Below are 138,034 nucleotides of genomic sequence, written 5' to 3' on the forward strand. Positions count from 1 at the left end.
AATATAAATGTCATTTATTGTTCTTCAACTTTTTGGATCAGTAATTATGATTAAAGAACAAATCATGGCTGGGTGTGGTGACTCATGCCTATAATCCCAGCACTTTGTGAGGCTAAGGCAGACAGGTTGCTTAAGGTCAGGAGTTCGAGACTAGTCTGGCCAACATGGCAAAACCCCATCTCTACTAAAGTTACAAAAATTAGCTGGGCATGGTGGCACATACCTGTAACCCCAGCTACTTGGGAGGCTGAGGCACAAGAATCACTTGAACCCAAGAGGCAGAGGTTGCAGTGAGCCAAGATCACATCATTGCGCTCCTCCAGCCTGGGCGACAGAGGGAGACTCTGTCTAATAAATAAATAAATAAATCTTTCCAATGTTATAATATTTGATTTGGAAAAGAGAAGGGGGAAGAGAGGTAAGGGAAATAGTCTTAGTTTCTGTTGTGCTGCTATAATAGAATACCTGAGACTGAGTAATTTTAACAATCAGAAATTTATTTCTCACAGTTCTGGAGACTGGAAGTTCAAGATCAAGGAGCTGGCAGGTTTGGTGTCTGGTGAGGGCCTGGTCTGTGCTTCCAAGATGTCACCTTGAATGCTGCATCCTCTGGAAGGGAGGAACTCTGTTCCTCACACGGCAGAAAAGCAGAAGAGAGCAAGAACCCACTCCTGCAAGCCCTTTTGATAAGGGCATTAGTCTAGTCATGTGGACCAAGCCCTCAGGAACATCTCTCCTTAGGTCTCACCTCTCAATACTGTTGCATTGGAGATTAAGCTTCCAATCCATGAATCGGGAGGAGACAAAAACATTCAAACCATAGCAGAAAAATAGAGACTGAAAAGATACAGATCTAAGCGATGTTTTGTTTCTAGAACTGGATTTTGGAATTCAAAGATTTGGAATAAATTCCTCACAAAAGGAAGCTGTGTATTTTGGAAGATTGAAGAACCAGTAAACAATTAGAAGCCAGAATACATACCCAGTCCTTCATCCTTGGAAGGAAGGATATATCCCTTGTGCAAAGACCAACCAGCATCAGACCCTCACCCAGTGTGGAGAGCAAAATAAGAAGGCAAGGAGACAGTTGGATTTGGCCATTCCACAATGTATACATATTTTAAAACATGTTGTACATGATAAATATATGTGATTTTTATTTGTCAGTTTAAAAAGGAAAGGGAAGGGGTGGGGGATGAGGAGGGGTGGAGGGCGCTGGAACACATGTAACAACTAGGGCTAGGGTCACCTGCGCTTTAACATCCCCTGAGTTTGCCTTGAGCCTCCAGGCCATGGACTTTGGAACATGGCTGTGAGTCTCTAATTCTATTAAATATTAATTTGGTTCAAGAGTAACTTCATCTCTCTTCACATGCTTTTCCTTTCCATACCACATCAACTCCAGCAAATCTCACCAAAGCAAACAAACAACAACAAATATCAAAACTGAACAAACACCAAAACCCAAATCACTTACAGGTCATTTCTATATAAAAACTCTTTATTGAGAAGATCTGAGGAGACAGAAAAATCTACAACTTTAAAGTTAATATTAGGTAATCTCTGTTTTTCAGGAAGAAAAAGGGAGAGAAGTGAGAGGGTGGAATATTGGGAGAGGGGAGACAGAAAGGAAACAAAAAAGAATGGAGGGAGCAAAGAAAGAAGAAAAGAAGGAAAGATCCCCAACCATTTATTGATATTCCTGCCTCTTTCCATTATTCTGAGCTTTGCCTTTTTCCCTGTGTCTCCTCTTCTCCCTTCAAAACCATTCTTCCATTTTTCTTAAACAGAGCAACTCTGTTCTCTTATCCTCATACTCAGTCACAAACCCACCGATGAGTAACCAAATTCATTGAGTTGCTTAGTTCTACATAAGAACTTTCATTTTAACATGATCCATTCTCCTTTGAAAGCAATTTCAGTTATAAATAAATAGCATCCCCACATAATTTCACATGCACTACACATTTAAAGTAAATTTAATCACTAACTTTGTCATTATTGCTGTACAGTATAATCTGATATTTGATGTTTTCAAATCCACATGGAATCCATCCTTCTATATCATTCCGTTTCAACATTTTCTAACATTTGGCTTCTGATATATGTTTGAGATTCTGTGTCTCACACTTTAACTCCTTTATCAACTCACAACAAATAAATTAACACATTAGTAGGGGTCACAGTGGGAACAAGAATGGGAGAAGGCTGACAATCTGGGTTCCTGAGAAAGGCAGAAGACTCCAAATTTTTTTAACATTATGTTTTACCAATGACTATCCCTAGTCAAGCCAGTCAAAATCGTCATTCATATTAACTTTGATACTCCATGTTGCAGAACTGATATAGGTAACCAAAAGCTGAAAACTGCAACACAGCATCTTTATCCCAGTATTTATACTTGCAAGAGGAACAGGATAAATGTGAGATGGGTAACCAGCAAGGGGGAGTTGGAAAAGGAGGAAACAATAACAAACTTGAATGTCTGTGCTAAGGCAGGCCTTGGGGAGTTGAACAACTGGAGATCCCCTACTCCTGGGAAGTGTGCTTGCTAATTCCAGCAGATGGCAGCGCTGCATAAGATGTCAATTTTAAAATGCTTTTCCTGCTGTTCAAACTTTGGATCCTTGAGAATGACACTCTACAGTTGAGAGATGAATATTGAATTATAACCCCATACCCTGAAAATCCCTGCTTTGTACTTAAAGAAGGCAACTTCAATCCCCAAAAGTCCCAGACATCTTTATGGACCCATCATCAGAACATTAACGTCCACGTGTGCTTGGTTCTGCACTGGCTTGAGATGCCTGTTGAAACCTTAAGGAGCCACACAAAGCAGCTGTCTCACATCTCTTTCCCTCACTCCCAGCCTCTTGCCCTGAAAAAAGTAAGGGCTGATTCCAATCTGTTCAATCCTGTCTTCAGATTCCCCAGAATCCAATTTCTTCACCCATTGTGAATTCTTCCTCTCCTAACCCTCAAAGTACTTACACATGCCCTTAGCCTCAGGTCAATATTTAGTAACTTCTTGGTGTTATTCTAACCTGAGTTGGTTTCAATTTACCAATTAGGCAGTAAACTTGAGATCATGAAGGGGGTGCCATGTGTATTTTTAATTCTCCACCATATATATAACATGGTTCCAGATTCCAAAGAGGTGCTTGATAAATAGTCGGTTGCTTAACTCCTTTCACCATCTCTTAAAAAAGTCTGCCAGCATACTGTCTAATTTTCAACAATGCCCTATGAGTTAGGGGCAGCCATACATCTGGTCAGGACAAATATTTCAGTCAGAAACATCTCCTGCACCTGGCAAAACCCTGGCATAAAGATTTCGTGTAAAAGCAGTTTGTGTGGTGCCTGTAACTGAAACCCCAACTTTTCATGTTTGAGGCATGTGCAATCTACCTTTTCCCAACGTTCCAGGGCTCCCTTGTGTGAACAGTTCCTCTTCCCTGGGGTTTCCATTCATTTGTGCACAACAGCTATTTAATTAAGCCTGTCTGGGTTGAACACAGTAGTATCATTTTTTACATTCAGGCCTCAATCAAAAGTTTGTTATTTAGTATCTTTTGATCAACTCGTCTCTTTGCCACTTTTATTCCCTTTCCAAAACCTGCTCCATAATGGTCAATGTTCCACAGCTTCTAGTGTTTATGTGACACTTCTAACAAGGTGTCCTATTTAGACACACGAAATCTAATGTATCCTATCTGTTCTGGGTACAAGAGCAATTTGTACCCAAACAAACCTGCACCCCAACCCTTCAATCCGCCCCACCCTCGCTAATGTTACAATTCTCCTTAGCAGTTTTTTCATTTATTTGTTCTTTACACTCATTTATTCATTCACCAAGTATTCATCGAATGCCTACTCTGGGTCAGGCACAGCTCTAAATAGTGAATGAGTGAATATGATCCCTGTCCTCAGAAAGCTTGTGGTTTTGTGGAGCAGACGAAATTTAAAAATAAAAACACACATCAATATATACGATTGTAACTAAAAGATGTTCTTTGGAGGAAAATAACAGAATGCTATGAGCATGTAGAATGTGGGTGGTACTGGCGGGGGAGGGATGTATAATTTAGATAAGGGCAGTGGTTAAAGATGGACTCTCTAGGGCAGTGACATTTAAACTGAGGCCGAAAATATGAGAAGAGAGTGATCACAGGGATCAACATATGCAAAATGCCCCAAGGTCGGGGGTAGAAAGGGGAGGCTTGGTGCTTGGAGGAACTGATAGAAAAACTGGGCACTAGAGTGTAGTAGAGGATGGGGGATGTAGCCTAAGGACAGGAACCACACCCTGTGTGACCTCATAGGTCCAGTGTGGGCACTGAATGCTCACATTGACCCATACCCACACCTTGCTCTGCCCCCAATTGCAAAAATAAGCTATCCAAGAATGAGCACAGGTCTTCATCTTTCGTAGTACAAGGTCCTTGAGAACTCTTCTATCATTACACTGGTCAGTGGGAAAAGGTCTAACTTGTCATCACAAAAGAAACATTTATGGAAAAACTTGAAAAGGGCTACATTTGAAATGCTAATTCTAAAGCCTTTTAATGCCAACTCAACCCTCAAAAATAAACTGCTTTTTATTTAATTCTAGACCAATCTTAGTTCCCAGATCCCTCAAAAAGACCTCTGACCCTTAAACAATTAAGAGCAATAATGAGACTAATAATGATCACTCTCAACTAAACCTCTAAATCCCTTTTTATTGGTTTGACTCTCTTGGGTCACGAGAGAGAGAGAAAAGAAAAAAAAAGGCCCTTTTAACTTATTTAATACAGCCCTGGGCCTCAGGTAGATAGACCCTTTAGTGTGCTAGGGTGAGAAGGAGAAAATTTTAATCTTCAATTGATACTCAAAGCCCATAGCAAGAAAAGGGCCCAAATCAGCTTTGTAAGTAATGATGTGGCTCATTAATAGGTGATACTAACCACATGTGTCCCCGTTAGCATGAACAAATTATTCTTGCCAAGTTCAGGTATTCCCTGGCAGCTGAAGGAAACATGAGCTGTGCACATGTTAATATATTTCAAATTGCTTCATCAAGGGAGAGGATAATGGGTAGATAATTGTAGATGTGGGGGAATAGGTACCTCAAGTTCTTTACACTATTCATTCTACTTTTGTATATGTTTGAAAAGTACCATAACGTCTTATCTTAAGTGTCAGTCCTTTTATCATTATTTAGTATCGTCCCACTCCCCCAACCAAATAGTTTTCTGTGCTATGGGACAAAACCTCAGTCATCTGTCATTGGTAGCTGTGCTGGTAACAGATATGAAAATCTATTCTTTGACAGAGTTAAAACTTTTTTTACGTTTTTTAAAATGTTTTTTAAAAAACATTTTTTTAACTCAAACTTTCAAGTGTGAGGAAAGAAACTCAGATATCTACCCCGAATTTGTACTATTTCTTTTTTTCTTTTCTTTTTTTTTTTTTTTGAGACGGAGTCTCGCTCTGTCGCCCAGGCTGGAGTGCAGTGGCCAATCTCGGCTCACTGCAAGCTCTGCCTCCCGGGTTCACGCCATTCTCCTGCCTCAGCCTCCCGATTATCTGAAACTACATGCGCCCACCACCACGCCCAGCTAATTTTTTGTATTTTTAGTAGAGATGGAGTTTCACCGTGTTAGCCAGGATGGTCTCGATCTCCTGACCTGGTGATCCACCCGCCTTGGCCTCCCAAAGTGTTGGGATTACAGGCGTGAGCCACTGCGCCCAGCCGAATTTGTACTATTTCATTTCAGTAAACAATTTCAGAATTAGACCTACTGGGACCAGGAAGGGGAGTGCCTAACAGACATTACCATTTTCATTATCACTGGCAATGGTGAAGGCACTTCAAGAAGAACTCAACTCCTGAGAAAGCCTGACTTTGGTAATGTGGAAGGCAAACAGTGGAACTAGCTCACTTTTGGGACAAAGTATGCTCCCCAATTCACCCCCTCAACCCTAAATGCTCCCCAAAAGAAGCCTGGATCAATCGACAGCAAATTAAACCACTGAGCCTGGAAGTAGTGGTTTTGAGAGATCCTCTTGGGAAAACTCTTGGAAATCTCCAATCTAGAATCTTCCTTTAATATTGATTAGACGATTGAAGCATAATCCAAAGGATTTTATCTGTCCAAGGGAGCATCTGTTTCCCAACAGCTTCTTGAACCCACATAAGATGATTCAAGTAGGCACAGGGGAAGGACACAGGGCTTCAGAATCAGCAGCATCCCAGTTTTACAGGATTTCACACTAGAGGAGTGCAGTGGATACTGAGCTGTGGGAACTGGTGCTTCATTTTCCACATCTCCAAAACAATAATGATAGAAGTCACTATGGGGATTAAATGAGACAATGCATAGGAAGTAGCTGGCATAATAGCTCACACGTTGGAAAAACTCAATAAAGACTTTTGGTTTTTGTAAATCATTTGATTACTTAACACATCTTAAAATGCTGACCACATCTTACCATGATCCAGACAGGCCCACTCACCATCCAATCCAAACCTCTTGTTCAAGGGAAAAATGTCTTTCCAAACACAGGACAATAAACTCATTTTATTTTGCTTTTGAAATAAGAAAATATTAGCATAAATATTTCATCTATTAATGAAATTACAATCTGAACAAAGAGCCCAATCATACAGTGTATCTATAAAGTTAGATAATGTCTTCTGATTTTCTACTCAGATAATCCCAAAGTAGAGCTTACAGTAGTAGAAAGAAATATTTAAGATGTAAAATTATCCCGCTATAATTTTGTTCTTGATTCCACAAAATACATCATTCTCATGAATTTCTCAGTTTTGAAATAAACAGTATAGACACATGGAACATTAACACCAAAATTCTGTGTAGAAATGTAAAATAGTAGACCTTAAGATGTACATTTTTCTTACGAATTTTCTAAAAATGCTGCTTCAAAAGGGAAAGTAAAATGCAAATCTATGCACGTATAAAGTCAAATCTCCCAAATGTTTTTACACAAAATCTTTAAAAGTTCTGATTACTATGCTCATTTTGCATACTTACAATACTTCACAGAAATTATATTGCAGAACCACATAAACAAAATTTTGTTGTGATCACGATGAAAAAATATGTATAAGAATATTTGTAACTATTCATATTTTTAAAAATCTTTAGGCTTGAAATTCAAAAAATGATATTTAGGGCAAAGTGCTATTCCAAACAGATATAACATCGTTTTAACTTTGACGTTTTACAGATATCTTTCAAATACAAATATATATATATATATATACACACACACACATATATATATATATATATATATATATTTTTTTTTTTTTTTTGAGATGGAGTCTCTCTCTGTTGCCCAGGCTGGAGTACAGTGGCATGATTTTGGCTCACTGTACCCTCCGCCTCCCAGGTTCAGGTGATTCTCTGGCCTCAGCCTCCCGAGTAGCTGGGACTACAGGCGCCTACCACCATGCCCAAGTAATTTTTTGCATTTTTAGTGGAGACGGGGTTTCACAATGTTAGCCAGGATGGTCTCGATCTCCTGACCTCATGATCCGCCCGCCTTAGCCTCCCAAAGTGCTGGGATTACAGGCATAAGCCACCATGCCCAGCTCCAAATATTTTTAAAATTGCAAATAACAAAGTCAATGAAAAGTAAATTCTTTTCAGTCCAGTGTGGGCTTCAAAACCAAATTATTAAACTATGTAAGGAGATAACAGATAACATTTACATTTCTCTTTGGAAAACAACATGAAATATTACCATTTTCTCCTATCAAATCAAGTCAGTATTTCATTCTGAAAGCAATGTATTAACATGTGATTTTATGAAATAATCAAGGTATAGGCAAACTCTCTTGCTGAGCATACACAGTAACCCAGGATCCTCCTCACTGCTGGTTGGTTGTTTTTTTTTTTCCTCAGCACTTGTGAGGCCTTGTAGGGGACAGTGGATTAAATAGCCTTCAGGGTCAAAACAGTTCCTTAACATTTGGATTTTAAACTCCTGATAATTAAAATTGATTGCATAATTTGCCCGTATTTACAGGTGTGACATGATGTGAGATTCAGGATTATAATCCTTTGGATTTAAAATGGTTGGAGACAAGCTGGGGGATCTAGACTTTTTCTTCCCTCCATGCCTTCCCTCTTCAATCTGAAGACTCAGAAATTATCCCAAACCATAGAAAAGTGGAGTATTTGAGAATGAATCAACTTCTAATCCAATGAGTAGATTTCTAATTATTATCCACAAAGAGATGAAGAGCAGTGGACAGTGGAACAAGAATTAACACGAGGAGAAAGGAATCTCACATTCAGAATATCTCTAGCATAATATTTGTTCAGATAAGTGACCCCCTCCTATCCTCTTTTGGGTAATGATAAAACTAAATGTCTGATCTGCAAAGAAAACTCTCACCAGAGACCTGCTGATTCAAGAATTCAGTTCCTGCCCAACTGGAATACTGCCAACATTTTTTCATCCTAACAGGAATGCGTCTGCAGTTTAAATAAGAGCTTTTTCTCTGAAGGTAAAAAATGAGAAGTTTTGGTGTTAACATTTCAGGTAAGATTGAGAGGTTGTCCTTGTGACTAAGCGTGTTCTGCTAAATTTAGAGTAAGTATTATATGTGATGGTAACAAAGGTGAGAGCCTGGAACCCGGTCTTAGGAAAAGAGCTTTCAGTTTCCAGTGGACAATTTCAAATCTTACCAGCCACCCTTTGAGATCTATTCCAACCATGGCACTCCATGATTATTTGGATTCTCATAGTGGTGTCTACCCTTGGGCAGAGGCAAGGGCTGGCTGCAAGACTAAGAGAGAAAAAAATAAGAGTTTCTTTCTATATTAATCACCACCTTTTGAAGAATCTCAAGTATTCTTTTAACAACCCCAGGTAAAACCCTAATGAGAAACTCCACCATGAAAAAGGTATGGCATCTTCACTCTTCACCACCACACCCAAGCTGACCTCCTTTCTCTAATCAGAACAAGGTTAGCAAAGCTACATGTTAATGTTTCCATTTTCTTTCTGAGGAGGGAACATGAAGGGGCTGAGACTGGGACAAAGCTGCTGCCCAGTGTCATCTGCTTTGGTTATGCGTTGAAATTATCCCTAATTACAGCTAATTATATCAGCTGTGTCCTTACATTTCTCACAGAGCTATGCCCATTGACCAAAAGATATGAGTTCAGTTATGAGTACAAATCCCAAATGAGAAGCCTCTGGGCTAGTCCAGCTTTCCTTATTATGTGCTATTTTCCCTTATAAATATTAATATGTTAACAAAACAATAATAATAGTTTCCTTGGAAGGCAATACTTCTGCCAAAATAAAAAGTTTCAGAAACACGAAGAATCTGCTGGCCCCACACCTCTCTCAAATCTGAAGATTCTGGGGCTCAAGGCCATTGGTCATGTGAGGCTGTAGCCAGGCACTGCTGTAGCCACAGGCTCCCCATGTTTCTGATCTAATTCTCTCTCCACAGAATAAGCCACTGATCCATTGGTCCATAGCTGCAGCTTGGGATCGGATTCTTTGGCAATGAACTGCAGCTGGGTTTTTCTCATTCTCTTTACAAGTCTACCAAAGCCAAGCAACACAGAACTAAATATCATTGAAAATCCACAGAGGAGGAATGCTGCAGTGTAGCTGCCAGTGGTATCTACCAGCCATCCTGTAACAAACAACAGCAAAATGATATTGTTAAGTTGAAAATTCAATTGCTTACCCACTCTCAAATTCTAATACTTTGCAAGGTTAATTATAGGTCAACAGCGCCACCAATTGTAATTTTGTGCAGCAACTGAAAAACACATTCTGTGTTCCAGGAAAACTTTTAGAGTGAATTGATCGTTGTTATGTGAAGTGCTTGGAAGAGCATCATGTACTTAGTAGTCACAACGTAAATATTAGTTATTATTAACCCCGTGAAATCTGGTAAAAAGATAAAAATAGCATCATTTAAATTATTCAAGTTGGAATAATTCACCTAGGGTGTTAAAAGAACGTATTTGTAAAAAATGCTAGTAGTATTCACAGCACCCACACACTATTTTGAGTAACATGACATGCTTCAAAGCAGTATCACATTTTCAATTGGATTCAGTCATTATACTCTATCCAGTTTGAAAAAATCAGGACTTTGGACCATTTTAGAATTCACAAATGCAAACTAGCTTTTTTTTCTTTATCTCTTGTTGCAACAAATTAATCTCAATATCTATCTCAGCTCTACATTTTGAGGAAAACTGGGCATATGATATGCAAAATAGGGGCCACGATGACAGAAAACCAGAGGGGTTACATTATACTTTATCAGGCAATTATTTTATAATTAACCAAGGTTTTTAAAAATTCCTTCAAACTTTCTTATCTGCCAAGAAAACCCATCAGAGAAGTATATGATTTCTTCTTTACCCACTTCAAATCCGTTAGTTGAAAATGGAATGTAGAAGTTGTTATAAGTCCCACAAAGTTTCCTGAATTTAAACTGCTCTCAGATATTTTAGTTATTGTTTGATTTACTTGTGCATTTCTATAGCACCAAACAAAAAAGACCGAGTAGAGGGTTGTTATTTGAAAGGTAAATAAGTAAGAAAATGATACAATAAGAATTAATCCTCGAATTCCCAGTAATGAGTATCGTGTCTGATTTGCCAATGAAGGCCACGAACTGAAAAAAAGATTCATGAATCCCAATTTCATTTGTGTCCTGTGACCTTTGATAGAATGACACTGTTTCTAAAGGTTGGTGAGCACTAAAATAGGCTATGGAGGGAGGACGTGGGAACATTTTGGGGACAGTTTTCAAAAATGGAGCATTAAACATAAAGATCATCATGGAGTTTAAACTGAACAGGATTTTTTCATCTGCACCACTGAAGCGGCCACAATTTCCCCTAGTTTGCTGTGTTTATTCCACCCCAATTGCTGGATTTGGAAATAGCCTGAAACTGTCTATTCACAATAATAGCTAATAGCAGAAACCCTGTCTTCCTCAAAAAAATTCCTGCCTTCTTTCTAGGCAAAGTTTTGGGTTATTTCTCTTTTCCCTGTCTTCAGAGACCTTGTTCACTCTCTCAGTTTTAATTTAGGCAGATAATAATATGGAACAGTAATTCTCAATATTTACCGTGCATGAGCATCACAACAAAGCTGGTTGAAAATATAGATTTCTGGAACTCATCCTCAACATTCAGATCTAGGTGGGAGTGTCAAGGAATCTGCATTTTTAATAAGGTCCCTAGGAGACTCTGATGCAGGTGGTGTAAGACCACATGCTTTAGGAAGGAGAAACAAGTTCCAACCTGTTTACTCCGGTCTCTCCAGCATGATAAACACAATGCTAGTTACACACACAATATATACTTGTTGAATTACTTGTTTAATGCATACAATAAATATTTGTCAAATTATTTGTTTAATCATGCTGTACTCTATAGCATTTTAGAGTTTATAAAACATTCTGAGTGCTTTATATGATGACTCCCAAATCTATATATAAATCAGGCCATCCATTAAAGCTCATATTTCATCTTTAAACAGCTCTATCGAGCATTTCTACCTGTATATTTCAGAAATCTCAACATATCTAAAAACCATATTCATTATTTTTCAGGCAAAGCCACTTTCTCTAATTTCTTTATTTTCTCAACCATGACATTATTTTCTAAGCCATCCTTGACTTATATCTCTCATTCACCTCTGTATGCCAAATTCTGCTGAATTTTGTTTTGAAAACTTCCTCCTTGCCCCCAGAGCTCATCTTTATTTCTGCTGCAGCAGCCCTAGCTAGGCCTTTATCAGCTGCCTCCTAAACCATTAGAATGGAATCTTAGCTACCTCTCTCTTAAGTTACTAGATCAATTGCTAGATCACATTTTCTAACATATACACTTTACCATATTATCCTTTTACATAAAGACTTTAATACTATCCATAGTCTCTGAAGAATAGAGCCCAGTTCCTTTGTCAGGCACCCAAAACACTCCACTATGACACTGGCATTTATAATTTCAGCCTCATCACCCACTGCCCCCTGTTGGAATCCTGTTCTCCCCTGAGACTTCCCTCTGAATGCACCCTACTTATTTATAAAGCTAAACAACTGCTCCATCCCCCTGCTCCCATCATTAATATGGAAAGCAATCAAGACCCTAATTTGGGACTTACTCTTTCCAGGTAAGCTAAGATTCTTACTTGGTTGGAAGAAGATTATAAAACAAGGATGTAGGTGGGACCAAGATAGTTTTGGGGGCTCATATGTTCCTTTTCTCTTTCACTCTTCCCCAACTCTCTTGACAATCCTTCTCATTGACTGCATGTGAGTTTGCTGTTTTCACATCAATATGCCAAAGAGAAAAGGTGGTTGGGGTTTCTCTCTGGAAACTTACCTGCGATGGGTGGGCTCACCAAGTATGGCACTGCATGAAGGAAGTATACCACACCAAGCGCTGATGACAAAGAGGTGGTCCCCACTATCTCTGTGGTCACTACTGGGATCAAAGTCACGTAGGCACCATCAAAGTAGCCAAAGGTACAAGAGAAAGGCACGAGCAGAGGGAGACTTTGAAGCATTGGAAGGCAGAGATAGCAGAGCCCATCCATTCCCACAGCAAAGAGGTAGCAAACGTACTGGTAATTCTTCAGACACCTGTTGATATGAAGAACAAGAATGAGTGCAGGATGTACTCATTCTGTAAAAGAGCTTTAGAGCCACGGCTATGTAGCAGTAAGCACTGCAGTTATTTACAGAGATGGCTTTCCCATTGTGTGTTATCTATGTTGTCTTCCTATCTTTCCTTTTTGCAAATGCAAGAATTCATCTCCCCAGTAAGCATGGTGTGGTAGAAAGAATATATGCTTCAAAATTAGAAAGGTAGAATATTAAAAGTATTTCTGCCACCCACTGCCTGCCTAACTCAATTTCTTTAGCTATAAAATGGAAAGGTTACTTATCTCACAGGGTTACTCTGAAAGTAGTCGTGAAATAAAATGTAGAGCAGGGGTCTCCAATCTTTTGGCTTCCCTGGGCCACATTGGAAGAAGAATAATTGTCTTGGGCCACACATAAAATAAACTAACACTAATGATAGCTGATGAAAAAAAAGAAAGAAAGGCAAGAGGAAAGGAAAGGAAAGGAAGGAAGGAAGGAAGAAAGAAAGAAAGAAAGAGAAAGAAAGAAAGAAAGAGAAAGAAAGAAAAGAAAGAAAGAAAGAAAGAAAGAAAGAAAGAAAGAAAGAAAGAAAAAGAAAGAAAGAAAGAAAAAGTGTGTGCATAAATCTCAAAATGTTGTAAGAAAGTTTACAAATTTGTATTGGACCACATTCAAAGCCATCCCAGGCCGCAGGTAGCCCATGGGCTGCAGGTTGGACGAGCTTGACGTAAAGGGTCAGGAGGGTAATTTTCCTAGCAGTCTACCTTATTAGATGCTTTTAGATATGTTATCCATTGGTATATAAATACGCAATAACCCAAGTGGTTACACAAAGGGGAAACTGTAATACAAAGACATTAAAATGGTTTGCCAGAGATGATGGAGGTCTCGGACTAGGACAAAGTCTTAGTGGTATTCCCATTAATTTTCCAGATAACTCCAAACCCATCTATGATATGAATTATTTCAAAGACTCTGTATAATGTCAGCTCCAACAGCTTATGCTTTACAAACATTTTTCTACTCACAGCCTCATTTGAACCTCACAAAATAGTAATAAGGTCAACAGGCAAATATTGCACTGGCTCATTTTACAGAGAGAGATCAATGTGGATCTGAGGATTAGGTGACTTTCTGTAGGTTACAGGGTTAATAAGGAGCAGAGCCAGTGCAAGAACTTAGGTCTAGTATGCCTCAGACTAGAGATGCCTCCATTAGACCTACACCTGGCTGCTTCTTGCTGAGTTATTTGATTGTGAAAATAGGTACTCTTTGCTCTTCTCCTTCTTCTTTAACCATTACAAATGTCAAATTAATACTAAATATCATATTCATAACACTGGAGAATGGCAGTTGGATCCTGATTAATTGCCAAAAACATAATTTGTGAGAAGCTACATGATGGTATTCGCTCTGCAAGTCACATCTCAAGTGTGAATGGTTCACCATATATATTAGGAATATATAAGTAGCCTGCACTCTTCAGTCCAAACAGATGAGCATTTGCTGAAGAAACTACTTCGTAGATTTCTTATAACTTTGGTTTCTAAGCCTACAATTACAAGGAAATTATTTGCAATTTGCATTGTCAAACATAAATATGTGGCTACAGATAACGTGTTATCATTGCACCTGGCCCTCCTGCCTGAATTGGATTCTGCTCCTTTTTCCATTGCCAGTCAGGAGTGGTTCAAAATAAACTAACACCACCACACCCAGCCAGAAGTTGCCTTGCTTGAGGACTGACTCGTCTTGGGATGGAATTAAATCTACCACCAGAACCTGTAGTTACCCTAGGCTTCTGCAATTTAGACACATCTGGCCCACGACCTCTTTTTGTACTACCTGTGAACTAAGAATGGTTTTTCCGTTTAAAAATGGTTGGAAAAAATCAAAAGAACAATATTTTGTGACACATGAAAATTATAAGAGAAATTCACATTTCAGTGTGCATAAAGTCTTATTGGAACATAGCCACTCTCTTTTGTTTACATATTGTCTGTGGCTGTTTTGTACTATAATAGCAGAGTTGGATAGTTGTGATGAAGAACACTTGGCCTACAAAGCCAAAAATGTTTACTATCTGTCCCTTTACAGAAAATTTTGTCAACCTCTGATCTAGAAGAACCAGCAAGGGAGATGCCTTCAGATACTGCAGACTTATTAACATTATTCAGACCTAGGTATTCTACAGGGTAAGGAGCTGAGGAGAAACTCAAGGCTTAAAGTCCCCTGGTGGGGAACCAATTGTAGTTTCACGAATTTTACCTTCTGTCGGTCAGCCATCCAAATGTAATATTGCCAATAATGTCAATCACTCCAAGTATGGACATAAGAAAAGCAGCTTGCTGATGACTCACTCCAACACTCAAAGCATAAGGCACCAAGTACACAAAGAGAGGGCTGCAGCCATAAGCCATAAACAGAACGGAGATGGCTAACACAACAAAGTCTGACATCAGTAAAAAACTGTACTCTTGCTGCAAACAGCAACAGAGGCAAGTCTGTGCCCATTCTTTGGTCAAAGATGAATAGGGAGACACCCGCTTAAAGTCTTCTTTCTGAGTTCTACAGACATGGTTCTGCTCTGGAGTTGTGTGATCCTCTTTAAGAGTAATTGGCCTCATTAAGGCACCACAAACACAGAGATTCAAGACAAAGCCCCCAAGAATGAGTAAGGCTCCCCGCCAGGAAAACTGTTCAATAAGGAGCTGAACCACAGGAGCCAGGATGAAGGTGCCAATGCCACTTCCTGACATGGCAATACCATAAGCAAGGGCTTTCCGTCTGCTGAAGTACTTGCCAACCATGGCAATAGCTGGAGAGTAACAAAGTGCAAATCCCAGACCTGAGGATAAAGAGAACTCTATGAGTGCTGATGTACCATAAACAGCCAATGATATCTCAGAATACAATGATTCATATTAAAGAGAATCTGACCTCTCATTAAACGCTTTTAAAGCTGCTTTTTACACCAAGCTTAAAATGAGTCTCCCCTCACCAGTCATTCACAATTTGGCAAATGTAGAATATACATGACTTTCTTCTTAGGGAGAACACACTTAAGGAAATGTGACTTCATAAACAAAGTTAAATGAAGAACATAAAAAGCATTATATGAACTATATTGGAATTCAGTAGAAAATCTGGATAATGTCAACCAAAGAAACTCATCACCTCCTCCATTTTTTAACTTAAATAATCCAGACAGTTGCCTCAACTCTTCACTGCCTATGAAGACACAACACTGACAATCTGTACCACGCTGGAATTTGGATTCAAATAGCATATACAACTATGAAAATTCCAGGGTAATTTTACATAGTTGGGAAACATTATACCAATTTTATATGTGAACATAGCAATGTATATTTTCACATATGTGAAAATATCTCTTAAGGTCAGCAGACAAATGTTGACGCTCTAGAAAGCTTTCTAGAGACCTTCAACTTTTGGGCTGGGTGCAGTGGCTTATGCCTGTAATCCCAGCGCTGTGGGAGGCCGAGGCAGGCAGACCACTTGAGCTCAGGAGTTTGAGACTAGCCTGGGCAATATGGCAAAACCCCATCTCTGAAAAAAAAAAAAAAAAATTAGCCAGGTGTGGTGGCATGCGCCTGTAGTCTCAGCTACTCAGGAGGCTGAAGGGGGAGGATGGCTTGAGCGCAGGAGACAGGTTGCAGCTGAGATTGTGCCACTGCACTCCAGCCTGAGGACAGAGTCAGATAGATCCTGTCTCAAAAAAATAAAAAAGGATCAACTTCTATGACTTCTTAAGTAAAGAAAATCTGAGGGGCTTTGAGCCTGGATTTTATGGCAACTAGAATGTCAGAGAAGGAAAAAGAGAATCACCTTCTGAAGCTCCTGCTTTCATCTGCAGTGTAGGGTAGCCAGCAACCCAGAGTTGCCTGGACTCAGGGGTTTCTGGATGTGGGACTTTCAGTGTTAAAACCAGGACAGTGCCTGGTAAACTGGGATCCACTGGTCACCATAGCAGCAGTCAGGTTCTTTGGGTTATTAGGGGTGGATGTACCTTCTTTAGCTAACACAGCCAAATTTATAGCCTCACTATGAGGTTACATCCTTTATTGACCTTATTCACGCCACACCAATGGCACAATGCCCAGACAGGAGTTGGCGCTACTCTCCACACCCCTTTGAGTGATGGGCAAACTCCTACTGCAGTCCCACAGCCAACTCATCTTGATCCTATGCCGTCTCTGTAAGTGTGATTTATTGACTGTACATATTGTTTTTTACCCGTGGGATTTATTATAATTTGCTACAGTTATAGCATTGAGAAAGAATGTGTAATATAAGAATATTCACAATAAAGGGCTTTTTTAAAATTAGAAACTCCCGTTTATTAGACAGCAATATTCATTACAAAGCAGGAGCAACTCAGATTGACTGTCAATAGTATTTTAATGTCTTGGCAATGGTTGGAAGAATGACCATTGCTGAAAATTCATGTTGCCCTGGGTAATATCTTGTTTCTTCTGAGTACAGAATCTCAGCCATACACTAATTCCAAAGAGAAAGCTGCAGTTGCTTTTACCATCTGGCTGAATTAAAGTGGAGATGCATTTTCATTAGGGTAATATAATCTCATTTCCAGCTCTGTTTAACTGCTAGGTAGGTAAACATAAGCTAGGTCAACTAAATTATACATCTAACAAAACGAATATTTTATGAGTTACTTCTCTGTTGATGTGCTTGGACCCCCCTGGATGGAGTGGCATGAGACAGGTGGTACCAAGTGCCCTTACCTGTAAGAACTCCCAGAGTGAGGTAGAGATGCTTCAGACTCGTGGCAAATGAGCTCAGGATGAGTCCGGTAGATGCAAGCAAGCCACCCAGCATGATTCCCACTTGACAGGATAAATGGTTACTGACAACACTCCCAAGTGGAGCTTCAAAAACAATAAGAAATAGGTTCAACAGAAAGACCTTGAGGGCACTGTGAAAAGGCTGTGATGTGGCATTGACAGAGCAGAGAACCTTTAAAGCATTGGGCCCACCCTATTAATTCTGCAGCTTTGCAAACTGAGGCCCAGAGAAAGGAAGTGATTGTCCACGGTCCCACAGACAATAAGCAGCAGGGCTGGAATAGAACTCAAGTCTCCTGACCTGCATTTCAAGGCTCATTCCTCTTCATTCTATTATAGTCATACTGGCAGGACTGTAAGGTGCTTTTTAAACAGTGGATCAACTTTCTCTAAATTACATGTCACTTGCACAGGGATGCTTACTATAGTGTTGATCATATATCATTAGCAATAATGGTGACAATTAATTGGTGAAGAAAGAAAGTGGATAACACCATGTGACCAGCAGTGTTATGCAGTAAAAGACCAGGGAGAGAGATCATAGACAAGTTTCACAATCTGGCCCTGTTTTCAGGCTTCAGCAGGCCCTGTAGTTGAGATATCAAAGCCCAGAAAATCTAAGCAAAATGCTTCATGCACATGGTGACATTCTGGTTGGTCTCACTCGATTTGTGGCTTACCAGCCAGTGTATCAGAATTATGTTGACCTCAAGGCTCATAGAACATTAAGTAAAGCCAGAAGAGGCCAAAAAGGAACTGAAGTTCAGGGGTATATGGCATGGCCCAAGGTCACCAACAAGAGCACCTAACACTGATTGTGAGGTTATTTCTGCCCCTTACTCTTTGGGTCTCTCTGACTAATGGCAGGAGTGATGGGTGAGGAAGGCATGTGAGTTTCCTTCTAAGGAAAAATTCATGCTGACATCAGTAACTCTTAGTAGCAAGATCAGAAGAGCTGATTTTCTAGGTGTTTGAAGAGTATGATCATTTTCGTATCGATCAGACTGAAACTGGGGGCCAACTCAACTGGTAGCTTCTCTGTTCATCACAGAGCAGATCCGTTCCCAATGGGTGTCCCACGTGTGATTCTGCAGACTCTCATCCATACTCTGAACTTTAATGTTCTAATATTATGTTACAAGGTGAGGAGGTAGGTATATGGTAATTGCTTACAACAGGCCTCTTGATCTTGCATAGAATTTAAATATGTTGCTTCTGACATAACCCTACTCAAAGCTTCACACAGTCATTGGGACCATATTGGTCACCTAAGGTCATTTCTCCCTATTTGGCAGATTATGAATATCCTCCAAAAGATAGAAATGAGGGAAATGAGTCACCTTTATCCTCTGAGAAGACAAGCATGGCTTCTTTGGTGTGCTGATGCAAATGCTGTGACTAATAATGAGACCCTGAAAATCAAGTGGTTTAAAAAAAAAAGACAGGCTCTAAAACTCAAATATATGATTTTTTGATCCCTTAAGACCTTCTTATTAGTTGAAAGAGTAGAGTTGATTTAGCCTTCTCATGAAATCCGCTTTTAGTCTTAGAACTGCTCTCAGCTTCCCCCCAACTAAACAAATATTATACATTTCAGTTACAATTTAACTGATTCCTGAGTATGTGTATTTTTTTCCAAAAAGAAATATGAGTCAGTACCTAGAATGTAATAAAATGGTACTATGAGTTACTGAATACAGGTATTATTTTCCTTTTGCCACTAAGACATGGCTTGAAGAGATGAACATTTCCTAAAATACTCAGAACTCATTTAAATGAATGGATTAAGTGGGTCTAAGCTAAAAACAATTTGATTTAATCTTAGAAACTCTCTAAGACATCAGTTTAATAATGTGAGTGTGAAATTTATTTTAAACAAATGCCAAGTCTGTTGTCCTCTACTACACAGATGGAATGTTAATTCCATACGTTTCTAGAACACCCTATATACCTTATATAACACGTTTGGAGTTTCTTGAATGAAATTACACCCATAATGAATATGTTTATCTCATGATGACATAATCCTATCCTTCCCCAATACTTCTGTAAGCATGAAGATTTATACATGATAAAGATGAAATCCATGAGCCAAATGTCAAGTCCTTGGGAAAGGAACAGAATGCAATCCAAGACTTGAGATGTGATACAACACTGTTGGCACTCATTACTGTATAGAAATGGCTCATGGTACTATTGATAACCATTTACATAACTGGAGAATGAGAAGGCCATAGCATTTGGAAGAGAGAAGACAAGCATATACTGTAAATTGCTTCCAAAATCAGTACAGGTTCTAGAATGTTCAGCATCCTATCGCTATATGGAAGAACCAAATCTTATGGGTTCTTTTGAGTGTATTATCTAACGGTTCTACCTGACATCAGCGAAGACCATTAATTACAAGAGCAAGTCTGGTTGGTTTTGGCTGAAGGTAGGATTGATCTTTTCTTTATATTATATAGTCCTGGCCAGTTTTTAATGTAGCCCTTCTACTTGGAAAAACTGGTAATCAAAGTCAGTGGAACATCATTGTCATATGCAGTTCAACAGTGGCTAGTAATTCCCTATCCTAGCAAGTGATACTCACCACAGAGCATGGTTACACAATCTACAATGGAATGGATCCATGCCGTTTGTGCGTAATCCTGAGTGAAGTATGTCTGGAACTCCACAAAAAAAATTGAGATACATCTGAAAAATACAATGCAGGCATTTTATACAAAAAGTGAATGAGCATGCATTTGAGCCAGAACTTAAAATGCCTGGTTCAATTAGCTGGTCCTGTCTCCAAGGGTTTTAATTGCTAGACTATAATAAGTGGGAAATCAGAAGTTGACCATTTGGGCCATGCTGGAGAACAAGAAGAACAAGTGTTCAACCACCACATGGGCTATACTAAAGCCAAGTAGATGTGAAGACCACTGCTCTAAAGGTTTTATGGAAACAAAAGCAGGTCAAGAACATGGATTCTTATTTGTTTTTGTATTTTGCTAACTTCTTCTAAGAGGTTATTATACAAATTAAGATTTGACAATAAAGAATTATATATCACCAGCATTGTCATTTCTAGGATTTATATAAAGGAAATAATCAGGTGATATTGATGATTGATTCATAGATAGATAGATAGATAGATAGATAGATAGATAGATAGATAAAAGGATATATTCTGGAGAACTAGTTTAGTCTATAAAATTATATATATGTATATAAAATGATAAATTCTGAGGGATAGAATAATAATAGATATATAAGAGGATATATTCTGGAGAATAGCCAAATATCATAACTAATGTGACTGTTCATCAATAAAGGACTGGTTAAATAAATTATGGCATATCAATAAAATAAAATAGTACATCTTAAAAATCATGATGTTGATCTGTATGTATTGATTTGGAAATAAATTTGCAATATAGTGTTAAGTAAAAAATAAGTTAGTTACCAAACAGTCCATACAGTAAGAACTTATTTTGTAAAAACAGTCTATGTAAATAGAAAATTTCCTGGATGGCCAAATAGGAACAGCTCTGGTCTGCAGTTCCCAGTGTGATTGATGCAGAAGATGGGTGATTTCTGCATTTCCAACTGAGATACCTGGTTCATCTCACTGGGACTGGTTGGACAGTGGGTGCAGCCCATGGAGGGTGAGCTGAACAGGGTGGGGCACTGCTTCACCTGGGAAGCACAAGGGGTCAGGGGATTTCCCTTTCCTAGGCAAGGGAAGCCGTGACAGATTGTACCGGGAAAACTGGGACACTGCCACCTAAATACTACACTTTTCCAATGGTCTTAGCAAACAGCACACCAGGAGATTATATCCCATGCCAAACTCAGAAGGTCCCACGCCCATGAGGCCTTGCTCCCTGCTAGTGCAGCAGTCCAAGATCAGACTGTGAGACTGCAGCCTGGCTGAGGGAGGGGCGCCTGCCATTGCTGAGGCTTGAGTAGGTAAACAAAGCGGCTGAAAGCTCGAACTGGGTGGAGCCCACTGCAGCTCAATGAGGCCTGCTTGCCTCTATAGACTCCACTTCTGGAGGCAGGGCATAGCTGAACAAAAGGGAGCAGAAATTTCTGCAGACTTAAACATCCCTGTCTTACAGCTCTGAAGAGAGCAGTGGTTCTCCCAGCACAGTGTTTGAGCTCTGAGAATGGACAGACTGTTTCCTTAAGTGGGTCTCTGACCACCATGTAGCCTAACTGGGAGACACCTCCCAGTATGGGCCGACTGATGCCTCATACAGCCGGATGCCCCTCTCAGACGAAGCTTCCAGAGGAAGGATCAGGCAGCAATATTTGCTGTTCTGCAATATTTGCTGTTTTGCAGCCTCTGCTGGTGATACCCAGGCAAAGAGGGTCTGGAGTGGACCTCCAGCAAACTCCGACAGACCTGCAGCTGAGGAACCTGACTATTAGAAGGAAAACTAACAAACTGAAAGGAATAGCATCAACATAAACAAAAAGGACATCCACACCAAAACCCCATCTGTAGGTCACCATCATCAAAGACCAAAGGTAGATAAAACCGCAAAGATGGGCAGAAACCAGAGAAGAAAAGCTGAAAATTTGAAAAACCAGAGCACTTCTTCTCCTCCAAAGGATCACAGCTTCTCATCAGCAATGGAACAAAGCTGGATGGAGAATGACTTTGACGAGTTGACAGAAGTAGGCTTCAGTAATAACGAACTTCTCCAAGCTAAAGGAGGATGTTCAAACCCACTGCAAGGAAGCTAAAAACCTTGAAAAAAGATGAGACGAATGGCTAACTAGAATAAATAGCATAGAGAAGACCTTAAATGACCTGATGGAGCTGAAAACCATGGCATGAAAACTATGTGACGTATGCACAAGCATCAGTAGCTGATTTGATCAAGTGGAAGAAAGGGTATCAGCAATTGAAGATCAAATTAATGAAATGAAATGAGAAGAGAAGTTTAGAGAAAAAAGAGTAAAAAGAAACGAACAAAGGCTGCAAGAAATATGGGACTATGTGAAAAGACCAAATCTATGTTTGATTGGTGGCCCTCAAAGTGATGGGGAGAATGGAACCAAGCTGGAAAACACTCTTCAGGATATTATCCAGGAGAACTTCCCCAAGCTAGCAAGGCAGGCCAATATTCATATTCAGGAAATATAGAGAACACCACAAAGATACTCCTCAAGAAGAGCAACCCCAAGACACCTAATTGTCAGATTCACCAAGGTTAAAATGAAGGAAAAAATGCTAAGGGCAGCCAGAGAGAAAGGTCGGGTTATCCACAAAGGGAAGCCTATCAGACTAACACGGATCTCTTGGCAGAAACCCTGCAAGTCAGAAGAGATTGGGGGCCAATATTCAACGTTCTTAAAGAAAAGAATTTTCAACCCAGAATTTCATATCTAGCCAAATTAAGCTTCATAAATGAAGAAGAAATAAAATCTTTCACAGACAAGCAAAAGGTGAGAGATTTTGTCACCACCAGGCCTGCCCTACAAGAGCTCCTGAAGGAAGCACTAAACATGGAAAGGAACAATCAGTACCAGCCACTGCAAAAACATGCCAAATTGTAAAGACCATCGATGCTAGGAAGGAACTGCATCAACTAATGGGCAAACTAACCAGCTAACATCATAATGACAGGATCAAATTCACACATAACAATATTAACCTTAAATGTAAATAGGATAAATGTCCCCATTAAAAGACACAGACTGGCCCACTGAATAAAGACTCAAGAGTCATCAGTGTGTTGTATTCAGGAGACCTATCTCACATGCAGAGACACATGCAGGCTCACAATAAAGGGATGGAGAAGATCTACCAAGCAAATGGAAAGAAAAAAAAAAGGAAGGGGTTTCAATCCTAGTCTCTGATAAAACAGACTTTAAAGCAACAAAGATCAAAAGACACAAAGAAGGCCAATACATAATGGTAAAGGGATCAATTCAACAAGAAGAGCTAACTATCCAAAATATATATGCACTCAATACAGGAGCACCCAGATACATAAAGCAAGTCCTTAGAAACTTACAAAGAGACTTAGACTCCCACACAATAATAATGGGAGACTTTAACACCCCACTGTCAATATGAGACAGATCAACAAGACATAAGGTTAATAAGGATATCCAGGACTTGAACTCAGCTCTGCATCAAGCAGACCTAATAGACATCTACAGAGCTCTCCACCCCAAATCAACAGAATATATATTCTTCTCAGCACCACATTGCACTTATTCCAAAATTGGTCACATAGTTGGAAGTAAACCACTCCTCAGCAAATGTAAAAGAACAGAAATCACAATAAACTGTCTCTCAGACCACAGTGTAATCAAATTAGCACTCAAGATTAAGAAATTCACTCAAAACCGCATAACTGCATGGAAACTGAACAACCTGCTCCTGAATGACTACTGGATAAATAACAAAATGAAGGCAGAAATAAAGATGTTATTTGAAACCAATGAGAACAAAGACACAACACACCAGAATCTCTGGGACACATTTAAAGCAGTGTGTAGAGGGAAATTTATGGCACTAAATGCCCACAAGACAAAGCAGGAGAGATCAAAATTGACACCCTAACATCACAATTGAAAGAACTAGATAAGCAAGAGCAAACAAATTCAAAAGCTAGCAGAAGGCAAGAAATAACTAAAATAGAGCAGAACTGAAGGAGACAGAGACAAGAAAAACTCCTCAAAAAAATCAATGAATCCAGGAGCTGGTTTTTTGAAAAGATCAACAAATAGATAGACCACTAGCAAGACTAATAAAGAAGAAAAGAGAGAAGAAACAAATAGACATGATAAAAAATGACAAAGGGGAAATCACCACAGACCCCACAGAAATACAAACTACTATCATAGAATACAAACTACCATCAGAGAATACTATAAACACCTCTACGCAAATAAACTAGAAAATCTAGAAGAAATGGATAAATTCATGGACACATATTCCCAAGACTAAATCAGGAAGAAGTTGGATCCCTGACTAGACCGATAACAGGCTCTGAAATTGAGGCAATAATTAATAGCCTACCAACCAAAAAAAGTCCAGGACCAGACGAATTCACAGCGGAATTCTATCAGAGGTACAAAGAGGAGCTGGTACCATTCCTACTGAAACTATTCCAATCAATAGAAAAAGAGAGAATCCTCCCTAACTCATTTTATGAGGTGAGCATCATTCTGATACCAAAGCCTGGCAGAAACACAACAACAAAAAAAGGGAATTTTAGACCAATATCCCTGATGAACATCGATGCAAAAATCCTCAATAAAATACTGGTAAACCGAATCCAGCAGCACATCAAAAAACTTATCCACCAAGAACAAGTTGGCTTCATCCCTGGGATGCAAGACTGGTTCAACATACACAAATCAATAAATGTAATCCATCATATAAACAGAACCAAAGACAAAAACCACATGATTATCACAACAGATGGAGAAAAGGCCTTCAACAAAATTCAACATTCCCTTCATGCTAAAAACTCACAATAAACTAAGTATTGATGGAACGTATCTCAAAATAATAAGAGCTATTTATGACAAACCCACAGCCGATATCATTCTGAATGGGCAAAAACTGGAAGCATTCCCTTTGAAAACTGCCACAAGACAGGGATGCCCTCACTCACCACTCCTATTCAACATAGTGTTGGAAGTTCTGGCCAGGGCAATCAGGGAAGTGAAAGAAATAAAGGGTATTCGATTAGGAAAAGAGGAAGTCAAATTGTCCTTGTTTGCAGATGACATGATTGTATATTTAGAAAACCCCATCATCTCAGCCCAAAAGCTCCTAGAGCTGATAAAAAACTTCAGCAAAGTGTCAGGATACAAAATCAATGTGCAAAAATCTCAAGCATTCCTATATGCCAATAACAGACAGAGAGTCAAATTATGAGTGAACTCCCATTCACAATTGCTTCAAAGAGAATCAAATACCTAGGAATCCAACTTACAAGGGATGTGAAGGACCTCTTCAAGGAGAACTACAAACCACTGCTCAATGAAATAAAAGAGGACACAAACAAATGAAAGAACATTCCATGCTCATGGATAGGAAGAATCAGTATCTTGAAAATGGCCATACTGCCCAAGGTAATTTATAGCTTCAATGCCATCCCCATCAAGCTACCAATGCCTTTCTTCACAGAATTGGAAGAAACTACTTTAAAGTTCGTATGGAACCAAAAAAGAGCCTGCATTGCCAAGACAATCCTAAGCAAAAAGAACAAAGCTGCCAGCATCACCCTACCTGATTTCAAACTATACTACAAGGCTACAGTAACCCAAACAGCCTGGTACTGGTACCAAAACAGAGATATAGACCAATGGAACAGAACAGAAGCCTCAGAAATAACACCACACATCTATAACCATCTGATCTTTAACAAACCTGACAAAAATAACAAACGGGGAAAGGATTCCCTATTTAATAAATGGTGCTGGGAAAACTGGCTAGCCATATGGGGAAAGTTGAAACTGGATCCCTTCCTTATATGTTATACAAGAATTAATTCAAGACAGATTAAAGATTTAAATATTAGACCTAAAACCAAAAAAATCCTAGAAGAAAACCTAGACAATACCATTCAGGACATAGGCATGAGTTAGGACTTCATGATTAAACACCAAAAGCAATGGCAACAAAAGTCAAAATAGACAAATGGGATCTAATCAAATTAAAGAGCTTCTGCACAGCAAAAGAAACTACCATCAGAGTGAACGGGCAACCTGCAGAATGTGAGAAAATTTTTGTAATCCACTCATCTGACAAAGGGCTAATATCCAGAATCTAGAAAGAACTTAAACAAATTTACAAGAAAAAAATTAAACCACCCCATCAAAAAGGTGGCAAAGGATATGAACAGACACTTCTCAAAAGAAGACATTTATGCAGCCAACAGACACATGAAAAAATGCTCATCATCACTGGCCATCAGAGAAATGCAAATCAAAACCACAATGAGATGCCATCTCACACCAGTTAGAATGGCCATCATTAAAAAGTCAGGAAACAACAGGCGCTGGAGAGGTTGTGGAGAAACAGGAACACTTTTACACTGTTGGTGGTACTGTAAACTAGTTCAACCATTGTGGAAGACAGTGTGGCAATTCCTTAAGGATCTAGAACTAGAAATACCATTTGACCCAGCAATCCCATTACTGGGTATATACTCAAAGGATTATAAATCATTCTACTATGAAGACACAAGCACACATATGTTTATTGTGGCACTATTCACAATAGCAAAGACTTGGAACCAACCCAAATGTCCATCAATGATCAACTGGATTAAGAAAATGTGGCACATATACACCATGGAATACTATGCAGCCATAAAAAAAGGATGAGTTCATGTCCTTTGTAAGGACATGGATGAAGCTGGAAACCATAATTCTGAGCAAACTATCGCAAGAACAGAAAACCAAACACCGCATGTTCTCATTCATAGGTGGGAAGCGAACAATGAGAACACTTGGACACAGGGCAGGGAACATCACACACTGGTGCCTGTCGTCAGGTGGAGGGATGTGGAAGGGATAGCATTAGGAGAAATACCTAATGTAAATGACAAGCTAATGGGTGTAGCAAACCAACATGGCACATGTATACATATGTAACAAACCTGCACATTGTGCACATGTACCCTAGAACTTAAAGTATAATAAAAAAAAGAAAATTTCCTGAAAGCATATACACTAAAATATACCTAATCATTATATGTAAATAGTGAGATTAGAAATAATTATTTTAATCTTTATTCAGCATTTTGAATTACTTTACAATAAACATGATTTCTTATGTAACCAGAAATGTGTATATATGTGTGGGTATGTGTGTATGTGCAGAGGAAGAGAAAGAAATATTTACATTGAAAAATAGTTAATTACTTAGAGAAAGACATGTGAACAAGAAGCAATAGTTTGCATCACTGTGCAACTTGGAAGAGCCTTATATGGATTAGCATGGTGTCCTCATTCAGGTAGGAAGCTTTTATAGCCTGGTGATAACAGGGGAAGAAATCAGGCCTGTGGCTTGGGGATGAGATAAGAGGTTATTAATCTCTTTGGAGCTAAGTTCCAATTAATCGTGCTTTAACAATCCATAGTAACCTGTTATGTTCACTCTCCCTCTCCTCTCCAGTTGCTGCTGGATGTGAAAGTAGGTGGTGAAGAGCTTGGAGAAGAAGGGAGAGAACCAGGTATAAACAAGAGTGCTGTGTTAGGCAGGGCCAACTTCATGGGAGTGCAGCCTACACAGTCACATAGAGCCTGGCACTTAGAAGTATGAAACTTGATTTAATGCTTGGCTGTCACTGACTGAATTTTTTTTTTTTTTGAAACAGAGTTTCACTCTTGTTGCCCAGACTGGAGTGCAATGACGTGATCTCGGGTCACTGCAACCTCTGCCTCCCAGGTTCAAGCGATTCTCCTGTCTCAGCCTCCCGAGTAGCTGGGATTACAGATGCGTGCCTCCATGCCCGGCTAATTTTCGTATTTTTAGTAGAGACGGGGTTTCATCATATTGGTCAGGCTGGTCTCGAACTCCTGACCTCAGGTGATCCGCCTGCCTTGGTCTCCCAAAGTGCTGGGATTACAAGCTTAATAATTTAATATTTGAATTTGTGTTTCATACGTGCAGTGCAATGGAACAAAGGAGACTTCATGTAAGCAGAGAAGATACATGCAATATGTGTTTCTGCAGCTCTGTGATCCACCATTCACACATAGTGTTAGAGATGTCCCATAAGCACAGTATTCTGCTAGGCCCACAATTCGAGAGAGTTCAGTTAAGACTCAAAGCCAGTATGAGGAAAGTGTGTTACATCTAAAACTTAGCAGGCCTGGGGATAGGGAATGAAGTGTCTACCAGCCCCAAGAGGCTATGCTTTCCTTTTGAACCAAAACCTGCTTCAAATGCAGAAAGAAGGCAGTGGTGTTCTAAGAATCACAAAGGACCAAGGATTCCTATCACACCCTTTTTCATTCATATCACTACCCTGTATTAGCGAACCACTAATGCTAAGGGTGATGGCATAGAAGGAAAGAGAAAGATCGGCCAATGCTATTTCCATTTCCTTTCAGTCCTTCCTTACTCATCAATAAGCTGAAGGTAGGAGAATGTCGATAGGATGTGTAAGTCTCAGGAAGTCAAAGGAAAACAGTTGAGTTAGTTTTGTGCAGGGTTTCTATTGTTCTGATGGAAAATGAAGTAAGTATGTATGAGCTACAAAATAAGAGTTGTGTGACTTCAGTGATTCCATATATGAGTTCAAGACTCATATTTGCATTTAAAGCTGACATTGCATAACATAAAGATGTATGGTCAATTCATTCTAATTATTTCACACTCTCATTTACTTTACTTAGAATAACACTAAATAGCAAATTTAAACATCGTGAAAAATGTAAAGAGACCACTGAAGAAAGGAAAAAGCTTTCTATTTTAGTACATTTAACAGCATTTCCCCCTGCTTTTTGAGCAAGGGTCCCTGCATTTTCATTTTGCACTGGGCCCTATAATTTTTTTGTTGATCCTAGTGGTAGGAAAGCAAAAATGGAACAGTGTGGTGAGCTAAATTCTAAGTCCCAGCAAAAGGTGGGATGAAGTTTGGCATGCAGGGCATATAGTAAGGATCAACACTCGTAGAAGGAAAGCAAAGGATGCAGGATTAGGCAGAGAGGTCAAACTGCAATGCAGGCCTAACAAATTCTCAGCCAATTCCAGATGAAATGGTCCAGCCCTGATGCATATCCTCAATCAGTCATTGGTGGTGAGTACCCCCTCTACGCCCAAGGGTGTGCTCTTGGGAGAGGCAGCTTTCTGCAGGTGAGGAGGACCTAAGAATTGACAGCTGCAGGCTCTGCTGACTGTACATCCTGCAGCTAAGGCCAAGTGAGTGGCGCATCTCTGTGTTCACCACAGTCCCATTCTTGTATGCCACACTGAATGCTATATGTAATCTCTGTCAAAAGGGTATAAAAAGTGGTCCTTCTCTATCCAGTGATTTAAGAAACCACATATGCTGTAGCAGATCTGATGCTAGATTAATAATTATGTCAGAACTTGGAGTACTAAATAGTCACACCCAACGACAGAGAGAATGGTAACATGAACTGCTTGGCATTGATTAACTGCAACAGTCAAACTAGCTTTAATTCAGTGTAAACAATAACAAAAACCTTATGATGGTTCTTAACATTCTAAAGATTGCTAGTCTAATACTAAAAAGGTTATTTTCTCCTAACCACTAGGACTTCAATTTAAGTGAACAATGTTTCATTGGATTTACCCTCATTATAAAATGCAGACATGTACCACATAATGACATTTTGATCAACAATAGACTACATATACAATGGTGACCTCATAAGATTATAGTATCACTTTTTTTTTTTTTTTTTTGAGACGGAGTCTCGCTGTGTCGCCCAGGCTGGAGTGCAGTGGCCGGATCTCAGCTCACTGCAAGCTCTGCCTCCCGGGTTTTTACGCCATTCTCCTGCCTCAGCCTCCCGAGTAGCCGGGACTACAGGCGCCCGCCACCTCGCCCGGCTAGTTTTTTGTATTTTTTAGTAGAGACGGGGTTTCACCGTGTTAGCCAGGATGGTCTCGAACTCCTGACCTCGTGATCCGCCCGTCTCGGCCTCCCAAAGTGCTGGGATTACAGGCTTGAGCCACCGCGCCCGGCTATAGTATCATATTTTTACTGTACCTTTTCTATGTTTATATACCCAAGCACTTACCATTGTGTTACAATTGCCTACAGTATTCAGTATCATACAGTAACATGCTGTACAGGTTTATAGCTTAGGAGCAATAGGTTATATGATATAGTCTAGGTGCGCAGTACACACTACTTTCTAGGCTTGTGTGGGATAAGAGGTTATTAATCTCTTTGGAGCTAAGTTCCTGATGCTCTCCCTTTTCCCACTCCCCCACCCAGACAGGCCCCGGTGTGTGTTGTTCCCCTTCCTGTGTCCACGTGTTTTCATTGTTCAGCTTCCACTTATGATTGAGATGATGGAGTGTTTGGTTTTCTGTTCCTGTGTTAGCTTCCCGAAGATAATGGCTTCCAGCTCCATTCATGTCCCTGCAAAGGACATGATCTTATTCCTTTTTATGGCTGCATAGTACATACATAGTGGTGCATATGTACCACATTTTCTTTATCCAGTCTATCACTGATGGGCATTTGGGTTGATTCCATGTCTTTGCTATTGTGAAGAGGGTTGCACCGAACATATGTGTGCACATATCTTTATATTATAATAGTATGATTTATATTCCTTTGGGTATATACCCGGTAATGGGATTGCTGGGTCAAATGGTATTTCTATGCAAAAATTGAAAAATAGGATCTAATTAAACTAAAGAGTTTCTGCACAGCAAAAGAAACTATCATCAGAGTGGACAGACAACCTACAGAATGGGAGAAAATTTTTGCAACCTATCCATCTGACAAAGGTCTAATATCCAGAATCTACAAGGAACTTAAACTTACAAGAAAAAAACAAACAACCCCATTAAAAAGTGGGCAAAGGACATGAACAGATACTTCTGAAAAGAAGACACTTATGTGGACAATAAACATATGAAAAAAGCTCAACATCACTGATCATTAGAAAAATGCAAATCAAAACTACAATGAGATACAATCTCACACCAGTCAGAATGGTGATTATTAAAAAGTCAAGAAACAACAGATGCTGGCAGGGCGGCAGAGAGATAGCAACACTTTTACACTATTCACAGAAATATAAATTAGTTCAACCATTGTAGAAGACAGTACGGTGATTCCTCAAAGACCTAGACAGAAATACCATGAAGTGTGATTCTTTTTTTTCAATCTTTATTGAATATTTTTATGTACAACCAGTTACTACATTTTTTTTTTTAGGCAGAGAACACATGTACTTAATTTTACACAGAACACTGAATTAGCCAGAATGTTTTGAACTAAGCACCCTTTATTCCATCCTGCTTTAGCTACTATTTCTTTTGGGAGCAAAGATCTCTCCCCCTATGCCTTTTTCAAAAATATTCAGACTGTAATGTTATTGTAATTTGCTTAGTGGAAACTGAGAGCAGCAGTATAAACATATTTACCCCAAGTCTGATTGTGATTGTGGTGTCCTAAGTTATATCCTAAAGATTGAGAAGGGCCTGGAAAACTCTGTAGAACATCCACTGTGTCCCTGAGGATCAATAATGAAAGATGTTAGCATGTGTGGATGACCTGGGTTCCGCCTGGGAGGTTTGTTTATTTACTTGTACATAGGAGCATACCATAGAAGTTCTTTTTCAGACAGAGGGATTAGCAAATTTTTTCTTCTTTAAAGAACCAGCATCCATTTGCTGTTGATAAAGATAAAATTGTTCATAGTGCTGCCAAATCTAAGCAGCTGTTATTAGAATCTCCTCCAGTTTCATCACCAATTGAATCCAATATGCATTAGCCCATATACCTCTGGTCAAACGAGGCAGGAGTTTTCAAACATGTTAGATTGGGCAAGTGATAACACAAAATTGGGCGTCTATGAGCTTCATTCTCTTCATGGTTCTTCTACAGACAGAAGTATGACAATTTGACCTTTGGGTCTATTTACCTGTCTGAAAAATAACAGTAATAGGCACTTTGGAACCATCTACTTACTTCTTTTTTGGTGTACAGAGGATTTAAGAGTTAAGCTCCCTTAGTTATCCAATTGAAAGATTTGGCATAAGCACACCAACTATGATTAAGGAAACGACTAAAGTGACAGGCATTCTACCACCGGAAGATATTTCTGGAGTGAACTGATTTTGCCTTTCGATTCATCATCAAATTCATACTTGGATACAGCTTAATATTAAGCAGATAGAATAAATTGCCTTTACTGTTCACATACTGAAGAGCTTTGCTTAATTAGGATTTGGTTGGGAACAAGGTGGTAAAGAGGCATTATTAGTGATTATTCCTGACACTTTTAAACAGTTTTTAAGTTCTTAAAATACATCCAATCCTGAATTTCAAAGAAGAGAAAGAATCATGGGGTGATGGTAAATCAGGATGGATTATCCCCTTCCTATAAATTGCAATGTAGGGTGAGTTAACAAACCACTTTAGGCTCCTGAGTTAACTTTTGATCTTACTGGAAAAAAATTGTGCAAGTAAGATGTGTTTAACTTTTTCCTATTTGTCTGTGGTATGTCAGAGGAGGGGCAAGCCTAAGAAGTTTACACTAAAGTAAAACACTGTGGAAAGTAAGGAGAAAATTTGAGGAGCACTCAGGAATACCTGTTTCTCTGCAATTTTTCCTATGGAGAAATTTTGCACTAAGATATACATTTTATGAGAAGAAAAGATAATTCCTTGGTTCCTAGGTTCCTTAGTCTGAAGTGTGATTCTTAAGAGGGTCTCTGTAAGAGGAATTTGGAGACATTTATTCCCTTGGTACTATGACTTCTCATCGCTGATATGACAGCTCACTGGGTATTAAGAAGTTGCCCATGTTAAGACAATGACTCCCAGGCCGGGCGCGGTGGCTCAAGCCTGTAATCCCAGCACTTTGGGAGGCCGAGACGGGCGTATCACAAGGTCAGGAGATCGAGACCATCCTGGCTAACATGGTGAAACCCCGTCTCTACTAAAAATACAAAAAAACTAGCCGGGCGAGGTGGCGGGCGCCTGTAGTCCCAGCTAGTCGGGAGGCTGAGGCAGGAGAATGGCGTAAACCCGGGAGGTGGAGCTTGCAGTGAGCTGAGATCCGGCCACTGCACTCCAGCCTGGGCGACAGAGCGAGACTCCGTCTCAAAAAAAAAAAAAAAAAAAAAAAAAAAGACAATGACTCCCATAACCATTTTAAAAAAACAAAAAACAAAAAACAAAAACCCATGTCTTGTAATACACAGTTGTTCCAAAGGATAAGCTGCAGAGTTTGCATGTTTGTGTGTGTATGTGTATGTTTGTGTGTTTGTAGTGTGTATGCAGGGGCAGTTAGAAGTGTGGTGTACGTATGAGAATAGTTTAGGAAGCTATTGAATTATGTATTGGAAAGACCATAGTGGTTTCTGTGTTTGTGTGTGTGTGTGTGTGTGTGTGTGTGTGTGTTTCAAGAGTCAATGGATTATGAATGTATGTACAGTGACAAATAAAATGAGAAGTAAAAAACAAAACAAAACAAAAAACTAGAATTCCAGTCCAACTCTGTCCTGCTAGACAAAAAGAAATGTAGGCCGGGCACGGTGGCTCACCCCTGTAATCCAAGCACTTTGGGAGGCCAAGGCGGGCAGATCACCTGAGGTCAGGAGTTCGAGACCATCCTGGCCAACATGGTAAACCCCATTTTACTAAAAATACAAAAAATTAACTGGGCATGGTGGCATGCGCCTGTAATCCCATCTACTCAGGAGGCTGAGACAAGAGAATCACTTGAACCCGGGAGGCAGAGGTTGCAGTGAGCTGAGATCATGCCACTGCACTCCAGCCTGGGCAATAAGAGTGAAACTCCATCTCAAAAAATAAAAATAAAAATAAAATAAATGTAGGCAAGTCAATCTTTCTGAGCATCAGTGTCCTAATCTATTAAATAGAGGGTGAATAAATCACAAGGCTCACATGAGACTATATGATTGGGAGACTTATCTTAATATCTCATTGAAAAGCACTATGGGCAACTCCACAAAAGTGCAACTTCATCATGAAGACTCAACTACCCCTAAGGTTCCAGCATGATCCCTCCTTCTAAAGCATTGTGCCCACTTCCAGAACTCCCTCATCATGGGAATGATGGAAGCTTCTATACGAAGGACTAAGATGAAAAGGATTCCTTTTAACTCCACAACTTCTTTAAACCCAGAACACAAGACTCATAATATAGATGAGTTTTTTGTTGTTGTTTGTTTGTTTGTTTTGAGATGGAGTCTCGCTCTATCACCCAGGCTGGAGTGCAGTGGCGCGATCTCGGCTCACTGCAAGCTCCGCATCTCGGATTCACACCATTCTCCTGCCTCAGCCTCCTGAGTAGCTGGGACTAGAGGCGCCCGCCACCTCACCCAACTAACTTTTTGTATTTTGTTTAGTAGAGACAGGGTTTCACCGTGTTAGCCAGGATGGTCTTGATCTCCTGACCTCGTGATACACCCACCTCAGCCTCCCAAAGTGCTGATATTACAGGTGTGAGCCACCACGCCTGGCCTATAGATGAGTTTTATAGACTCATATTATAGACTCATAATCTAGACTTCTTAATGTCCAGGGAGCTGTCATATCAGTGATGAGAAGTCACAATGCCAAAGGGATAATTGTATCCCAATTCCTCTTACAGAGGTCTTCTTAAGAATCACACTTCAGCCCGGCGCAGTGGCTCACACCTGTAATCCCAGCACTTTGGGAGGCTGAGGCGGGTGGATCACCTGAGTCAAGTTCGAGACCAGCCTGACCAACATGGTGAAACCCTGTCTCTACTAAAAATACAAAAATTAGCCTGGCGTGGTGGTAGATACCTATAATCCTAGCTGCTTGAGAGGCTGAGGCAGGAGAATTGCTTGAATCTGGGAGGAGGAAGTTACAGTGAGTGGAGATTGCACCATTGCACTCCAGCCTGGGCAACAGAGGGAGACTCCGTCTCAAAAAAAAAAAAAAAACCCAAACAAACAACAATAACAAAAAAAACACACTTCATGGTATTTCTGGTTCTAGGTCAGGGAGGAATCACCACACTGTCTTCCACAATAGCTGGACTAATCTATATTCCCATCAATAGCATAAAATCACTCAGCATCAATTATATTATTTTGAACAAATCTGTAGTTTATCATGACACACAATCAACCAACCTTACTGTAGCAAAGATAAACATCTTATTCTATCCTGCATTGTATCTGTGCTATGGGAGGGACATTGATGCCTCTACTGATGATGCCATCAAATAATTAGTCCAAATTACTTTCTTGTAAGGGTCTGCTGCCAGAGGAGAGAAATAAAGATTTCCATTTGAATGAAAGCACCTGTAGAGGAAAGAGCTAACACATGTAGACTTCAAATGCATATTTACTCCAAATATAAATGAGATGGATGAGTCCTAACATACATGCATCTAACTTAAGCATATTCAACACTGTGACCTTGGAGAAAAGTAAGAGGGAGAAGAGAGCAGGCAAGAATGAGAGAATCCCTGTATCTATGTTTGTGCTCTCCTTCAACCTAGAAGTCAGCCTTCACTACAAGAGCCAAAATGCAAAATAAAGCAAAATAATTTAAATTCTAGGTTTTAAGCTTTCAGGGGCTTAATGAGCCCTAGGGAGCAAAGGAGTTTTCCAGGATTATTTTGGCCTTACAAGTTTTATCCTTTCTGGGATGAATATAGACCCTAACCCTGTGTAAGATTAACTCTGTGTGACACATTCACACATCCACTACAAACTTTATAATCATACTCTTGTCACCTGGCACCCGTTTTCCTCACCGCTAGACTTAAAGCCACATCACACCATCATGATTATGATCTCTTGTCATCAGTTTGCCCATAGTGTTTTTTTTTTATTTATGAATTGTAGATCACACATCCTATTAGCTTTGTAAAACTTTAATGAATAAGATCTATCTTAATTTAGATTTATCATTACGATGAAAGAGTTAAAAATTCTGGAGAAACACATTCGTAGAAATTATCTTACCCTCCCCTGGAGCTATGCCGGCTTAAGCTAACTTACCTTCTCAGGTGTGCATTTACCAATTCTTTAAAATCCCCAGAAAAGTGATTTCATTATGAAAATACTGTAGGACATTTCCCATGCTATTTCATATGTGATGAGTTTTCACTATTTCATATTAATGAAGAGTGGAAGACGAAGAGTGAAAAGAAATAAATGTTTCCTTCCACATCTTCTAGAGCTGCTTATGAAAATGAACGACTGGAATAGTCACAGCATTGGCCTAAAACTGTCCTAAGACTCCAGGTTTAAATATCAGATATGATAGAAAAGACCACTATCTGGGACTCATAAGTGTCAGAGAATCACATACTTTGCAAAGGAAACAATACCTGAGCAGTCAATGGAAATACACACACACCACATGCACACACACATATCTTCACAATGATGGGTTCAGAAACAGAATGAAGCAGATTTAAAAGAAAAGACAGGCCAGGTCATCTTAATAAGTCAAGAAGGAAATCCTACCTACCTTGTGACTGCCCGGGTACAGATGGTAACAAGGAAACAGCCAGCCACAATCATCCAGCCCCAGCCTCCATCTGGAGGGGAGGTAGACCGAGCTTTATTTACTTTTGCCATCGTTTTTCTTTTTTCTTCTTTTCCAGGTTGCTCCAACAGCCAAGTTATGATCTTGGAAGAGTTTGCTGTCCAGTGACTTCCTGTTGGCATTCAAGGTTGGCATAGAACGCTACCTGGCACATGGGTTACTCGCCATCTAAAACCAAAAATCAGGACATATTTATATCTTATTGCTATGTCCAAAGGTTAATTTTTCTTCACTTGGTAAAACATGATTATTACTTTCCTATTAAATATGAGTATTTGTAACTATGAATACTAGACTGGGGCAGACTATTTGCTGTCCTTGGTACATACTTTCTTTTTAAAAAATATAATAGACCCTCTCAAATTGTAGTCAAATGCATGTCTACTCTATTTGATACCATTTTTCCCTAGCCTCTCTTGAAGGTAGTTGTGGCAATAAAGTGTAGTCTCCATTAAAGGGATGTGAGCAGAAGTCATGTGTGCCACTTCTGGTTCATCAACTCAAAGGCAACGGTACTTTTTCAAGGACTTCCAGCACCCTCTTCCAACTGACTGGAAGATGGATGTGGATATGAAATCACTTCAACCACACAGACCAGGACATCAGTCTAGGGGCTGGCAGAGCTACAAGACAGAAGAAGCCTGGGTCCTCAGATGACTCTGGGGAGACCTGCCCTCCTACTCTGGACTCTGCACATCTCTACACTGTTACACAAAAGATAAATAAGCTTCCATTTTATTTGTGTCTCTGTATTTTGGAGTCTCTCTGTTACAACAGCTTATAACATAGCCTAATTATTATACAGAATGAGTCTGACAGCAACTTCTTGGCATATTTTAAAATGCTATAAATTTTTAAGTGTGTAATTGAAGTAAGAAGAGAATGACAAATAAATGAGACAAAGTAGAGAGCCCAGAAACTAGCATATAATATTTTAATACAATCCAAATAAGGTAAAAAAAGATTAGTGAAGAAAAAAGTATTATTTACCACATTTTGTTCAACTCTCCATTTAGCTCTTGACCTTCCAGATAAATCAATAAATGTAAAAAAAATAAATAAGTAGTTAAAAACCTAGGTGAAAATATTGGCAAATATTTATCTGTTCTCTAGATAGGAAAACTCCCTGAGATGTAAAGTAATAAAACAAACCAAGATAAAAAAAAATTTGTTAATTTGTCTAAATTAGAATTTAACATTTCTGTATTAAAACATGTGATTAATAAACAAAACCAAAAGGTAAGCCACAGGCTTGGGGAAAAAACATTAGCAATACATACTTCAAAGAAGTAATATCTGCATTCATTCATTCATTCATTCAACTGTAAGTATTTATTGAATCCCTAGCATGTGTCAGGCACTATTTTAGGGCACTAAGGATTCAGTAGTGGTCACAATACACAAAGCTCCTTGTGGTGGGCAGGCTCTAAGGTACCCCTATGGTCCTGGCTCTGGTCATTCACATCTTTATGTAATCCCTTCCCTTGAGCGTGGGAGGGACCTGTGACTTGCTTCTACCCAACAGAATATGGCATCTGTGAGGGAACCTGACTCTCACAATTATGTCGTGTTATATATGACTCAGGCCTGCTAGCCACTCTCGCTCTCCCACTGTCCTTGAAGAAGCAAACTGCCATGCTGCACACCTAGGAGAAAGCCATTTGGCAGGGAACCATGGGCAGGCTGTAGATGCTGAGGGCAGCCTCCAACAGACAGCAAGAAACATGAAGTTCTCAGGGTCTTTTGTTTTTTGCTTTTTCACAAACATCCCAAGTGAGCCTGGATGCAGAATTTCCCCTAAATTGAACCTCCAGTTAAGGATGGTCTCATTGACAACCTGACAGCAGCTTTGTGATATCCTTACCCTAGGACCCAGCTAAGCTATTTCTGGATTCTGACCCCATAGAAACTGTGAGATAAGGTGCTTCTTAAGGTATTCCAAGGCTTGTCAAACAGGCTTCTTAATTACAGTCAGGGATGAATTTTTTGAGAGGAAAAATAAGAGTTTCAACATCTACTTCTTCTACAGAATTGAGCAAATTACCCAGTTGCTTTTATAATTTTATTGTGATCACTGGAAGAAATCCTAACATTCATTAAATGAAATGTCATTTCAACTATGACAATGTGTGGATTATTTGATGAACAAAGACTATGTACCACCTGGTAAATTACGGGCAAAACAAATTGCCTAATAAAAAGCATTTACTTTAAGAACACAACTTTCTCAAGAAAATGGCTCATAACAGAAATTTGTAAGTGTGCATCTTTGAAGATGGAACAAATTGGTGGCTGATTATTTCAGAGAGTGCATACAGAGCAGGGTAGTGAGGCTAAGGCAACAAGAATAATTCCCACATACATCACTTAGGTTTGCTCCTTTTGAAGCCTCAGGTCTTCATCGTCATGCTGTTAACCATCTGGTGACTTTGGGGAGACTGACAAAGGTGATTAAGTGTACAACTGAAATTAAAAATCTATCAAAAGTATCGGGAGACCAATACTGGCATAAATACTAAACCTATTGATAAAGAAAAAAAGTTATTACTGGAAATTATAATATTGCGAAACACTGGCCTGAGGATTGTGTAATAGCCAAAATACTGGTGTTGGCGCTAAGTGAAAATAACAGTGATACAGAGCTGCTGTTTACAAAGCACTTGCCACAGGCCAAGCTTCTAGCAAGCATCACTACAGACAGTATCTCACTTAATCCTTACAAGAACCATAAAGAGTAGATACTATTATCCTTATCTTATAGGTAAAGAAACTCAAGTTAAAGAGATTAAGTAATTTGCCTTATTATTCTTTAGATAATGAAGCAGCAGAAATGGGTTATGAACCTTGGTCTGATTCCAAGGCCAGTCTTCCTAACCAATGCCTTGCACTGCTTCTACTACGCTTCCTTATTCCTTGGTATAAATTCATAAACATTTTTGTCTAATTATACACATAATTCTTGCTGATGACACACCAGTAGGATGATGTGAATTGCAGCCTGACGTAGCTATAAATGCAGTTCTTTAAATGGTACCCTTGGTATTTCCCTGAAACATTCTTGTAGGTCACTGACTTGACCAGCTGTGAAATTTCAGAGCAAAACCAGCCCTCTAAAGGTGTCTCTAACACTCTGGAGCTTCAGAATAAGTTTTTCCAAAACATAACTTTGTGTCATGAATAAGTAGCTTTAACAGTCATCTACTTTCTTCCCCAAAATGAAACGCTCAAGGAAAAACTCTTATTTTAAAAGATCTACCATACCTGTATTTTTGCTTTCACACACAGCCTGCTGCAGCAGACAGAGCCGGTAGTCCATCCCTTCCTCTATTCCATCATAACCCTGGCTTTGTTAGGATTCACCTCTTAGCTGCTCTCTCCAGCGGCCATCTGGGCCCAGTCCCTTGGTTCAGGGACTGGTTTTGCATTGGTCTCCCGTTTCCATGTCAGTGAGTGATGAGGCACAGAATGGGAAGTATCTAGCCAATGACCTATGGAGAGAAGCCTCTGGGAAATGTTTCTCTGTTCTTAAGAAAAGATACGAGGAAGAAACAAGCCCCTCTTCTTCCTGTAGATTCTGGATGTAATAACTGGATCTATAGCAGCCACCTCTTAACCATGAAAGAAGCTAGTTTGAGGACAAAGTCAATGAGCCAAGACCCAGTTGGAAGATCTGGGTTCTGACTCTGCATCTTAAGAGTTATATGAGTTCAAGCAAATTATGTCTTTGAGCCTCAGTTTACTTACCCATAAAACGGAGGTAATAATTTTACTTTCACAAAATGTTGTATATATTAAAATGAGAAAAAACATGAGGAATACCTGGCACATAAATGTAGATATTATTTGCCATGTGATTTAACCTCTTTTCATTTGTTCATCACTCATTAATTCAATATTTATTGAGTGTCCAATATGCACCAGAAACTATTCTAGGAGCTGGGCTATGAGCATTGCAGAAAAGAGACAATAGCCCTGCTTTCATGAAGCTCACATCCTAGTGGGACAGGCACAGTTCATGAACTGTTGAACAATAACTTCTAAGCCTTCCTTGTTTGTATAAAAAATTACCTTTGGCCTACTTCACAGGATCATAGCTATAGTCAAATGAGAGCAGAGCACCCACAAACTGGCAGCAACGAGCCAATCAAGCTTCAGGACAGTTTCATTATGCCTACAGTGTTTTTTAAATGTTTACATTAGTTGGCACTTGTAAAGATCAGATACTATCCAAATTTTCAAATTCTTTTGAAAAACTGCAAGCTCTAAAAATACGTTGGGCTGCATTCCCTTGTGGCAGCCATGAGATGGGGCCAAGCAGCAGTGCCCCCTTTCAGACAAGGCCTGCACTTCCGCTTTACCCTATCCCTGACACCCTGTCCTGCACACATTTGTGTGCAGTTCCTGTGTGCTTTACCTGCCAGGCCCCTGGAGGCAGTAAGATTTTCAACTTCTGCCCATACTGTGCTAACATAAATCAAAGCTTTTTAAACAGCCATGTGAGTCACGTTTATGGTACGTTTTATGCCTAGCACCCTCTCTTTCTCTCAATTCCACTAGAAACAGCATTCAAGAGTCTACCTAAACCTGTGACAAACACACACAATGGAATAACTCACCAGTTGGACACAATTAGCTGCCAAGTGTTATGACGTGATACCATCAGTTGAACCAGTAAAAAAAGGCACAACTTAGAAACGTCTGCCTTGGTATAGTCCTAGCTTCTTCTTAGGCTTTTCCATTTAAATAAACCCCAAGGTTAAGTTGTTTTCCAGTGTCAGACTATAAATCCACCTGTCCATAAACATCTGGTATAAGGACCATCCTTAGTGCCGCCCCATGCTATGAAAGAAGACTGAAACAGCCAGAGCTGTGCAACAGCCCTTTTAAAAAGAAACATAATGTGATGGATCATGAATTAGAAAGGTATCCACATTCTTTCAACAGTGATTCTATTTCTGGGAGGCTATCCTAAGAAAACAATGTAAGAGAAGCCACTGTGGGCAAAAAATAATAGCTGCATTAACAATAATACATAAAACAGAAACAACCTAAATGTTTAACAACCAGGAAGTGTCTGGAGAATTATGACATGTTCAACAAATGGAAGAGTGCAATTCATTACAATTATAAACAGGAAGATAATATTGTAATACGGAAAACCATCATGATGCAACGTTAAAGCCAAGAAAAGACCCTCATATACTTTGTGAGGGAAGCTATGTAAAGCTTCTGTAAAAGTTGTATGCCTGTAATTGTCACAAAAAGTAGGAAGAATATGTAAAAAGGAATACAATTGAGCTGGCATGATTATTATTCATTTCCAAAACTGTGTTAAATATCATTTTACATACAATTTTCTTAAATAGATATTTCAGGTCTATTCCTTCGGTGAGCACAAAAGTCTCTTTTGTACAGTTTCTCAAGGACTGAAAATAGCTATCAGTTATTGATATGGCACATTGAAAATGAGGTGATTATTCAGTAGCGGACACACTGTAGGCAACAAGCCCCTGGCAAAATAAAATGTTCTGTTTCTTTACAAAAATATTAAGCATCAGGCCGGGCGCGGTGGCTCAAGCCTGTAATCCCAGCACTTTGGGAGGCCGAGACGGGCGGATCACAAGGTCAGGAGATCGAGACCATCCTGGCTAACATGGTGAAACCCCGTCTCTACTAAAAAATACAAAAAAACTAGCCGGGCGAGGTGGCGGGCGCCTGTAGTCCCAGCTACTCGGGAGGCTGAGGCAGGAGAATGGCGTAAACCCGGGAGGCAGAGCTTGCAGTGAGCTGAGATCCGGCCACTGCACTCCAGCCTGGGCGACAGAGCGAGACTCCGTCTCAAAAAAAAAAAAAAAAAAAAAATTAAGCATCATTAATTTTTACTTTGCTGCTGCTAAACTCACTTGATTCCCTTTTCATTTGTTTTAGGTGAGCATCCTCTGTTTGGCATTTCCACATGTAATAAGTTAAGAATTGATTTGATAAGATATCCCAAAAATCCAATGGTATAAATCCAAATAAAAATTTAAATAATCATCCCAAGATAGCTGTGGTGATAGCATGATGAACAAAGGTCTGTTGTAAGTCACAGAGTCAACCTGGGTAAAACCACGGGACAAGGAACATCCTCACGGGACACCAGGGTGGGGAGAAAGAGCCTCTCTGCAACCATTTGTATGCAATACTATTAGTGACAATTTCTCATGAGTAAGCGCATTTGATCTTCACCATCCTCAGAGATAAATGCTGCCTTTCCCTCTTCCTCAGTGGTGAAACTGAAGCTCAGAGAAGTGAAAGGACTCCCCTGACAACACTGCATGTGACTGTAAATGGAGGCAAGTAGCTTTGGCTGACTGGATGGTGCACTTGTCCATCCGCTCTGAGATTTCAAAATTGTTATTGGCATTTCTGTCAACAAGATGTCCAAGCAATGCTAACGCTTAAGCACCATTCATGTGAGTGACCACGACAAAAGGAAGGGGGGAGAAGCCGACAAGGTTATCACAAGGGTATATGGCTGTTCACAAAACAACGCATGTGAGTTTCTTTCAAAACAGGTCATTTAATAGATTTATACATATCCAGAAGAAATGTGCAGGTTAGACAGGGCAAACCTTGTTTCCTGGAGACTTTGAAGCAGTCTGAAGTTCTCCCACAACATTAACCTCAGCATTCTTGTAAATAATTAACCCACTTGATAATAGACAAATATAATGGCCAGGTCTTTTATTAAGTTAATAGTATTGCAGCCGGGCACGGTGGCTCACACCTGTAATTCCAGCACTTCGGGAGGCCGAGATGGGAGGATCACTTGAGGTCAGGGGTTTGAGACCAGCCTGGCCAACATGGTGAAACCCCATTTCTATAAAAAGTACAAAAATTAGCTGAGCGTGGTGGCGCATGCCGTAATCCCAGCTACTTGTGGGGCTGAGGCATGAGAATTGCTTGAACCCCAGAAGATGGAGGTTGCAGTGAGCCGAAATCACGCCACTGCACCCCAGGCCAAAACTATAAGCAAGGGAAGTATTTACCATCTCGCAACTCTTCGTTTTACTAATCAGCCTCCAATTCATATTATTTTGACATCAACCACTGATGAATTCTACTCATCAAATGGAACAGTATTCTGTATCCCATTCTGGCTTCAGAAAAATTTTCTGAGATGAAAGAAGTACTATATGATGATGTTCTTCTAAGATTACTCCTCACAGTGTAAGTTGGGATGTATTCTCAATTTCACTTTATCCTCTTTGCTTTTTAAAAAAAAAATCATTTGCAAAAAATTCTTGCTAACATTCAGTAACATTGCAGTAAAGCACTCCATTTGTGAGGCAACTCTTCCATGTTGCCTACAGTAAAGTTTTCTGAAGAGATTGCTTTTATCACTAGAAAACCTACAAATTTCTTATAGTCAGTAAGCAACTAGAATAAAGGGAAGAGTATTCTTAGAAGCACTTGTTTTGGAAGGCCTCCAACATTGACTTTCCCTTGTTCTTTCCTTCCTTGACTCTTTCTATTTCTAGCACCTTCACCTTTAGCTGTATTCTTACCTTATAAATTGGTCTGTAGCCACAAAAGAGATAGAGTATGATGGAAAAATACCAACGGTGGGCATTTGGGCTGAGTCCCAGTGACCCTGTATGAATCACTTCCTTTCTGCTGCTATTTCCTCTTTAATAAAATCAGGATATTCAATTACTGATGCCTGTCTTCTAAACCAGATGACTAGTAACTACATCTTCCCTAATATGTAAGTTAACTGGTACAGATAAGCACTCTCAGTAAAATTTTAATTAACTTTGCTTTTTGTTTACTTAATAACTCAAGGTAGAGACAATTCCTCTTTGTTATTGCTTAAGAATCATGAAATTTGCCAGTCTCCTTTTTTTTAGGCATTTCTAAAATATTCCTATACTACAGGTAATTTTTTAAAAAAATTCTTCTGATGTATTACCCCTTTCTGGTAAGCCAGGTTCCTTTAAATGTTCCCTTATGTCATTAAGGCTAAGTCAAGAAGCCTATTGCTATAGGGAATGAGACATAAGCCCCATGCAGAATAAATGCATCCACAGGCAAGGAATCATGGGATTGTGTCATAGGCGACATTCCCACCACACAGAAAGGGAAAGTACAAGCCTACCCTGAGAGGAAAGAGAAACGGATTTTAAAGGAAAGGTGATGAGCTGCCCAGGTTTCTTAGGGACTATGTCTCCCACTCCCTAAGTCTTGGCCCAGACAGGTATGTGGTATGGTGAAGAGATAGTTTTCCCTTAACCTAGGTAGCTGAGGGAGAAGTGCCAATAAGGAGGCCTGTGCTATGTGTGCCGTGTATAACTGTGGGAAGACACAACTTCACCAGTCCCCTCTGTCTAAGCAGAGAGAAACAGAGTGCCCACTGACAGTCCTTTACCTCCTAGGTGGCACAGAAGTGATGGGGGGATTCTCCCATGTTCTCAATGGAGACATAGAAGATAGCTGAGATGAGAGCCAGGGCCATAGCAAACGGAAGAGGGATTCCATGGCAAATGTGCTGAGCCAAATGGAAACCATAGGTGACCCTTAAGAACTACAACAAGAAAGGTGGGGAATTCCTCCAGGCCCTGGCCATATGGAGAATACAAATCGTAAGTTTCCAGCAGCAAAGTACACAAGGAGGACAGAAGCCATCACCTGGAGAGCACCAAGATGAGTTTCAATTTATATGGACATTCAGGAGGCCAGGAGGATGCCCAGTAACCAATACTAGGAAAATCTCTGCATGGGCCATTGAGAACTTAGAAAACAACCAGAGAGCCTGGATGCTAACCGCCTCCCCCACCACTACCACAAGGACACATGCGCTCTCCCCTAGACCAGACACACTCATGAAGAAGGAGGAATAAACACAAGAGAGGGGAGAAACAACCCTAATAATCACAGTAACCTCAGATTTGGTTGAATAATATGCAAAGGAAGCTGATCTTAGATGAAAAATACTAAATTTGAAAGACTGTTAAACAATTTTAAATTGAGGTATAACTTACATACAATAAAACATGCCCATTTTAAGCCTACATTTCAGAGTTTCGACAAACGCATCACTCATGTAATCACAACCACCACAATCAAGACACAGGACATTTTTATCATCCCCAAACATTCCCCATGCTCCCTTGCAATCAATCTTCACCAGCCCTAGCACCAGAATACCACTGATTTGCTTTCTGTCAATACAGATTAGTTGTCAATGTAGATTGCTTTCTATCAAGATAGAATTCTGTCAAGAATTTCATAAAAATAGAACCAAACAACATGGATTACTTTGCTTCTGGCCTCTTTCACTCAGGATAATGTTTTGAAATCATTCAGTTTGTTGTGTGTATCTGCAGTTGATTTTTTTATTGTTGAATATTAGCGAGTGTTACAGATATACCACAATGAGTTTATTCATTTGTTTGTTGATAATTGTTACAGTTGTTTCCAGTTTTACATTATGAATAAAACTTCTATGAACATGAGTGTACAAGTCTTTTTGTGGACGTATGTTTTCATTCTCTTGAGTAAACCCCTAGGAAAGAAATTGCCCAATCATAGGGTAAATGTATATGTTAACTTTAGAAGAAGGTGCCAAACTGTTTTTAAAGGTGGTCGTGTGATATTTCCAGTACTAAATTAGAGTTCCAATTGCTTCACAACTTCGGCAATACTTGGTATTGATAGTGTGATTAATTTAGTCATTCTAGTGATATCAAATGGTATCTCATTGTACTTTTAATTTGTACTTCCCCAACGACTAATTATATTAACCAGTTTCCCAATAATTATTAACTATTCATATATCTTTTTTGTGAAGTGTCTATTCAAGTATTATGCCCATATTTTACTAGGAGGTCTGTCTTTTATTATTGGGATACAGCAATACTTTATATATTCTAGATACAAGTTATTTGTGGATATACGTGTTAGAAATATTTTCTCCCACTCTGTGGCTTACCTATTCATTTATTAGTGGTGTGTTTTGAAGAGCAGAAGCCATTACTTTTGATGAGTTGAAATTTATTATTTTTTCTTCTGTAGTTGATTGCATTTCTCTATATTAGTGAATAATTAGAAATTAAAAAGTTTTAAATACCACTTTACAGTAGCTTCAAAAAAATGAAATGCCAAGAAATAGATTCAACATAACATGTGCATTATTTTTACACTAAAACTATGAAACAGCACTAAGAAAAATTTACAAAGTCCTAAAAAAGAAAGAGAGATATCCTGTTCATAGATTGGAAGACTTGGAAGATGTCATATCTACCCAAGTTAGTTGATAGTTTCAATGAAATCCCAAACAAAATTCCAGCAGCATTATTTCTTTTTTTTTCTTTTTCTTTTTTTTTTCCTTTTGAGATGGAGTATCACTCTGTTGCCCAGGCTGGAGTGCAGTGGCGCGATCTCAGCTCACTGTAACTTCCACTGCTTAGGTTCAAGCGATTCTCCTGCCTTAGCCTCTCGAGTAGCTGGGAGTGCAAGCGCCCACAGCCATGCCTGGCTAATTTTTATATTTTTAGTAGAGATGGAATTTCACCATGATGGCCAGGCTGGTCTCGAACTCCTGACCTCAAGGGATCCACCTGCCTTGGCCTCCCAGAGTGCTGGGATTACAGGTGTGAGCCACCATACCTGGCCGGTATTTTTTCTTTTAAATTTCTTTCTTTTTTATTATTTTCTTGAAACAGGGTCTCACTCTGTCACCTGGGCCAGAGTGCAGTGGCGCTATCATGGCTCACTGCAGGTTTGACCTCCTGGGCTCAAGTGATTCTCCCACCTCAGCCTCCCAAACAGCTGGGACTACAGGCACATACCACCACACCTAATCAATTTTTGTATTTTTTTGTAGAGATGAGGTTTCACTATGTTTCTCAGGCTGGTCTCAAACTTTTGGGCTCAAGCGATCCTTCTGCCTCAGCCTCCCACAGTGCTGGGATTACAGGCATAAGTCACTACACCTGGCCTCAGCAGTCTTTTTTTTAATAGAAACTGACAAGCTGATTCTAAAATTTATATGGAACTGAAAATGACCTAGAAAAGCCAAAATATTTTTAAAAGAAAGAACAAAGATTGAAGACTTGTTCTAAAACCAGAGTAATCAAAACAGTGTGATATTGGCACATTATATTAGTGGAACAGAATAGAGAGTTCAGATAAAGACCTACACATTTATTCAAATGGGGAAAAATGAATCTTGAGTCTTATTGTCACTCTATATACAAAAACCTATAGATAGAAGATGTAAACGTAAAAGAAAACTATAAAATTTACAGAAGAAAACAGAGGGAAAAGATCTTTATAACTTGGGAATAGGCAAAGGTTTTTTAGAGAGGACAAAAGCAGCAAAATAAACTCCCCACTCTTGCCTTCATTTAAAATAGAGGCTTACGAAGAAGTTTAAATTTATTACAGCAACAAATAAGTTGTAATGTTTTCCATATCTATATTGCTTTATGAGTAAGTTTCAACACTACCACAACTCACTAGAGAAGATTTCTAAATTTCTAAATAAACTGTACTGTTGTCTCTGCAGTGGGGAGGTACTCTTTTAGGGTACATTTGTAGCCTTTAATGTGTCCCATTTGAAGCTCTTTGATCTACACACTCACTCTTGTCTCTGTAGAGAAGCAAGAGGGGAACACACAGATAATATTTCTAATCGTGGAAACTCAGTGTCCTCAGCCATAATCTGTTGGCCTGAGGATTGGCTGGTCCTTGAAGTCCTCAGCAGAAGCCACATTCGGCCCATAAATATGACCATCTCCTAAGCCAAATATCAGCCTCACTCCTAGCCCATCACTACCACACCCACCTAACCTACACTATAAATTTCTTACAACTCACTGAAAAACTCAGGCTTCATATCTTTTTACATGCTATTCCCTTTACCTTCAAATTCCTTTCTTCCACACTTTCAAACACACTGCCTGGTTCAGAATAAGAGCTCACTCAATGCCTAATAAATGAATGAAACAAGTTCTGCTTCACCAGGGAGAACCCCCTCAAGTCACAAGAAATAAAAGCATAAATAACTGTCACTAGTTTTTAAATGGCCATTCAGCTGAAAGAAACATGGAAAGCAGTTTATCTTCATCAGAGAGGTCTAACCTTCACAAAGCAAGAAAATCAACCATTATAACCAGAAAAGGAAGAATATTTAACACAACCAGCTTCTCTCTGAACAGTGCACACCAGAGCATGGTATTCATGTCATGGAGGTACCAGCCAGCACTTAGAGCTCAAGGGTCTGACTCTTGGAACACAGAATAAGCCACAAAGTAATAACAGTAACGATGATTATTACTATAGGGGCACTGAATCCACCAGGCCCTGAATTCAGTGCTATATATATGTTATTCCATGTTATCTTCATCTCGACCCTGTGAGGTAGGTATTATAATCTCCATTTTATGGACAAAGTAAGGTATGCTGTATCCAGGATTCTACCTCAGGTCTGACTTCAAAGCTTGTGCTCTTGTTCACTGCAAACCATCGTCTCTCCTCGGCCTTTAAGCTGTGTCTTGGTAGAAGCCATAACTGTCATGTGGGATGCTGTGTCCCCAGCAACTCAACAGCGCCTGGCATATGTTTGCTAAATGTTGTTGCTAAATGTAAGCCTCTTGTGGATATTCAGGAAACGACAGTTTGGCTCCCTATCACTTCACATGTTATTACTCCCTCTTAACAAGAATTAAATGTCTGCCTCCACCCCGCCCCAGTTAACATCCTGGCCTATAGCTGGGAAACAGAGAGGAGACCACGTGTATTAAAGGGCAATTTTCCAAGTATGAGAGAATTCCAACATTTTTTTCTGCACAGCCTTTACAGCAGTGTAGCAAAGGGTTCCAGCTGGTAGCCTTACAGACTTCTATCCTAGGGGCAAACTCGAGTTCCAAAGGGACTGAACGTGGGAGGGAAGTTAAAGGAACCCCTCTCTCTCTGCTTAGGCTTGCACAGTCTCTGGCCCAAGCACCCAATTGTTTTCATCCACTGAGAGCCTCTGGATCCTGGAGATGCCTTCAACTGGAAATAGATTTATTTATTTTTATTGTTCAGTGACATTACACATGTGCCATGAGACAATACATATATATTGTTCTAGGTGAAGAGAGACTAAGCCTGCTTTTTTTGATGTGCTTATTTTTCCTTTCTGCTTCTCTCTGCTTAGTCCTCAAACAGATCCTGGTAACGGGAGTAAATAATTACTGACTTCAACCAGAAATGTTTGGATGTTTGTCAGAGACCTTTGGGCACTAAACTGAAACACTGACCTTTGCTGAAGAAACTGCCAAAGCTTCTACATTGTGTGTGATGCTTTGAGGACAGGAACACTTTACATAAGACTTAGAATAAACAGCAGAGTGATTTATATGGTATTTGGTCTACAGAAAGGAAGAAAACTGTACAACTTGTGATTCACATACAAGGCAGACAGTAGAAAGCAAAATTCTTTCCCACCCTTTCAGCTCCTAATCCACAGAGCCACTGATTCTAGGCAACATCAGAAAAATGCTTACTTCTGAGTTGCTGAATGTGCAATTCATAACCAGGAGCTTGCCTCCAACTACATTTTCTGCAGTAATAGGATTCTGGTATAAAGTTGGGTATAGTGTCTGGCATAAAGTTGGTGCTCAATCCTTGTGTAGTTCCATGAATAAATGTTTGTGTCCAACTCAGTGCCTTGGAGAACTCTTTTATTCTAATTTTGTACTTTTACAGAGTATGGCATTATTAAGTCAGATTATATCAGAGGCATCTTGGCTGCAGAGGAGAACCTGGGAGTTTGAGATGCATTTCAGAGTCTTTTTGTTCATCATTAGAGAGCCTGTTATTGAGAACAGTGCTGCTGTCCATACCACAATATTTCCCTCACTCGGTAATCACTGCCACCCGCCATGCTGTTGAAATGGGAGGGGAAATGAGTCCATTATTTCAGTCAGCTAGAAATTAACCCCTCACGTCATGGAGTACTATGGAGAACTGGTGTTTGTAAGAGTGCAGGCAGAACAGCACAGTTCTGCACTCAGAGTGTCAGATCCCTAAGAGCAGGGATCGTGGAGGCTCCCACTCCCCACTGTATCTCTAGCGCCTAGGATCATGCCTGGGAGAGAACAGGGACTCAATAAGCAGTTAGTGAACAAACTTCCCCCCAGTTCTCTAGTTCAGGATAATTTCTCAAATTACATGAGGAAGTGGTACAGGGAGCTTGAGGAATGGGAGCAAGAAACCCTTTCTTTGATCTTTTTATCTGCCATACCCAGCCTTCCCAGCACTGGAGTCAGAGAATCCTAACTGAATCTATCTCACTGGGCACACAGGGGCATGCCTAGGCCCTGACCCCAGACCAGGCCAAAGTTGGAAACAGAAATTCACTGGCAGGTTTGCCCCTTCTTTCTGCTTTTGCAGAGTGGGCCGCAGGAGGGCTCACCTACAGGGCCTGGCACTCGGCCCACAGTCTGCCCCACATTACGCCGCCCATCAAATTCCACAGGCCTGTAGAGATGTTTATTTTTGTGTTCTGTAGACTCTGCTCACGGCTTGAGCCACAGCAGGTCACACAAAGGACAAGGTGTTGCCAAGGTTGAGAATGTGGTGTACTCTTTTTGTAAGACTGGGGACTTGAATTTCTGCTGTGAAATGAAAGAGTTAGAAATGATTTTACAAAAATTCCTTCAAGATACGGATGATTGTTTTTGTTCCTATCCTGATAGAAGTAGTTATTGTTGAACCAGTTCATTCCACCTCCCTCTAGTTTAGAACCAAAGAAAGTTTGATGAACTTTTAACAAAGTCCTTGGAAGTAATTCCCTGATTCTTTGCATGTTAGTACAATCTGTTCATTTAAAAAGATGTCCGGGCCAGGCACAGTGGCTCACGCCTGTAATCCCAACACTTTGGTAGGCCAAGGCGGGCGGATCACCTGAGGTCAAGAGATTGAGACCAGCCTGACCAGCAGAGATGGAGGAACCCCATCTCTACTAAAAATACAAAATTAGCCGGGTGTGGTGGTGCATGCCTGTAATCCCCAGCTACTTGGGAGGCTGAGGCAGGGGAATCACTTGAACCCAGGAGGCGGAGGTTGCTGTGAGCCGAGATTGTGCCATTGCACTCCAGCCTGGGCAACAAGAGTAAAACTCCGTGAAAAAAAAAGATGTCCTCAGCCAAACAAAGCAATAGTTATATTCTTAATATAAGCCATAAGCCATTTGTTCATTAAGAATCTGTATAAAGACAATAGGCAAAATAAATTTGATGACATTTTCAAATAAATTTTCTTACAAATCACTAAGGCACTTACACATTCGAAGAATCTTGTAACTGTGTAAGATATTCTGTCCACCAATATTACATGTACATATGGATGTACAATCCTTGTACTAAGTCTATTGTTCCCTTCCAGTTCTGAGATCAGCTCCCACGCACTGCTCCCCCAACCCCCGATGAAGTCCCTCTGTTTATTAAGAGTAGGACTTGTGCCTTGGAGAACATGAGTTCTTTCTGGTTTACTGGGTATATTATTTAAGGAACTGGGAAGGGAAGATTTCAACAAAGACATTGTTTATAAAGGTATGAGCAGTGTTAATAAAATCTGACAACACTATATCATGATAGTGTTGGAGAATAACAGTTACATCAGGTAGAACTTAATAAAGGAAGTGGAGTCCCTTGGGCCTAGTAACAGTGGGAAACTATTACCGCCTCTAGACTTAAGGGGGCAGAGGGGAAGAGCAGTTACTGGAATCGTGGAGAGTTGATGTAGAAAGTCCCTGTTAAAGGGAAGCAGTCAGTCCACAGGATCTGACAGTCAAAGAGCCAAGGAGATAAACACATCAGCCACACCTCCTCCTGCATTCCAAGTCTCAGAGGTGATTCAACCCAATGGGAGTCCAACTGAAGCAGCCCATAAATGTTTTCAGCCTCCCAGGTCAGAGAACAGGGTGGAAGTGGGATGAACAGTGAACCTGCAGGGGGCAAACAAACTGTGTTGCATACCAGTGTGACCCATAAGCTCGCCCTGCAGCATTCTAGGGCTATGTAAAAAGGTGAGGTCAAGTCCTGAGCTCACGCTGGGCTTTGTCTTTAAACTAGATCAGTTGCTGATGTCTACCAACTCAAATCTTTGAGCATATTTCAAAGAGGAAACTCATCTGTGAAACCAACCTCCTCTTTCACTGCTCAGACTTAAGCACTCCCTTAGTTTCAGCCACCTATCACCTTTAAATGGACAACTATAAAACCTGCATCTCTGCTTCCGATCTTTCTCCCAAGTTACAGACTCAAATTTCCAGTAATCTGCATGAGAGTGAAACTCTCATGTCCAAAAAAGCACTGGCTAATCACTCCCGGAAACATTGTTTTCTTAATGTTTTCATCGTTTCCAACTAGAAATGCTAAAAGTTTTGAGTCATTTTGACTTCACCCCAACTCTCATAACAAGTGAATCCAACTCTTATCACTTATTTTTTGTAATTCCTCTCACATCTGCCCTCCCATCTTTATTTTCCATTGCCTTGTTCCTAAACTGAGCCCATCCTAGCCTGGCTTGTTCAGCCCTGACTCTACCTCTTACTTATGGACTGACTTTATTTACACTTCTCTGCCACTTACTAATAGTGAGCTGTCAGTGCCCCATTCCTTATCTGCAGGATAGGCCCATGTTTAGTACCTACAGCTGGGGACAAAGACCTCCTTTTCCATGATTCTGTGGGGTGGGGACTCCAGTAGAGTTAACACTCCTGGCTCTTCTCCTTCTCCTCACTTTTCTCCATAAGAGGGGTTGCTTATCTGTTTCCTTGGGAGAAATCGCTACATACACTCACCTCACACTCTTTCTCTCTTTTTTTTTTTTTTTCATGTGGGATCTGCCTATTTGTAGACAGGCTCATCTTCCTCTGCAATTCTGTGCTATAAATAAAATAGGGGACGATGCCCTTGCAAGGAGGCCTGTGGTTGTTTAAGAGCTGCCAGTGACCACAACTGGGCTCTTTTTCATGAGCAAAGTATTGCAACCCTACTTGGCTAGTTGTCCTAAGCTTCATTCCTTAATTATCGGTATTATTAGCCTTTAGGGTGGCATTTTGATCTTCATCCGTTTAATACCTGTTTCTACCTCTAAATTGGCTTACAACTTAGGGAAAATATGAATGTTTAGTATTGGTCCTTTCAAATCCCAATTCCTACCACACAGAGTTGTTGAGAAAATGAAATGAGGTAGGCCGGGCGCGGTGGCTCAAGCCTGTAATCCCAGCACTTTGGGAGGCCGAGACGGGAGGATCACGAGGTCAGGAGATCGAGACCATCCTGGCTAACACAGTGAAACCCCGTCTCTACTAAAAAATACAAAAAACTAGGTGGTGGGCGCCTGTAGTCCCAGCTACTCGGGAGGCTGAGGCAGGAGAATGGTGTAAACTCGGGAGGCGGAGCTTGCAGTGAGCTGAGATCCGGCCACTGCACTCCAGCCTGGGCGACAGAGTAAGACTCCGTCTCAAAAAAAAAAAAAAAAGAAAATGAAATGAGGTAACCCATATTATATCACACAGCATAGGTCCTGTCCATAGTAAGCATTCAAATAAATGTTAGCTATTACTACTGTTGTTGTTGTTATAGACTGCCTCCATGAGCCTCACATAAGGGATAAAGAATTTAAAATTTCAATATCCTATGATTATGATTTTTATGTCATGATACTGTTGGAGAATAATAGTTACATCAAGTTGAACTGCATAAACTGCAAAAGAAGCTCTATCACCATTCCCTATCCAAAGACTTTATGTAGAGGCATTTACATGTGTTCTGAGGCTGGGTGTGAAAAATGTTCAGAAAGAGAATTCATCTGAGAAGGAGGCTTATAAGAGGCCCTTTAAGTCATGATGCAGCTATAAATAGTAACACAACATGGCTCAGAAAGATTTTTAAAAATAAAAAAGAAACCCACATTCCTCTGACAGGACACCCCTCTCTCAGTAATTCCAGGGTTGTTTTGCCATCCTACTCCACCCCCAGTTATAATACTACTCTTTGAGGCCATTAAAACTGTTGCAAGTATGAATACCACATTACATTTTGAAGCCCATGGAACAGTGCCCTTGGCATGAGGTCAGACATATCTAGCTTGGAAACTCTACTCTGATAATTACTAGCTCAACGATTTTGACATGCAACTTAGCTTTCTGAATCTCTCCTGCTGTATACATTGCAGTGAATATTTCCTTTTAAATAGGGCTTTAATGAGGGTTAAATAGCAAAATACATGTAAAAGCATCTGATACCTATTAAATATTCACATACTAACAAATACTAATTTTCTTCCTTATAATACCAGCAAATACATTTTTCATCTTCATTTATTTCTTTCAATAATTTTCCAAACTAAAAAGTAAAAGACTGTTCACTACAGTAGCTACAGTAGGTACAAAAAATGCTTAACTAAGTTATTACAGTAGGTACAGGAGCATACAGTAGGTACAAAAAATGCTTAACTAAGTTATTACATCTACCAGTTACTAGATCAAATAGTGACATGATTAGAAAATTAGTAAATAGATATCTTCATCATCACTGAAAGTACACATATTTCTTTTATGGGAGTATCAAAAGGAAAACAGACCCAGTGTCTTCATCCTTCCAAGTCTATTTTCCCTTATGCTATGCAGACAACACTAAAGAGTTGAATGGAGTGAGGGAGACTGGCAAAACAAAAATAAGAGGCAGAACCATAAATCCAAGAAATGCCATGTTTCTTGAACATTTAAACTAATTTTCACTTCTTTGCAGTATTTAGTTGATTCTTTATTTTGAACTTCCTCTGAAATTCTTTACAGACAAATATCTGTATACTAAATATGTGTGTCTATGTTCTTTCCTTTTTAATGATTTTTCCTAAGTTGTACACAAATGCTATGTCCAATCCCTGAACTATTAAAAGCCTCTATAAATGACAGCTCTGAGGACTGTAGCAGCACACAAAAATGCCCATCTATGTTGGGGTATTAACTCTAAATCAGAACACAAAATGTACATGCTATGAGTACAACTGTAGAAATACATATGCATAAGGACAAAATAAGAAATGAATGCACCAAAATAGAAAATAGCTGTGTGAGGAAAGTGAGATCATGAATGAGCTCTTCCTGTATTTTCTGAATTTCCTGGAATACGAATGCTCTTTTTATACAAAGTAATAAAATCACTTGTACATAGAGGCAACTAAGTGTGTACATTTTATTTCTTTTCCAGTTAACATCAGTTCACATCAGCTTGTCTATATAGTTGGCATAGCTGACATTTGTCTATATATATATATATGTTTAGGTTTGCTCTCTTTATTTAAACTTATTGAGATTTTATCATTCCACTAATACCTGAGAGTTTTGCTTTGGGGACTACTCTTTCATACATGGATTAAGTTTCCCCCTCACTTTTTATCTGCCCAAAAAGCTAAAATCAAGAATCTATTGGTGGATAGATAAACTGTATAACTATTTTTTCAAGGTTGGCTACTATCTAATTGACACTTTGTTTTTTTGTTTTTTTTTTTTTTCGTGTGTGTGTGTGTGTGTGTGTGTGTGTGTGTGTGTGTGTGTGAGAGAGAGAGAGAGTGTGTGTGTGTGTGTGTGTGTGTGTGTGTAAAACAAAAAAAATGTATTCCAGTATGGTTTTTCACTATAATTTTCAAAAATTGTTTTCCTTTTACAAAGTGATGCAACATTTGATGAGTAAATAACATGGAACGAAAAAGTCCACTTTAGGACAACTGCACTAGACAGAATGAGAATGCAATGTTCTCTCTCATGGCATTTCAGGCTCGCATGAGGAAATCATTCTCTTTTTCTTTCATAAACTTCTTGAGAGAATGCTGACAATGATAAAATTGTCTTCACCAGGAGCTAGGAGAAAAACAAGTTAATATTTTCAGGATAAAAATAAGTAAAGGCTTGAGCTACGCTGAATAGTTTTAGAATCTTTCAATGAAATAGCCCAAACAGAGAAAATAAATGTTTTGAATTTCTGAAAAATAATTAATCATCTATAAGACTGAAAAGTACAATTTAGTCTGTACTTGATGATTTGTGTCTTAAATCCATACTCCACACTTAGAATAGAGTGTCAAATAGTACAAATTCAGTTTACTTTGGATTCTCATTTCTCCAGAACACAGAAAAAAAAAAAATGCCTAAAGTATAGCTACAGACTATAGTACAAAGTTAATATATATTCTTAGAAGCATTCCAAAGGCCAGTGTAGTCAATGTATTTTTACTATGTACTCTATACTAACAAGTGTGATGTTATGGGTTTTAGATCCATCAATAATAAATTTTAATCACAGTGTGGTGGAAAATAGTATCACGGTCAATGTATAATCAAGGATGAGAAGTCATAGTTAAGAGTCTAATAGAGGCCAGGTGTGATGGTTCACACCTATAATCCCAGCACTTTGGGAGGCTGAGGTGGGCAAACTACTTGAACCAAGGAGTTTGAGAACAGCCTGGGCAACATAGCAAGACCCTGTCTCTACAAAAAATACCCAAAAAATTACCCAGGTGCAGTGGCATGGGCCTGTAGTCCCAGCTACTAGGGAAGCTGGGGTGGGAGGGTCCTTGAGCCTGTGAGGTAGAGGTTGCAATGAGATGAGATCACACCACTGAACTACAGTCTGGGTGACAAGTGTGAGACCCTGTCTTAAATTAAAAATAAATAAATAAATAAATAAAAATAAAAAAATAGAATAGACCAAGAAAAAAGAAGAAAAAAACAAAATTTAGCAGAGCGAAATCATTTTGTGTAGAAGGAAACACATCAATACACCTTCTTAATCCAGAGCTTCCCAATTGCTGAGCCGGGCTCCAGCATGACATGAATCTGTATTAGTCTACTCCAGTTGCTATAACAAAATACCAGACACTGGATGGCTAAAACAGAAATTTACTTTCTCAGTTCTGGAAGCGAGAAGTCCATGATTAAGGTGCCAGCAAATTCAGTTTCTGGGGACAGCTCCCTTCCTGGCTTGAAGATGGCCACCTTTTTTTTTTTTTTTTTTTTTTTGCAATGTGCTCACATGGCCTTTCTTGAGTGCATGTGCATGTGCTGGAGGAGAGGGGGTGTGAGTTCTCTGGCCTCTTTTCTAAGGACACTAATCCTATCATGGCCTACCCTTATGGGCCTCCTTCAACCTTAATTACTTCCTTTGAGGGCCCATCTCCAGATACATCACATCGAGGGTTAGGGTTTCAACATATGAATTTGGTGGGAACACAAACATTGAGTCCATAACAGGACCCTCAGCTCATGAGGCAGCTGGGCAGAGCTTCTGGTGGCCATACTGCAGAGTCGCCAGGGCCAGTAACAGCATCATGGTTTACTCCAATGTGGTTTAGAAAGATTATGATTTTTGAGGTCTGCCTCCCCAAGAGAGGTTTGGAAGCACTGCCTTATCAAATTGAATACATCACTGCCTGCCAACCATTATAATAATAAATTACAATAACCCTCTAAAATGAACAAAACCGGCTGGGTACAGTGGCACATGTCTGTAGTCCCACCTACTTAGGAGGCTAAGGCAGGAGGATAGCTTCAGTACATGACTTTGAGGCTGTAGTGCGTTATAATCGTGCCTGTGAACAGCCACTGCACTCTAGCCTGGGCAACATAGCGAGATGCTGCCTCTTTAAAAAAAAAAAAAAACAAGAAGAAGAAAATCTTGATAATAATTAATGCTTAAATAGCATTCACTGTGTATTATGCCTGTTCTTAGTGCTTTTTACACATGTCACTCATTTAATTCTCACAAAAACCCTCTGATAGATGAAGTAGTATAACACTGTGGTCAAGTGCATAGTCTTTTGGCATCCAAATGCCTAAGTTCAAATGCCTCAGCTTCTCCATTTCTAGCTGTATAAACTCGGTCATGTTACTAAGTCTCAGAACCCAGGTGTGGTGGCACACGCGTGTAATCCCAGCCACCTACTCAGGAAGCTGACGTGGGGGGCTCTCTTGAGGCCAGGAATTTGAGACCAGCCTGGGCAACATAGCAAGATACTGTCTCAAAAGAAAAAAGTTACTAAGTCTTTTTGAACTTCAGTTTTCCTCATCTGTAAAATGAAGATCAATATACAAATGTATAATTCCAAAAATGTTCTGCAAACAAACCCACAGTTTTCCCAGATATCGGCAGTGTAAACATTTGGTGACAAGACCTAAACTACTTATATGTCTCTTTTAGTAGAATATTCTTATGTTCTATTAGAGAATATCTTATGGTTGATTACCAGGTACTCCCTCAGATCCTGCTAGAGGGTTATAAATATCTGCTCTCCATACCACAACAAAAAAATCTGGTCCTAAGATTTCTGAAAAGAGTTTAAATTCACAGTTGTGGATATGTAGTAAATTAATTTAACACACTTAAAACAGTACCTGGCATATCCAGTGAGTAATACACAATTGATCATTATTATTATTACTGCTGTTATTATTACTGCCATTGTGTAGGTGAGGAAATGAGACAAAGAGAGATCCAATAGTCTGTCCAAGCCACAGCTGTCATGCAGTATGATGAATGTGAACCTAGACAGTCTAACTCCAAAGCCTGTGCTCTTAACCACTGCACTGCCCCATCTCCACAAGTCGCATACGTTTTATCTATGTGCAATATAATCTAAGAAGGCATTGCTTCCTTAAAATATTTTTAGAATTTTTCCTATGTAAATTGGAAATACTAGGTACTTAATGGAGTACGCACTCAGTTACAAGGGAAATTCCGCTTCCCAGCACGATCTAGGGCAGGTGAGCTACAGCCATGTTTGTGCTACCTGTTCTGCACCTCCCTGGCCCTGCCAATTGTACCGGGAGTCTACATATCATCCCAAGGAACCAATTCAAAGGCCGAATCAAATTCTGAGATTCTACATCTTTGGAGTGGGCAATTGAGTCAGGCTGGAGCTGGGAGGTGCAGCACAGCAAGGCTGAGGAGCCACCTTCTGCCTGTACACAGAGCAGCCAAGAACCAGGGGAAAAAGGAAGCAGTTTCTTATGGATCAGTCATTGTCAACCATGGCCAATTTGGCTCCCCAGAGGACATCTGGCAATGTCTACAGAGGCATATTTGGTTGTCACAATCAGGGTGTGCTACTGGCATCTAGGTGGCAGAGGCCAGGGATACTGCTGAACATTCCACAGGACATCCTGAAAAACAAAAGCAATGATCTTGCCCAAAATGTCAACAGTGACAAAGTTGAGAAAGTCTGATAGAGACTTAGAGCAAGAAACTATGTGGCTTCAACAAGAGGGTGAAATGGAGAAATGAGTTGCATTGACTCCAATGCCTCCCCAGGTCCCGAACTCAGCTGCTCGTGACATCTATTGGCTCATCCTGCTCCAGGTGCCCTGAGGTCCTTTATGGCCAATGTTCTTCATGCCCACTTACCATTCCACAGAAGTTCTCCATTTCCTAACAGCAGTTTAATGAGTTTATGCTACCTGCAACCAAAGATATCTGAGATAGGCTTGGGGGAGAACAACTCAGGATGGCAGGAAGAGGGATTCTGGCAGAGGGACGAGTGTATTAAACACAGAGACTGAGAGGACATGTGAAGAAAAGCCCAGGGAAAGGAGAAGAACAATGCAGGTGAAAGAAGAAATGAGTCAGGGCAAAGAAGCCCCAATAAGCATAGCGTGTTTGTGTGCAGAAAGGAGAGCGGCCTGCGTGGATCAGTAGGTGCAAACTGAGGAAGTTAAAGAAATTAATTTAAGAGGTAACAGTTTTGAAAGATGCATCAGGACATACAATTGTAATAAAGACTCACATATCTGTCACTGTACCAAGCCTAATTCATCCTTATAAAAATTCATGCATATAAGAAAAGTACTTTGGGAATATAAATTTTCTTGGTAAGCCATCACAACAGAGTGCAAACTTTATCCTATCAGTAAAATCCATGATCAGGTACATTCAACAAGCGGCATTTTCTGAAGATGTAAAATGACCAAAGAAGAGGCAGAAATCCCTGGCATTTATGGCAATCAGACAAAATAATTTTTAATCAATAAGCTCCTTAGTTCCCTATTCTATACTCTGGGGGAGATGACCCGTGTCTTGCAGGGTTGGAAGGCAGCGAGCTCGCTGCCTGGTACTGAGGATGATCTGGGTTGAACATAAAAGCTCCGTATGGTTCACTTACTTTCTTATCTAAAAAAAGAAAGAAAAATACCACAAAGACTGAGAATTGGCCTTCCTGCTCCATCACTCAGGAGATTTATGATTCATAAAAATATCACTGAATTTAGAGAGTCAAATACATAAGTAAACTATGTGACTCTGACATGTGATAGAACCTTCTCTACAAAATATAGAAAAAAGTGAATCAGAGACAGCAGCATGTGCCTGTAGTCTCTGCTACTCAGGAGACTGAGATCGGAGGATCTCTTGAATCCAGGAATTCAAAATTACAATGAGCTATTATCAAGCCACTGTACTCCAGCCTAGGTGACAGAGTGAAACCTTGTCTCAAAAAAAAAAAGAAAGAAAGAAAGAAAGAAAAAGAAAGAAAGAAAGAAAGAAAGAAAGAAAGAAAGAAAGAAAGAAAGAAAGAAAGAAAGAAAGAAAGAAAGAAAGAAAGAAAGAAAGAAAGAAAGAAAGGAAGGAAGGAAGGGAAAGAAAGAAAGAAAGAAAAGAACAGAAAAAAAGAAATAAGTAGAAATAAGTATAGAAACAGAGACTCGGAAATGAGTATCACAGAAAAAGGGATGTCCTGGATACCTTATTTTTCTTTTTCTCTCCTTTGTTTTCCAATAAAGAGAACTGTGACTCTTTGAGGAAAATGTTGCTTTTCTGCTTAGTAAATTAAAGGTTTTAGATCAAAAAGCAACAGATACAGTGTTCAGAGAGAGATGTGTGTGGGCTGGTACCAAATCAACCCCTGAAGTCAAAAGACACTCCAGGACAACATTTGGAACTATGGGATGAAACATATACCCTTTCACTTCCAATAGGCAGTGCTTCAAAAGGCTAGTGGATGATCCTGAACAATGCCTTTTACAGCTGACTGAGAAGAAAGCTGTGGGCTCTACAGACTCCACACAAAGGGTCAGATTCCTCTGAATGAACACAACCACCCTGAGGCAAGGCAACAAGCCTTCTCTAAGGGGAAATCACATCTAACTCATTAATTGGGTGTTTAAAGGAAATGCCCAGAATGGTGTGGCAAAAAGAGAACTCAAAATTTTAATTCTGAAGATTAATATCATCATAGTGTACCATCTCACACCTGTCAGAATGGCTATTACTAAAAAGTCAAAAAACAACAGATGTTGGCAAGGATGTGGAGAAAAGGGAACGCTTATACATTGTCGGTGGGAATGTAAGTTAATAAAACCTCTATGAAAAACAGTATGGAGATTTCTCAAAGAACTAAAAATAGAACTACCATTCAACCCACCAATCACACTACTGAGTATTTACCCAAAGGAAAAGAAACTGTTGGCCAAGCATGGTGGCTCACACCTGTAATCCCAACACTTTGGAAGTCTGAGGCTGGTGGATCACCTGAGGTCAGGAGTTCGAGACCAGCCTGGCCAACATGGAGAAATCCCCGCCTCGACTAAAAACACACACACACACACACACACACACACAAATTAGCTGGGCATGGTGGCACGTGCCTGTAGTCCCAGCTACTCGGAAGGCTTAGGCATGAGAATGGCTTGAACCTGGGAGGCAGAGGTTGCTGTGAGCTGAGATCACAACACTGCACTCCAACCTGGGCAACAGAGTGATTCTGTTTCAAAAAAGAAATTGTTATTTCTCTGTCAAAAAGACACCTGTACTTGTATGTTTGTTGCAGCACCATTCATAATAGTAAAGTCACAGAATCAATCCAAGTGTTCATCAACAGATGACTGGATAAAGAAAATGTGGTGTGTGTGTGTGTGTGTGTGTATAATTGATTATACCATATTAATAAATATATGACATTTATTATACCATATTAATAAATATACATTAAATATATACATGTATGTATAATAAATACATATTATTTATCTACATATACACATATATAAAACCATGGAATACTGCACAGCCAGAAAAAACAATGAAATCATGTTTTCTGCAGCAACAAGGATGGGACACACTAGAAGCCCAAACCTTACCATTACTCAATATATCCATATAAAAAACCTGCATATGTATTGCCTGAGTGTACAGAAATTTCTTTAACAGATTCATCAAAAGAATCCTTTAATCATAAGGAGGGCTTTTTAATGAATCTTTTAAAGAATGAATAGCAGCTACTATTTTTTCAGCACTGATTTGTGGGTCAGTGCTAAGGAAGTCACACGCACTACGGTCATTTGGAAGAGGATGTGGGTGCCAGCTCTTTGTTGGTGGAACTCAGCAGCATGGTACCACACCTTGCACAGCAGAATTTCATTTTCCTTTCTGAATTAATTCCATGCCTATAGCAGTGCTAATAAGGACTTAGGAACCGAACTCCCTCGCTCTCAAATGATAGGCAATGGGAGAGGCTCTGTGAACCTCAAATAAGTTAGCTTTAATGCATTGGGTCATTCCAATGCCTATGCCTAGGATAAAAGCAGCAAGAGCAATGACTAACTGATAATAGTAACAGTTTCCCACCAAATGATGCCTTAGAAATCTGTAGATGCCTCCCCTCTGAGCAGTTTGGAGGATTCCTGAAGGACCACCCCTAACCTTGTAAAAGATGTTAGGAAGAAGGATAGAACCTAGGATGCAGAGAGTTCACTGTAAACTAGACAGATGCTATGCACAGGGATATCGAGATCTGGTTAGGATGATTCTGCGTAATATCAGGATAAGTCCAGGATGTAGTGTGACAAGAGTCAAAAGGAAAACTGACGTATCAGGAAAGCGACTGGGGAGTGGCTTTATCAGAGCTAGCCAGTATACAGCTTCAGGGAGGGTTCTTTCATGATGAAAGAAAGGGTGATCATATATTTTGTACTTGTACATTTTACTTTTAAGTAATCAGCTCTAGAAATGTGGGCATATTATAACACATAAACATCGTGAAAAATCTTTGAAATTACTGCTGGTATTGTTTTCACGGCCCAATCATTTAAATAAAGAAACCACGCTCACCATTTTATAGACATATTAATGCTATTTTGACCCCAACATTACTGCCCGATTTGGTCATGAATATCACAGATTAGACCTAGTTCACAATGGCTTTTTGATGTTTCCAAAAATCATTTTCACCTTCTTGGAGATTGGCCACTGCTGAGGATTATTCTTTATATACTAAAGACTTAAAGTAATTTTATTTTATTTTATTTTATTTTATTTTATTTTATTTATTTTTGAGACAAGATCTCACTCTGTCGCCCAGGCTGGAGTGCAATAGCAAGATCTAGGCCCACTGCAACCTCCGTCTCCTGGGCTCAAGGATCCTTCCACCTCAACCTCCCGATTACCTGGGACTACAGACTAATGCCACTGCACTTGGCTAACTTTTTTTGTGCTTTTTGTAGAGACGGGCTCTCCCCATGTTACCCAGGCTGGTCTTCAACTCCTGGACTCAAGCGATCCACCTGCCTTTGCTTCCCAAAGTGATGGGATTATAGGCATGAGCTGCCGTGCCAGTTCTTAAAGTAATTTTTTTAAATGAGATCTTAAAAATTGTGAACTATGACAGCTTGACCTTAAAAACCTAAGGTGAATACTTTTAAGGCGATAATATCATTTGGAATATATTTTATACTATATTTTTGAGTCCATATTTTATTACATGTGTTTATACCTGTAAACACAGAATAAGGTCTGTTATTTCAAATATGATGAAAAAAGGTGTAAAAATTAATGCTGACTAGTTCCTAAAGATATGTCTACTGTCCTTTGAGGACCAAAAAAGTCATTATAGGCCCTAGTCATCATCAAGGGGAAACAGGAACAAACTAAACAATGTATTTCTCCTGTGCAAAACATTAGCATCCATAATGCTACATAAACTCTGTTCACTTGAAAATCAAAAAAACTATAACAATTTCTGAAGGGTCAAAGATAGATAACTATAGTGACTCAAGATATGAAGGGTCTTTATATGAAGAGGAATGTAAAAGTAGGGCTTTTCTTCAATAGGCAAAGAAATGAATCAAAGATGGATGGGCTTGAAGATGATAAAATAATCATGAGCAGATAACGGTGAACCTGGACTTGCAATCAAATCTCAGAACTTACTGGCAACTTCTGGAGGAGGTCATGTCAAGTTACATGTAAAATAGTATTCTGTGATTTTCAAACCCTCCGATACCAACTCCATGTCTAACAATTCAACTCAACTCTGACGCTATCTGCCTGAGTTAGTGTCAGATCCCACAAGTTAACAGGCTCGGTCTCACAAGACTGCCCCCACTTCAGACACCAGTTACAAGTCTGGGCCTCCCTTCTCACTTCTAATGGACCAGCTATAAATCAAGGGTTCCCACAACCCCCAATAACTCACAGAACTCAGGGAAAAATCTTTACTTATGTTTACTGGTATATTACAAAGGATACAGCTCAGGAACAATCAAATGGAAGAGATGCACAGGGCAAGGTATGGGGGGCCAAGATGGGGAACGCAGAGCTTCTGTGCATTCCACCCTGCTAGCAACTCCATGTGTTCACCAACCCAAAGGCTCTCTGAATCCCTTCAGTTAGGGTTTTTATGGCAGCTTCATTAAGTAAGCATGATTGGTTAAATCACTGACCATTTCAGATAAACCCAACTTTCGGCCCCTCTGTACTCCTGGGGGTAGTGGGAACAGTTGCTGAAAGTTCAACCCTTTAGTCACGGAGCTACCAGTCTCCCATCTTTAGGGCCTTTTCAAAAATCATCTCATTAACAAAAGCTCAGGTTGGATGAAATTAGCTTGTTATGAATAACAAAAGACAGTTACCTCACTCCAGAGCTATTTTAAGAACTGGAGACAAAAACCAAGTACGATAACAAAAGATGCCCCTATCATTCGTATTAACACTTAGGAAATTCCAAAGGTTTTAGGGAGCCAAATACATATTTCTTATTTTATTACATGACTCCTCCCATGAATAGCAACTATACTACCACCCCCACTCTCCCTAAGGGAAAAGATGTGTGAGTTTCTCATGGGCCAGTTACAGAGCTTTCTGGGGAAAGAGCTGCCTGGAGCCATTATAATCCTGCCCAAGAGGGCCTGCTGGCAGAGGCGATAGTTTTCTAATAGCAAGGGTCCGTAACCACAAGAGAACCAGGAGCTGAGCTGCAACCAGGCAAAAGAGATATACTACATGCCTCACAGGTGTGTGCCTAGAAGGACAAGCAGGGAGCCTCCATAAAAAAATAAAAATAAAATGAAACATAAAATCACCTACTACATAAAAAGTTAACAAGTGCGCATACCAAGTAAGATTGTGCCCTATTTTCCTAATCTCTTCTCCTACTGAGCCAGACCCTAGAGGAGTTTTTTTTTTTTTTTTAATTAATTCCAGAAAGCTGGGAAAGAAGAAACATTAAGCTGGAAAGAGGAAAGGATCATTCCTCCTTCTCCCACTACAGACAATTTTATAGTGGCCCTGCCTGGGGGAGGAGGTAAGAATTGATATTAAATTAAATTCTAAGTTTTTATCATGTGTGTGAATTAGATATTTTAATTTCTAAATTGAGACTGTGTTTGTGACTTAAAATGACCCAGAGGACGGTCTGTTACCTAACAATGAGCAGAAAGCCATGGGACCTGTCCAAGTGTTCATCCAGGGATGGGGAAAGGCTGTTCCCACTGAATAAATTTTAAAGGGAAAGTAGGAGTCGAAAAATAAAGTTGCAGTTTTACTATACTCTGCAAATGATGCTTGTTCACCATACCATATACACAAAAGGGAGAAAAACATATAGACAGGAGCTACAAAAAAAAAGTATGCAAGTCATCCCAGAGGCAATACCAACTTAAGTATAAATAAATTATGGAAAAGTTTAGATCAATTCATGGATAATATCAAAATAAGTTATGACAAGGAGAAAATATTCAGAAGATGTTGTCACCTCTGAAGCTGACATGGTATCAATGTTCTCCTACTGGCTTCATTTGTTTATGATGTCATACTTACAAACAAAAGATCAATTTCAATATTTTAAAGCTGTGCATGTGTTAATTGATCACAACCAAAATCTGCCATGATTATTACTTCATTGGCCAAAGCATTTTAAACATGACACTACAAGGATGATGATAAATGTACATAATTATCCACTAAAGGTTATTATTGATCTTCCCTTTTGTACATGGCCCGAGATAAGAGCAGTTTTTTAGGAACAAGAATGGGGACAACTCACCTATGCTTAAAAGGACTATAAGTGACTATAAGTGGCTGGGCGCAGTGGCTTACGCCTGTAATCCCAACACTTTGGGAGGCCGAGGCAGGCGTATCACCTGAGGCACCTGAGGTCAGGAGTTCGAGACCAGCCTGACCAACATGGAGAAACCCCGTCTCTACTTAAAATACAAGAGTATTTTTAGTCTCTACAGGATGGCACCACTGCACTCCAGCCTGGGCAACAAGAGCAAAACTCTGTCTGAAAAAAAAAAAATAGCTATAAGTAATTTATTTGGGCAAGTCTGTACTAAGTCATAATTAAGTATTCATAAGATAAAAAGGACAACCTACATTTGTTGTATAGCACCATGGAGTTTATATTCACAAATATTACTCTTTCTAAGTCTCAAACTAATCTAGTATGGAAGGTAGAGAAGGTTAACAGTCATCTCCTGCCTTTGTCTGCCCAACATCTATGCCCTTTCCTTTAGGAAACAACACCTCAGTATTCCCATTCTCAGTTCAAGCACCTTGAACCTATCTCCTCCCGGGGAGGCCTGGCCAATCAGAGACATGATTAATTCAGAGACTTATGAACCAAGCTTGACCAATAAGAGTCAGCAAATAAGACATTCGCTAGAACAACAAGGAAGATGTGGCTTCTTTTCATGGGGTTCCCAAGTCACAGCATGCCAACAGTGAGCTGCAGGTGGCCATTTTTGTCTTTACTAAGCCAGCCTAGGAAAGAGTTCAAGAAATATGTGTTGCTGAAATTGTTTAAACATTTGAACTCAGCTATATCTAAATCCCACCCTTGAGGTTCTCTGTTAAGTAAATAAATGAATTCACTTTTTTATTTTTTATTTTTTTTGATACAGAGTTTCACTCTTGTTGCCCAGGCTGGAGTGCAATGGCCTTATCTCGGTTCACTGCAACCTCTGCCTCCTGGGTGCTAGTGAGTCTCATGCTTCAGCCTCCCAAGTAGCTGGGATTACAGGCATGTGCCACCATGCCCAGCTAATTTTTGTATTATTAGTAGAGACGGGGTTTCTCCATGTTTGTGAGGCTGGTCTCGAACTCCTGACCTCAGGTAATCCACCCACTTTGGCCTCCCAAATGAATTCACTTTTTACTTTTTCTCACCCTGAGTTTAATGTCTGTCACTTGCACCCTAAAGTCCTAATTTTTAAAGTCACTGTTATTCTTGTCTATAAATACAGTCAGGGTTTATGTGATTGTCCGAGATTGCACAGAAATATGCGGCTGAGCCAGAATGTAAGCTTAGAGAGCTGTCAAACTCCCAGTCCACGGCTCCTCTTCCTTCCTCAGATTGGCTCCCCTTTCCACACAGTTATACTACCAGTGTTTTACAGGCCTAAACAAATGCATTTTTCTCTCTTTTTGCCCAAATACCTAAACAAGCAAATGGGTCAGGAGCCGTGTCAGAAGCAGGGTGATAAAGAGAATGACTGTGTACCATCAAGCAGATAAATGAAAGGTTCCTACCAAAGTAATTTTGTCAAAGCAAACTATAAAAAAAAAAAAAAAATTAGCCATTGGTTCCTCTAATGTTAAAAGTTCTAGAAGCCTGTGAAATTGAAAGATTGTGAGCCACAATAATCTATTAGAAATAAAGAAAGTTGAAGTAATCATATTGGCCCCATTCCTGTTGGTAAACTAATTTAATCCCCCGCACTATATTTTTTCTTGAAGAACTATAATACAGTAATATTTAGTATTGAGTTTTTTAATGATCTAACATGAAAGTGTCTGCCAAGATTATTAAATAGAGGAAATGTTTTAAATCAAGCAAAGAAAGCCATTGGTCCAGCATCGAAAAGGACATGTAGCTAGTTCATTAATAAAAACATGTGCTCTATTTCATCCACACTGTTGACAGCAGTATTAATCGGTTCAGTTGTTCTGGAGTGACATTTGGCAGTAAGTTTCAAGTGTACTCAACTTCTGACCCAATGCTTCTACATTTAGGAATCTGTCATATAGTTAACACTCCCCAAATGCTCAAATATGGTCATATAAGAATGCATTAGCATTATTTGTAACTACAAAACATTGGAATACGTTTCCATTAGCAGGGAATCAGCTGTGGTACTTTCAGTTTCCAATTTTATATAGCAGATTGAGCACACATGTTTATCTCTCCTCCTAAAACACTGCTGGTAGTAAAGGAATCAAAGGAAATAAACCACAAGGATAAAGAGAACAGGAGAGAACATAATAGCAAACAAAAGATGTCAACCACATTTTGGAAGCCGGAAAGTGAATGAACCGATGGGTTCTGATTTAGCAAAACAGAGAACACTGAAACCTAATCCAACAGGGAAGGGAGATGGTAAGAAGGAAGCCAAACTGCAGAACCCCAGAAAGACTCAGGAATGAAGGAACAGAAGATTTCTAAAGACAGCAAGTGTGGGAATGAAGCTAAAAATAGGACTGATGGAAAGTTTGTAGAAGTTCCCACCCCTCAGACAATCAGCCTTCCCCTCCCTGGAAGAAAACTGGTATTTACTCTGTGGAAATGCTACATACTGTTCTTGGAGATCGCAGATACAGCGGGAGTAGCGAGGGAAGGCAGAGCACCACACAAAAACAAGAGGATTAAATGAGTATCATACTGAATGGTGAAATGCCCTGTCCCACAACTCTGGCCTATATTACTCTAAAAACACTAGGAACTGGCCGGGCATAGTGGCTCATGCCCCTGTAATCCCAGCACTTTGGGAGGCCAAGGTGGGCAGATCACTTGAGGTCGGGAGTTCGAGATCAGCCTGGCCAACATATAGTGTCTACTAAAAATACAAAAATTACCTGGGCGCGGTGGCATGCTGTAGTCCCAGCTACTTAGGAAGCTGAGACAGGAGAATCGCTTGCGTCTGGGAGGTGAAGGTTGCAGTGAGCCGAGATTCGCCACTGCACTCCAGCCTGGGCCACAGAGCAAGACTCCGTCTCTCGAAAAACAAACAGAAAAACAAACAAACAAACAAACAAAAATCACACTAGGAACCAGGTTTCTAGCGTCCAGGTAAACTACTGACAACTGTCTTTGGAGAAACTAACCAAGCCAAGAGAAATTCTAGGTGTTAACCCTTGGGGGTGTTACTTAGAAACTACAAATGCTCCCAGACTTATGATGGGGTTAAATCTTGACACATCTATCAAAAACTGAAAATATCCCAAGTTAAAATGCATTTAATACACCTAACCCACTGAACATCCTAACTTAGCCTAGCCTACTTTAAATGTGCTCGGAAACTTAAATTAGCCTATAGTTGGGCAAACTCATTTAACACAGACCCTATTTTATAATTAAGTGTGGAATATCTCATAATGTATTGAATACAGGACACTTTAGAGTACAGTACCAGTTGTTTACCATCATGATTACGGGGCTGACGGAGCTGTGGCTTGCTGCCTCTGACCAGCATCATGAGAAAGTTATCTTACTATATATCACCAGCTCAAAAAAAGATCAAAAGTCAAAATGTGAAAAACAGTTTCCACTCAATGTGCATGTCTTTGGCACCATTGTAAAACCAAAAATTTGTAAGTTGAACCAGAGTTGCTCATTCTACATGCAACTGGCCAATCCACAAATCCTTCCTTCTAATCAGCTTCTTAATGTCTCATTCTGAAATAAATGAACAATCAAAGATCATCAAATAGTTAAGAAATTACCAAATATTAGGAAATTATTAATATAATTAATAAGTATTTTAACAATTAACATAAGAAGTGGGATGGGGGCTTTAGGAAGGGAAAGAAATAAATTCAGAGGAAACACAGACAATTCAGGGCATGAAAAGACATACAACGACACGAAAGAAAAATTCAAAGAAAAAAACTACAGTAAATATCTTCAGAGGTCAAGAAAACATAATGCATAAATAAAACAAGAACAGGAGGCTATAAAGAAACATTTGGAAACTAAAAAAAATGCTTGGAATTAAAATATAATTGTGAAAATTGAAAATTTAATGGAAGGATCAGAAGAGAAACGTGAAGAAATATCCCATAAAGTAAACAAAATCACAAAGATGTAGAATATTAGAAGGAACAGGAAAATTAGTGAATTAGTTCAGAAGAGTTAATATTCAATTAATAGGAGTCCCACAAATAAAGAAAACAAGGGGAAGTAAATGATAAAAGAACTGCTGTAAAAACATATCCTACATTTGAGCATCCAATGAAATTACTCAAAAAACCCAGAGCCCTCAGTCTTGCACCATTCACAAAAGTTGATTTCAGGTGTATTATACAACTGCATATGAAAGGCAAAATAATTAAGCTTTAAGGAGCTAATATCCTCATGATTTGGAGGTATGGAAAGAATTCTAAAACAGGGTTCAAAGAGTTCCAATTATAAAGGAGAAGAACACTTTCACATTTGACTACATTAAAATTAATAATTTCAAAAGATGCTATTAAGACAATAAAAAAGCAAGACAGAGAGTGGAAGAATATACCTGCAACATATATAACCAACAAAGGATTCCTATCAAGAATATAAAAGGAACTCCTATTAATCAATATGAAAAAGACACTCCAATAGAAAAAGGACTTTGAGAGGCAATCCACACAAAAGGAAACCCAATGGCCAATGAATACATGAAAAGATGGTCATTTTAAATCAGAGAAATACAGTTTTAAAATACAATGAGAAAAGTGTGAACCCGAATGTAAATTATAGGCTTTAGTTAATAATAATGTATCATTATTCATTCATCAGTTGTAATATGTGTACAACACCAATGTAAGATGTTAATGACAGGGAAAACTGGAGAGTTAGGGATGGAGGCAGACACAGTATACGGGACTTCTGTGCTTTCTGTTTGTAAACTTAAAACTGCTCTAAGAAATAAAGTCTATTAATTAAACACATACACACACATGAGATATACAAACACATCAGATTGATTTAAAAAGCAAGTTTCTTTTGGTTTTTATTTATTCTTAAAAACCATAGGTAGAAACAAAGAAATTCAGAGGTTAACGTATACTATTTATACAAACAAAAATGTATATATTTTAAAAACTGAACTACTGTGATTATATATTTTTTGGACCAAATTGCTGAGAACTCAAAGACCAGGTCTTTTCAAATGAAAAATGAAAGCACAGTGGTACAACAGGATAACTAGAAAGCACAGAGGAAGAATTCTAAATGGTGTGGGGGAACGGAGCACTGAATTAGGGCCTCTGGAACTCAAATCTTCCTAAACATACACAGCAGGTTAGAGGCAGAACAGAATTAAACTGAAGTCTCCTGACTTCTAGTCTAGCATACACCATCATCATGCTATTGCTATCCTCTGTGCAGTTACTGATTAAAGAATTAATAGGGGTAGAGATCAGAAAGAGGAAAAAAAAACCCCAAGGTGATTTCATTAAGGCCATGTCGATCTTTATTAAAGAGGATTCCTTCTAATAAGATATAAACCAACATTTCCTATTGAGATCTCAGAGCTATATTTTATGGTGTATGTTACTATGTAGTTATACTTCCAATATCTTAAATCATAAGGGCACACAAACTACATGAGATAAAGTTACAAGTAGGTATAATTATTTTATCACGTCTGTACTATTTAAAAACTTAACAAGAAACAATTCTTATTTTTATAACTAGTAAAAATAAAGATAGTAGGGGCCAGGCACAGTGGCTCATACCTGTAATCCCAACACTTTAGAAGGCCAGGGCAGGCAGAACCCACAAGTTCAAGACCAGTCTGGGCAATATGGCGAAACCCAAACTCTACTAAAAATACAAATACAAAAAATTAGCCGGGCGTGGTGGTGCACGCCTGTAGTCCCAGCTACTCGGGAGGCTGAGGCAGGAGAATGGCGTGAACCCACGAGGCGGAGCTTGCAGTGAGCCAAGATCGCGCCACTGCACTCCAGCCTGGGCGACAAAGCTAGACTCCGTCTCAAAAAAAAAAAAAAAAAAAAAATACAAAAAATACAAAAATCTAGCCGAGTGTAGTGGTGTGTGCCTTTAGTCCCAGCTACTCAGAGGTGGGTAGGCTAGGTGGGGGGCAGGGGTGAGGTGGGAAGACGGCTTGAGCCCAGAAGGTCAAGGCTGTAATGAGCCCTGATCATGTCACTGCACTCCAGCCTGGTTAACAAAAAGAGACCACGTCAAAAGAGGGGAGGGGAGGAAACATTTCTAGTTCAATTGATTGAGATTAACTACATTAACAATGATTTCCTGTTTATGTACAATTGGCTGAAATATAGATACTGGCAAGGGAATGTGTTCCAAAAACTATATGAACAAATGAAGTTGAAAAACAACATATGGTTGACCTCATTTTTATCAAGTATGTAAAATATTTATAAAACACCTGGAACATTATATTTTAAAACATTAAGAGATAGAAAGGGCAGTCATGATCAGAGTTCTTGCAGCTCTGACTCGTACAGACAGAACAGCTTGAAGGGCCTCACATTATGAAGTTCTGTTCCAGAACGACTGCAGGAATAAATCAGGAAACCCGAGAGGACCCACAGACCCTCTGAAGGAGGTGAATTGCTCCTGTAGGACCTGGGAGACACCCCAAATACTGTGCTGGTATCCATGTCTGAGAGACCCACAGACAGTCCACATCACAGGCCTCTGTGCAGACAACCCCCTGTACCAGCTCACAGCCTGGTAGACTTGCTGGGTGGCTAGATCCAGAAGACAGATAACAATCACTACAGCTTGGCTCTCAGGAAGCCACATCTATAAGAAAAAGGGAGAGTACTACATCAAAGGAACACCCCATGGGACAAAAGAATCTGAACAGCCTTCAGCCCTAGATCTTCCCTCTGACAGAGCCTACCCAAATGAGACGGAACCCGAAAACCAACTCTGGTAATATGACAAAACAAGGCTCTTTAACATCCCGCCAAAAATCACACTAGCTTGCCAGCAATGGATCCAAACCAAGAAGAAATCCCCGATTTACCTGGAAAATAATTCAGAAGGTTAGTTATTAAGCTAATCAGAGAGGCACCAGAGAAAGGCAAAGCCCAATTTAAGGAAATAAAAAAAAAGATACCAAAGAAATAGATATTTTTATTTATTAAAGACAATCAAGCTGGGTGTGGTGGCTCATGCCTGTAATCCCAGGACTTTGGGAGGCCAAGGCAGGCAGATCACCTGAGGTCAGGAGTTCGAGACTAGACTGACCAACATGGAGAAACCTCACCTCTACTAAAAATACAAAATTAGCTGAGCGTGGTGGTGTGCACCTGTAAACCCAGCTACTTGGGAGGCTGAGGCAGGAAAATCACTTGAACCCAGGAGGCAGAGGTTGCAGTGAGCCGAGATCATGCTATTGCACTCCAGCCTGGGCAACAAGAGTGAAACTCCGTCTCAAAAAGAAAAAAAAAAAAAAGCAAAACTTCAGGAAACAATTGACACATGTACAGAAATGCAAAATGCTCTGGAAAGTCTCAGCAATAGAATCAAACAAGTAGAAGAAAGAAATTCAGAGCTCAAAGGCAAGGTCTTTGAGTTAACCCAATCCCACAAAGACAAAGAAAAATTAATAAGAAAATATGAACAAAGCCTCCAAGAAGTCTGGGATTATGTTAAATGACCAAACCTAAGAATAATTGGCATTCCTGAGGAAGAAAAGAAATATAAAAGTTTGGAAAACATATTTGGGGGAATAATTGAGGAAAACTTCCCCAGTCTTGCTAGAGAGCCAGACATCCAAATACAAGAAGCACAAAGAATACCTGGGAAATTCATCACAAAAAGATCATCACCTGGGCACATTGTCATCAGGTTATCTAAAGTTAAGATGAAGGAAAGAATCTTAAGAGCTGTGAGGCAAAAGCACCAGGTAACCTATAAAGGAAAACCTATCAGGTTAACAGATTTCTCAGCAGAAACCTTACAAGCTAGAAGGGACTGGGGCCCTCTCTTCACCCTCCTGAAATAAAACAATTATCAACCAAGAATTTTGTATCCAGTGAAACTAAGCTTCATTATATGAAGGAAAGATACAGACTTTTTCAGACAAATAAATGCTGAGAGAATTCACCACTACCAAGCCACCATTACAAGAACTGCTAAAAGGAACTCTAAACCTTGAAATAAATCCTGGAAACACATCAAAACAGAACCTCTTTAAAGCATAAATCTCATATGACCTATTAAGCAAAAATACCATTTAAAAAACAAAACCAAAAATCAAAAAACCAAGGTATACAGACAACAAATAGCATGATGAATGGAATACTACCTCACATCTCAATACTAACATTGAATGTAAATGGCCTCAATGCTCCACTTAAAAGATCCAGAATTGCAGAATGGATAAGAATTCAGCAACCAATCGTCTGCTGCCTTCAAGAGACTTACCTAACACGTAAGGACTCACATAAACTTAAGGTAAAGGGGTGGAAAAAGATATTTCATGAAAATAGACACCAAAAGCGAGCAGGAATACCTATTCTTATACAAGACAAAACAAACTTTAAAGCAACAGCAGTTAAAAAAGACAAAAAGGGACATTATATAACGATAAAAGGCCTTTTCTAACAGGAAAATAATTACAATCCTAAACATACATGCACCTAACACTGGAGCTTCCAAATGTATAAAACAATTACTAATAGACCTAAGAAATGAGACAGACAGCAAAGCAATAATAGTGGGGGACTTCAATACTCCACTGACAGCTCTAGACAGGTCATCAAGACAGAAAGTCAACAAAGAAACGATAGATTTAAACTATGCCCTGGAACAAATGAACTTAATAGATATATACAGAACATTCCACCCAACAATCACAGAATATACATTCTATTCAACAGCACATGGAACTTTCTCCAAGATAGACCATATGATAGGCCACAAAATGAGCCTTAATAAATTTAAGAGAACTGAAATTATATCAAGCACTATTTCAGACTACAGTGGAATAAAACTGGAAATCAACTCCAAAAGGAACCTTCAAAACCATGCAAATACAAGGAAATTAAATAATCTGCTCCTGAATGATCATTGGGTAAAAATGAAATCAAGATAGAAATCAAAAAGTTATTTGAACTGAATGACAATAGTGACACAACCTATCAAAACCTCTGGGATACAGCAAAGTCAGTGCAAAGAGGAAAGTTCATAGCCCTAAATGCCTACATCAAAAAGTCTAAAAGAGCACAAACAATCTGAGGTCACACCTCAAGGAACCAGAGAAACAAGAACAAACCAAACCCAAACCCAGCAGAAGAAAGGAAATAACCAAGATCAGAGCAGAACTAAATGAAATTGAAACAAAAAAAATACAAAAGATAAATAAAACAAAAAGCTGGTTCTCTGAAAAGATAAATGAAATTGATAGACCATTACCAAGATTAACCAAGAAGAGAGAAAATCCAAATAAGCTCAATAAGAAACAAAATGGGAAATATTACAACTGACACTACAGAAATACAAAAGATCATTCAAGGCTATTATGACTACCTTTACAGGCATAAACTAGAAAATCTAGAGGAGATGGATAAATTCCTGGAAAGATACAACCCTCCTAGCTTAAAGCAGGAAGAATTAGAAATCCACCAATAACAAGCAGCAAGATTGAAATGGTAATTTTAAAAATACCAACAAAAAAATGTCCAGGACCAGAGGGATTCACAGCAGGATTCTACCATACATTCAAAGAAGACTTGGTACCAATCCTACTGATGCTATTACACAAGACAGAGAAATAGGGAGCCCTCCCTAAATCATTCTATGAAGATAGTATCACCCTAATACCAAAACCAGGAAAGGACATAACAAAAAAAAGAAAACTACAGACTAATATCCCTGATGAACATAGATGCTAAAATCCTTAACAAAATACCAACTAACTGAATCCAACAACCTATCAAGAAGATAATCCACCATGATCAAGTGGGTTTCATAGCTGGAATGTGAATGTAGGGATGGTTTAACATATGCAAGCCAGTAAATGTGATATGCCACATAAACAGAATTAAAAACAAAAATCACATGGTCATCTCAATAGATGGAAAAAAAAAAAAAAGCATTCGACAAAATCCAGCATCCTTTTATTATTAAAACCCCCAGCAAAATCGGCATACAAGGGACATTCCTCAATGTAATAAAATCCATCTATGACAAACCCACAGCCAACATTATACTAAATGGGGAAAAGTTGAAAGCATTCCTGCTGAGAACTGGAATAAGGATGTCCACTCTCACCACTCCTCTTTAACATAGTACTGGAAGTCCTAGCCAGAGCAATCAGACAAGAGAAAGAAATAAAGCACATCCAAATTGGTGAAGAGGAAGTCATACTGTCACTGTTTGCCGATGATATGATTGCCTCGAAAACCTTAAAGACTCCTTCAGAAAGCTCCTAGAACTGACAAAAGAACTCAGCAAAGTTTCCAGACACAAAATTAATACACACAAATCAGTAGTAGCTCTTCTGTACACCAACAGCTACCCATTTGAGAATCAAATCAAGAACTCAACCCCTTTTACAATAGCTGCAAAACAAAAGAAAACAAAACAAACAAAAAAAAAAAACAACAACTTAGGAATATACCTAACCAAGGCAGTGAAAGACCACTACAAGGAAAACTACAAAACACTGCTCAGAGAAATCATAGATGACACAAAGAAATGGAAACACATCCCATGCTCATGGATGGGTAGAATCAATATTGTGAAAATGACCATACTGCCAAAAGCAATCTACAAATTCAATGCAATTCCCATCAAAATACCACCACCATTCTTCACAGAATTAGAAAAAACAATTCTAAACTTCATATGGAACCAAAAAAGAGTCTGCATAGCCAAAGCAAGACTAAACAAAAAGAACAAATCTGGAGGAATCACATTACCTGATTTCAAACTATACCATAAGGCCATAGTCACCAAAACAGTAAGTATAAAAATAGACACATAGACCAAGGGAACAAAATAGAGAAACCAGAAATAAACCCAAATACTTACAGCCAACTGATCTTTGACAAAGCAAACAAAAACATAAAGTGGGGAAAGGCCAATATGGCAAAACCCCATCTATACTAAAAATTCAAAAATTAGCTGAATGTGGCAGCACATGCCTGTAATCCCAGCTACTCAGGAGGCTGAGGCATGAGAATCACTCAAAACCAGGAGATGAAGGTTGCAGTAAGCCAAGATCACACCACTACACTCCAACCTAGGCGACAGAGCAAGACTTCATCTCAAAAAAATAATTAATTAGGCTGTTTTATTTTCTTCCTAGCGTATTTATCACTATTTAAAGTTGTCTCATTTGTTCATTTGTTTACTATTTGTCTTCACTACCAAAGTGTAAGCTCCATGCAGGAGGGACACTTGCCTATCTTATTTCATGGCTGGATTTCCAGTACCTAGAACATGCCTAACATACATTTTTAAAATTCCCCAATAAATACCTATACCTGTCAAAACTGGAAAATGAATTGTCTCATGAATTGAAGATAATTTGATCCTTACTGTGTTGCTTTTAAGTTATCTAGGTTGGCTGCTGACACAGCCCAGACTGAAAACTGTCACTGTCTCAGTTAGGGGAGGATGTAGGGTAGTATACAGCAGAATGACCATTTGATGCTGGAATTTAGGCAAAAGTGATGCCCAGCCAGCTGTGGGGGCTCATGCCAATAATCCCAGCACTTTGGGAAGCTGAGGTGGGCAGATCACGAGGTCAGGAGTTTGAGACAAGCCTGTCCAACATGGTGAAACCCTGTCACTACTAAAAATACAAAAAATTAGCCAGGCATGATGGTGGGAGCCTGTAATCCCAGCTACTTGGGAGGCTGAGACAGGAGAATCACTTGAACCCAGGAGGCAGAGGTTGCAGTGAGCTGAGATCGCGTCATTACAGCCTGGGCGACAGTACGAGACTCCATCTCAAAAAAAAAAGTGATGCCCACAGAAATTCCTGGTACAATTGAGAATCAGATCTTGCATGCATTCACCTGCTTATGGGCAAAGCTTCTAAGCAGAACTCAGCAGCTTGCCCAGGAGTTTGCAGCATTTCAGAGCCACACACTGGAGATCTATCAAAACTGTGTCATGTGCCTTGAGCCCTGAAGACTATAGAAGCAAATAAACACCAGTGATCTTGGCTGCACACGTGTCAGACACTGCTAAAGTCAACACCCCTTCCATAAGGAGTGTGCATTTCAGTTTCCAGCTGCCAAATCATATTGGCGTTATAAATCATGAGGCCAACATGATTCATAAATGTTAATTTGGCAGAGGATCAGGAATTCCCCAACTTCATGTCAACTAGGCTTCCATCTGTTCAAGGAAGCCAACAGTCTGCTTTCTCCTATCTCTTAATCAAAGACTGAAAAGATGAGCAATGGTGATCGGCAAAGCTTGTAGGAAATGTGCTCTATCTACAATCAAAACTACAACCTATGATCAGGATCAGCGGGTTCCAATCTGGTAATAAGGATCTTGTCAAAGCAGATGAGCACTTAGTTCATCTCCCTCCAGTGAATGTTCTCAAAAGCAGCCCCAAGTCACTAGAAACAATAGGATGAGAGAGAACAAGGCAACATTCTCTTTGCATAAGAAATCTTAGTAAATTATAAACACATCAGAGTGACTTATTCCTCACATAATTGACTCCTACCTTCTCTTTTTTACATTATTTTTCTTTTACATTAAAGATGCCTTACTAAAGTGGTGGGTCCTTAATTAGCAACCTTATGTAAACACAGGCCTTGTTTTATTTGAAAAAGATTAAAAAGGTGGTGACTCACTTTGTTAAATAGGAAAACCCACAAACAATGAATGCAATGCCCTTTAATCCGTAGTTGCTGTTCCAATCCCACTTAGAATTACAAAAGTTCCCCATAAAATCCCATTAACCTGCTCAAGACCTCTCTCTTAATGGCTCTCTGCCTCTTCCATGCAGATGCACAGCATGATTGAAGCAGACGAAATATGAAGTGCTTTCACACCATGGGGTTAGAGAAAGAAGGCAAAGTCCAGTAAGGACATGGAGCATATGGATTTCTAGATGCACCCAAATAAAGAAGAGATGTGGACAAGTGAGTCAGAAGCAGTGGCCTGAAAAGACCATGGGGCCAGGTGGGTCAAGAAGGGTGGGTGTGTTCAGAGTCACTGGAGAAGGCAAGTCCACAATAAGACCGAGAAGAGACTGGAAAGAAAGATGCTTGTGGTGGAGTATGCAATTGTTCCCATACAATTTGGGCCACAGAGGCCACTGTAGCCAGCTGGGGCCACAGTAACGGGAAGGAATGGGAGGCCTGAACAGAGGCTGTGGAGGAAGACAAGTCTATCGCCAGAGGCTGGAAGTGAAGGAGGAAGTCAAGAGCAAGCCAAAACCCCAGGGGATCAAATGCTTCTCATTTGAGAAGTCTGCAAGAAAACAGCACAAGGAAGACATGTTGAGAGGAAATGAACAGCAATGTCTTGTTCAATTACAAAATAATTAAGAAATGGAATTTTACTCTTGTGCGTCCCCAGTACACAGTTTTCTCAGCTTCAGCTCCCATCTCCATGAGGCCTCAAAATTAGTCATCAGATTTTACCACTCTTTCCCGTATCTACACAAAATAGTTCAAGTTCAAACAGCTCTGAAATTCTCTTTTCTGTTGCTTCAAATTCTTGGCCCTGAAACTAAGCAGCCAGAATCATCCTGTCAAAACAAAACAAAAAAGGCTCCCTGAAAAGGTCACTGATCATTGATTAAAACAGTTGATCTCATGTAAAGAGTCCATTAACTAGTTGAAAAGAGGCTCTTAACTAATGCCTTTCCTTATCACCTGTTCCCTGGTTCATCAAGCTGTCTAACCCTAAAACACAAACATACTTTCCAACCCACCCTTTCAGCTGGGGGAAATTTATAGCACTAAATGCCCACAAGAGAAAGCAGGAAAGATCTAAAATCAACACCCTAACATCACAATTAAAAGAACTAGAGAAGGCTGGGTGTGGTGGCTCACACCTGTAATCTCAGCACTTTGGGAGGCCAAGGCGGGCGGATCACAAGGTCAGGAGATCGAGATCATCCTAGCTAAGATGGTGAAACCCCATCTCTACCAAAAATATAAAAATTAGCCGGGTGTGGTGGTGGGCGCCTGTAGTCCCAGTTACTCGGGAGGCTGAGACAGGAGACTGGCGTGAACCTGGGAGACGGAGCTTGCAGTGAGCTGAGTTTGTACCACTGCACTCCAGCCTGGGCAACAGAGCAAGACTCCATCTGGGGGAAAAAAAAAAAAGAACTAGAGAAGAGCAAACAAATTTAAAAGCTGGCAGAAGGCAAGAAATAACTAAAATCAGAGCAGAACTGAAAGAGACAGAGACACAAAAAAACCCTTTAAAAAATCAATGAATGCAGGAGCTGGTTTTTTGAAAACATCAACAAATAGATAGACTGCTAGCCAGACTAATAAAGAAGAAAAGAGAGAAGAATCAAATAGACACAATAAACAATGATAAAGGTGGTATCACCACCGATCCCACAGAAATACAAACTACCATCAGAGAATACTATAAACACCTCTACACAAATAAACTAGAAAATCTAGAAGAAATGGACAAATTCCTGGAAACATACACCCTCCCAAGGCTAAACCAGGAAGAAGTCAAATCCCTCAATAGATCAATAACAGGTTCTGAATTTAAGGCAATAATTAATAGCCTACCAACCAAAAAAATCCAGGACCAGATGGATTCACAGCTGAATTCTACCAGAGGTACAAAGAGGAGCTGGTACCATTCCTTCTGAAACTATTCCAATCAATAGAAAAAGAGGGAATCCTCCCTAACTCATTTTATGAGGCCAGCATCATCCTGATACCAAAATCTGGTAGACACAACAAAAAAATAGAATTTTAGACCATAAAATAGAATTTTAGTTCATCCCTGATGAACATAGACGTGAAAAATGTCAATAAAATACTGGCAAACCAAATCCAGCAGCACATCAAAAAGCCTATCCACCATGATCAAGTTGGCTTCATCCCTGGGATGCAAGGCTGGTTCAACACATGCAAATCAATAAATGTAATCCATCACATAAACAGAACCAACAACAAAAACCACATGACTATCTCGATATATGCAAAAAAAGGCCTTTGACAAAATTCAACAGCCCTTCATGCTAAAAACACTCAATAAACTAGGTATTGATGGAACGTATCTCAAAATAATAAGAGCTATTTATGACAAACCTACAGCCAGTATCATATTGAATGAGCAAAAACTGGAAGCATTCCCTTTGAAAACCAGCACAAGACAAGGATGCCCTCCCTCACCACTCCTATTCAACATATATTGGAAGTTCTGCCCACGGCAATCAGGCAAAAGAAAGAAATAAAGGGTATTCAGTTAGGAAAAGAGGAAGGTCAAATTGTCTCCATTTGCAGATGACATAATTGTATATTTAGAAAACCCCATCGTCTCAGCCCAAAATCTCCTTAAACTGATAAGCAACTTCAGCAAAGTCTCAGGATACAAAATCAATGTGCAAAAATCACAAGCATTCCCATACACCAATAACAGACAAACAGAGAGCCAAATCATGAATGAACTTCCATTCACAATTGCTACAAAGAGAATAAAATACGTAGGAATCCAACTTACAAGCGGTGTGAAGGACCTCTTCAAGGAGAACTACAAACCAAGGAAATAAAGGAGGACACAAACAAATGGAAGAACATTCCATGCTCATGGATAGGAAGAATCAATATCATGAAAATGGCCATACTGCCCAAAGTAATTTATAGATTTAATGCTATCCCCCTCAAGCTACCACTGACTTTCTTCACAGAATTGGAAAAAATACTTTAAATTGCATATGGAACCATAAAAGAGCCCGCATAGCCAAGACAATCCTAAGCAAAAAGAACAAAGCTGGAGGCATCATGCTACCTGACTTCAAACCACACTACAAGGCTACAGTAACCAAAACAGCATAGTACTGGCACCAAAACAGATATACAGACCAATGGAACAGAACAGAGGCCTCAGAAATAACACCACAAATCTACAAGCATCTGATCTTTGACAAGCCTGACAAAAACAAGCAATGGGGAAAGGATTCCCTGTTTAATAAGTGGTGCTGGGAAAACTGGCTAGCCATAAGTACAAAGCTAAAACTGGATCCCTTCCTTATACCTTATACAAAAATTAACTCAAGATGGATTAAAGACTTAAATGTAAGACTTAAAACCATAAAAACCCTAGAAGAAAACCTAGGCAATACCATTCAGACATAGGCATGGGCAAAGACTTCATGACTAAAACACCAAAAGCAATGGCAACAAAAGCCAAAATAGACAAATGAGATCTAATTAGACTAAGGAGCTTCTGCACAGCAAAAGAAACTATCAGCAGAGTGAACAGGAAAGCTACAGAATGGGAGAAAATTTTTGCAATCTATCCATCTGACAAAGGGCTAATATCCAGAATCTACAAATAATTTATACAAACTTACAAGAAAAAAACAATCCCATCAAAATGGGCCAAGGATATGAACAGACATTTCTCAAAAGAAGACATTTATGCAGCCAACAAACTTATAAAAAAGAAAACTCATCATCACTGGTCATTAGAGAAATGCAAATCAAAACCACAATGAGATACCATCTCACGCCAGTTAGAATGGTGATCATTAAAAAGTCAGCAAACAACAGGCCGGGCACAGTGGCTCATGCCTGTAATCCCAACATTTTGGGAGGCCGAGGCAGGCAGATCCCGAGGTCAGGAGATTGAGACTATCCTGGCTAACACGGTGAAACCACGTCTCTACTAAAAATACAAAAAATTAGCCAGGCATGGTGGCGGGCGCCTGTGGTCCCAGCTACTTGGGAGACTGAGGCAGGAGAATGGCATGCACCTGAGAGGCAGAGGTTGCAGTGAGCTGAGATTGTGCCACTGCACTCCAGCCTGGGTGACAGAGCAAGACTCCATTTAAAAAAAAAAAGATACAACAGATGCTGGAGAGGATGTAGAGAAATAGGAACGCTTTTACACTGCACTGTTGGTGAGAGTGTAAATTAGTTTGACCATTGTGGAAGACAGTGTGGCGACCCCTCAAGGATCTAGAACTAGAAATACCATTTATCCCAGCAATCTCATTACTGGGTATATACCCAAAGGATTATAAATCATTCCACTGTAAAGGCACATGCACACATATGTTTATTGCAGCACTATTCACAATAGCAAAGTTTTGAAACCAACCCAAATGCCCATCAATGATAGACTGGATAAAGAAAATGTGGCACATACACACCATGGAATACTATGCAGCCATAAAGAAGGATGAGTTCATGTCCTTTGCAGGGACATGGATGAAACTGGAAACCCTCATTCTCAACAAAGTAACACAAGAAAACTAAACACCCACATGTTCTCACTCATAAGTGGGAGTTGAGCAATGAGAACACATGGACACACGGAGGTGAACATCACACACCAGGGCCTGTCGGAGGGTGGAGGGGTTGCGGGAGGAATAGCATTAGGAGAAATACCTAATGTAAATGACTAGCTGATGGGTGCAGCAAACCAACACGGCACATGTATACCTCTGTAACAAACCTGCACGTTGTGCACATGTACCCCAGAACTTAAAGTATAATAATAAAAAACAAATAAATAAAATTTAAAAACAAACAACAATAAAAAACAGAATTACCATACAATCCAGCAATTCCACTTTCAGATATATACCCAAAAGAATTAAAAGCAGGGACTCAAACAAATGTTTGTACACCCATGTTCATAGACACATTATTCACAATAGCCCCAAAGTGGAAGCAACCCAAATGTTCATTAATGGATGAATGGATAGACAAAAGGTGGTACATAATGGATTATGCAGCCTTATAAAGGAAGGACATTCTGATATATACTACACAATGAATGAAGCCTGAAGACATTATGCTAAGTGAAAAAAACTAGTCACAAAAGGACAAACATCGTATGATTCCACTTACGTGAGGTCCTTAGGGTAGTCAAACTCATAGACACAAAAAGTAGAATGGTGGTTGCCAGGGCTCGAGGGAGAGAAGAATGGGGTGTTAGTATTTAACGGGCACAGTTTCAGTCTGGGAAGATGAAAAAGTTCTGGAGATGGATGGTGGTGATTAATGCACAACAATGCGAATGGTGAACATACTTCTGACATAGTGAGAAATATTTGGTCTCTGCACTCCCCATCATAAGGAATTTTAAGAAAACTTCAAACCTTGTAAGTGATGTTTCTTTTTGCACACTAATGAGATGACTAGTGGCTGGGGGTTCCTGGGCAGCCTCAGGTTGGGGGCTGGTTGCAGAGAAGCCAAACTTCTGATTAGAGGGTTGGAACTTTCCGCCCCAACCCCAGCCACCTTTGACCTTAGGGGAGGGAATAGGGCCTGAAGATTGACTTAATCACCAATGGTTAATGATTATTGCCTACGCAATTATGCCTCCATTGAAACCCAAAAGAACAGTGTTCAGAGAGCCTCCAAGCTGGTGAACAAGAATGCATCCACAAGCCAAAAGTCCAGTAGGAGAGAAGCTTGGGAATCTCCCAGACCTTACCCTATGTACCTCTTCATCTGGCTGTTCATTTGTATCTTTCAATATATCCTTTGCAATAAACTGCTAATCTAGAAAGTAGATTGTTTTCCTGAGTTCTGTGAGCCATTCTAGCAAATGATCAAACCCAAGTGAGGGTTGGAACCTCTGATTTATAGCAGGTTGGGTCAAAGTATGGGTGCCAACCAGGACGTGGAATTGGCATCTGAAGTGGGGGCTGTCTTATGGGACAGAGCCCTTAATCTGTGGGATCTGCTATCTCCAGGTAGATAGTTTCAGAACTAAGTTAAATTGCAGGACACCCAGGTGGTATCTGTAGAGAACTGGAGGACTACTCCGTGTGGAAAACCCCATACCTCTGATGTCAAAGTTTTCTCAAGTATTGAGAATAGACTAGAGAGGAAAACAGTTTGTTTTTCCTACTGAGTACTTAATGACACAGAATTGTACCCTTTATAATGATTAAAATGGTAAATTTTATGTTATGTACACTTACCATAATTAAAACGAAACTGTGATCATTTAATCTATATTGCTCTTTTCACACAATGATACCATGGATGTATACTTATGTTAATAAATGTACTCTGTCCAATCCTTTTAATGGTTGCAAAGTATTTGATTGTTTGAACGCACTGTAACTGACTTCACCAATTCCCTATTGTTGGACAGTTACATTATCTCTGATTTCTCTCTCCCAAAAAGATGTGTGATTCAATCATGTGACATATCAGGTCACACTGCATTCCTGGCGGTTCTTCCTTTGGATTCACTGTGGTCATTCACAAATATTTTGAAAATCTGACACTAAAATGAGAGAATATCATATTTCCTCACCATTAAAAATATTAATTTACCACTTGCATCCGTAATGAATTAACAACAAATATAATTGTTAATACTTCATATATTTATAAAATGTACACCTGGAAACATCACAGAGGATAAAAAGTTAGACTTGTTACTAATCAAATGTGACTCGATGGGTAAAATTTAAAATATTTAGCAAGAGACTGATAACACTGAGAAATCAGAGATCAGATCAAGGCAATAGCCAGACCAGTGCCCACCAGCTGGCAATCAGCCCTGACCCCAAAGAAACCACTTAACCCAGGAGTATGTGGTTAAATGGGCATTCTTAAGTAAAACTTTCTGGAAAGGTCCCATATTTTGTGGGTTGCTCAAAGAAGGAGGGGCATATTTGGGAAAAAAGAAGTCAGATTCTGGATGGATAAAAGTGTGATATCCCTGTAGGACCTCTAAGTGGTTAGATGAACTGGTCAAGAGCCTAGGAGAGAGATCTAGTGTTCAGATGTATACTTGGAGGTCAGACCATTCAGTTGGTAACTGAAATCCTAAAGAGCAGGGTTTCTCAGATTTTCCTAGGTACCACCTGTTAAATGGCAGATTCAGATTCAGCAGATTTGGATGGAATCTGAAATTCACATTCTGACACGCTCACAAGTGACACCTTCGCTGGTCTACAGACCATAAGAGTAGCAAGGTGCCTTGCAGGTAGGTGGAAGAAAAGAGAGATTAGGAAGGGTTAGGAAAAGAGGCGGTTGCAAGGAAATTGAGAAAGTGTGGCCAGAAAGATAAAGAGAAGTCCAGGAGAGCTTGGTGTCACTGAAGTCAGAGAAGAAAGAAATGATACTATCAGAGGATTGTGAGTGTCTTAGCTCAGGCTGCTAAAACAAAATACCATAGGCTGGTGGCTTAAGCAACAGACATTTATTTTTCTTACAGTTCTGGAGGTTGGATGTCTGAGAACACGGTGCCAGCATGCTTGGGTTCTGGTGACGGCACTCTTCCTGGCCTGTAGACAATGGCCCTCTGGCTGTGTGCTTGCTTACATGGCCCTTCTCAGAGCATGTATGGGGAGAGACAGATTTTTCTCTCTTCCTCTTCTCATCAGGACACTAATTTCATCATGAGGACTCCATCCTTGTGACCTCATCTAAACCTAATCACTTCTCAAAGGCCCCACCTCCAAATACCATCACACTGGGGGTGACAATGTTTCCTCAATGTTTATAGGTCTTAAACATAAATCTGGGTTGACACGAACCATCAATCCACAATAGTGCCCACTGTACTTTGTAGAGATGAAAAGGGGCAGGCCGGGTGCGGTGGTTCATGCCTGTAATCCCAGCACTTGGGGAGGCCAAGGCAGGCGGATCACCTGAGGTCAGGCGTTCGAGACCAGCCTGGCCAATATGGTGAAACCTCGTCTCTACTAAAAATACAAAAAATCAGCCAGGCGTGGTGGCATGCACCTATAATCCCAGCTACTTGGTAAGCTGAGGCAGGAGAATTGCTTGAACTCAGGAGGCAGAGGTCACAGTGCGCCAAGACTGCACCACTGCACTTTAGCCTGGGCAACAGAGCGAGACTTCATCTCAAAAAAAAGAAACAAAAGAAAAAGAAAAGAAAAGAAAAGAAAAGGGGCCTGTTAGGTGCTGGACAGCAATTTCAATGGATGATGTGATTACATGAGGGCACATGGATTTCCCAAGACTACTTCTGTAATACGTACAGCCTGTCAGAACTCTCAAATCCCTCCAATGGAAAATCCCCCGCATTGGGAATGTTAAGACCCTTGTTTGGCAGAATTAATGCGCTCCTAGGTTCACATGCAAAGAGGCTCCTGAAGCAGGAATCCATGCCACAGATATTCATATCCTCGGTATTCATTCATTTGCTAAAACACATCCACCCAGGGTATTGAAGTCAGTGTCGGAGGGCTCTATTTCCCTCCAGCCGCCTACTTTTTCTCTCTCAAAAAAGACCCATTTTGCCTCACTTTACAGGCACAGCAGAAGTTCCACTTGTTGAAACTTAAGATAAGTGCAGTTCCAGATGCTTCTTATCCCTGTTTTCCCACAAGAAGCTCAAGAAAAGGCATATGGTTTCCCAGGTCCAAGCTCCCAGGCTTGTTATTATAGTGATCTCATCAGAGTCACAGTGCAGAAAGCCCTGCTTGGGTTGCCCAAAGAAAACCAGGCTTGCAAGAGCACCCCTGCACTCTCCAGCCCGGAGCCATGGAATTCATGACTGTGGCCGTGGTAAATCACTAACTCACCGTGAATTAACCACAGAAAGTCATCACAATCAGTACCATAACAGGAGAAAGAAATGGGATTTTTCACAATGAGCTTTTCATTTTCAATTAAACAGCAAAACTAGAATTAAATAAACCAGGTACCGCCTTGCAGAGCCAATAATATCTTATAATTACGGTCATTTGGCAAGTTATATCATCAGACCAAGCAGAATGCCAAAAACAAACTAACTCTACTTATATTATATAGTAAATCTTATGTATGCAGAATCGTAGCTGTGAGAAAAGGGCCTAAGAGCGAACAAAATCTAAATCCATACAATTTACTCACAGGAACACACCAGTGTGTCTGACTCATTTACTCTTACTAGTTGTTTTCTAAGGCAGCAGCAGGTTAGAATGTAAACTCTGAGAGAGAGGAATTTTCTGTTGAATTTGTTCACTGATGTATCCCTATCACCAAGAGCAGAACTTAAGTATCTGTCGAATGATGAGAGAATGAGCCCTGACGTGTCCCCTCCGATTTGGCTATGGTCCAGCCCCTCCCGATGATGTCACCACTCAACTACTTCACACTGGAGGCCCCCAAAATGTCTGTCTTTGCAACCTCTGGTTTAAATGCTGTAATAGACTATTAACCTGAAAGTAAAAACTCTAAATGACTGATGAGATTTCTTTTAGGAATGTAAATACTCTCTGTGATCTTGTTTCCACTGGTGATTTGGTTAGCACCGTGTTTTTAACTGGCAAGGTAAATTGTTTCCTACTAGATTGTAAACTCCTTCAGACTTGGTATTAGGGCAAATTGGCCGAATGAAGCCGGAAAGTGAAATTTTAGCTCAGTTCCTAGGCTTTGCAACCTTTGCTCCCTCCAAACTGAACTCTATCTGGACAGGAATAGTGTCTGAGTAATTGTTTTTGATCCCCTGATGTTACCTGGCAGATTGTAGGCATTCAATGGCTTCCTTGTTTTCAGTTTGAATCCCAACACTTCTTTTTGGACTAATGTTCTGTTTAAGAGTTTTGTGGCCCTAATGATATTTCCAGTAAGGGCCAGGAATCCACTAAATCCATGGTAAGCAATTGATTCTTGCTAAGGCCTAATTTAAGAAAAGTTCAGATGTTTAAAAGTCATGTTTGCTTGTTTGTTTGTTTCACTTGAAATAAAAATAGTATCAGCCATGATGGCTCATACCTATAATCCCAGCACTTTGGGAGGCTGAGGCAGGAGGATTGCTTGAGGCCAGGAGTTTGAGATTAGCCTGGGCAACACAGCAAGACTCCATCTCTACAAAAAGTTTTAAAAACTAGCCAGGTGCAGTGGCATGTGCCTGTAATCCCACCTACTTAAGAGGATAAGGCAGGAGGATCCCTTGAACCCAGGAGTTCAAGGCTGCAGTGAGCTATAATTGTGCCACGGTACTCCAGTCTGGGTGACAAGGTAAAACACCATCTCAAAAAAATAAAAAATACAAATAAAATAGCTTATTGAGTTCAATGGGGGGCAGGGCGATGGGACAGAATAGAAATGTACCTAGAATACTACCTTTTCTTTTTTTTTTTTTTAGAGACAGGGCCTCACTCTGACATCCAGGCTGGAATGCAGTAGCACAATCATAGCTCACTGTAACCTCTCCTGGGCTCCGGCAATCCTCCTGCCCCAGTCTCCCAAGTAGGTAGGACTATAACTGCATGCCACTTGCCCAGGTAAAAATATTTTTTTTGTAGAGACTGGGGCCTCACTATGCTGCCCAGGCTAGTCTCAACCCCTATCCTTAAGCAGTCCTCCCGCCTTGGCCTCCCAAATCCCTGGGGTTACAAGCATGAGCCACTGCACCTGGCTCCAACTTTATCAAATAGAGGAATGTCATTACTTTTTAAGTCAAGAAGTTCCTGTCTGGGCATCTCTGAGAAATAATGACACAGGGGCGGTTAGGCAGTAACAACACAGCTGGGTAGTTTTCTGATTCTTGATATTTATATAAAACTTCACAGTTCATAGGAGGTAGCCACTATCCCAACAATCCTTCAGGAAAATGATTGCCATATTCCCACAGTCCTAGAATAACATAAATTGTGAGTTATCCCACTATTACAACTTTTCAAGAAAAAGGAAAAATTAAGAAACACTACTATATTAAATATATACACCTACGATGCCAATCCCATCTTATTTCAGAAACATTAAAATAAGGAGGGAAAAAAGGGCACCTTAGACTTGGGGAAAACAGACTAGGCCTCTAATCTTGAAGTGACCTGCTCAAAGTCGCTCAAAGTCACTCAAATGATTTACCAGCAGAACTAGGGTTAGGGCATCTTCAATCCTTTCATGCAACAACAGCTGGGCACCAATAAATGCAGACACAGGAAAAACAGAGATAAACAACAGGCAGTCCCTGGGCCTCCATGAAGCCCTCCACTGGTAACAGACTCTGTTTTCTTCTTGGGAAGTCAGAACAGTGCAGGCAGAAAGCCAGAGAGCACAAATAGCTCTCCTTTCCCAAAAGGCTGACTGCCAGGGCACTCTGGCTTCTCTCTGTTGCTGTTAAATTACTTCAGTGTGACCTGGTCCCCAGAGCCCAACATGCCACAAGCCTCACCCAGGTAGGTCCTGGAGAAGACAAGTCACTCCCTACCCCCAGCAGCTGTTCTGTCTGGCTGGAAACAGGCATAGCTGGTTTCCTTAGGCAATTTGTACATGCAAGGAAGGTGGCCTGGGAGCACACCAAACTGTTCACAGTGCAAGCCTAAGGTATGAGAGGCGGTGGAGGGAGCAGTATCTGCTTTATTCCCTTCTCTAGAGTCTGGATTATTTTAAAGGTAATTAAAAAAATTCAAATCTGGAAAAAGAAACCAAGAAAGGCAAGAACATGCAAGTTGGATTTAGGAAGATTAGGATTGAAATCGAGGCTTTCCATTGACTTGCTGTGTGATCTGGAACCAGTGACCTCCTGGGCCTCCATTTTCTACCTACTCATAGGGTTACTCTGAGGTGCACTCCGCAAAGAGCACTCTCTTTCCACCTCCCCAACAATCCTGGCCACACTTGGTCATTGCCGGTGGACCCTTATATGGCAGGGGTGGTCCCACTTTTTGCTTTTTCCTGTTATCATATCTAACCCATTAGGTGTTTAAAATTACCTGGGGAAAAGTACAGGCAGAAAACAAAATATAAACCCTCAATATATATTATATACTAAATATACACTATGATCACAACTATGATATTTTAAAAGTCTATTTAAGAAAAGTGGTGGTTGCTACCTAGCTTCAGCATTAGCATATCTTAGGGCAGGTAAGAATAGTTGGGGAGAAGTATTTTAGGAATTGTTGAAATAATTATATGGGACATTCAGTCATATGAATGAAAGTCTTGTCACTTTCACCACAACTCCAAAACACATATCCCATATTGATACTGTACCACAAAAATGGGAACAAAAGACACTGGGAACTACTTGAAGGGGCATGGTGGGAGAATGGTGAGGGTCAAAAAACTACATGTCAGGTACTATCCTCACTACCTGGGTGAAGAAATCCTTTGTACACCAAACTCCACCAACACACAATTTACACATGGAACAAACCTGCACATGTATCCCCTAAACCTAAAACAAAAGTTGAGAGAAGAAAAAAAAAATACCCTATCAGCAAAAACTGGTGTCTCCCACTTCTTTTTCCCCATCAATTTACTCATAACTTGTTTGAGAGTATAGCAGGGATCCCAGCGTGAGAACCGGAAGTATGAATAAAAAGCAGATGTGTCTGTAATATAGGCCCTCAGGGAGTATATGTGCACACAGGATCAGGAAGCCTCTTGAGAAGGAACTCATACCAGGGCGAGGATGAATTCAGATGCACAAGTTTAGTTTCCCCCCGAGACTTTATGAACTAATAGGCAGGAATTGATGTAGGCTGGATTTCCTCAAGATCTAGTACAGGCTGAACAATGGAAACACCGTTTTCATTGTCATTGCAGGGGGTGGAGGGTCCGAGGAAAAGAATGTTACATGGCAACAGAACGACTCAGATTTTCTGGAAATCTTTTATAATCCCAGACATATAAAACATCATACAAAGGCCAGAAGCAGTGGCTCATGCCTGTAATCCCAGTACTTTGGGAGGCCGAGGCGGGTGGATCGCAAGGTCAGGAGTTCAAGACCAGCCTGGCCAATATGGTGAAACCCCGTCTCTACTAAAAATACAAAAATTAGCTGGGTGTGGTGGCGGGTGCCTGTAATTCCAGCTACCTGGGAGGCTGAGGCAGGAGAATTGCTTGAACCTGGGAGGTAGAGGATGCAGTGAGCCGAGACAGTGCCACTACACTCCAGTCTCGGTTACAGAGCAAGACTCTGTCTAAAAAAGAAAAGAAAAGAAAAAAAAAAAACATGCAGAGAGAAAAATGCATATTTCTAAAATAGCACTACAAGTATGTCATTGTCACCATCCAAAAAGCTTCCACAAACCAATCAGGCAATCTATATAAAAAGAAGTTCAAACCCTTTGACCCACCTACCAAGGCTGCTTCAGGAAAACTCTCATAACAATATAAACCAAAAATATGGAAAAACTTCATCTCACACTGTGCTCAAAGCAAGGCAATTTGCAACATCAAAAAATTATGTCCCCTACCTTCTAACTTCAAACCTCACTGACAGGTGTCATGATCACTAAGCCTCAATACAATACAAATTCATGCTTGACTTCTTCATGAGGTTCAAATTAGCCAATACATAGACAAGAACTCAATAAGCATTTGTAAATCCCTCAACTATTTCAAAAGCTTAAAAATGCAAAAAGCTCATATTTCAGAAAATAAAGGAACAGTAGAAACAAAAGCATCAAGTGTTTTAAAAGCACACATACACTTGTGTTTTGGAAATCACCTGTGCAGTGAGCCCTGAACTAGTTGGCAAACAACAATCCCTGCCAGATAGAAAAGTAACTGTCCAAGGCCCCATGTCCAGCTGCCACTAATGGGTCACACAGGCCAAAAAAAAAAAAAAAAGAAAAGAAAAGAAAATGGAACCTCTGGGCGAAACTGAACCCATATCTGTTCTCTGCCCCTGCCCTTGAGCCTTAATGTTTCAGATCTCAGCTTAACTGATTTTGGAAATAAAGTACTTATTAGAGTACCTAGATATCATCATTGCTTGTTATGGATTTAGTGGGTAATAAAGAGAATGCAGTTAAGCCTCCAGCCAGTGCCTGGAACACATACATGCTCAGTAAATGTAAGTATTCTTGTTATTGTCATTATTTTTACTATTAAATGAGTAAATCACATTTGTATAGCTACTAAGAATTTATGTAAAGTGCTTTCAATCCCTGCAATGGTCTTGTAAGAGAAAACTGAGGCTCACGGAAGGTGATAATCTGTCCAAGTTCACACTGCAATCAAATGATGAAGTTGGGGACTTGATTGCCAGCCAAGGCTCCTTCCCCTTACCAAGGCTGTCTGAATCTGACAATAATGCCTTGTCTCTGTCATGGACATTGTAGCTGATCCCATTGTAACTGATCCCAGTCCCAGCAAAGCCAGTCCAAGTCGAGGTTTCTGTTTCTTACACCCCAAAACATCCTACCAACTACATTTTCTAGTCATGGCACTTACGGATCAGACCTAGTACACATATTCTATCAGGGAGCAATAGCTCCATATCTTCATATGTGGGGCTTTCTAAGCTTACATTAGATCTAACTTTGATTTCCTAGAATCCTGCATGGGCAGAGGAGAAAAAGAAACAATGATATGTACAGCTGTACAAAGGAAACACATATTGCTGGTTTCCCATCACGTGGCTAACTACAGAAGCAGAGGACACCACACTGAGTCCCACTGAAGCTTCTGGCCCCTCTCCCATGACCCCCACCCCCACATGTCATAACAAAGCTCCACATCTGGAAGCCTGATGATCTTCAGCTGCCTCTCTCTGTCCAGAGAGTGTCACATTGCACATTGCCAGGAGAAAAGAAAGAGGGAGAGGAGGTTTCATCAGGGCATGTAGTCTTTTCTTCCAATTGTAATATGGCTGAAGCATCCAAAGTTACCTGTGATGTGTGTTGTTTTGCTAACTCATACTTCAAGTTAGTTTTCAAAAACTGCCATGCAAAATGTAAGCTATGCAACTGTCCTTTGACAATGTTCTATTGAGATCATCAAGTGGTCTTTATTGTATGCCAGAAACCAGCTATCCTTTTGTATCTTTCCCTATTACTGCCCATACTTGGGTTGTGTCCTTCTGAAGTCCAGACCATCCTTAGGACTACCAGGAACCATCCTCCAATGAGAGGCAGGGCCCAGTCAACATCTATCCAGCAGTTTTGCCATTCTCAGCCTCAAGCTTGACCACCTCATGTCCCGTAGCATTCACCTCCAATCCATTTCAGCCATGCACTCCCAAAGCTACACTATCTACATATCATCACAAGGTGAAGCCAGCCCTCACTTCTGAAATCTAGAGATGTATTGGGAATTAAGTAGCCTTCTTGAATCCCAACTTTCTATCCTCCAACCATCTCCAACACCCTAACTCTTATTGCACCTGGTTTTCAACCCCCTTGAGCCCTTGGGCCCCTTGCTGCTCCGCTTTCTCCCATTCCATTAACTGGTCCTGCTCTCTTTTCCCTCTTCTTGGCTGCTAGACCTCATGATCCATCACTTTAATTGCTCTCTTGCTAGAAGCACCTCTGTTTCAAACTACTAATCCCCAATTCTGCATCAATCCAAATACCCAAACATTTCCACTCCTGTAACTGGTAAATCAAGTTTTACTGGAGGAAATCTCTCAATCTTGGAGATTAATGGCAAAACATAATTATGAATTCCAACAGAAACGAAGTGCTTGGTGTGACTCAGCAAAAATATATTGCACCTGTTCCTTACACACACTGGTTATTTGAAATCTTAAGTACTCCATGTGCCCCTCATTTTCAGCAGTACAGCATGATGGTACACAGCTTTGCATCCTGGTTCTGCCTCTTAGTCACTGTATAACCTTAGACAAGTAACTTAACCTCTCTGGACTTCAGTTACCTCAATCGTAAATTAGGACAGTTCCATCTTCACAAGGTTGTGGAAAGAATTTAGTGAGTTATCTAGGTAAGGTATTTTAACAATGCTTGCGATATAGAAAGTGCCCAAAACATGTTAGTTACTATTTTGTAGACAGAATTGAGGCCTTAGGTGGGATTTTCCTCCATTTCCTTTCCTTTCTTTCAGTTTATTATTTTCCTCCATTTCCTATTTCTCCAATTTATTTATATCCACACTCATCCTTATCTTTTTTCTTCCTCTTTCGAAGAAAGACTTGTCACTCTATAGTCTTGCCAGCTAGTATCCCATCTTACTTTTTTCTGTATTTTGAACCTAGACCTTTCCACTGGGTTCTCCTTAGCCTATAAATTTACTCATGTGTCTCTTTTTTTGAAAGCAGGAAGGGAGAATGCGAAGGAGAAAAGAAGGGAAGCGAAGGAAAAAGCAGGGAAGAAAACTCCCCTTCAGCCTTACCACCCTTTCTGGCTCTCACTGATTAGTCTCCTCCCTTCACAAACCCAGCCTCTAAGATCCTGCCTATACTGACAATTGCCTCACTTCTCTTCTCATTCCCACCTCAATGGAAGGGAATTTGCCTCCTGTGTCCTCCACACACCACTCGGGCTGTTTTTGACATTATCACCAATGACTCCTAATCGCCAGTGGTTACTCTGGCATCCTTAATTGGCCAATCTCTGTAGAATGTGGCACTGTTGACCTCTCTGTCATGACTAAAACTTGTTTTTCCCTGAGTTTCCATGATAGGAGTCTCTACTATTTATCTCTATTTATCTTTCTTCCCCACTGACCTCTGCTTCTTAGTTTCTTTCACTAGATTCTCTTCCTCTGACAACTCATTATATGTTGTGTCATCATTCATTCATTCATTCATTCAACAAGCATATTAAACTCTTACCATATGTCAGATACCATGACAGCTGCTAGGACCACTTAAGCAGAGGCAGCTGAAGCACCACTCCAGGCACTATTCACAGTGCAGACACGCTACAGAGGCAAACGAAGGACCCCATCCAAAGTTGTGCAATGGCAGTGATGCTATAAAGAAGACACAGTCCTTGCCCTCTTGTTGGACCAGTGAAAAAGACCAAAACACAGCTAGATAATTAGAGAATATAACGAAAGGTGCAGTGACCAAGAGATGCCCTGGGTATCGTGTGAGCACAGCCTAGTTATTCCCCCAAGTTCTTTGACCTGTTTCATACCTCACTCTTTCCCTTTTCCTCAGGAAAAGACATCCAGACAAGTGATTTCAACTGAGCTTCTTAGCTGATGATACAATTTTGAATTTCTTGCCCAGAATATCAAACTTTCTACTACACATTTCTACCACATGCCTTATAGGGCACCAAGCACCAGGAATATAAAAATAATAAATAAAAGTCTTACGATAAGGCATGATTCTTATTTTCCATCTGCACCACTTTAACAGACCCTCTGGGGCCTTTCTGCAAACCCCATTCAGAGTTATCTATTCGAAACACAAGCTAATTTTATCACCAAATCCCCACTCCCACCCACTCCCTTGTTCAAAAACTGCCAAAGCAAAATCAAAACCCCTTGGTGGTGTGATGTACCAGACCCTGATGCTCTCATTCCAGCCTGCTCCTCTAGTCTTCTCCAGCCCCCTGGCCACACACATTCCCGTCAGCCACGCCACACCACCCAAAGATGAACAGTGCTTTCAATTCCAAGGCAATTCCCACCTCAGCGCTTTTGCATCTGTTGCTCCTACTGCCTAGAAGGTTCGCCCCATGAATTTCTACATTTATTTAATGGTTTGACCAACCTCGGCAACGCTAAGAGCCTCTGGCTCTGCACACCCATAGCAGGTGATCGCTTATGGGACTCATTCCAATGCTGTAATACTTTGTATGTGTACAAAGGCCCTTCCTCAAAGGCTTTCCATCTCATGGGAAGTGTCTTCCCCAGAAAAAGGTAAGCCTTTGAAGAAGAACCCTCACACATGGCAGGGCCTCGTGCGTGTTTGCCTGGGAAGAGGTAAATTCATGAAGTTATTTTTAGCATTGTTTAATCACAATATTTTTTGTTAGAAACTTTAAAGGTAATTAATTATATTTCATCTAAATCAAATGTCTCTTCTACAGATTCTGCTTAAAGATGTTAAAAGCTAAACTGAGGCCAGGCGCAGTGGCTCACACCTGTAATCCCAGCACTTTGGGAGGCCAAGGCGGGTGGATTGCCTGAACTCAGGAGTTTGCGACCAGTCTGGGCAACACGGTGAAACTCTGTCTCTATTGAAACACAAAAAAATTATCCGGGCGTGGCGCCGTGTGCCTGTAGTCCCAGCTACTCGGGAGGCTGAGGCAGAATTTGTTTGAACCCGGGAGCAGAGGTTGCCATGGGCCAAGATCATGCCACTGCACTCCAGCCTGGGCGACAGAACAAAACATCATCTCAAAAAAAAAAAAAGCTAAACTGAAATTCAACCTTAACAGAGCCTACATTAGCAGTCAATTAGGTATACTATCATGCAAGAATTGACAAAGAGAGCAGAATATGCCAGGAACATTCTGAGATGCCAATTTGGGTCCATCAATTACTGAGCAATACTTGAAATTTTAGTTAGACCTTCATCTGTAATAAAATCAGGATATATGGTTGTTTACATTTTATCTTTTTTTGAATGTGGAAGACAATGAAAGAAGTCAATTTCAGGAAGTAAGAAAGGAATGAAAAAAATGCATGGGGCTTAATTTTGATAAAATGAAGAGTCCCTTAATCACTGGAACACCTTAATTATCAAGTAAAATAATTTTAACAAGTATCTTATTTATAAGTATTTATTTGTTCTTTATCTAAGTACTCTGCCTTTTTCTAAGAGTGTTTTTGAATTTTTTAATTAAGTTAATAGCTGTTGCCAGGTGATCCTTGTGACTAAATTTGCCAAAGAGCTGGCTGGCATGGAGGGCGGAGTCTGTGTCAATAAAACACAATAAGCTACAGACCCATGTGGAATGGGGATTGGCCCTAAACCTCCACAGGATCACACCCAAAACCTGGCAGTCACTATTCAAGTTCCACAAGGGAGAACTAAGATACGGGGGAAATGTCTGGATTTTTAAATTTAAGAAACCATGATATTTCTTAACAAATAATTTTATGTCAAAAAATGCCACAACGGCTGTCTGCATTGCCAAACCACTAGGTAACCACTCAAGTTTATCCTCTCATTGTGCACTTCAACCTGCATGTAGAAGGGGCCCCAGTGATTTGTGCATGATGCAGGGTTTTCAAAGAAAGGATAAGCATCCTTGACTGGTTTCCAAGCCCTGTCCTCTGACCCCATCACGCTACCTCCCACTCCCACACATGTATACCCATGCATCAACTCTTTTGGCAGTTATGTACAACTGTATGTAGGGGAATTATAAGATTAAAATAAGAAATGCAAACTTCATTAACCAAAATGTGCATTTGGTTAACATGAGTACAGAGAAGGGCACTTAGCCCAGTATGGCTATTCCCCAGAATTTTATCTTTGACCCATCTCACCTCTCTCTAGAAACACTCTCCCAGGAGACATCTGACTTGAACTGAGTCCCTATACTGATAACTCCCAAGCTATAGTTCTTGCCCTAAATATCTAACTGTTCACTTGGTTATCTCTATCCACAGGCACCTAAGTTATAAAGTTAGTAAAACCAAAAATTTCCCAGGCTTTTCAACACAGATGCACAGTAGTAGCTTGAAACAATTAGGAGCTGCTAGAATATAAAACAAGTATGGCAAGGAAAAGGAAGCAGAAACTTAGAAACATGTGGCCCAGTGACTTACAAACTTATTTTGGCCAAGAAATCCTTTGTTCAAATAAAATCTTACTTGGAAACCAAATATGTGAAATCAAGAACAGGACACCTGCTCAGATAGCAGAAGGGGCCACCAGAAAGGAGCCCAAAGTTTGAAGCTGGACATCAGTCTGCCACCCATCACCCTCATGCCCTGTAAAACAGCTCCAGAGGTGCTCCTTGATACTCCCAGGAATTTACAAGATACAGTTTAAAATCTACTAGTCAAAATCCATTAAGATTTTTATTTGTGGATAAGAATTTATTTATTTTTATTACAAAACCAACAGTTAAAGCATAATTTGGGGAAGCTAACTGGTAACAGTGGGTGAGAATCTCCATGAGCATTAAAACCAAATAAGAACAAATTAAAAAAATAAGTGGCTGAGCTGAGCGTGGTGGCTCACGCCTGTAATCCCAGCATTTTGGGAGGCCAAGGCAGGCAGATCACTTGAGGTCAGAAGTTTGAGACCAGCCTGACCAACATAGTGAAACCCCATCTCTACCAAAAATACAAAAATTAGCTGGGCATGGGGGCAGGTGCCTGTAATCCCAGCTACTCAGGAGACTGAGGCAGGACAATCGCTTGAACCCAGGAGGCAGAGGTTGCAGTGAGCCAAGATCGTGCCATTGCACTCTAGTCTGGGTGAAAGAGTGAGACTCCACCTCAAAAAACAAAAATAAAAAAACTAAAAAATAAGGGGCTGGCATGGTAGCTAACATCTATAATCTCAGCACTTTGAGACGCTGAGGCGAGAGGATTGCTTGAGCCCAGGAGTTTAAGTCCAGCCTGGAAAAACATAGTAAGACCCCATTTCTGCTGGGCATGGTGGTGCACACCTGTAGTTCCAGCTACTTTGGAAGCTCAAGCGGGAGGATTGCTTGAGCCTAGTAGTTCAAGGCTGCACTGAGCCATCATTGCACCACTGCACTCCAGCCTGGGTGACAGTGAGACCCCATCTCTTTAAAAAAAAGAGAGAGAGAGAGAGAGAGGGAGAGAGAGAAAAGATAAAAAGAAAAAAAGAGGTGAATTCTAAGTAGAAGCAGTCCACTAGATCCATCTTCAGAATCTGTATCAGTCACCTCACCACATTTTCTCAAAAACAATAAATCTTAACGACAAGGAAAACTCGAAAATTAATCGTACTTTGTTGAAGTCACATAGGGCAAGGTTTAAACTTCTATCTTTCTTACATAAGAGTCCTATATAATATCTTTCTTATATAAAAGTCTGGCCAGGCATGGTGGCTCATGCCTGTAGTCCTAGCTACTCGGGAGGTTGAGATGGGAGAAATGCTTGAGCCTGGGAGGTCGAGGCTGCAGTGGGCCCCGATAAGGCCACTGCACTCCAGCCTGGGTGACAAAGTGAGACCCTGTCCCAAGAAAACCCTTTTTATGCAATTTGACACAATAGAATAAAAAGAGAAAGTTTTCAGACAAAGTTCGAGCATTAAGGTTGACAACTCAATCAATTTAAAGAAACACATAATAAAGGACACATCTGTAAGTATTTTAGAGGAAACAGATTATTGTTGTAGAGTAAAAGGCCAAATTATTGTCCTAAACAAAAATACGCATATGGTACCACAATCATCAAAAACTTGAAACTAGCTGGTTAGTTAATTCATTGGTTGACAGTAATTATACCAATTGGGTTGATTTGGTTGTTTTCACATCTTATAAACATAAGCTTAGTAAATTCCACAGAGAAGGAAAAAAAATTACTGAACATTCATTCAACCATTGGGAAAAGCTTTCCATATAATGAACGGGCCCTCTATAGAGAAAATGCCCACACAAAAAATTTCCATTATATGTTAAGAAGATACCACAACATGAAATTTTGTGTTTCAATAAAATTTTTTTCAAAGGAAGCATAAAATTAATATTATATATATCCATAGTTTCTCAACCCTGGTTGTACATGAGATTCACCAGAGAGATTTAAAAACTACCGATACCCTAGCCCTGTATCTCAGACCTACTGAATCAGAATTTTTCAGAGTAGGACATTAGTACCAGTTTTTTTCCTTCCTCAGGTGATTCTAATGTGTAGGTGGGGTTGAGAACCATTGATACAGAGTCTTCAATCAACTGATTATGGATACTAGGTTGTCAGGTGTCAACCTGAACAGACCATTTATTTTTTATATCATTTATGCCTGTGAGTTTGGGCTACCACTATTCATAACTATTTAACAATGATGGTTAAGGCTGGTTTTTGATAGTTGTCTGGTTGAACTATCGCTGCCTGAAGAAGCAGCACTCTGTTCTCCCTTATGAGATTTAACTTTGTTGCAAGTTTTTATTTTTTTGGTGGTTCCTTCAAATGAATGTGGTTGCTTTGAAGTTACAGGTTCAGAGAGCTGAAATTGCTGTTTCAAGAAATACATCTGGTTTCAGTAGATAAATACAAACTCACTCCCATGGAAAGTATTCCATCAAGCAAAGTGGAATTACAAAAATAATACCAGTTGGTCCCAAAATAAGTAATTATGGCCCTAATTTATAACATGTCAAATAAACCACAAAATGATTACTTGTGCTCAGAAATATTTTGAAAAAAAAAACATAGTCTACAAATGTTTTGGGTGATAAATTTTAAGTATTGGTGTAGTAACATTTTATGTAGCTACTTTATTTACATATATGAACCACGGAGCCAGAAGACGGTGTTAGGGGGAAACAGTTGCTGATTTTTATGGTGATTTGGAATTTTGGAAACTGAGTCCCAATTTCCTTTACAGTCTTTTTTTTTTTTTTTTTTTTTTGAGACAAGAGTCTCGCTCTGTTGCCCAGGCCGATCTCGACTCACTGCAACCTCTGCCTCCCCGGTTCAAGTGATCCTCCTGCCTCAGCCCCACTAGTAGCTGGGATTACAGGCACGCGCCACCACGCCCAGCTAATTTTTGTATTTTTAGTAGAGATGGGGTTTCGCCATGTTGGCGAGGCTAGTTTTGAATTCCTGACATCAGGTGATCCACCCGCCTCGGCCTCCCAAAGTGCTGGGATTACAGGAGTGAACCACCACGCCTGGCCTCCTTTACAGTCTTATGTGACTAATGCTATATCTATAAGAGGCTTATAGACATGGAATTTCTCTCTACATAGGGAGATGAGTTATTTTCAAAATATACAGGGTACCCTCAGAAATGGAAACATTAGAAGCTCTCAGCAGTAATCAGAAGTCAGGAAAAGCAGAGTCAAAAAGTTGATACAACATATTTCGAACATTTTGTTTCAATTCGTATCATAAACAAAAAATTCATTCACTAATCTTTGGATATTGGATCATGATTGGAGTTCTATGTTATTTTTCTTGGTTAATCCACATCCAGATTTCCTGCTTCCATTTCTTAAAGAAGAGCAGGGCCTTATTAGAGCCTGTGAAAAAACCTGAATGCAAAATCATCCTACAGAAATTTTTACTGTACTCTTCAAATCTCTTATCACTATGCCACACCTAAGTACTCATCCCTCTTTCTTTTGTAATTTGCTTGTTCATGTTGCTTTTTTAAAAGCTTTACAGTATTTTTATAAATTGAGATAAAATTCACGTAAACTTCACTATTTTAACACTTTTAAAGTGTACAATTTGGTGGTTTGTATATATTTACAATGCTGTGCATTCACCACCTCATTATCTAATTCCAGAACATAGCCCTCACCCCAAAAAAGAAACCCTTCATCCATCATCAATCACTCTCTATTTCCCCTACCCCACTTCCCTGGCAATCACTAATCCACTTTTTGTTGATATGCATTTGCCTATTATGGACATTTCATATAAATCATACAACATGTGGTCTTTGTATCTCACTTCTTTCACTTAGCATAATGTTTTCAAGGTTCATCCATGTTGCAGCATGTGTTGATATATTTTTTTTAACATTACTTACTTTTATGGGCCCATATAGTAATCAACTTAGTTCGCACAGAAATATCATTCTTTGTTTAGCACTCATATTACATCAGTTTATGCAATATTTCATTAAATCACAAAATTACAATACAAATCACAAAAGTACAATGGTACTTTGGGAGGCCAAAGTGGGTAGATCACCTGAGGTCAGGAGTTCGAGACCAGCCTGGCCAATATGGTGATACCCTGTCTCTACTAAAAAAAAGAGTGGCCAGGCGCGGTGGCTCAAGCCTGTAATCCCAGCACTTTGGGAGGCCGGGACGGGCGGATCACGAGGTCAGGAGATCCAGACCATCCTGGCTAACACGGTGAAACCCCGTCTCTACTAAAAAAATACAAAAAACTAGCCGGGCGAGGTGGTGGGCGCCTATAGTCCCAGCTACTTGGGAGGCTGAGGCAGGAGAATGGCGAAAACCCAGGAGGCGGAGCTTGCAGTGAGCGGAGATGCGGCCACGGCACTCCAGCCTGGGCGACAGAGCGAGACTCCGTCTCAAAAAAAAAAAAAAAAAAAAAAAAGTACAAAAATTAGCCAGGCATGGTGGTAGATGCCTGTAATCCCAGCTACTCAGGAGGCTGAGGTGGGAAAATCGCGTGAACCAGGGAGGCGGACGTTGCAGGGAGTCGAAATAGCACCACTGCACTCTAGCCTGCGTTTCAGAGCAAGACTCTGTCTGAAAGAAAAAATAATAATACAATAGCAAAGTACTACTGGCATAAACTGGACTGTAACCAAACACGACTGTAAGCATGCACCTGACCTAGTAACAGCCAAGTATACAAATTTATTAAGATGACAGCTATTTCCCACAGCGGTCTCTGTGTCTGAGCCACAACCAGGATGTGTTTCAGAGAAGGAGAGCACTGGTTAACCCAATGAGTTGTTTCAGTGTTGGGCAGTATTTCATTAGGCAGAACAGAGTCAGATGCATGCAGAGGGGCAGAGAGGTGATAAGTGTCTATTATACAACCTAACACAGCCTCAACTTGTTCCCAAGAGGAAGTTTTCTAGTGTCTTCAAAAAGAGGCAAGGATGTGCTCCCGTAAAGACAGGTATATCCTCTGCCTCTATAAAAGCTTTACCATGCTTTACTATCTTTCAAGAAGCAACTCCAATGTGCCCTTCTCTACAAAGTCTTCCCTAACCCTCAAATCTTCACAGTGCCTGCCTGCCTGCTCTCTCTTCTGTTTAATTCCCCAAGTACTTATGCATCTCTTACGGTAGTTAGAATTGGTATGACAGCCAGCCATACAATGTCCTCTCTTCCATACCAGGATGTCAGCTGCATCACAGGCATGTTCTGTGTCTTTACACGTCCTGCTGTCACCAGCACCAGAAAAGAGATGCTCAAAACACAATCTTCACACAAATCCTTACACAAATCTTTTAATAAGGAGTAGAAGTTCAGTCAATATTCATTAAATTAATAAATGAATGAGCACATGAATTAAATAATTAATTAATTTCATGCAACGTCTTACCTGGCTACAGCAATTCCCCCTACTCGTCAATGTGCGGTAAATGAAGGAAGGATGTGTATGTGATGGGGCACAGTGGTGGGTGAATGAAGAAAAAAAAATCAGCTATTCCATGTGCCTAGCATGCATCAGAAATTGTGACTCTTCTCCAGATGTTCAACAGACACCACCTTCAAACAGGACATTGTTAGATAATGACACTTTCTGATGTCCTTTGATGTAGAGCACATTAAAAATATTATCAGAGAGAGAATCTTTCTGTTCAAAATCCCCCAACATCTTCAACTGTGCATTTAGTTTTCGTCAATTAAATTATTATACCATTTCAAGGGGTGACTTTTTATATACACTGGAAAGGTACTCATAAGAAAATAGCTTCCAAATTGGCAATTTTTAAAAGCAAAGCAACTGGTTAGGTGAGGAATGCATAAACAACCCCAAAAGCAGCACTGAATACTTTTCTTTGGCTGTATACGACTGAAAAACTGCCAAGTTCATTTTGATAAGCCTTTGTTAAAAACAATAAACATGCCTGAGCTTGCAAACCATGCTGTTTTGAAGAAAAAGCAATTGAGGGAATTAGAAAATGCTTAAAACTGGAATGTCTGATTAAAAAGAAAAACTATTGTGGAAACGGATTTACCAATAAGTTGTAACACTGTGCAGTCTATAAACGTGGAGGAAAGTGGGGGACAAAATGTAAAGTGAGACAAAACAACAACAGAACACCATCTTCATAAATAAATAAAAAGCTACATCTTATAAACTGATTTAATTAGTCTCCAATACTAACACGGTACCATTAACAGTCTTAAGAAAACAAATCATCCGGTGCTTCAAGTTTAGTCACCACGGTGATGTCCCTGCAATAAAGGAAATGTAATTTCATTGACTCCAAATGAACATATATTAAATAACCAAATGTGGGAACTGCAATTCACTTACAGTAAAATGTCAGCTCATAAAAGTCAAAGTAACTTCACCTGAATTTGTTTTTTGTTGTTGTTGTTTTGTTTTTGTTTTTCCATGATTATAAGATTCTCAGAATCGTAGGATTGGAAGGAAGATAGTTTGGATCACTTATGTTTATTTTCCTGCTTAGGTAAAACTGAAATTCTCTTGTATCTGTCTAAGAAATCCTGGAAAAATTCTAATGAATAAATTGTAACTTGATCTCCATAGGATCAAAGTTCTTTGTTTTGTTCATTGACACATCCCAAATGCCCAGAACAGCACTAGGCATACAGCAGGCACTCAATAAATATCTGCTAAATTGAAATAAATTGAAAAATATGCAGTGCAATGCAATGTTAAATAAGTCAGTTTGAAATTCCTTTCTTAGCTTTGTTTTGGTCATAGTATTAATCACAACAAACAAACAGTCCTCATATAAACCACTTCAACACTATAATTCATGTTTTTACTTCTGATCAATCATTACCATAGAGGGTGCTGAGAATCAGAAAAGACTCCAAGGAAAGATGGGAGTAGACTTACTTTCGTCTATTTGGACTAATTTTCTTCTTCTGGGCATTCACCTGAGATATATCTGCATATCCATAATATAAATAATTTAAAATATCACTTAAAATTAAAGGTTTGCATCTTTAAAAACTGTGCCACAAAAGCAATTTGATTAAATCAACTTCTCATCTATTTCAGAATCCCATCAGTTAAAAAAACAAACATAAAAAATAAGAACAGGAAAATGATATGATTAGGTGATGCTAGTCATATTATTTTTGCTCAAAACGCCTAGAGGCAATATGCCTTGGAAAACTGAGTTAGGTTGGAATGAGATCGGGATTCTAGTGTTGATTTCATCACCAGTTAACAATATGAATTCAGCCAACCCTTGCCAACCTGGATCTGAGCTTCCGGGGCTGTAAGGTGAAGGGTTTGAATTTAGTAGATGGTCTCCAAAGCCTTTCAGTTTCAAAGTTTCTCTAAACCCTGTAATTATAAGTGACCAAATCCAGTTCACCTAATTACTACCACTACTCTTTTACATCCTTCATTTCTTCAACAAACATCCGGTCACCTTGGGGACGCGGGGGTGGGGGGGGGGATGTCAAACACCATTAGCCATAGTTTGGCATGACATTTATGGAGGGGGAGCGACAAAGTATGCAAGGGCAGCTAGCTGATGATTGTAAATGTTAGTGAGATTGGACACCTGTGGAGTGAATGTGTTTCTGAATTTGAAAGGCTGGAAGATTTTCCCCCTGGGCTAAGCTGGTGGCGCCGTGGGAGTGCCTAGCTCTGAGCAAAGAAACAGGTAGCATGAACTAATTAGAGGCTCTTCAAAATAAGAGTGTTTAACCAGTGTCCTGGCAGGACCCGTCTGACTCGACATTTAAAAAAATTATGGCCAGGCACGGTGGCTCACGCCTGTAATCCCATCACTTTGGGAGGCTAAAGCGGGCAGATCACTTGAGCCCAGGAGCTCGAGAGCAAACCAGGCGACATGGCGAAACTCTGTATCTGCAAAAAAAAAAAACACAAAAATTAGCCGGGAGTGGTGGCGCGCACCTTTAGTCCCAGCTACTCCAGAGGCTGGGGAGGGAGGATCGTTGGAGCCGGGGAGGCGGAGGTTGCAATGAGCTGAGATCGCACCACTACACTTCAGCCCGGGCGACAGAGCGAGACCTTGTCTCTAAATAAATAAATAGTATGAGAGGTTTAGAATGCTGGTGTGTGAAAACAAAAGACTAACCAAATAGCCCCAGGACTTACTGGAATTGTGCTTCAAATTTTGTTAGGAACGGTTTTCCGAGTCCACAATACAGGTATCACAGGTTTCTTTGTGGACAAGAAGCAACTGAGAAATTGAGTTCAATCCACTGAAAGTCAGTGTGTTTGTAATATAAAACACAGGGGAAATAAATATTATTGTCTGAGGTGGGGAACAGGGGAGATATTTTTAAAATGTACTATAAACATAAAATCCAGAATGAAATCCAGAAGAAAGACGGTCTCTATTCCACCGAGAAGTCTGCATTTGAAAACCACAAGAGATGGAGATCAAAGCCGCTCGTTCTCCAGCCACCTGCCCAAAAACTCGGACGCAGCGCAGACCCAACCCAGAGAGGGCAAGTGGGCACGTGTCTCCCTTCCAACCCAAGCTGCGCGCCGACGCACCCAAGTTAGGGTCCCAGGCTCCCGGCGCGGGATGGGCGCTAGGGCAGCGGAGAATGGAGCGTCCCCGTCCTCCTCCAGCTCCAAGGGCAGCCCCAGCGCCCCGCCGTCCCGCCGCCCTTCCTTGAGGGATGCCCGTGTCACCTGAGCCACCGCGCCCTCTGCACAACCGAGTCAGGGAGAGGGAAGAGGAGGAGCCGAGGAAGCTTCTTGACCCGGTCGCTGGGGATCTGGGAGCCGGGGCCGCCGGCGAGACTGAGCCCGGGACAGCCCAGCGCTCCAGCGCTCCGCAGCCCGCCCAGAGCGCACAGACCACCCCCATGCCCCGCCCGCCCTCCTGCCACACCCGCCCCCAGCCCGGCCCCGCCGCCTCCTCACCTCGCCGGGACCACTGCAGCCCCGGCAGTAGTGGGCCGACATGCCCCCGGGGCGCACCCGCCGAGCCGCGTCCCTGCGCGGTGGCCCCTTCCCGGGCCCCAGGCGGCGCGATCCGCGCTTCGGTGGGGCGGGGAGCGGACTGGGCGGAGGCGCCGGCGAGGCTGGGGCAGGGGGCCCAGCTGGCAACGCCGGGGGAGGGAAGTGTGGCGCGGAAAATCCCAGTGCTCGGCCTTTGAAATGCACCGGCTCATTCAGCCCCGCCAGCTCGGCGGGGCAGTGGGCCTGGCGGGCGAAGAGGATTTAGCGCGGGGATCCGGTCTAAGTGCTGCGGCTTGACTAGGGGCGAGGGGCGCAGCGGAGAGGAACGTCTGGCGGTTATGTAATGCACTGGCTTTCTGTGTCACCAGCCAGACCGCTCTAGGCCTGCCGGACCCTCCCCGGGAAGAGCCATGACCCCTGACCTCGGCAAGCCGAGGGGAACGCGGTGTTCCCAAAAAGAACTTTTCCTCGCAGGGTCAAAGAGCAAGATCTCGAGAAAAAATACAAGGCCTCCTTTAGGTGTATCTAGCAGGGATCTGGACCCTGCTAGCCAATCCTTCACATTTCACAGCACAGGAAACTGAAGCTCCAGAATGCTAGTGAAAAGCGTTATCTCTTGGAGTCAAAAAGACCTGGGTTCAACGCATCTGAAAATCTCCTAACCTTGGGCAACTTAACTCTCTGAGCCCCACTTTTCCCTGTAAAACAAAGGATAAATAGCGCCCACTTCATGTTGTTTGCTGAGGATGGAATGAGTGAAGTGTAATACAATTCCCCAAACGTTGACTCAAAGCCTGAAAAGGGAGCTGCCAGGACGTACCCGACATAGGACAGGTTCCAGGCGAACTTTCTGTAAAGTCCTCTCCTTGTCAAAAGTAAGCCCTCTGAGCTGACAAGGTCTGGTTCCAATATCTTGGAGCCTACGGCCTCGCTTCTCCAAGAGTGGCCCGTAGACCAACAGCCAGGTCATCACCTGGGTGCTTGCTAAAAATGCGGAATCGCAGGCCCAACCGCGGATCAGAATCTGCATTTTTTTGCAAGATTCCCTGGTGATTTCGCTGTGTGTCAAAATTTCAAAATGAATTAGACTTTTTGGAATTTTTCTTTTCTTTTCTTTTTTGAGAAGGAGTCTCCCTCTGTCGCCCAAGCTGGAGTGCAATGGCGCGATCCTGGCTCACTGCAACCTCCACCTCCCTGGTTCAAACGATTCTCCTGCCTCAGCCTCCCGAGTAGCTGGCATTACGGTCGCGCGCCACCACGCCCGACTAATTTTTTGTATCTTTAGTAGAGATGAGATTTCACCGTGTTGGCCAGGCTGATCTCGAACTCCTCGTGATCTGCCCGACAAAGTTACTGGTCAACAGTAGGGAGCATGTGCCATGCAGCACCACAGGTATTTGTTTTTTTCAGTGAAGGAGTCTCACTTTGTTTGTGTTTTAAAGAAGGGGTTTCACTATGTCACTCAGGCTAGAGTTCTGTGGTGAGATCATAGCTCATTGCAGTCTTGAACTCCTAGGCTCAAAGGATCCTCCTGCCTCAGCCTCCCCAAGCACTGGGATTACAGGCATGAGCCACTGTGCAAGCTAGGGTTTTTTGTTTTTTGTTTTTTAAATAGTCTAGTAAAGTCCTTTCTCATTTTACCCTCTGGCTATTTTTAGTCTCCACCTCCTCTCAGTTTCCTGCCCTTTAACTATAAATCTGAATTTAAGTCCTATTTTCACTTGCAAAGAAAAACCCTAGGTTAAATCTAAGTGATGATTGTGAATAAATGTTTAAAACACACAAAAGAAGGAACAAATACAGCTTGTAAAAGAATTTATTAGCATTGAAAATGAACCTATAAACGTAGAGGCTGCCCTGAGCCCTGAACTCTCGGCTGTGAAGGTCTTTAGGTTAAAGACTTGAATACCTTTGAGTTTCAGAAAAATGCATCTTTCAGCTAAACATTGCTTTGGGTAGCAAATAAGTCTCCTTTTCCATTTAAATAATGTAGGACAACAGTTTTTAAAGTCTTGGAGACTAGGACACCGCACAAGTGTTCCTTTCATCTAAGTCACCACTTACAGGGGCTCTAGCAAAGACCAAAGCAAATACTGTGTTTATTCTGTTCAATGCTGTGTCACGGATGTTGTTGTTTCATTAGAAGTTCAGATTTCGTGTATCTGATTCAAACTCTGGCAGGATGATTTTCATCCTTTAAGAGTTCAGTAATTGTGGGTTGATGATGGTGATGGTGAGTGCAATGCGTATAGGCAGTGCCAGATATAGACAGGTCGCTTCTGTGTGCCTACCCCTTTGGGGTTCCACACTCAAGACCTGACATAGCTGCTGACGTGGGGGTAGGCAGCATGGAAGTGGAGGAAAGGGAGATGCACAAAGCAAAGCAATCTTCTTTCACTGAGGCTGGAGGGTTGGGGGTGGAGAAAGTTGGACTGCTATCACTGTGCAGGAGGAAAGCAAAGCAAAGGTGGATCCCTAGAATCCAACCTAGGAGAAAAGGGAAGGAGCAACATTTCTTCCAAATAGCACTGTCCAACAGAACTTTCTGCAGTGATGGAAATGTGCTATATTTGCACAGTCCCAACACGGCTATAAAATGTGGCTATTTACATTTTAGTTAATTAATTATAATCATAATTAAAACTGAGGTTTCTTGTGCGTGTTTTGCTTTTTTCTTTTTTACTACTAGTCTGTTGCACTAATCACCTTTCAAGTGCTTCATTCCAAGATGTGGCTAATGCCTACCATACTGGACAGCACTCAAAACATTTTCTTCGTCATAGAAAGTTCTACTGCACGGTGATGCTTAGAGGCCAGGATTTTGGCAAAGAAATGAGCCCAGATACTCAGCTTTTCCAAGTTGTAGTCAGAACCTCATCTGTCCAAAAGCAAGTAATAGAATGAAAATTATACCTACATCATTGAGTCCTTATGATAATCAAAATGAGTTAATCTATAGAATGTATTTAATTCAATGCTTTGCATATTATAAATGTGTAAAAAATATTAATCCTTATTAGTATTAATAGTCTTTTACCTTAAAAATATTGGGGAATGACAAAGATTTTTTCCTTGGCCAAACTTTAGTCAGGTTCCTGAGACTTCTCCTAAGACCATGTGTGTATTTCTTTGTAAATTCCAGTTTATCAAAGAACCTGGCGGAATCAGTTTGGCAATAACCTCCCTCCCTACTGACAACTGATCACCCAAGGGTCCCCCATCCTCCACTGTCCTCCAGGTGATATCTAATCACCTTGGCCTGTCTTTAGTAACAATCCTGTCAGGTTGATTTAACTAGAGTGCCATATCCTGTTTCTTGGCTATAAATTCCCATTTTCCTCTGCTGTATTCAGAGTGGAGCCCCATCTCTCTACCCTAATGCAAGCCTTCATTGTAGTGGCCCCTCTATCTGTCTCAATGGTCCTGAATAGTCTTCTTTACCATGCTGTAACAAGTGTCATTGAATATTTTTTTTCTTTAACAGGGACATGGCATTAATGGTACATCATTATTAGTTAAGTAAACTTTCGCTGATATGCTCAGCTGATCTGGTACCTCCACATGCATTAATAGTTGTATTCTAACTCTCTCCCTTCCACTTCTTCCCTGCTCAGAATTGAGTACTATTTGTACTATTCTGGCCTGGAGGCACAGCATATTTTGTCAAATCCCTAGCATCTGTAGCCAATAAATAACAAGTGTGTTAACTAAAATCCTATTGCACCATGGTTCAGTGGAATTAATTTTCAGATAGGATTCTGAGAAGCCTGACACCTTAGGGTACATCCATTATGAAAGGAATTGTTTGTTCCTGTTATTTGGTCAAACAAGAATATGTGGACTCAGTAGAGAAAAACGGGAACATTGGCTACAGATAAGTAATAGTTGGGGCGTTCAGGTCAAAATAGAAGCTACTGGAAGGTTGGGGGTTGAAGATGAAACCTTAAGGCTTTTGCCTAAACAGAATTTGAAATTTTATTCTCATGACTAATTAAGATTTTAGGAATAACTACAAACAGCATAAATAAGATGCAAGTATTTTACGTAGTCAACTGTACAGATTAAGGCAATACATGGAAAAGAAAATAGTGAAATTCTTCCTTAGACTCCGATAAACAAATTTTTGAAGAACTGCCTTCTCAAACTCCTGTTCAACTGACTTCTTTAATAACATCGTGTCCTGTGGGCTTGCTGCTTCCTTCCTTCCTTCCTTCCTTCCTTCCTTCCTTCCTTCCTTCCTTCCTTCCTTCCTTTCTCTCTCTTTCTTCTTTCTTTCTTCCTTTGTTTCTGTCCTCTCGTTCTCTTTCCCTCCCTTCCTTCCTTCCTTCCTTCCTTCTCTCTCTCTCTCTCTTTCTTTCTTTCTTTTTTTGTTGCTTCTGAGACAGAGCCTCACTCTGTCACCCAGGTTGGAGTGCAGTGGCATCGTCACAGTTCACTGCAGCCTTGATTAGCTAGGTTCAGGTGATCCTCCCACCGCAGCCTCCTGAGTAGCTGGGACTACAGCCGCCCACCGCCACGCCCAGTTAGTTTTTGTATTTTTTGTAGAGACGGAGTTTTGCCATGTTGCCCAGGCTGGTCTCAAACTTGTGGGCTCAAGTGATCCTCCCGCCTTGGCCTACCAAAGTGCTGGGACTACAGCCGTGAGCCACCATGCCCAGCCTAGAGTCCACTTTCTTTATCATCTTTTTTGGTTCCTCTTTCACCAGTCCACTCTTTTCTATGAGCATTTTCTTAGAATTTAGCCCCTATTTCCACTGTCTTTTCTTAATGTTTATTTCCATCCCAGCCCCATGACCGTAGCTAACACCTGCTGTCAACGGCAGTGCCTTTCCAGTTCTGACCTCCCTCTGAACTCCAATTCTTGTTGCCAGATAGCCAGTGAATATTTTCACTTGCATTCTCCCTACACCATCACTTCAGATTTTAAAATATCAGGAACTCAAGTCATCACTACAATCTGCTCTTAGGTTCCAACAACTCTCTTCTCCAATGTCACTTAGTCTCTGGTGCTAACATTCTCTCATTTACTATGACTCAAAGCTATGTCATCATTTTAACCCATTTGTCTTTCTGGAGTCATGGTATAACTGAAAGGCATTGAATTTGAAATCAGAAAACCAAAGTAAAAAATCTCATTTCTGCCACTTCTTACCAAGACAAACTAAGCAAATTTCTTTTTTCTTTTTTTTCTTTTTTTTTTTTTTGAGACAGAGTCTCACTCTATTGCCCAGTCTGGAGTGCAGTGGTGCAATCTCTGCTCAATGCAAGCTCCGCCTCCTGGGTTCACGCCATTCTCCTGCCTCAGCCTCCTGAGTAGCTGGGACTACAGGCGCCCGCCACCACACCTGGCTAATTTCTTTTTTTTTTTTTTTTTGTATTTTTAGTAGAGATGGGGTTTCACCGTGTTAGCCAGGAGGGTCTCCATCTCCTGACCTCATGATCCGCCCGCCTCAGCCTCCCGAAGTGCTGGGATTACAGGAGTAAGCCACTGCACCTGGCCGCAAATTTCTTAACATCCCACCTCTCGAGCATCAGATTTCTTATCTATAAAATAAAATCACCAGTACTATTCAAAAACCATGGATTGAGGCTGGGTATGGTGGCTCATGCCTGTAATCCAACATTTTGGGAGGCTAAGACCAGAGGATCACTTGAGGCCAGGAGTTCTAGACCAGCCTGGGCAACATACTGAGACCTTCGCTCTACAAAAAAATTTAAAAAATTAGCTAGACATGGTGGTGAGCACCTGTAACCCCAGCTACTTGGGAGGCTGAGGTGGGAGGATCTCTTGAGCCCAGGAGTTCGAGGCTGTGATCGTGCCATGGCACTCCAGCTTGAGTGACAGAACTAGACCCAGTCTTTAAAAACAGAAAATAACAAATAAAGGATTGAGCAGCTACATATACCAGTCTCTGTGCTAATTATGTTAGACCCCCAAGGTCTGCACTACTGATATTTTAGGCCTGACAATTCTTTTTTGTGGGGCTGCCCTGCGCATTGTAGAACATTTAGCAGCATCTTTTGTGTTTGCCCATTAGGTGCCAATAGTAATGCCCTAGTTGTGATAATCAAAATTTTTTTCAGATATTGCCAAATATCTCCACTAGGTTAGGTTGTGCAAACTTTTATGTTATTATTTTCTGAAATATGTGTTTGGTTTTATTATTTTATTTCTCCAAATTAAGTGTTCTAATATTATTTAATTTTCATAATATTAAGAGCAACTCTTTGGAGGGAGGGTTGTGAGGAAATTTATTGATATTTTTAGTTCCTGTGCTATCCCAGGGGGGATAGTGCCTTTCTCTCTGTGTGCTTTGAAGATTACATGAGATGACAAATACGAGAGTGGCTGGCATAGCCTGACCCAGGTCACTGTTTGCAGAATGTGAATGTCTACTCATTCATGAAGCTCTGTGAAGGTGAAGTGTTCTCTGAAGATCACAGGTAGAAGACTATTTTTACAAAAACATTCAATTTAGATTATACTGTTATGAATTATTATTATATGCTAACAAATATTATTTTTGAATTTAAACATCAATAAAGCAAATTTCTTCTGTTATATTTTCTTTTTTTTTTTTTTTTTTGAGATAGAGTCTCGCTGTGTCCCACAGGCTGGAGTGAACTGGTGTGATCTCGGCTCATGGCAACTGCCGTCTCCTGGACTCAAGTGATTCTCGTGCCTCAGCCTCATGAGTAACTGGGACTACAGGTAAGCACCACCACACCCGGATAATCTTTGTATTTTTAGTAGAGATAGGGTTTCACCATGTTGGCCAGGCTGGTCTTGAACACCTGGCCTCAAGAGATCTGCCCACCTTGGCCTCCCAAAATTCTGGGATTACAGGCGTGAGCCACGGTGTCTGGCCTGTTATATTTTCTTAATAGTTTTTCTCCCTATCTATTGTCACTGATCTCCAGACTCATCTTCCCTCATGCATGGCTCACTAGAACTGCTATACTTCCATTACTTTAGCCTCTTTCCCCGCCCAACTATACAGTTAATTTCTTGACACTGTGCCTTATATTCTTTCTACTGGAAACTCTGGCCATTCCTATTCCCCATATTTACTTCATCGAAATGGGACTCATTTGCCTGTTGGTTGGCCAAAGCCCTCTTCCAACAGCCTCCTATCCACCCTTCATTATCATGTTTCTCAACACTAACTGGCACCCTCTGTCACACCCTCATTCTTGTTCTGTGAAGTCGTCATGCACATTCCTACCCCTGTTCTTTCACCCATACTCTTTCCCATGTCTGGGCTGCCCCTTCCTTTCTGTCTTCTGCCTATGGAGATCTAACGGCATCATTGAAGGTCCAATTCAAATCCCAACTTCTACTGATATCTGTAACTTCCCTTGAAAGGCATTTACAAAAGATGCTTAATGGTTAGAGAGAGGGATGGACAGATGGATAGTTATATGATAAAGCAAATTTAATAAAATGTTAAATCTAGAATCTAGGTAGCAACATATAGGTGTTCACTGGATAATCTTTTTGACTTTTTTCTGTTTCAAATTGTCATAATAAAATAAAAATAATTTAAAACTTAAAGATAAAACAAACTTCCCAATTCATTCACAAAGTCTTCTCATCCAACTCTAATGATATTCATTAAGAACCCAAGTTTATACATCAAACAGATTTGAGTTCAAGACTCAGCTCCCTCTCATGCTAGCTGGGTGATTTGGGGCGAGTTGTATAATAACTCAGAACCTAATTTTCCTCATTTATAAAATGAACATAATAATAACAACCTTTCATAGGTGTTGTGGAGGCTAACTGAGATTTGTACTTATAAAGCACTTAGCTGGCTGGGTGCAGTGGCTCATGCCTGTAAACCCAGCACTTTGGCAGGCCAAGACAGGAGGATCACTTGAGCCCAAGAGTTTGAGATCAGCCTAGGCAATATGGTGAAAACCTGTCTCTACCAAAAAATATTTAAAACTTAGCCAGGCGTGGTGGCACATGCCTGTGGACCCAGCTACTTGGGAGGCTGAGGTGGGAGGATTGCTTCAGCCCAGAAGGTCAAGGCCGCAATGAACCATGATTGTGTCACTGCACTCCAGCCTGGGCAACACAGCAAGACTTTGTCCCAAAAAAAAAAAAAAAAAAAATGGATAAAGTGCTTAGCAGAATAGCTGAAGCATAGTAAGTGCCCAATATATATTAGTAGAAAATACAAATACTCCTCCCTTAAGTGAATAGAGTGTAAGCTATTTGATGGCAGTAACTCTCTCTGTCTCATTTACCATTCCCCCGATGTCTACAGAGTAGAAACTTAAGCTTTGTAGAATGAGTGAATGTTCATTGTATATCACCTTTGTTGTTTACCTCTGTTGCTCTTCCTCTGGGAGACTCATTCAGTTAGTGTTGCTGAAGCATCTACTATGAACAAAGCCAGCAGCCTGAGCAGAACCATTATGGCCCCACACCTAACCCAATACTTTATCCCTGAAATAAAGTTTCTCTAGCTGAGTGCTGCTGTGCAGGTTGGCAGTTCTCTGACCATCTAGGACTTCTTCTGAGAATATATTTGGAGTAGAAATATATGTTTAAGTGGAGAACAGAAAAGAGAAAAGAGTTACTGGTGTTGTCTCCCAACCAAGTTTGGAGTATGAAGAAAAGGAGGTGACACATTCCCTGTGGTCTGACACACAGACTTTATGACCTACCCTTTTTGGCTCCCACTGGATCAGTTGGATCTACGGGTTTTAATAATGTTGAACTTGGTTTTCCGGTTAATTTATTCAAAATCTTTTCAAATGACTGTTCGAACCTTTGTCTCATTATTTTCTGAATTATGTGTTCAGTTTTAATATTCTGTTTCTCCAAATTAAATTTAAATATAATTATTTAATTTTCATAATATTAAGAGCAATTCTTTGGAGAGAAGGTTGTGAGGAAATTTGCTGAAATTTTTTAGTTCCTATGATATACCAGGCCCTGTGTATATATTATTTCATTCAGTTCTCATAATACCTGTTTCCAATTGAGGAAAAATACCTCAGAGTGGTTAAGTGAATTGCCCAATGTCAGGCAAGTAGTAAACAGTGCCTGTTTATGAAACCAGGTCTGTCTAACTCTGGGGTAGATTGATTGTAAAAATAGCTGGGGTTTTCTCTATCACCCGTATTTTCATATCCTTTGCAATATTCATTCCATAAAGAACCAGGCCTATCTCTATACTCCTTAAGTCAGGCATCATCTTATGATTGCTTTAGCCAATAGGGAAAATAAATGATAGTGGGTCAATTCTGAGTCCGGACCTTAAGGGGTTATACCTCCATCTGGCTCTCTCTCGAATCCTGCACTGCTATGAGAACAAGCCTCAAATGGCCTGCTGGATGAGAGAACATTTGGGCCAAATTGAGTCACCCCAGTTGAGCCCAGTCAAGATCAGCAAAGCTATCCCCACAGCAGGCTGTAGGTGCACAAGTGAGCCCACTGAGACGAGCTCAGATCAGCAGAACCACCCAGGTAACCTACACACTCATGCACAAACAAAAATGTTTATTGTCAAAGCCACTGTGGTATGATGATTGTCATGTGGCATTATTTAATCAAGAAATAACTAATATAAATTCACACTACAAACTCCTTAAACTGATAAGCAACTTCAGCAAAGTCTCAGGATACAAAATCAATGTGCAAAAATCACAAGCATTTCTTTACACCAACAATAGACAAGCGGAGAGTCAAATCATGAATGAACTCCCATTCACAACTGCTACAAAGAGAATAAAATACCTAGGAATATAGCTAATATGAAGGACCTCTTCAAGGAGAACTACAAACCACTGCTCAAGAAAATAAGAGAGGACCCAAACAAATGGAAAAACATTCCATCCTCATGGATAGAAAGAATCAATATTGTGAAATGGCCATACTGCCCAAAGTAATGTATAGATTCAATGCTATTCCCATTAAACTACCATTGACATTCTTCACAGAATTAGGAAAAACTATTTTGAATTTCATATGGAATCAAAGAAGACCTCATGTAACCAAGACAATCCTAAGCAGAAAGAGCAAAGTCACAATCCTAAGCAGAAAGAGCAAAGTCACACTACCTGACTTCAAACTATACTACAAGTTTACAGTAATCAAAACAGCATGGTACTGGTACCCAAACAGAGATATAGACCAATGGAGCAGAACGGAGACCTCAGAAATAACACCACACATCTGCAACCATCTGATCTTCAACAAACCTGCCAAAAACAAGCAATGGGGAGAGGATCTCCTATTTGGTAGTAAATGGTGCTGGGAAAACCAGCTAGCCATATGCAGAAAACTGAAACTGGACCCCTTCCTTACACCTTATACAAAAATTAACTCAAGATGGATTAAAGACTTAACTATAAAACCCAAAACCATAAAAACCCTAGAAGAAAACGTAGGCAGTACCATTCAGGACATAGGCATGGGCAAAGACTTCATGACAAAAATGCCAAAAGCAATAGTAACAAAAGTCACAATAGACAAATGGGATCTAATTAAACTAAAGAGCTTCTGCACAGCAAAAGAAATATCATCAGAGTGAACAGGCAACCTACAGAATGGGAGAAAATTTTTGCAATCTACCCATCTGACAAAGGTCTAATATCCAGAACCTACAAGGAAATTAAATTTACAAGAAAAAAAAACCCCACATCAAAAAGTGGGCAAAGGATATGAACAGACACTTCTCAAAAGAAGACATTTATGTGGCCGACAAACATATGAAAAAAAGCTCAACATCACTGACCATCAGAGAAATGCAAATCAAAACCACAATGAGATATCATTTCATGCCAGTCAGAATGGTGATTATTAAAAAGTCAGGAAACAATAGAAGCTGGCAAGGCTGTGGAGAAATAGGAATACTTTTACACTGTTGGTGGGAATGTAAATTAGTTCAACCACTGCGGAAGACAGTATGGCGATTCCTCAAGGAGCTAGAACCAGAAATATCATTTAACCCAGCAATCCCATTACTGGGTATATACCCAAAGGAATATTAATCATTCTACTATAAAGACACATGCACACATATGTTTATTGCAGCACTATTTACAATAGCAAAGACATGAAATCAACCCAGAAAGCCATCAATGATAGACTGAATAAAGAAAATGTGGTACACATACACCATGGAATACTATGTAGTCATAAGAAGGAATGAGATCATGTTTTTTGCAGGGACATGGATAAAGCTGGAAACCATCATCCTCAGCAAACTAACAAAAGAACAGCAAACCAAACACTGCATGTTCTCCCTCATAAGTGGAAGTTGAACAGTGAGAACATATGGACACAGGGAGGGGAACAACACACACCAGAGCCTGTTGGGTGGTTGGGAGGTAAGGGGAGGGAACTTAGAGGACTGGTCAATAGGTGCAGTAAACCATCATAGCACACATAGACCTATGTAACAAACCTGTACGTTCTGCACATGTATCCCCATTTTTTTTGCAAACACATTATCAGAAGTCTTTTTTATAGTTTTTATCATACTATTACAATCTTTTCAATTACTCTGGAGGAAAAAAACCATTTTATTAGCAATATATTAGAAAAGAAATTATTTTTGTTTAATGAGCCAATGTAATGAATGACTAGATTGCAAACTAAACTACAGTGCATGACTCTCTATCATCTCTATACTAGCTAAATCCAGTACAAATAAATCAACCAGAATACCTGAGTATCTAGTCTGTATAGGCCCTGTGCCTAGTACATTGGTGTTTTAAGACATGGTTCCTGTCTTCACAGAATTTACAATCTAATTGGAAATATAAGTAGCCATGCAAATGATAACGATTTCAAAAACACCTTTACTACAACCTTATAATAAGAAAAGGTGTGTGATCATTTTGTTTCAAAAGAAAAAGAACATGATTATTTTGATAAAGGAAGTTAACTCTTGCTAGAAGAATTCAGAGAAGAGGTGGAGACCAGGCACAGTGGCTCATGCCTGTAATCCTAGCACTTTGGGAGGCTGAGGCAGGCAGATCACCTGAGGTAGAAGTCCAAGACCAGCCTGGCAAAATCCCATCTCTACAAAAAATATAAAAGTTAGCCGGGCATGGTGGCATGTTCCTGTAATCCCAGCTGCTTGGAAGGCTGAGGCAGGCGAATCACTTGAACCCAGGAGGTGGAGGTTGCAGTGAGCCTAGATCATGCCACTGCACTCTAGCCTGGAAAAAAAAAAAAAAAAAAAGTGGACTGCTTGAGACAGAAGCTGGCAAGGCAAAGCCTGACGTTATAGGTAGGGCTGGAACACCTTCTTGGAGAATTTCAAAAAGCAGGAAGGTAGGCAGTCTTGTTAAATGAAACTGCAGGTACTAATACTTGCAGTGGAAAAGTGCAAGGTGTAATTGTCAGTGGGTAAATAAGTCATTTTGATGAGAATGGAGAAAATCAATAGGACAAAGTGACTGATTAGATATGGAGTGAAAGAGACATGAGAAGTCTGTGTGACTCCAGCCAGGAGGATGGTGATCATTAACAGAGAAAGAAAAGGTAGCAGCATGTGAACTGTTCAATACTGAACACGTGGATCTTGAGCTGGAAGCGAAGTACCCAGCAAGCTGTTGAAAATTCAGGTCAGGAGCCAAAGGGAAAAGTCAAGGTTAGAGGTATGCTTTGAAAATTTTCTGTACAAGAGGTTGGATGAAGCCAGAGCAGCAGGCTGAGGACTAGACCTTGGAGAATGCCTGCAATGTCTAGTAGGAGAGATTTAAAAAAAGATGCAGTCACGGCTGGGCACAGTGGCTCATGCCCGTAATTCCATCACTTTGGGAGGCTGAGGCGGGCGGATCACTGGAGGTCAGGAGTTCGAGAACAGCCTGGCCAACATGGTGAAACCCTGTCTCTACTAAAAATACAAAAATTAGCCGGGCGCAGTGGCAGGTGTCTGTAATCCCAGCTACTAGGGAGGCTGAAGCAGGAGAATCACTTGGATCCGGGAGGCAGAGGTTGCAATGAGCCGAGATCGCACCCCTGCACTCCAACATGGGCGACAGAGCGAGACTCTGTCTCAAAAAAAAAAGACGCACTAAGCAGGATGTAGCAAGTGCCACAGGAATTGCCTAAGTGTGATATGCAATTTAGAGAGTGAAGAGGGATGTACACCAGTAGAGGGGAAACGCTGTCTTTCAAGAGAAGAATAAGTGATAATGAGCAGGACCTGCTCGCAGCAAGATCAAGCAGCTTTTGCAAATCATTGAACGAGATGGATGGTTCGGCTGCACTGTCACCTGCTAACAACAGAAACACCAGTGAAGACTGATTAAACTGATTTGAAAAAAAAGGCATAGCCAGCTTTGTTTGGGGCTGATTTACCCTTTCTGACTCTCTGTGTTAATCTTCTTAATGAATTAATTAGCAAGTTTCTGCTTCACCTTTATTCATTTTCATAAACTCAGAAATTGCAAACTAAAGGAATATTTGATCAGGATAAAGCCAGTACACATAAGGCATCCAGATAAAGGAACAATGGCTAAATCCAGTTTCAGTTTCTTTGCAGTAAGAGTATATCTCAGGTGCTATACCAGTTATATGTCCAGTGCACTATTGTGCTGCTTCCTTCAGCACAGACACATTTACACATTCAGATTAATTAGCTCTTGTGGTTATAGATGATGCTATAGTAAGATTATTAAGAAATTGCAATTCATCCTAACAACAGGGAGAACTACTCAGAGTTTCTAGCAATATAAATAATAGGCATCAGTTTGTTTGTTTGTTTGTTTCAGTAGCGTGTGAAGAATGGAGAAGCATAAAGTGAAAAGAAAAAGCCAGCTTAGTGTTTTGGGTTTTTTTTTTTTTTAAGTTTATAAAAAGAAGCCATACTCTGTCAGCTAACTGCTTGCCAATTGCTTTAGAGTGTTTCCACCTAATTCGAAGGTCAGCTGAAAGCAATGTGTCTGTAGTTCTTTAGTCAACAGACACACCTTTATTAGCCATTCTGGTCTACATCTGCCCCACATGCTCTGCTCCAGGAACATTATATTCAGCAGCCAGCATTGTAACAAGCTTTGCAAGTGGCTCAGCATCCTGCAATTTGAGAGCCATGACCTAAGAACTCTAGGAAGACCCAGGGTAGCTGGAAGGGAGTAAGGTGCCTCAGATCCAGCCTTCCCTCTTTCCTTTCTCCCTCTTTAAGCAGAGAACTCTACTTTATGGTTTTATTATATTGGACTTTCATTCATTCCATAAGTCAAGCCAAAAATCTAAGAGTCATCACTTACCTCCCACATAAATCCATCAACAAGTCCTGTCAATTATCTCATTAAAATCTGCCCCTTTTTTCCATCTGCACTGCGACAACACCCTAATCCATCTTGCCATCTCCTCTCTCCCACTCCTGCAAGTCTGCTAACTGATCTTCCCTCTACTCTTAGCCTCTTCCCATCTATTCTCCATAAAACATCAAGAATGTTTTTCTTAAAACTTAAATTAGCACGGTGGCTCATGCCTGTAATCCCAGCACTGTGGGGGACCAAGGTGGGCAGATCAAGAGGTCAGGTGTTTGTGACCAGCCTGGCCAACATGGTGAAACTCGTCATTACTAAAAATACAAAAATTAGACAGGTGTGGTGGCGGGTGCCTGTAATCCCAGCTACTTGGGAGGCTGAGACAGGAGAATCACTGGAATCCAGGAAGCGGAGGTTGCAGTGAGCTGAGATCGCACCACTGCACTCCAGCCTGGGCTATATAGCAAGACTCCATCTCAAAACAAACAAACAAACAACAACTACAACAAAATTAGACCATATTGCTTTGCAGCTTAAAACTTTTCAATGGTTCCCAAAGCACTAAAACAAAACCTAAACTCCTTTGACCATGGCCCATAATGTGTAATGGCCCCACTCCCACCTTTCTCTACATCATCTCATGCCACACTCCTCATATCTCGCTATACTTAGCTATGTCAGCTTTTCACTGGGCAGGGATGCAGAAGGTTTTGTGCTTGCCTTTCCTCCTGCCTAGGAAGCTCTTCACTATTTTTGCAAAGTTCTCAGCTTAAATGTCACCTCCCCCAGGTGTCCTCCAAAGCTATTCTATTTAAACTATTCTATTTAAACCAAGTCTCCGTCACCCCATTATTTCTGATTTTAGTCCTTTTTGTTTCCTTTATAATGTTAATTGCAACTTGCATTTTTTTGTTGTTGTTGCTGTTTGTATTGATTTTGTGAGAGGCTAAACTAAAAGCTTAGTGAAACCAAGAAGGTGTCCATCATGTTTACCATTGTATCTCCAGCACCTTGTAAGGTACCCGGCATATATTAGAACTCAATTATTGGAGGAATGAATAAAAGGATCCAAAGTTTTCAAGGTGTGGAAGTCCATGATGTAATCAAGTTAGGAAGGCCCATTTTGGATGGAGTGAGGTTGTGTATTCTGGAATTAAACTCTGTTCCAGAGTTATATTGGTGACCGGTGATCAAAAATCCCCAAGTTCAGCCGGGCATGGTGGCTCACACCTGTAATCCTAACACTATGGGAGGCCAAGGCAGGCAGATCACTTGAGGTCAGGAGTTCGAGACCAGCCTGGCCAACATGGTGAAACGCCATCTTTACTAAAGACTACAAATTAGCTAGGTATGGTGGTGTGTGTTTGTAGTCCCAGCTACTTGGGAGGCTGAGGCATGAGAATTGCTTGAAGTTGGGAGTGGGAGGTTGCAGTGAGCCAACATCACACTACTGCACTCCAGCCTGGACAACAGAGTGAGACTCTGTCTCAAAATAAATAAATAAATAGTTCCGAGATCATTGTTCTTCCAACCCACTGCCAATGGAGCACATTGTTGTTGGGAAACTTCTATAAAGCTGATATGGTTTGGCTCTGTGTCCCCACCCAAATCTCATCTTGAATTGTACTCCCATAATTCCCATGTGTTGTGAGAGGACCAATGTGTTGTGCGAGGACCCAGTGGAAGATCATTTGAATCATGGGGGTGTTTTCCCCCATACTGTTCTCGTGGTAGTGAATAAGTCTCATGAGATGTGATGGTTTTATCAGGGGTTTCCGCTTTTGCATCTTCCCCATTTCTACGGCCACCACCATGTAAGAAGTGCCTTTTGCCTCCCACTGTGATTCTGAGGCGTCCTCAGCCCTGTGGAACTGTAAGTCCAATTAAACTTCTTTTTCTTCCCAGTCTCAGGTATGTCTTTATTAGCAGCATGAAAACAAACTAATTCAAAAGCTAAAAGGTTGTCTTGCCCTTTTGAAGAGAAATTTGTTTATTTATTTATTTATTTATTTTTAATTTTTTGAGACAGAGTCTTGCTCTGTCGCCCGGACCAAGGTACAGTGGCATGATCTCAGCTCACTGCAACCTCCACTTCCCAGGTGCGAGCAATTCTCCTCCCTCAGCCTCCTGAGTAGCTAGGACTACAGGTGCATGCCGCCACATCTGGCTAATTTTTGTATTTTTAGTAGAGACGGGGTTTCACTATATTGGGCAGGCTGGTCTTGAACTCCTGACCTTGTGATCTGCCCACCTCAGCCACCCAAAGTCCTGGGATTACAGGCGTAAGCCACTCTCGCCTGGCTGAAGAAAGATTTATTAATGTTCATTTTTAAGTACAAAGATATCACAAGAAATACAAACAGATTATAAAGCATGTGTTATTAATACTTATGATTATATTAAAACTTAAATGAATCCCATGTAATCTCATTTAAAAATTATAGGCTTCTGGCCAAGAACATTATGACAATCTATTTTGGAGTTAGGCATCATCTGGAGAGGATCTAGGGAGGTAGCACTGAATTAGATTTGGCTGCTTGCCGACTGTGGCACAACAGCACATTGCATTTCTCCATGAATTGAGGTGGACGTGTGAGAGGGGGAAACGTACGGTACCAGGAGGGGTGTGAGTGCGTGTGGATGACAAGAATCAGCCCTAAGGTCCCTTCCAATTGCTTCTGGCTCTTAAATTCCAGCTAAGCCAATTCAACTCAACTCAACAGTTATTGAGAGCCTTCTAAGTGCCAGGAAGTAAGTTGAAAGTATGGTAGCGAACAAAATGGATAATCGGCCCTGCCCTAACAGAATCTGGAGGCAGTAAGTGAGACAGGAACCAAGACTTAGCAAAACCAGATGGTGACATCCACACTTGGCTTTCCTCTTGGAATGTCAGTTTTTCACTGGAATTAGCCACGTGTAATGAACAATCAAAGAAATCATACTTTCTTAAATGCTACCAAAATGTTTTTATTCCCAAGTTCCAAAAAATGACCATTGAAATGCATTGGACCCAGAATCTGAAGCCCCAACTCAATTCTCTTGAATGTACCTCTGTCCCTCTATCCACTTTGGGAGGCCGAAATGGGTGAATCACATGGTCAGGAGTTTGAGACCAGCCTGGCCAATGTGGTGAAACTCCGTCTCTACTCCTTCATCACACCCGCTTGCCTATTATGCTTTCTATGACATTGAACCATTTTTTCTTAATTTAATAGTAAAATCCATATGCATATCTTTTATTAGATTTGGGAAATAACAGAATGTCTGACTTGCCCAGAATTTTTTGTGATGTTACCCTGCAGCTATTTTCCAGTAGACTGTTGTGTCTATAGTTACTTACTCACCTTTGATAGCACCCTCTTGTAATCCATTACAGTCAGAGTGGTACCTTTTTTGTATTTTCATTAGCCGCTCTGGGACAATCAACATTTTGCACATTAGGTGCTGTGCTCATTGTTCATATAAATCACAGGCTATTAAATCATCTCAGCACAAATATTGCCAAGTAGCATGACTCATTTCAATACTAAATTATTTAAAGTTGACAGTAGTTGTCTTAATAGTTCGAAGGCATTTTCTCCACATTTTGTAGCTACTTAATGATTCAATGAAAAGAATAGAGACTTTGTGGCAATATTGAACAAGTTGTTAACTGCTCTGAGTCATTAAAATTAGGGGATTGCATTAGGTTAGGGAGTGAACTGCTTGACAATGGGACAAGTTTAATTCTCAGATGAGCTTGGACTGGCCCTCACAGTACTTTAAAAATTCTCAAAAATTGGCCAGGTGCGGTGGCACACGCCTGTAATCTCAGCACTTTGGGAGGCCAGGGCAGTTGGATCAGGTGGTCAGGAGTTCAAGACCAGCCTGGCCAACGCAGTGAAACCCTGTCTCTACTAAAAATACAAAAAACTTAGCCAGGCGTGGTGGCAGGCACCTGTAATCCCAGCTACTTGGGAGGCTGAGGCAGAGAATCGCTTGAACCCAGGAGGCAGAGGTTGCAGTGAGTCGATATCATGCCACTGCACTCCAGTCTGGAGACTCCGTCTAAAAAAAAAAGAAAAGAAAGCAAGAAAATGGGAGAGTTCTCAAACAACTCCAGATTTCTGGCTTCTTGTGAAAAATCAGCACCTGACTTCCCTGGAAAAATCTGGCCTCAGAGAGTGCCTGCCTCAGTTGCACGTTCTTCTCACGTTCACAAATGACAAGCCAGGAAGGCATAACGAACCCACCTCAATTCCCTTCTGATAGCACCTGAAGACCCTGCTCCTGGTGAAGTCTAGCAGGAGACTTAATGGAATCAGATCTCGAGAGGGAAGCTCTTTTAATGGCCAAGAAAACCCTTTGAGGAAACAGGACAGGAGACCTCATCTACATCATCACTTTAGTTGTTGATCATGTTATTATCTTGTGTTGTTTAATATTTATCACAATTTGGGTTGAACAGGTTTGTTTTTAAAAATATTTGAGGGTGTGGGGAGATGGAGGACAAAGTGTTTGCTTTGCCACCTCTGAATCCACCTTTCCCAGAGCTGCTCTTTCTGTTTGTTGACTTTAAGATGACGTATGTGTGTGTGTGTGATGTGGGGAAACTGTCTTCCTTTTGGTTGTTAGAGAGAAAGAAGAAAACTGTAGCCTGAGCTGATGAGATGCGAGCAGCCTTTACACTGGATACCTGCTCTTTGTTTAACAGCAGGCCCCAGCTGGCCTACTTTATTTATTTATGTTATCTTTCTTGTCCCTCTAGCCATCTGAATTTCCACTAGATAATGTCTAAATCCCCTTTCATCTTCATAAAGCTAAACATTTCTAAGATAATATTCCAAGGGTGTTGAGGCTCTGCAAGCAGGTATTTTCCTACCCCTGTCCTGGCAGAATATCCACCAGCAGAAACACTGGTTGTCCATACCTGACCCTTGTTTGTCTTCCTCACTTAAATTTCTAGCACCCAGATAAACCCCTAGCACCTAGAAGGCATTCAGTAAATATTTGTAGAATGAAGTCTTCAGGATTAGCAATTACCTTTGGAAAGGGTCCATCGTGATTAACAAAGCAAATTAGTATTTAAGAGGACACAGATAATCACCTGAATTGCAATATATTCTTTTTTTTTTTTTTTTCAAGATAGTGGATCTTGCTATATTGCTGAGGCTGGACTCAAACTCTTGGGCTCAAGCAATCCTCCTCCCTCAACCTGTTGAGTAGCAGGGACTACCCTACAATATAATTTTGTGTTATGTTATCCAATAGATGGGGATAATGAGCTTAAATTGCGTTGGTTTAAATATTTTGTTGTTTAAACTTTCTATTAACACGTTCTGGGTACAAATCGAGTTAGGCTCTTGGGCTTCATGTTTATTTCTACAGAAAGGATAATATATATATATGTGTGTGTATATATATGTGTGTGTATATGTGTGTGTGTGTATATGTGTGTGTATATATATGTGTGTATATGTGTGTGTGTATATATATATATATACACACACACATATATATATTCCATGCAGTAGTGAAGAAGAAAGAGTAAAACTGAGCCTTCTTTCCTAAGACTACATTTAAATAATGCACTTCCAGAAAATCAAGTTTCTGAATTGAACCAGAGAATTGGTGGGAGAACACTACCCCCTTGTGTTTACTATTGGAACTTACATTACCTCTTCATGCTGATGACCTGTGAGGTGGTCAACCGCTTACAGTGCACCAGGCACTCTGGCACTGGTGAGTGAGTGAGGTGGTGAGTCTGGGCTAGTGAGGTAACAACGAGCAAAACACGCGGGGCTCCTGCGATCTCAGGAGATAAAACAGCCATCAATTAAATTACCAATCAAACACAGAATTTCAAGCTGCAGTAACTTGGAGGAAAGAATTTAGTGCTTTGAAAATTATTCAGCTTTATCTCTGGCCTCCCAAGATGGTTAGCACCACATAGATCAATGTATTGACAGTTTTCTACCCAGGCACTGTGCTTTGTACTTTTTATGCTTTCTCGCTTTCAATTCATGCTCTCAAAAGCTATGGGTGGGTACGCCATTGATAAATAATTTGCAGAAGATCACACAGCTAGTAGGTGAGGGAACTGTGTTACTCAACCACTCCTAACCACTTTACTAACTGAAACAAAAAGTGGGGAAGAAAACGACTGCAATACTATGATACATATTATATCTCTATCTATCAATCTATCTCTCTGTCTGTCTGTATATATATGTCACCCATGGTTCCTAGCTCATGACTCCCATAGCCCTTGTTACAATGTTAGGGTGCTTCAGGCTTCAGAAGCAGGCCTTAGAAAACAGAATTTCTTTTTTTCTCTCTTACCTTTTTTGCTCTCCTTTCGCCTATTCCTTTCTCTCCCCAAGGCAGGAACTTTTTCCTGGTTTCTGGAGCAGCTTTCTGACCTACCTTGTCTGATCATAGGTCACAAGACCTCCATTTCAGAAGGGTTCCTGTCCCATATCATGAAGGCAGACATGGTGCACAGAGAAACCAAGAAGAATCTGAACAGACAGTCCCTGCTGGGTTACCCCACTCAGTCTGTTAGTATTAGATCATACCCTTTGTCCAATCGCATTTTCACAGGTTGTCCATTTTCAGTCATGCCTATCCAATGAGGTCTCCATAAAGCCCAAGAGGACAGGGTTTGGAGAGCTTCCAGGGAGCTGAACACATAGAAGTTCCTGACTGGTGGTTTATCAAGGCTGCATCTCTTCTCCCATACCTTGCCTTATGCATCTCCTCATCTGTATCCTTCATATTCTTTATACGAAACCTGCAAATGTAAATAAGTCTTTCCCTGCGTTTTGTGAGCCACTCTAGCAAATTAACTTAACTCAACGAGGGGTTTCATAGAAACCCCAAGTGGAAGGTGGTTGGTCAGAAGTTCTGATGGCTGGGACTTTCAACTAGTGGGAGGAGGGGATGGTCTTTGGGATTGAGCCCTCAACCAGTGGGATCTGGTGTTATCTCCAGGTGGATACTATCAGAATTGAATTGGAAGATACCCAGCTGATGTCCACTGCAGAAATGATTGCTTCTTGGTGTGTGGGAAGAAACTCACACACATTTGGTCACTGATGTCTTCTGTGTTGATGTTGTGAGTGAGAGAATAGAAAAAAAGCCTGAGTGGGTTTTTCCAAAAATAACAACCTACAATACTATAGCAGTGTTTCTTAAATACGAGGAATGTGTGAAAAAAAAATAAAGAATTTTATTTAGATTTCACTATCATCACCTCCTAGGGTCAACTTAATTATTTTGATCATAATACTTGCTGCTTCAGCATGTATAAGAAGGTTAGGTATGAATTCTGAATGTTTTTAGCTCTTACAACAACAAAAAAGGTAGAAGTTAAATATCAATAGAACTATCATTCAACAAAATGTTTCATAATAACATCAAATTAACAGCAATGATGTGATATACTCATTTAAAAATAAGTCTATATGAGTTGCCCACTGTATGTTAGGCTCTGTTCCCATCAAGAGGATGCAATGGCAGAGACAGACAACAAGTAAATAAGGAGTGAAATACACTATGTGTCAGTTGGAGGTAAGTGCTATGGGGAAACACAGCAGGGACTGGGAGAGGGATGAGGCAGTGTGATTAAGAGTGTGGTCCAGGGCTGGGCACAGTGGCTTACGCCTGTAATCCCAGCACTTCAGGAGGCTGAGGCGGGCCGATTACCTGAGGCCAGGAGTTGGAGACAAGCCTGGCCAACATGGTGAAACCCCGTCTCCACTGAAAACACAAAAATTAGCTGGGTGTGGTGGCACATGCCTGTAGTCCCAGCTACTCGTGAGGCTGACGCAGGAGACTCGCTTGAAGTAGGGAGGCAGAGGTTGCAGTGAGCTGAGATCATACCACTGCACTCCAACCTAGGTGACAGAGCAAGACTCCACCTCAAAAAAAAAAAAAAAAAAAAAAGGAGAGGGATGAGGCAGTGTGATTAAGAGTGTGGTCTAGGGCCGGGAGCAGTGGTTCACGCCTATAATCCCAGCACTTTGGGAGGCTGAGACAAGCGGATCACTTGAGGTCAGGAGTTCAAAACCAGCCTGGCCAACATGGTGAAACCTCATCTCTACAAAAAATCCAAAAATTAGCTGGGCATGGTGGCAGACACCTATAATCCCAGCTACTCAGAAGGCTGAGCAGGAGAATCGCTTGGATTTTCGTGGCAGAGGTTGCAGTGAGCTGAGATTGTGCCACTACACTCCAGTCTGGGCGACAGGGAGATACTCTGTCTCAAAAAAAAAAAAGAAAAAAAAATGTGTGGTCCGGGATGTGGCATTCACGCAGCAACCTGAAGGAGGCGGGGGAATGTGGCTGTGGCCATCCGGAGGGAAAGCACGGAAAAGGAGAAAGGGGCAAAATGAAGGCACGCGTAGTTTGGAGTGTACTTGAGGAAACACAAGGAGGCTGATGCAACTGGAACAGATGAACCAGGTCAGAAATTCAAATTCTACTCAAAAAATGAAGTGGAATTAGAGCAAGGGCAACAGCTAACGCAGATAATGATGTCTGCTGAAACTATCTCTTAGGGTCCTCTCCTACAGCTGTCCAAGGCAATGTTACTCCCTATTACACCACTCAGTTGTCTGGGAAAATACCCTGGGTCCTTGGTCTCATGTGGTGAAAATTAGCGACATGGACACACATGGAGTGGATTAAGGGGCAGAAAGTTTAATAGGCAAGAAAGAAAAGAATAGCTCCCTGTACAGAGGGAGGAGGGCTCCGAACGGAAAACCCGTGTGCAGTGGAAAGCAGTGGTTTATATTGGGAGGCTAGAGGAGGTGGTGTCTAATTAGCATTCTAATCATTCTGATCATATGACCACACCACATTTTTCTGTTTAAATCAAGTCAAGGTTATGATGGTGATTCATAACACACATTGACTAAAAAAGTCAATTGGCATAATTAAGAAGGGGAAACTTTTCCGTTTTTAGTAAAGTAACAAAATAGTCCTATAATTGACCTTTACATTTCATTCTGCTTTAAAAAGACAAATCACCGTTACCTATAACCACATATAATGCCCAGGTCCATGACATATTGTATGCTGCAGAGTCAAAGAACTCAAAATTTCTTAGGCATCAGTCAGCTTTGCAGTGAAACAGTCCTCGAACTGGTATCATTTCGTGGTTTAGTTTGGTTAATTTCACTAACCAGCATGGGCAACGACCAGGAAATTCCCAGGAAAGTAATGCCATCTAGCGGTAAAATCAGGGCAGATGTAATATACCTGCAAAAAATGACAAAATTATAGAATCATTATTCAGACATAAAAAGAAAGGCAACACTGACGCCTGCTCAATGTGGATGAACCTTAAAAATGTTGTTATAAGGGAAAGAAGCCAGACACAAAAAGTTACATACCATGTGATTCCATTTACATGAAATATCCAGAATAGATAAACCCACTGTGACAGAAAGCAGACTGGTGCTTGCCATGGGCTGTGTGAAGGGGGAAATGGGGAGTCAATGCTAAAGGGCATGTTTTCTTTTGGGTGACAACAAATTTTTGAAAGTAGATGCTTCAAATATTCTAGATGTTGTACGAGATTGTGAATGTACTAGATGCCACTGAATTGTTTGCTTTAAGTACAATAAATCTATAGGCACATTACTTTGTAATATTCATATTTACACAAAACATATAATAAACCATATTTGTCCAGCCATGTATTAACTAAGGCAATGATCTAGGCACTACAAAAAAAGAGATGAAGCTGTGAAAGTCAGTTTCTGTTTGCAAAATATATAACTGAATGGTGAAAAGTTGTACATTTAAATAATAAGACTAGAAGGTAGAATGTGGTAAGTGGCACAGAGAAGAAAAAAGTTAACTATTCTGGTCAACTGGACATGGACGACAACACTTCGCAGATGGGGTTCAGACAGGGTGGTCACGCAGGAAAGACCCCAGGAGAAGTGGTTTCTGATCTGGAGCTTAATGGTAAACAACACACTGTGTGGAGAATCTCAGCTTAAATTTAAATGCCAAGGCATCAAGCCCAACAAACACAACAGTGTGCGTCTTTCTGATGTCTGTTCTATCAGTGAGATCCAGGCACCAATATCCTGAGAGACAGCACCCACCTCAAGGGCACTAGGCAAATCTCTGCAAGTGAATTCCCACCATGTTGCTTTAACTGAGAGCTAAGGGTAATCTGTGGAGTCTTTCCATGCAGAAGAATTCAAAAAATTTGTGCAAGGTGGCGCATAACTCCCTACTCCTTTAGTGTAAGCTGTGTGTAGTGACTTCCCTCCAAAGATCACAGTATGGAAAGAGGAGAAAAAATAGACACTTTACAGTGGAGAAACTTGATAAATACTAACTCTGCCAGGTTGTGCCAAGGTCAACATCATTAGCAATAGGTCAGCTTGATAGTTTGTACCGTTGACAAGTGACAAGAAAGTCACTTCTGTGGTCTTCCTCCACAAAATTCATAAGTCTAACTTAATCATGAGACAACATTAGACAGACCCCAACTGAGGGACATTCTATTAAATGCTTGCCCAGTACTTCTCAAAACTGTCAAAGTCATCAAAAACAAGAAAAGTCTGAGAAACTGTCACAGTCAAGAGGTGTCTAAGAAGACACGATAATTAAATGTACTATGGCTTCCTGGATAAGATTTTGGAACAGAAAGAGGACGTTAGGTAAAACCTATTGAAATTTGAATAAAGGATGAATTTAGTTAATAATAATGTATTAATATTGTTTCATTAATTGCAGCAAATATACCATGTGAACGTAAGACGGTCGGGGGAACTGGTGCAGCTTTTTAGGAACTCTACTATCTTCACATTTCTTTTCTAAATCTAAAACTGTTTTAAATAAAAAATATTTCCAAAAATATGTAAATACAAAATAAAAGCATAGATTTGTGTTAAATTCCATGCACTTAAAGAAATATAATTAACATAAAGAACACATATACCTAAGCCCATCTTAATTTCTTGGCATATGAAACCACTTTGTATTCACCTCCTAACCCTTTGTCCTCTCACAACCTTATCTTGAACTTCATGTGCATTAATCCTCTGTATGTTGTATATTTCCAATATGTAAGTATGTATCCATAACCATTTTATAAAGTATTATATATTTCCATGAATACCTACAAGCACAAGTGAATAGAAAAAATTTGGAAATATATTTATTAAACTGATATCAGTGCTTACTTCAGGGAAGATGGAGAGTAGAATGAATAAAGTGGGACTCTCGTTTGACATCTTATTATTGATATGTTTCAAGGATATTGCGTTATTTTACAACGTTTAAATTGGCAAAACATAAAGAAACATGGTTTGGTCACATCATTCTTCTGCTCTGAAAACCTTTTACAAGTTTTCTTCACCTCACACAGTGCTCTGCAGCCAGAAACTCTCACTTAATGTTTATGCATGCTGATATTTTATGAGCACTTACCTTTAGCATTATTTCCTGCTCATTAATCCAGTGGTTCTTAACCCTGATTGCATATTACAATCACTAGGGGAGATTAAAAACAAAACAAAACAAAACATACTAACGACCTGGCTTCTCTCTCAACAAATTAATTGGAATCTCTGCAGGTAGGGTCAAGGGATCTGTATTTTCACAAGTCTCTCAAGTGTCTTCTATGCTCTTTAATGGCCATATCACAGACCAAAAATTTAAGCAGGCTTAACTTACCACTTGATGGAAGCCATCTGGATGGTTCTTGGTCTCATTAGCAAAATAAGTATCCTGTGCTGTGAGAAAACTACTGATTGCCAAATGGAAATAAGTGCTTGAAACATTCAACAATGTTTATTTTTTTAGTAAATATAATCTTGTAGATAGAAAGCATGTGTCCAGGTAAAATATTTGTCAAGCCATTTGTATTGTAGCCAGTGCTTAATAGGCTCTCAAGAAATATCTATTGGGTGAATGAATGAATAAATAAGTGAACAAAAAATTTACCAGTGAGCCCAAGTATGCTACGGAAAGTCTAACTGATGGAAACATTTGTTCAAGATTTACTGAGTACCTACCATGTGCCAGGCCCTGTGCTAAATCCTAGAGTCCTTGAGTTTCCACTAAGACACATATTTTTTGGTCTTTAATAGCTGAAGGAGAGAAATACTGGCAATAAGCATATTACCTGCAAACATTTCCCTATTCTTCTAATCTTTTTTTATGAGGAAAATGAATTGTCTTAATATGGTAATATGCGCCAATACTGTCTCTAAAGAGTGAGAAAATTACATAAACATCCCAATGAGAGGACTGAATAGCTGAAAGAGGGTGGGAAGCTGGAAGAGAATGTCAGGAAGCAGAATCCTAACATCTGACCTCCAGCCTGGAGTTAGATATTTGGCAGCTTACGCTCCCTCTCCTAAACAGCTGTATATGTCTTTGGAGTCATTAATTCTGAATTAGCATTCCAAGCTTTCTGTGTGCTCCACTAAGGACCAAGCAAAATAGGATAAATTATATTTAAGTCTCCTCAAACTTCAAATCAGCAACATTTTAAGAAAATTCAAATAGACTACTTTTGTGATTAATACACAATGACAGTGTACTCCTGCCATCTGTTTTAAATTACAAGTGCTACAATGGCTACATATTCTTAAATAAATATTTGAACTAGCTGCCAAGATGAGGTTTTAGTAATAGCACATTTTTTAAAGCATATAGTTTTAAATTTGATATGTAACAAAAGTATAAAGATTTTCCAAAAGGCTAGAAAGCCTTTTGAAAGCAGAATGAAATGTAAAGGTCAATTATAGGACTGTTTTGTTACTTTACTAAAAACGGAAAAGTTTCCCCTTCTTAATTATGCCAATTGACTTTTTTTGTCAATGTGTGTTATGAATCACCATCATAACCTTGACCTGATTTAAACAGAAAAATGTGGTGTGGTCATATGATTAGAATGTTCTTTGCAATCCCACCCTTTTGTTAATTAAAATATCAACTTCCACTTTTGAGAGAGGAAATCTCTGTCTTCTACCCTACTTCCCATATCATTATCTTCAGGAAAGCAACACTTATTGAAAATAAAGTAATGGGGCATGGAGGAAACAAAAAAAAGATAAACACCAAGCAGTGTTGACTTTCTGAAAGCAGAATATGCACCCCAAATTCTTAACAAATACCTCTGTTCTGTGGATCATATGAGTAGCTAGCCATTAGAAGAGCCAGCTATGACTTAAAAGAACTCTGAATCCTGGCTCAAGTGATGTGATTGGCTCAAATGTCAAAATCATTGAGGGATTTTTGGGTGCCCCATGTTGACTCTTTATTTAAGTATAACGAAGAAGTATTAAGAGTTCATAACTACAATTAACAAAAGCTTACTTTGAATAGAGTTCTAATTATAATATGTGGATATTATATGGATATCCACATATTATGTGGATGGATATGATAGAAATAGAAATCTATGAACACACATTGCAGTGGAGTCCACAAAACAGCGATGTAGACATAGACACATGTATGTATCTTTCTGGTGAAATGATTTATAAAGCTTACGCTTTCAAAACCTTGTACTTTCAGAATAATATAGTGTATACGAACAAAACCAAAAAGTGGACTTAAAAAATTTATATTTCCACTTCATTATCACCTCATTTAGTAGGGAAAAAGCATGTCTCTAGTTCTGGATAAATAAAATGACCACAGGGAGAAAAATTTTAGCAATTACATGGTATAAGTTGAGGAAGATATATTTAATAATCTTTCATATAATATGGTACAGGTTCTCCAAAGTAATATGGTTTCAGGATATAGATATATCCTGATGTTCATCTAGATATTTGTGCATTTATAGAGCTTTATAAAGAAGTCTAAATATCTAGACGAATAAGTGACTTTTTAGGCATCTGGGAATTTTGACATTTCGGAACCTGAAGAATTTAAAATAACCCTGCTCCAGTTTTCAGTTCATGGCGAGCACTACTAATTTTTAAAAAGAAATAATCATTTTCTATTACTTTTATTTTGAAATTTTGGAGAAATGTAAAAACATTTCTTTAAAGATAATGAGGGGCCTTGGATTCTGCCAACGCAGAGATATAACTGGGGAATAAACACAAAGCTAGGTTCATGAGAGTTGTTTCATATGTACATGTTGAATTTAGTAGGCCTTTCATGGAATGGAGATTAACAAGAGTTCAGCTTAATTTCTGTCATGGAGTCCTTCATAAACATGTTTTCTACCTATTAGAACAGAGGTCCCCAACTCCTGGGCTGTGGACTAGTAACCATCTGTGGCCTGTTGGGAACTGGGCCCCGAACTGGGCCCCACAGCAGGAGGTGAGCAGCAGGCAAGTGAGCATTTCCACCTGAGCTCTGCCTCCTGTCAGATCAGCAGTGGCGTTAGATTCTTATAGGAGTGCAAACCCTACTGTGAACTGCACATGTGAGGGATCTAGGCTGCACGCTCCTTAGGAGACTCTCTAATGCATGATGAACTGAGGTGGAACAGTTTCATCCTGAAGCCATCTTCCTCCACCATCCACCCTGTCCATGGAATAATTGTCTTCCACGAAACTGGTCCCTGGTGCCAAAAAGGTTGGACCACTTTGAAACTGTGTTTTTTGGTCACAGATTTTTGTTGCTGCTGTTGTTGCAGATAATTTGGAGATTCCAACGAACAAGAGTAACATGATTGCAAGATACGATTGCTGGTTCCTCATAGCCCAAAATAATTACACCACAACACTGCCTCTGCCATTCAGCATTCAGTATAATGGTCTATTTGGAAGAAATGGAAACATTTGCTTATCAAATTGTCCTTAAAATTTCCACTGTGGGCCAGGTGCAGTGGCTCATGCCTGTAATCCCATCATTTTGGGAGGCCAGGGCAGAAGGATGGCTTGAGGCCAGGAGTTGGAGACTGGGCAATATAGTGATATCCTCATCTCTACAAAAAAATAAAAATAAAAAAATTCAGCCAGGTGTGGTGGCATGTGTCTGAGTCCCTGCTACTTAGGAGACTGAAGCAGGAGGATTGCTTGAGCCCAGGAGTTTGAGGCTGCAGTAAGCTGTGATTACACTACTGCACTCCATCCAACCTGGGCAACAGAGTGAGATTTGTCTCTTAAAAGAAAAAAAAATTCTACTGTGGTTGTTGGGCACTTCAAAAATTCAGCCCGTAGTATGTGCTTGTAGTCCCAGCTACTTGGGAGGCTGAAGTAAGAGGACTGCTTGAGCCCCAGGAGTTCAATGCCTGTCCGGGCAACATAGCAAGATCTTATCTCCAGAAAAAAAATTTAATGCAAAATGTTTATTTCAGCAACCGGAGATAATAGCAGTAGTAAA

The 138,034-nt window shown here is 40.3% G+C and overlaps 1 protein-coding gene across 5 annotated transcripts; it reads right to left on the reverse strand.

The window, feature by feature from the left end:
* Positions 1–9,013: 9,013 nt before the first annotated feature.
* SLC16A12 (solute carrier family 16 member 12) lies at positions 9,014–108,789 on the reverse strand. Of its 5 annotated transcripts, none has more exons than XM_005565914.5 (7): positions 108,452–108,789; positions 36,642–36,887; positions 20,066–20,169; positions 17,416–17,559; positions 14,918–15,497; positions 12,387–12,646; positions 9,014–9,667 (listed from the first exon to the last, which is right to left on the reverse strand). In XM_005565914.5, the coding sequence occupies exons 2-7, from the start codon at positions 36,839–36,841 to the stop codon at positions 9,405–9,407; spliced, it is 1,551 nt and encodes a 516-aa protein (XP_005565971.2). In that variant the 5' UTR covers positions 36,842–36,887; positions 108,452–108,789; the 3' UTR covers positions 9,014–9,404. The 5 variants fall into 5 exon arrangements, with proteins under 5 accessions (XP_005565971.2, XP_005565970.2, XP_045217116.1 ...); XM_005565913.5 differs by lacking the exon at positions 108,452–108,789 and adding an exon at positions 108,218–108,357; XM_045361181.3 differs by lacking the exon at positions 108,452–108,789 and adding an exon at positions 108,077–108,357.
* Between the last annotated feature and the right edge of the window lie 29,245 nt (positions 108,790–138,034).

The sequence above is a fragment of the Macaca fascicularis genome, chromosome 9 (genome assembly GCF_037993035.2).
Source record: "Macaca fascicularis isolate 582-1 chromosome 9, T2T-MFA8v1.1".
Lineage (NCBI taxonomy): Eukaryota > Metazoa > Chordata > Mammalia > Primates > Cercopithecidae > Macaca > Macaca fascicularis.

Excerpts from the sequence above, each read along its gene's own strand:
- SLC16A12 (XM_005565914.5), bottom strand. The coding sequence starts at position 36,841 with ATGCCAACAGGAAGTCACTGGACAGCAAACTCTTCCAAGATCATAACT. Across the intron at positions 20,170-36,641 it reads TGTACCCGGGCAGTCACAAG|ATGTATCTCAATTTTTTTTG; the intron begins GTAGGTAGGATT and ends TGTATTTTTCAG. Across the intron at positions 9,668-12,386 it reads GGTGAGCCCACCCATCGCAG|GATGGCTGGTAGATACCACT; the intron begins GTAAGTTTCCAG and ends TGTTTGTTACAG.